General features: G+C 44.6%; 4 protein-coding genes and 1 long non-coding RNA gene across 10 annotated transcripts; 3 read left to right on the plus strand and 2 right to left on the minus strand.

The window, feature by feature from the left end:
• Window positions 1–6,934: 6,934 nt before the first annotated feature.
• AK3 (adenylate kinase 3) lies at window positions 6,935–20,664 on the plus strand. 2 transcript variants are annotated; one of them, XM_083420728.1, is made up of 6 exons: window positions 6,935–7,174; window positions 7,297–7,642; window positions 12,491–12,610; window positions 13,560–13,732; window positions 16,090–16,208; window positions 17,432–20,664. In XM_083420728.1, the coding sequence occupies exons 2-6, from the start codon at window positions 7,489–7,491 to the stop codon at window positions 17,553–17,555; spliced, it is 690 nt and encodes a 229-aa protein (XP_083276854.1). In that variant the 5' UTR covers window positions 6,935–7,174; window positions 7,297–7,488; the 3' UTR covers window positions 17,556–20,664. The 2 variants fall into 2 exon arrangements, 1 of the variants encoding a protein (XP_083276854.1); XR_014506349.1 differs by lacking the exon at window positions 6,935–7,174 and having other exon boundaries at window positions 7,445–7,642; window positions 13,560–14,658; window positions 15,063–16,208.
• CDC37L1 (cell division cycle 37 like 1, HSP90 cochaperone) lies at window positions 20,279–37,760 on the minus strand. Its single transcript, XM_083420567.1, has 7 exons — window positions 37,586–37,760; window positions 32,537–32,815; window positions 30,766–30,856; window positions 30,313–30,428; window positions 28,344–28,466; window positions 27,426–27,590; window positions 20,279–25,712 (listed from the first exon to the last, which is right to left on the minus strand). Exons 1-7 carry the CDS (start codon window positions 37,661–37,663, stop codon window positions 25,629–25,631), a joined length of 936 nt encoding a protein of 311 aa, XP_083276693.1. The 5' UTR covers window positions 37,664–37,760; the 3' UTR covers window positions 20,279–25,628.
• A 566-nt stretch (window positions 37,761–38,326) lies between these two features.
• Window positions 38,327–65,328, plus strand: SPATA6L (spermatogenesis associated 6 like). 4 transcript variants are annotated; one of them, XM_083420367.1, is made up of 13 exons: window positions 38,328–38,878; window positions 41,080–41,217; window positions 42,217–42,265; window positions 43,083–43,124; window positions 44,433–44,557; window positions 48,836–48,913; window positions 50,244–50,507; window positions 53,076–53,169; window positions 54,818–54,861; window positions 58,151–58,326; window positions 59,781–59,874; window positions 61,944–62,062; window positions 65,151–65,328. In XM_083420367.1, the coding sequence occupies exons 1-12, from the start codon at window positions 38,840–38,842 to the stop codon at window positions 62,043–62,045; spliced, it is 1,245 nt and encodes a 414-aa protein (XP_083276493.1). In that variant the 5' UTR covers window positions 38,328–38,839; the 3' UTR covers window positions 62,046–62,062; window positions 65,151–65,328. The 4 variants fall into 4 exon arrangements, with proteins under 4 accessions (XP_083276495.1, XP_083276493.1, XP_083276496.1 ...); XM_083420368.1 differs by lacking the exon at window positions 38,328–38,878 and adding an exon at window positions 39,958–40,329; XM_083420369.1 differs by lacking the exon at window positions 50,244–50,507 and having other exon boundaries at window positions 38,327–38,878.
• Window positions 65,329–80,142: 14,814 nt separating this feature from the next.
• LOC310668044 lies at window positions 80,143–83,334 on the plus strand. Its single transcript, XR_014506574.1, has 2 exons — window positions 80,143–80,396; window positions 80,841–83,334. It is a non-coding gene; the product is annotated as an uncharacterized lncRNA (long non-coding RNA).
• On the minus strand, window positions 81,515–118,854 carry SLC1A1 (solute carrier family 1 member 1). 2 transcript variants are annotated; one of them, XM_083420162.1, is made up of 12 exons: window positions 118,158–118,854; window positions 106,409–106,549; window positions 98,266–98,358; window positions 97,263–97,377; window positions 96,073–96,115; window positions 93,293–93,400; window positions 91,636–91,820; window positions 89,650–89,757; window positions 87,923–88,045; window positions 87,478–87,672; window positions 85,455–85,589; window positions 81,515–84,529 (listed from the first exon to the last, which is right to left on the minus strand). In XM_083420162.1, exons 1-12 carry the CDS (start codon window positions 118,252–118,254, stop codon window positions 84,280–84,282), a joined length of 1,593 nt encoding a protein of 530 aa, XP_083276288.1. In that variant the 5' UTR covers window positions 118,255–118,854; the 3' UTR covers window positions 81,515–84,279. The 2 variants fall into 2 exon arrangements, with proteins under 2 accessions (XP_083276288.1, XP_083276289.1); XM_083420163.1 differs by lacking the exon at window positions 118,158–118,854 and adding an exon at window positions 108,901–108,945.
• Window positions 118,855–121,896: the final 3,042 nt, after the last annotated feature.

Genomic DNA, 121,896 nt, shown 5'->3' on the forward strand with positions numbered 1-121,896 from the left:
GTGTGTGTGTGTGTCTGTGTGTGTGTATTGTAATGATTCACTATTGTAAAGCACCTTAAGGATCTTGCAGTCCAGAGGTGAGGTATAAAACCTTCTAAAACAAATAAAGATTTCCTCAGCCTATAATTTAAAGCCCACATTTATTTTATAAGCATTTCAAAACTAGCCAAGTCATTAAAAATATACATATTATCGCCATAAGATCATTAAGACTTAGGCCAGGCATGTCCAAAGTCCATCTCGGGGGCCTAATCTGGCCTGCTGGTTGGTTTAATGTGGTCCCTGTGGCAGTTTATTTCCTGGGGTAAAATCCTCAACAACTTGAACCCTAAAAAAAAAGAAAAGCTCAACAACTTTGTTTGGCCTTTTGTTCGGCCCATCACTTCATCAAATCTTTGAAAAAAGTTTGGACACCACTGACTTAGGCACAGAAATGGGAAGGAACAAAAATGTATCCTACACAAAGTGACATGGTATTAAAAGTTATATGCAACTGAAAGTTACCATGCTTGTGCAGAGAATTAGTGACCTCCATTGGCCCAAAATGGTATTAGCAACCACACAATCTATTTCTGGGCTTGTTTGTTTTTAAAGAAAATAACAGTATTCTTTTTATGAGCCGTGTTGCTTTCCTGGTGTTGTCCGACTCCTACTGCCATCATCCCCAGACATCACGTCCGATGACCTGGGATGATCTGGAGATATTTGGAGGGCCAAATTCCTCACCGCTGTCCTGCGTCAGGCGTGGAGAGTCCTCTCCCCCACCATTAGCATCAAAGGCAAGAATAACAAGCCATTCATATTTTATAGTCCTTTTTATTCAGTCATCTGGTTGCAAGACAGGAATCCATGTTTCCACACAAAGAGAGACATTGGCTGCTTTGAGCCCCCCTCTTCCGTTCCCAACAACATCCTGAGCACCAACAGGAATAATAATATTAACATTAAAAGCTTCCCTAAACAGGGCTGCCTTCAGATGTAGGCTAAAAGTCTGGTAGTTGTTGTTCTCTTTGACATCTGGTGGGAGGGCGTTCCACAGGGCGGGTGCCACTACCAAGAAGGCCCTCTGCCTGGTTTCCTGTAACTTGGCTTCTTACAGTAAGGGAACCGCCAGAAGGCCCTCGGCGCTGGACCTCAGTGTCCGGATAGAACGATGTGGGTGGAGATGCTCCTTTAGATATACTGGACTGAGGCCGTTTAGGGCTTTAAAGGTCAGCACCAACACTTTGAATTGTGCTTGGAAACGTACTGGGAGCCAACGTAGGTTTTTCAAGAACGGTGTTATGTGGCCTCGGTGGCCGCTCCCAGTCACCAGTCTAGCTGCCGCATTCTGGATTAGTTTCTGGGTCACCTTCAAATGTAGCCCCACATAGAGCACATTGCAGTAGTCCAAGCGAGAGATAACCAGAGCATGCACCATTTTGGCGAGACAGTCTGCAGGCTGGTAGGGTCTCAGCCTGCGTACCAGCTGGAGCTGGTAAACAGCTGCCCTGGACACAGAATTGACCTGCACCTCCATGGACAGCTGTGAGTCCAAAATGACTCCCAGGCTGCGTACCTGGTCCTTCAGGGGCACAGTTACCCCATTCAGGACCAGGGTGTCCTCCACACCGGCCCGCCTCCTGTCTCCCCAAAACAGTACGTCTGTCTTGTCAGGATTCAACCTCAATCTGTTAGCCACCTGGAAGTCCCAGGAGTCCCACCCCTTTGCCTTCTCTGTTCTAGGATGTGGAGGGACCGACGAGCCCGTGGAGATGGAGGATCCCCCGTACTCTCCAGGGACGTCTCTGCCGGCTGTGCTCTCACCTCCCCTTCCTCTTCCACTATCTCATAATTAGGCAATTCCTCTTCAAATGGTATAGCATCTCTCTCGCTCCCTCTCCTCCTGAAACTGCTGGAGATAAGCTGATCAGACTGAGTGCGCACTACCCTGTCTTCCTGTTCCGACCATTCCCTGACATCCTAGATGTTTCAAGTCATGTCGGCTGCTATCATACACACCCACACACCCCTAGGAGTTTAAAGTGATGGACCTTAGTTCTTCTAAGCCAGGCCTAGCCAAACGTGGCCCTCCAGCTCTTTTGGGACTACAACTCCCATCACCCCTAGCTAACAGGACCAGTGGTCAGGGATGATGGGAACTGTAGTCCCAAAACATCTGGAGGGCCAAGTTTGGCCATGCCTGTTCTAAGCAGATGTATATCGGACTTGCCACTTCATCATTTGAATCTTCTTATAGTTTCTACCTGATTCTTTTACTTGTCTATTTGCCATCAGATATAACCCACAGAACTATGGCAGCTGAGTGAGACTTTGCTGGCTGAAATTGTTTTGGGTTGAATCCAGCGTTGTCTCCATGCGAGTGGAATGGACTTCTGCTTATTTAACAGAATCTCCCCTTTGCCAAACTTCTGGAGCAGATGTTTGAGGGTGGGGGGAGGAGAGGAAGTGGCACAGTTGTGCAAGTGGAAGTTGGCTCACACAGCGTTGGGATCTAACCTTCATCAATTGCAATCTTCATCTCCAAACCACTGAAATCCATGAGAAATCGGCCACGGATTTTCAGACAACTAAAGTGCATTAAGAGAGTGCTATATTCAATAATACGTCACTTATACGATTTATTTGAAAGTCAGATAATTATGAATTCTTTGGACACTACACTCAGATGCCCTTGGTCTTTGTGTCCCTGAGGAAAACCTAGCTATAGTTTTAAAACCACATTTTGTGTTGTTTTTGATGGTTGTCTAGCTTTGCCTTCTGTGTGCTGCTCTGTCAGTTGTTTTCTCTTAAAAAGCAGATCATAACCTTCTTCAGATCACTACCATCTGCAGGTATTCTTCATAAAATAAGTTACCGCAGTTTGTGGGTCACCTCTTCCTTTACACACACACACACACACACACACACACACACACACTTTCTCTCTCTTTTGATGCTGCTCTCTATTCTCTCCTGGCAAAAAGCAGGCCTGGCTAGTCCAAAAATGCCCAGCCTTAGATGGACATGGCATTTCAGCAATGTTCCTCATACATACTTTGAAGGGCATGTGGACGCATGTAAAACAAAAATAAAATGACTTCAGGCTCAGCTCATAGGTCTGCTTATTCTCACTGCCGCACATTTTACACGGCTGAAGGAAATTAGCAGACAAGGCATGCAAAGTGCAAGAGGTCTATTTCCAGCATATTAGAATTTAGTTAAGGAGTACCTAGGGTGTTTGGATAAGGAGAATCAAATCTCAAGACTTAATCAGATGACATCAAGGAAAATCAACCTTGTGCTTCGTTGGCAAGCTCCTTCTCTCTCCAAGGCAGAATTCCCCACCATGCCAGATTACCAGTTGAGTTCAACATCAGTGACTGGTTGAGCATTTAGCAATGCACTCTTCCACGTTTCTTCAAAAGAAATTCAACTTTCCTATGGCGTCAAGCATTGCTTTCCAGCAAAGCTTCAATACCTTTTAGAGCCATCTGGACTGCCTGGATGAAGAGGAGTGGTGGGAGCCACCAACTGGGGAACGCCCAAGGGAACCCCCCAGGGGAGACGACTCAGAGCCAGGGGATTGGTGGTGGGACAGTGATGGGTGTTCAGAGGGAGAAGAGGGAGCAGACTAGGAGGAGAAGGTTTCTGAAGTGAAGGACATGAGGAAGGAGTTGGTAATGCAGGTGAGCTGCAAGCAAGCTGCCAGCTAGCTCCATTGAGGCTCCTTTTATTGACACAATATGCAAACCCAGGCAGATACATTTTGGGCTGTGACCTTTACACATCTTCCAGTTCCGAGATCTTGGGGTGGGGCAAAGTTATTTTGGCACCTGTTTCCACCGCGTCATTTTCCCCTTGCACAATGTATGATGAAGGAGACAAAGGACTCAGAGACAAAGGTCACAGGACACGGCAGACTACTGAGATCACAAAAGGTTAGACAGAGGGCAAGATGTTCAGACAGCTGTGGCTTTATCTGTGAGGGGGAGTGTGCTCTGCACCCCAAGGTCATGCGTGCAGAGAGCTGAGGCCGCCCGCGGGCGGGAGTGTGCTCCACAACCCAGCGATCATTCCTACAGTTTCAGAAGCTGAAGAGGTAACAGGCTTTCATGAGCAGGAAGAGACTCTGGCAGAGAGCAGTCCAGAATCAGAGGGAGAAGTGGAAGTTGGAGAAGAGGGGTAGAGGGGTAGAGATGAGGCTGGCAGTTAAAGAAGCCAGGGAGTCCCCCTCCTGCTGTGACCATTGCCTCCCAACCCTGTTCTCCTAGAACCTGCAGAGGTATGAAGAGGGCAGAGCAAAGAGAGACAAGGCAGAGTAGCTTCACGTGGCTTGGGAAGGACCTGGGGGAGCAGGAGACTTAGGGAACTATGGGAAGGCAGGGACCTTCAGTCCTCGCAACTGCCTCATTGGAGCAAGATCTGCTGGGAAGAGTGCTGTGCTCACTAAACATGAGCTGCTTTGATTCTTTGAATAGAGTCAACTTCACTGACACCTTGTGAGTTATTCCTGACATGCTCGCGTCTCCCGCCTTGACATATGGCATGCAGAAATTTAGGTAGTGATTTTCCCCCCTAGCATGTAATTGTAGTGATGGGAATCAGTGGCGTAGCGTGGGTTGTCAGCACCCGGGGCAAGGCAAGTAATTTGCGCCTCCTAACCCGGGGCAAGGCAAGTAATTTGCGCCCCCCGCTGCACTGTCCCTCCCCCAGATAGTCCCTTGCTCTCTCTCCGCACCGCATCGCACGCCTGGCACCCTCCCCTCCACAGTGGGCGGCGACCCGGCGGCTCGGATCGGATTCGCACAGCCAGCACTGCAGTGAGAGAGAGTGAGTGAGCCAGGTAGGGGCAGAGAGCTGCGAGGGCCCCCCCCTGCACCCCCCACGCTACGCCACTTATGGGAATTGCTTCATTGGCAATAAGTTATTCCAGAAGTCTTGTTTCTTGAGTGTTCATCCTAATTGGTAGACAACTTTGGGTCAAAACAAGTGTTATCCCACTCTCTCTAGAGCATTTCCCCATCAATATCCTTATCCCAAGAAGTATTTGGGGGGGGGGCAGATTCGTTGTGCGGGATTTCCCATCCCAACCAACTGTCATTGTGAGGCCCGATATTGCTGGGAAGTGATTGAATCCCACCCAAAAATAGGGACAGCTTTGACATGCCCATTGTTTCCGCCTGCAGGGAAGTTTCTAAAGGTTAAAGACCTCTGTCAACCATTACATGGGCATATAACACACACTCTAGCAAAAAATCCACTCAGCTCTGCTCCAAAGGGCTTGTCTGCTAAAAGTGTGCAGAGAAAGAAAGAAGAGAGATTGTCAAACCCCAGAAGGACACAGGACTCCTTCTGATAGCACTTGCAGACCTGTTTATTGAGCACTCACATAGATTTTGTCTGCAAAAAGTTTGCAGGGAAGTTGCTCTCCGTTGACTATTTATTGAGCATTGATTCTGATTTGTTTGTCGGGAGGTGATGCAATGTTGCATTTGAACGTGCGGGGATAACATTTGCTTGAAACAATTTCCCATCATTTTCCTTATCACAAAAAGTCAAATTTTGGGGTAGAAATGGGTTTGTCATGCAAGAGCAACAGATCAACTTTAGTTGCTCCTCCCGAATCTGTTGTTATGTGATCAAATTCCATCCCCAAATTGCAACAGTCTGGAAGAAGCAATTGTTTGTGTTTTTAAAATCACACACACACACAATGCACAAATTTAAAAACACACACAATTGCCTAAAAAAAATATTATCTGCCATTTACATGAGTCTTGAGGTAATTTACAATTATACCATAAAAAGAGAGTGGGGTGAGAGGATATTGGAGAGTTTGGGGAGGCGGGTGAAGGCTGGGAGCTAATTGTTTTGATGAAAGGGAGAATGGATGAGCTAATGGTTACAGTGGATGAGAGAGACACAAAGTTGCATGACTTCATTACATTGCTGGTCAGAAACGTTGTAAAAAATAGAAACCTGAAATGGATACTGCCAATTTCCGAATCTAATCAGCAGCTAACATTGCATTAACAGTCATAAGCTGCTACCCCAAGATGAGATGGCAGAACTTGCATCCCACAAATCATTTTCTCCCTTTGGCTTTAATTGGTCTACTCCATGGGTAGGCAAACTAAGGCACAGGGGCCGGATCTGGCCCAATCATCTTCTAAATCTGGCCCGCGGATGGTCCGGGAATCAGCGTGTTTTTAAATGAGTAGAATGTGTCCTTTTATTTAAAATGCATCACTGGGTTATTTGTGGGATCTGCCTGGTGTTTTTACATGAATAGAATGTGTCCTTTTATTTAAAATGCACTACTGGGTTATTTGTGGGGCATAGGAATTCGTTCTCTCTCCCCCCCATATAGTCCAGCCCCCCCACAAGATCTGAGGGACAGTGGACTGTCCCCCTGCTGAAAAAGTTTGCTGACCCCTGGTCTACTCCATTCTGCATGAACTGGTTTGTGGACGACAGCCAGGAGAAATGAGTGCTTTGAGCTTCTTGCATCTAGAGATCTCACTCTGCAAAGGCCATAATAATAATAATAATAATAATAATAATAATAATAATAATATCAAAAGGGGGTGTCGGGAAGCACTAAGCTAAAATAAGTAAGTGGAAAGAAAACTAGCAGCAATCAAACAAAAGAAAAAGGACAGCAAATCGTATCGTATCGTAAAATCTTTATTGGCATCACATACAACATCCAAAAGAAATCAATACAGAATTACCTCTTCCTCAGTGTCACAAAACATTTGCTAAAAGAAAGGAGGCAGAGCAGTCTATCGTCAACAGTCTATCGAGTGTTGTGCTGCAATACCACGGTATGTATTGGCAAGTTATCATTTGGGAATCTTTGCCTCGGTCCCCCGGCCCCCCGTCTTGCAGTTGGTGGAGAGAGAGAGAGGAGAGAAACTTAATCCTTTGCGATCCTAAAAACACACATTTCCAAAGGATTAAGAGAAAGATATAAGACCCCACTGGCTCAAGCCAAAGCCCTAGCTAGTGGTGCGTTTTCTCACCGTGCCCAACCCGATGTCTAGAGGACATGAGCAGGACATGAACGCAATAGCAGAGGCTGGATGGCCACCTGCCTTGCACGATCTCGTGGAGATTCCCGCATTGCGGGGGTTGGACTAGATGACCCCGGGGGTGCCCACGATTCTTCGGTTCTTCTATTCGATCTCTGGTAAGCCCTTTCTCTGAGGGAGAGGGAGACTGGCACACACAAGAGAGAGAGAGAGAGAGAGAGAGAGAGAGAGAGAGGGTTTTTTGGTGCGGTTGTGATTATTATTATTTTGCTCTTTCCAGGCAAACGGAAAGCGAACTGCAGCCGAGAGGAGAGGCACGGAGTGCGCCCCTCTCCTCAGCCCTCCTCTTCCGACAGGCGAGGCCAGCCTCCGGGGCGGGAGCAGCGGGAAGAGCCGCCCCCCCGGCGGAGGGAGGACAGGCGTCGCTGGCTGGGCAGCCGGAGGAGCCTCGGGGAGCGCGCTTGGCTGGGCGATGGCGGCGCGGCGGGCGCTGCTGCTGCGCGCCCTGATCATGGGCCCGCCGGGCTCCGGCAAAGGCACCGTGTCGGCGCGCATCGTCCAGCACTTCGCGCTCAAGCATCTCTCCAGCGGGGACATCCTGCGCGACAACATGAACCGCAAGAGCGGTAGGGAAGGAGCAAATCCTAGGTGCCAACTGCCCGGGGCCCTGGGTGCCCGAGCACCCACGAAATCCCCCACGAATGGCACGGGCGCACCTGCGCATTTCGGTGCCGGGGCTGTGCACGCTGCAGGGCACCCATGGTCTCAGGCTCCCACGGTCCCGGGTACCCACGGTCGCGGGGCCAAGCTTGCACTTGGTGCAAATCATGAGTGAGCCTCACCCCCCCCCCGCGCGCGCCTTTTCCCCGGGACGGCAGACCTCGGGCATCCAAGGGGCCGTTGCAAAATTAGGAGTGAATGTTGTTGTTTCCCTCAAAGCAAGGAAGGCTCCTCCAATGTCGAATGTGTAGCTTGCAAACAGACTCCTCCCCCCCCCCGCTGCCTCCCCCCCCCCGGCATATTGCTGGGATGCGCCTTTGCAAACTCCACGAGGAAGAGAAGCAGAATTTGTCGCTTTCTCTCCTCTCCCTTCCCCTCCCCCTCTTTCTTTTTTGGCTGCGTTTATCATCCTTCTGGCAGGCAGAAATTCGGCAGGTCGGGAGGATTTCCTTTCAGTGTTGTTGTTGGGACGTTTGCCCTTACTGAGAGCAAATGTTAATGCAATTGTTTCAGTCTTGCAATGTGGATGTATACAGTACAAAAAGTTTGGTGCATTGTGGATGTATACAAGCCCCAGATTTTACTGCCTTATCCCTTACATACCCTTGAGTGTCTGCTGGATACAAAAATGGCAATCATGGCTCTATTAGTGCTTTGTAATTTGCGCTTAAAGGTACTCGTTGGCTTGCTTTGCATGTAGCACTGAGACAAAGCAGCATGCTGGTGTCTACAGTTACAAAAGTCTGGTGCCTGCCAAGTGGTGGAAAAGAGTCCGTGGGGTCTCAGCTACTCACACGGGGTCTGTGTCCCTTTGGAGAATAGAAGACACGGCGGAGACTGTGGTGCTTTAAGAAATATGGTTTATTCAGCTATTTACACCTTCCGTCTCCTCATGCTGCCAGGAGCTAAGCTATGGTTTGGCTTTGTGTTGCATCCCAAAGCAAGCTTGTGGTTTGTCTTGCTGCTGTAATAAATGAAAATCTGCCCCTATTCCCTTTTGGGGGAAACAAGAGCCCTTATAGAGTCCTTTGTAGGTTCTCCATTGGTCGGAGAAAATAACAGAGGCCAACCAGAGAATATTGAGAAGCAAAGCAGCTGGTAAGCCTGATCTTTACTGAACTGTTGCAACAGGGTGCCCCCTTCACACGCAGGAGAAGGAGGAGGACCCAGAACCTAGGTGTGCCCGCCCTTATATAGACATTTTAAATTGCCATCCCTGGAGTCCAAGACCACCCCCAGAAACATCATACATACATCACAGAAGGGGTGTAGCTCAAGACTACCCCCCAGACACATCATACCTACATCACAGAAAGGCGGTCTGTAGCAGAAATCTGAGTGTGTTGTTTATCTACTGTTGTTGTTTATCTCCTGTCTGGCAGGTTACCTGTTAATGCTTACTTGATTGGATACCCTGGGGAGCCTGGCCAGTCTTTTGTAATGATAAATACTTAGTTCCTGAGCCAGGTCACAGGCTCACCCTATTCATACACAGACATACCCTTAAGACAGGATTTGTGAAGGAAAAGACAATGGGGAGGCTTTTTCATTTTCTTTTGACTTTGCAGAGAAAGCATTTGGTCAGTTTGGGAGCCAAAATGGCTTCATGGCTGTTTTCCTGTGCTGCTTCAGACATGTGGTTTATATATTTATGTACATGTTTGCTTGGTACATTTATGAACATTTATTATATATATAAGACCTTAATTTTTTTATTTCACTGCAAACAAACAATGTTTGTTGCTGCAAACAAACAAAGAGGACTGCTCTTGGCTTACTGCTCATGGTCTTGTTTGCAGGATACAAAGCACAAACCCAGGTTCAGACATAACACCAACCTCATTCGCAGCAAGCCTTGGTTTGGCATTGTTGTAAACAAAAATTGCCCTTTTCCCTTATGGGGTATCCAAGAGCCCATATAGAGTCCTTACATGGGTTCCCTATTGGTAGGAGAGAATAACAGAGGCCGACCAGAGAATATTGAGAAGCAAAGCAGCTAGTAAGCTTGATCTTTATTGATCTGTTGCAACAGGGTGCTCCCCTCACCCGCAGGAGAGAGGAGGGACCCAGAAAAATGGCATGCAAGGCCTTATAAAGACTTTTGAAATTCCCATCCTGTAGATCAAGACCACCCCCAGAAACATCATACATACATTACAGAAGGGGTGTAACCTAAGACCACCCCTCAAATACATCACACCTACATCACAGAAAAGGCGGTCTAAAACAGAAATTTGAATATTGTTTTTCTCCTGTCCTTGTTTATCTCCTGTCTGGCAGGTTACTTGATTGGATTGCCTGGGGAGCCTGGCCATTCTTTTGTAATGATAAATACTTAGTTCCTGGGCCAGGTCACAGGCTCACACCCTATTCAAACACAGACATATCCTTAAGAAAGGATTTATGAAGGAAAAGACAATGGGGAGGCTTTTCCACTTTGACCTTGCAGAGAAAATATTTGCTCAGTTTAGGAATCAAAATGGCTTCAGGTCAGTCTTCCTGTGCTGATCTATGTATGTGCGGTTATGAACATTACCATATATCTAAGACCTCAAAATTCCTATCACAGCGTAATGCTGCAGGTGAACTCTCACCCTTTCCCCCTGCTCTGGCTAGTTAAAATCTCATGTGGTGCTGAATAGCAGGCACCTAGCCCTGTTCAAATAAACGTTGCTACCCTTTGCAAGTTCATGAAAGTTAAACATTCACTTGTATTGACTCTCAGAAGGCCAACATGCCTGTCTATGCAGATATCCCTTCCCGGTGCACCCAGTGACTTTATAGGCAATTCCCCTAGGAGTTTACAACTGACGTGGGATAAAGTTAAACCCACACCATGGATGGAGGGGGAAGGCAAGGCAGATATGACGCGCAGTTTGCCGAAGAAGTGGACTTTAAAAATGTAGCGCTTGAGGCCTTGTGCCAAAGAACCAGGGGGCGGGGGAAGAGCTGCTTGGTTGGTACCATAGATGTAAGGGTAGAGATTAATGGTGGCTGGTCTGGAATGGTGTAAAGCAAGATAATATTCAGGCCCAATCCCATGTGCATGCACCTGGGAATACAGCTGTGCTCAAACTTAAGGCACTCTTTTCTCTCAAGGAATTTTGGACACTGTAGTTTAGCCCTCGCAGAGTTATAATTCCCAGCAGCCCTTAACAAACTACATTGCCCAGAGTTCTTTGAGGGAAAGAATGTGCTTTGAATGTGTTTTAAAGGTGTGGGGAGTACAAAGTCTTGGTCCCACTGAGAACAGTGAGATTTTTCTTCTGACACATGTAGAATTGCACTGTAACTGCAGTCAAAATGCAAAGGTTTTAGTTATGGGAAATGAGAGAAAAGGAAGGCGAAAGGGATGTTTATACTCTTACACAGCGTTCAGAATTTTCTGCCATGGGGCCACTTGCGACAAGTGAAAATGCCTGGGAGGCCTGACAACTCCACCATCTGAAGGTGCATGCCTGGGGATCCTTGGGTTTTGGCTGTTTTTACACACTAGTGTGCAAGTAGATAAATAGGTACCGCTCCGGCGGGAAGGTAAATGGCATTTCTATGCACTGCTCTGGTTCGCCAGAAGTTTAGTCATGCTGGCCACATGACCCGGAAGCTGTACACCAGCTCCCTCGGCCAGTAAAGCGAGATGAGTGCCGCTACCCCAGAGTCGGCCACGACTGGACCTAATGGTCAGGGGTCCCTTTACCTTTACCTTAACACATCCTGTAGAATTCTATCCATTGTATTTTATCTGCACAATCAGAATGAATTTCAGGAACCCAAAAGTCGTATTGAAAAACCGCCTGCCCCAAAAACGGCAACTAGGCATTCTGTTTTGGTGACTGTAACCATGGCTTAAGGAGGCTTTTGGCGCCTAGCTTGTATATCTGAGTTTCTAACACTGCTCTTACACTTAAGTTGTCAGAGGAGGAACTGAGGAAAAGATATTGCAGGCAATAGAGACAATCAGCTGGAGGCAGCTCCTGAAAAAGGGGGACAAGAGATTTTTTTGTTTTTTTTTAATGGATCATTGGCCGGGTGACGCAGGGAGTAAAATATTGAATACAGGTGTGTTCCTAAGGCTGCAGTCTTAAGCCTGCATGCTGGGAAGTCTGTCTCATTGAACTCAGTGGGACTTGCTAAGTTAATGTTTTTAGAATAAAGGTAAGAATACACACACACACACACACAAAATGGCAATGGAAAAGAAGAGCTAGTGGACCCTGCTGAGGGAGAAACCAGTCAGAGGGAGTGGCCTTGTTGAGCAAATACAGGGAGAACACTGGTTACAGAAACTAGGTTGAAAGTGTTGAGACTGTCGAGCTCAATGGTGGGCTTGAAGAGTTTGGGAGATGGGAGATTTTGTTGAGGAAACTTGAGCAGATATCCCTCAAAATTTCTCCCATGTCACCTTTTCCTTTAATTTGGTTTCAAAAATATCAGCCATGCTACTTTAACTTAACAAGGCCTGGCATAGAAGAGACTGGAAAGATGAAGAATTAATTAGGACTAATTATTTTGAAAACAGTGTGTATAATGTTTGCAAGAGGTTTGTTGAGCTTGTGCTTCCTTGCTCTCCTCCATCATGCATGGCTCTCTTACAGAGGCCTGACTCTCTAGAAGTGACTTCTCGCCCCTGATATTTCTCTACAAGTGCTTCAAATGAAAAGCAGAAAATTCAGAAATAACTTCGGGCAAGTTGTGTTGTCCCACGTAGCGTTCTGGTGACTTTTTTGTTCTTTTTGTTTTGTTTACTTCCACAGAAGTTGGTATCCTTGCGAAGTCCTATATTGATCAAGGCCGACTGATTCCTGATGACATTATCACGCGGCTGATGCTCAGTGAACTGAAAAACCTGGAGCAAAACAGTGTGTTGTTGGATGGTGAGAATTGGACAGTAGCATCTCTGGCAGTGCTGTGGAAAGTGCTCTCCCGCCCATCCTTGCGTGGATGGAAACTATGAAGTGGAGAGGAATTCTGGAACGTTTGGGGCAGACATAAGGGCTGCTGCTCAGTGGTAAAACCTCTGGTTTGCAGTCAGAAGGTCTCTGGATCTCCTGGTAGGGCTGGGTGATATATCGATATATCGTCCCAAACCGATGCTGGTAGACAGCAGCTTCCTATGTTCCTGATTCTTGTGGGATGTGATACATAAGTAGCAGTCAAGTACAACATTCCTTGTTTTCCTAGAGTGGACATGCGGGAGAATGTTTGGTCCAGCCAGTCAAAAACTTCCTGTTTCCTCCTGGCTGGGACATACTTCCTTTTGCATGTGACTAGAGGTGGGTGTGACCTTACCTGTCCAGCTAACAAAAGGACAAGTCATGCAGCACACTCCCTCTCTTTGACTTCCTCCGTCATTGGAGCAGCTTTTTTCTAGAAATGCTCTGTTGTCTCTCAGCCAACAGAGAACACTGGGATTATCCCCATATGGGATAGACGCAAATGTATATACTTTGTAACTAAATCTGCCTTCAGGGATCCAACTGTGAACTGATGATGTGAGTAAACTTCTTTTATATACTTTACGCAAGAATGTGGTGTGCTTATTCTTTTAAGAGGGATATAAGGAAACTTACCAGGAACCTAATAGTGAGAGGCTTACACAAGCCTGTAACCAGCTATCTGCTGTGCGTTTAAAAGGGGAATGTAAAACTCTGCTAAGTAAAGGAACTTGCTAGCGCAATTTAGGAAGGATATTAATAAACAATATAACCTCTGCTGCCTCCCTGAACATTCCCACAATTCTCAGACTTGGGCGGGAGTGATTGCATAGCTATTTCACAAAGGCACCTGAGATTTCTACAAGGGCGTTTCTTTTCTTTGTCACAGGCTTCCCTAGGACTGTTCCACAGGCCGAGGCTCTGGATAAAGTATGTCCAATAGATACGGTGATTGACTTGGATGTGCCTTTTGAGACGATCCAGCAACGCCTAACTGCCCGCTGGATCCATCCTGCCAGCGGCAGGGTCTACAACCTTGAATTCAACCCTCCCAAAGTCCCTGTGAGTGATGTTCGTTTCTGGTCCAGCACTGTAGGAACAAATATCCCCCCGACATCTTTTTTCTGTCTGCCATTCAAGCAATGGACTAAACACTTGGGTCACCCTGTATCTTCTTGCAAATGCACTAATAATCTCTACTGTTCCATATGGTTATGATTGTGCCACAAGTAGCAGTGGAGCTAAAATAATTCTTACTAGCTGGGAATGCTTGAAACTGACAGCGCTCCTGCTTGTTGTTGTTTAGTCATTTAGTCGTGTCCCACTCTTCGTGACCCCATGGACCAGAGCACGCCAGGCACTCCTGTCTTCCACTGCCTCCCACAGTTTGGTCAAACTCATGCTGGTAGCTTCAAGAACACTATCCAACCATCTCGTCCTCTGCCGTCCCCTTCTCCTTGTGCCCTCCATCTTTCCCAACATCAGGGTCTTTTCCAGGGAGTCTTCTCTTCTCATGAGGTGGCCAAAGTACTGGAGCCTCAGCTTCTGGATCTGTCCTTCCAGTGAGCACTCGGGGCTGATTTCCTTAAGAATGGATAGGTTTGATCTTCTTGCAGTCCATGGGTCTCTCAAGAGTCTCCTCCAGCACCATAATTCAAAAGCATCAATTCTTTGGCGATCAGCCTTCTTTATGGTCACTTCCATACATCACTACTGGGAAAACCATAGTTTTAACTATGGTTGGCAAGGTGATGTCTCTGCTTGCTAGGGGTTATTAACTGCAGGTGGGAGAATCACTCAGCATATTTGTGATCGTTACTATTTGGGAAAACAGAGTGATAATTAGCTGATTACTAAATACCATTGATGCTGCAAGTTAGTAAGTGCCTTTGTCAGTCTGCTATAAAACAGATGAGCTGGTACTGCCCTGCATGGGTTCCACTGGTTAATACAAACTGGCTATATGTATATTTGTTCCCCGAAGCTCTGTGCTTATTGGGATATTGCTTAATGGTAAAATAACATGTCCTGATCGAGGAAAGGAGATTGATGCTCTGGGAGCACCTGACACCTGATGGTGGAAAGTGGAGAACAAAATTCAGACTGTCTATCCCTCCCCTCCCACCTCAAAAAATACCTGTCAAAGCTGACAGTGGCAAACATTTGGCCAATGTACAGATATGAATGGACTGATACTGTAAGTATTTTTAATAGGTGATCGATGGCTTTTAAATTTTCTAAAAAAGGAAAGCAAAACAAAACAGGTCATTCCAGAGGTATCTGTGCAATGATACTGGATTAAGACCCAGTCCCTCCTTTAACCCTTAACTTTGCCACACACAAGAAGGGGCAAGATATGTATACAAAGATCACACACAGGGTGACCCTTAAGCTACAGAGACGGGGGTGGGGGGGAATCAGACAAAAGTTTTTGTGACTGTTTATTGTTCAGGTGATTCCATGTTTTAATGTGGTACTCTTTCTTGCATTCAGCAATCTCCTTGCTATATGTAGGTGGGGCCAGGGTTTTATTGTAATGGCCTATAGCTAAATACAATAAAATTTGGCTTTACTTGAGCAACAGCACCAGTTTTATGAGAGCAGCTTTTGAAGTTTAGTCTACCTGGTTTGGAAATAGAATTTAATATGTTCCTGTTTTAACAAAGTTCACCAGGTGAGCAGAATCAATCCCTTTCACAAAAGATAAAGTCAGAGACCACATCCACAACATGCCACTTTAATAGTCATGCCTTCTCCAAAGAACCCTGGGAACTGGAGTTTGTTATGGGTGCTGAGAGTTGTTAGAGTCCCCCGTTCCCCTCACAGAGATACAGTGGCTTAACAATCCATCTCTCTTCCCAGGAACTCTTGAAATTGTTGCCCTGTGAGGGGAACAGAGGTCTCCTAAGAGCTTTCAGCTCCCTTAGGCAAACTACAGTTCCCAGCATTCTTTCCCTAAATGGCCTCAGCCCAGGATACCTGAAGGAGTGTCTCCACCCCCATCGTTCAGCCCGGACACTGAGGTCCAGTGCTGAGGCCTTCTGGCAGTTCCCTCACTGCGAGAAGTGAGGTTACAGGGAACCAGGCAGAGGGCCTTCTCTGTAGTGGCCCCCTCCCTGTGGAACGCCCTCCCATCAGATGTCAAGGAAATAAACAACTATCTGACTTTTAGAAGACATCTGAAGGCAGGACTGTTTAGGGAAGTTTTTAATGACTGATGTTTTAATGTAATTTTAATATTTTGTTGGAAGCCGCATAGAGTGGCTGGGGAGACCCAGCCAGAAGGGCGGGGTATAAATAATACATTATTATTATTAACTTTGGGGGAAGCCATTACTGCGTAACATGGCGTAATTGTGTGCAGGTGGGTCTAGAGTGAAACGGCATTGTGCCTGAGACTTCTCCTTTCCCATAACCAGGGTTGTGATGATATTACTGGAGAGCCTCTTGTCCAACGGGATGATGACAAACCAGAAACAGTTATGAAGAGGCTGAAATCTTACGAAACTGAAACCAAACCTGTCCTGGAATATTATCGGTAAGCTCCTTACAGTCGTACCTCAGGTTACAAACGTTGCGGGTTGCGTGTTTTCAGGTTGCGGACTGCGCAGAACCTGGAATTACCAGAATGGGTTACTTCTGGGTTTCAGTGCTCGCACAGAACCACAAAATTACATCACACGCATGCAGAAGCGCCGAATCGCGTCACGTGCGTGCGCCAACACAGCGCTTCAGGCTACGAATGCTGCGGGTTGCGAACGTGCCTCCCGCACAGATTACGTTTTCAACCGGAGGTATGACTGTATTTCATTAGGCATCTTCTCTCCCTCTCTCTGTTTCCCACACGGTTTGGTACCTGTGGTCCATGTTCACTCCTAACGGGCCCCTCCAGTGTCAGGTAATGATGCTCCTAGCTGCTGAGAGTTGAGGGCTTCCTGAGCAGGATTTCTAAAGAAACACATGCTGATTTCTACAAGTCACAGAATCCTGATCTCCTTAGTTTGTTTCTTCCTTTTCAGATCCTAGATTGGATAGGGGAGGGAGTTCTTCTGCAAGGGAGTCCTTGAAGAGGTCTTTCAAGACCTCTGAGACTTAAAACAAGTGTCGCTGGTGATGTAAAAATTGGGGTTTGGCTTTTGCAGCCCAGCTCCCCATGGGACTCTGAGTCCCCTAAGTCCATGATCGGTAAGAGAAAAATGGATGGAGGCTGGATCCACTGGCAAGCAAGGCAGATATTTATTTTTCTGTTGCAACAGAATTCCCTCTGTCCAAGGAGGGAGAGACCCTGAACAAAAGTGTGCAGGAACCTTTAAAGACTTTTGACATTGCCCAACCCCCTTAGCCAAAGACCAACCCAAAATGATCATTCATACTTACATCATAGGAGGCTTGCAGCAGAAATCCTGTCTGTCAGGAGACCTGATAATGGTTGCAGATTGCATTGCCTGGGCAGCTTGGCCATTCTTTAGTTCCTGAATCCAGGTCACAGGCACATCCTATTCCTACACAAAGACCCTTAAGACAGGATTTATAAGCAAAAAAGACAATGGGAAGGCTTTCCCCATTTGCTTCCCTTACTGCAGAGGAATATTTGACGTCACTGGGAGAGTCAAAATGGCTTCAGGATTGCTCTCCTGTCCTATACATGGTTTATATATTTAGATACGTGTGCATTTATGAATATTTATACTATATTTGAAACCTTAGAATACTTATAACACTGGACAAACATGACTAACGTATCTCTTGTCCCTTCTGTAGCCGGAAAGGCGTGTTGGAATCTTTCTCGGGAACAGAGACTAACAAGATATGGCCCCACATTCATCGTTTCCTTCAAACCAAGCTGCCTGATATGAGCCAGAAGGAAGCATCCACCAACAGATGAAGGAAGATCCAGTACTGTACTGATGGGATAGAAGCTGGTGGCCTTTGGTTAAGATTCCAGAAATATATTCTCTAATCAACAGTAGAATCATGGAGACCTGGTGGTTATTGTTGTTGTTGCAAATTGAATGTGCCCACAATGACAAATAGCAGACTTGAAATCTCAAGAAATGTCCACATTTGTAACTCTAGTATTTTAATTTTTTTTGGCCTCTGGTATGTTGATTTTAAAAGCGCTAATTTTGTATTTAGATGGACCTGCATTTTGTAAAAGTAATTTAATATTAAATTGATTTTTTTTAACAAAATACAGCCAAAGAATCTCACGGTTTGTCAAAAGGAGGGTCCTGATCTGAAATGAAACATGGAGGATGCCATTTTACCCAATGTGTACATGCATGTGATTTCAGTAAAAACATTAAGGCTGTCTGTTTTGGACTCTAACATAGTGATGGGGTATGTGGCTTTTGGGAAAGAGTAATCCTCTCGATGTCCTTTGGGAATTCCAGTACAAGCCACCTATATTTTTATTTGTTTTAAGTTTTGTATGGCCACACAGCAGTAACTATTCCCTGGGTTGCTTACAAAGAAGATAGTAAAAATACCATAGGCCCTAATTAAAGTCAATAAGGAATAAAAACGGCAAAAAACCCCTTTCCTCCTAACGGATACAGCACAAACAGTTGACACCTTGTACTGAAACCACCCTATGGCAAAGATTAGTTTTAATAACCCAATTAAAAAGCATAGGTGAATAGAAAAGTCTTCCTCTCATGACCAAAATACTGCAGAGAGGCTTGCCTGGCCATATCTCGGGCTCCACAGCTAGAGAGCCAGGGCAAAAACGGCCTCTCAGAGCTTTATAGGCACTTTTAAATTGAGTCCCGAAATGAACCAAGAGCCAGTGCGACCGCAGAAGAGCCGGCACGGTCAAATAATGCTCAGCTCCAGTTAATATTCTTGCATCCCTGTTTTGAAGTTGCTGCAGTTTCCATGTACAGTGGTATCTCTGGTTACGAACTTAATTCGTTCCAGAGGTCCGTTCTTATCCTGAAGTACCATTTTAGCTAATGGGGTCTCCCGTTGCTGCCAGCGCACAATTTCTGTTCTCATCCTGAGGTAAAGTTCTTAACCCGAGGCACTACTTCCGGGTTAACAGAGTCTGTAACCTGAAATGTTTGTAACCCGAGGTGTTTGTAACCTGAGGTACCACCGTACGAGGTGTTGCTGTCTAAAGACGTTGCCAGAGGGTGGGTCATTATGGCCAAGCTACCTGCAGCCAGGTGTGGTTGCAACTGGCCTTATCAGTCCAAGGTGTTCAGTGGTCCAGGGGGAAAAGTAATTCTTACAACTTCTTACTCAGAAGTCAGGACTGGACTTTGCTTCTCTGATTCTAAATACTTTTATCATTATAAAAGCCTTCTATAGGTATTTGCGGTACTTAGCGGTATTGCTGCATCACCTTGTAATGCGACCATCAGGTGGGCAGAGTATAAATAGTAAAATCATTATTTTTATATTACTATTATATCTCTGACACACTGTCTTGTAGTGCCTGAGTTCAGCATTTGTACGCTCCTTTAAATTGAGAATTGGTCCAGATTAGAATGTCTTCTGTTTTGTTTACACAGCGAATCCTGCTGCAACACCAGGACAGTTTGCTTGTGTTGCTGTTGTCTTGTGCGTGTTGCATGCACACACACAGCTTGCTTCACCAGCCCGCATTGCTGCAATCCTCCTACTTGCATCACACCATCAGACTGGCTGTTTCATTGTCCTGTACTTTGAACTTTCCACCCCCCAAAAATATGTTCGCGGAGGGATGAGTAAGGAAGGGCAAAGGAGCCCTAACTTTCCAAATAGCAGGGAGCCAGAATCTGCTGGCTTTCAGAATGGCCCTTTGTTGAACTGATGCACACCCCACATACCAGGGGAATGCTGTCAGCTGTGGAGGGCAGGCCCCCACGGCCAGCACTAGACAAGGAAGCAGCTGCGGAGAGTTAGCAGCCCCCCCCCAACCAAAACTGATGGACCCTTGCTGGTTTGAAGACGTTTAGATTTTCCTAGGTCAGGTAAATTGCTTCCAGCCAGCCAGAAAAGGGGAAAGGGACTTCAGGCCAGAGACCAAATGCACCCTCCAGCAGTGGCATAGCAGCATTTGCTGGTGCCCGGGGCATGCACCTGGTAGGGACAGGACACAGAGGGTGACTGGAGCCGTGGTTTGTGCAGCACCGCTTGCCCACCACACAGGGGGAGCCCAACCAGCTGACACAGCCCTTGGCAGGCAAATCCCCCTGATGCCTGCGGAGAGAAGCGACAGGCCGGGCCACGCTGGGGCTGCACCTTGCCCACTTCCTTCTGTTCGTGCCTGCTCAGCATCTGAGCAAGCACTGGTTGGGCAGCCATTCAGCGAGGGAGCCAGGGACACGGCGGTGAGGCAAGGCTGGGCACCAGGGCTTCGAGACCACCAGCAGAAGGCGGCGGGGGGGGGGGGAATATGAGGATCTCTGCGTGGATGCACCCGGTTCACCCCCCCTCAAAATTGTGCACCTGGGGCCACAGCTCCCCTGGTCCCCCCATGCTATGCCCTTTCCCTCCAGACCTCTCTCGACTCCTCCTTGGCTGGCTCCATACCCTCTTTGAGTGCTTTTGCCTGGCTCGACTGCATCCTTGAACTATGTTTTCATTTGCCTGGATAGAGAATTGTACTGGTTTATTTGGGGGGGGGGGACGCAGCCCATGTACTGCATAAAGGGAAGTTACATGCATCGCTCCACCTTTCTTTGCCCCATCCATCACAGGCACACAGAACTTGATAGAGCTTAAAAGTTTGCTATCAAATGAAACATGCACTGCAGCAAAACTACACTTTATTAACAGCAAGTTGTGTTTTATTTTCAAAACTCGGACGAGACAGTCTTACTGTGAAGCAATATTTTGTCGCATTATTCTCCTATTAAGGCTTTCGAGTTAGCTGCTTCGTTAAAGACGTTACAAAGCCAAACTGTATTGCCTAGAGCAGGGCTTGTCAAACCTTCCACAGACCACTGGAAAAATGTTAAAGAGGTTTTGCTGTACCACTTAATAAAACTTGCTTTGGATGAATGAAAGCAGAACTGCAGCTTACTTTAACAACGAGCGTCCTATTTCTGTTTTTCAAATGAAGAAGGTTGGGTACAATATGTCCGGTTTCACCCATGTGATGCTTTTGCCCCTCTAGCATCAAAGTATTTACAAACCCTGTCTCAACAGTATTGTGAGAAAACCAGAAATGTGGCCAAATATACATTCGATTCCCGTGTACATAGAATAGTGGTGGCGGGGTCAGATCAAAGACCACCACCTATTTTTGCTGCCCTGTTTCTTTAAACTTGGCCCAATCTTTTCTACTGATTCTTGAATGTTGAGAGAAGGCCAGAATACTGTTGCTTGAGGGCCGTTTCACACTTTTTGTTTGAAGCTATGATCCTGTTTTCAGCCGATTGCAACAGAAACGTATTAGCCTGCCCAACATTTGTCAAGAAGTAATGATATCTGGAGCTTTTTGAGTGCGCTCGACGACGAATCCAAGTTGGCTTGTGCATGAAACAGTCCTAAGACAGGAATACTAAGCACGCTTCTAAAGAAGCTGCCTTGGTTTCAATGAACACCTAAGTTTGGAATTGGCGATGTTAATACAAACGAATGTATTTCTCCCGTATTTCCCACCCCATTTGACACTCGGAACTACAATACCACTAGAAATCCCAGGAAAGTGAAATGTGGAAGCCTTGCTGACTGACGCACGTGCTTGAAACACTGGCAAACTTCTGATCGTTTTCAAGTCAAGCGCAATTTACAGGAAGATTCATACCAGAAGAGTAAAGGAAGAGACATGGGGTGGCAAGTTCCATGCTACCGTATGGTATGCAGATTCTCTCACTTCTGCTGGGTATTCCTTGTGGAAAAGACTCTGTGAGAATTATTGTTCAATGAATTCACCGACAGACCAAGGCAGAGCACAGAAAGCCACAGTGATCATGCTAGCAGTATAATCAGTATCCTGTCCAAGAACTCAACACATTTATGCCATGGGAACATTTAAAAATTATGCGCTAGTAATGGATTGCTCCATCCCCTGCTTAGCTAAAGACAACTTAAAAAAGATTCCACAGGGATCTGTTATCCCCCCTGTGCCTTTTACTGAACAAGCGAGTTTTGCAAAATCCGCATTGTTCTCCATTTCTGAACAAATCTCAGTTTCATCAAGAATTCTACAGAAGCCTTGCATTTGGTCACATATTATTTCCACCTCGTTTGTAATCTTATGTATTTTGTTTGTTTATCTTCTATGCAATTTCATTTCGGAAACTAACTTAAAGCCAGACATATCCTTGTGCAGTTGGTAGTAGTCTGAATCAGGACTTGATTCCAGAATGCACTGCACCTAGGATTAAAAGTACTGCATTGCTGAGGAAAAATGGCACCCATGAAGCTTCCAAAGGAGAAATGCAACCCCAACCCTCTGAAAGTGAGCAAAGATTGCAAAGCAGATGTGCTTGGCTCACAATAAGGTTCTATACTTAGGCAGGAAAAAACCAGCTGCACACATATCAGTTAAAGAACACCTGGTTTGCCAGTAGTACATGAGAAAAGGATCTAGGGGTCTTGGTGGACCACAGGATTAATCTGAGCCAACCATGTGAAGCAGCAGCAAAAAAGCTAATGCTATTCTAGGCTGCATCAACAGAAGTTGAGTGTCCAGATCAAGGGAAGTAACAGTACCATTCTATTCTGCCTTGGTCAGACCACACCTGGAATACTGCATCTAGTTCTGGGCAACACAATTTAAGAAGGATGTTGACAAGCTGGAAGGTGTGCCGAGGAGGGCAACCAAGATGATCAAGGGTCTGGAAACCGAGCCTTATGAGGAATGGTTGGGAGGGTATGTTTAGCCTGGGATGAAGAGACTGAGAGGAGATAAGATATTTGAAAATGGCTCTCGTAAGGGCTGCCACATAGAAGATAGAGCGTGTTTGTTTTCTCCTGTCCTGGAAGCAAGGACCTGAACCAATGGATTCAAGTTACAAGAAAGGAGATTCCGACTAAACATCAGGAAGAGCTTTCTGACAGTCAGAGTTGTTGGACAGTGGAACAGATTCCCACAAGAGGTGATGGACTCTCCTTCCTTGGAGGTTGCATGGCCATCTGTCATGTATGATTTAACTGAGATTCCTGCATCACATGGGGTTGGACTAGATGGCCCTCGGGGACCCTTCCAACTCAACAATTCTATGATTCGAAGGTAAAATTACATAACTTTACATCACAGTTAATGTCTGTCCCTTTAGCTTTTATACCCAATGCCAAATATTGTCCCCATCACAATAGTTTGGGAACTCTCCAGAGCAGATTGGGAGGCAAATAGGAGGGAGGAGAGAAATCAGAAGTCTAGTTTCACAAGTGGATTTCTACTGCTCAAGCAGGCGGTTAACACTGCGTAGCGTAGAACCTAATATTATCAAGGCTCATCTGCTTTTGTCTTTTACACTGGTTCCATAGGCAACAGAATAATAAATTCTAGCATCTTTAGTCCCTTGCTGAAAGTTTTCTGCTTCTGCCCAAAATATTCCCTGGTCTCTGGGATTCATAATTTTTCCAATATACAATTGAATAATTTTTTATTTCATATATACAACAAGATTATTCAAGGGAATTACTATTCAAAACACCATCTTTTACATGGAAGAAGCTTTTACATGCAAGCACTCAAGTGTTACTATGCAGTCCCTAGAAACTCACGTATTCTTGACCACCATCCCTTTTGTTCGAGGCATCCAGGAGTCGAACATTGTTTACACCCACCCACACCAAAAGTAAAATAGCTGCATTCATGATTCTCTCTCATCACATCTCACAATCTCAACTAGCCTCTCAGACTTCTCCAGTTGTATATTGGGCTTGACAATAATCATGTCCAAGGAAACAAGCGACCTTCATTTCCTTTTAACTGCAAAGTCCAGCCACAGTGGAAGGGCGTGATTTAAATTTAACCAGAAAATGTTAGAGGAGGGAATTATGTTCCACATGTAGGCCAAGAGCCAAAGAATTACGGGAATGCCAGGAGAACCGCTGTTTTGTGGAAAAAACAGTTTGTCCCCCTGACAGTGGACAGACAACAGACACAATCCCCATTGTGCACATGGAAGGCTGCCCCATGCATGTATCTTGTTTCTTAGGAACTTAGCTATAGCCTTGTATACTTTTCCTCTACTTATTAGGCAGAGCAAGGGAGCAGAGTCAAACGAAAGAACTTATCGTATCAGATTCTACGGTACCTTCCTGATTCTGGGACTGATGCAACCCAAGGTGCTTCGCTGATTAAGACGCACTTAGTAAACATGGCTGTGCACTGGTAGAAAAAGCTAGCAGCACATCCATGTTTTCAACACACAGACCTACATCCCTGGTTTGGCTAAGTGGAAGCAGTGTGTGATAACTGGATGAGAAATGGTGGTTTTTAGGGCTGGGCGATATCTGGTTTTCAACATCGTGATATACCCTGATGTCGTGATATATCACGATGTTTGAAATAACACTGAAGAAGGCTGAAAATGCAACTGGGCTGTGAAGGGAGGGAGGAGCGACCAGGAGGAATGGAAGGAGGCTGCCCACTTGCTCGGGCAAAGCGACTCCTGCCCACTCCCTCCCTCCCTCTACAGCCCAGCCCCGGCCTCAGGACAGGGAGCCGAGAAGGTGCTCTGCCTGCCTGCGCGCTTTGCCTTTGCCCGAGCAAGTGGGGCAGGCGCCTCTTGCCTCCTGGTTTGTCGCAGGAGGAACGACTATCCAGGAGGAAAGACGCAGCCTGCCCCGCTTCCTTGGGCGAGGGCAAATGCGCAGGCGGGTGAGCACACAATTTGAGCTGGCGATACATCATGGCTCCCCGGCCACAACCAGCACAGTGAAGGTCAATGGGAGCGATGTCTTGCCAGCTCTGAAAGTCCAGAACCGGTATCGCGATCTGAACTTCATACCAGTTTCAAATGCTGAATCGAAATATCACCCACCTCTAGTGGTTTTATATACTTTGGGTATCACATAAACAAAACACAGGGGATAGAGAACAGAGCTCAGCCTACACTGACAACATCATTGGAGATGTTTTGGTTTTAAAACTGCCAACTGACGACATGCCCTGACGCACAGCTACCCTTCCAAAATAGATTTTAAGTGCCACACTCACAACACTTAACTGAAAACAAGGTCAAATCAGTTTGGCACCTGAATGCCCTTAAATGCTCATTTTAAAGACATCATCACAGAATAATATCCTTTTTTTTTTTTTTTTTTAGGTACAAAGGCAGCCAATTAGTATTGATTTGTCTTCTCCTCTCTCACTAATGGCTGATAGTTTTAGCCAGTTCTGTCAAGGAAAGAAGTTTTTTTTCATGAGTGTGTCTCTAGAAAATACTGTTTTATAATTTCATTATAACAAATTGTGGCCACTTACACATCAAGACATAAAAGTGGCAAAACAAAATATTAAAATGTCTTTTTCCCCCAAAACAATCCCTGTAACAGAGTTAAAAGGCCAGTGCTTTTATCTGAGCCATTCAGATCTGCAAAGTTGATAGCAACCACTGATATATTGCTATTCATGATAAAATCAGATCTGAGCATCAACCATGCAAGCAACAGAATGCTTTACAGTGATTTTTAGTATCCCAAGGGAGACAAGGGTATTCCTAATAAGATTAAAGCAGATTCCTTCTAGAATCAATCAATTGTAAACATTGCAACTGTGCAGATTCTTTTTCAAACTCGGATTCCTAAAATTAAAAAGGCAAGGTTTAGTAGTAGCAGAAAAACATCCAGTTTCACATTCAGTAACACACAATAATCCCCCTCTCCTAAAAAACCCCCCAAAAACATAGCAGCACATTTTCCAACAAAAAGACAAGTGTGTTTCTGGAATACCCTCTCTCCCAAAAACAAACACTCAAAATAAAGTGCAGTACCCATAAAAATAAGTCTAGGAAATTTGCCACATTCTTCTTTTTGTTAATAAGAGAACTTGGGCTCAGTCTTAGGAATACTATACTGTATCCATCATTTTAGGTTCGTCTTCGTCTCTGTGTACCACTGAGTTCAAACTGCAGCCCTGAAGTGAATCTGCATTCTGTAACCAAGAAGAGAACAAGAAACAAGTCAGCTGAAGACAGGAACTAGACACAAAACTCTGGTTTGAGTCGCAGAAAACTTCCTGCCTCCTAATCACCTGTAGGGTTGTGAACAGTTTATTTTGCAACATTCAACCGTAGTATAGTCGCCATCCAGTCTCATAGTATACCAGCAGTCTCCCTGTTTTCGTCTTCTGAGCGATTACTAGCCACTGCCCAGAGGTAAGCCAGGAGCTTCGTGCAAGGCTACAAAACCGTTCTTTTGATGCAGAAATCAGAGCCGGCCTTGCACCGATTAAGAAACATGGACAGGGTAAGAAGCAACAGCAACGTCCAGGGAAGGCTGAGACTTACTGCATACATCTTCAAAGCAAGTAATCTGAGGAACTCCTCAAGAATCTGATGAGAGCCACTTCATTCAATAGTTTCATATTGGCTACCGGGAAGTTTATGCGTGGGGTGATGGCTAACATGAACCGGGGGCTGAGTGGGGAGAGACAGATGGTGGCTGGAAAGTTAAAACTGAACTGAATCACTCCATGGACTGGAAAAATAGAAACAGGGGCATAAGTGCTATAGGTCTTAGATCAGGATGACCCAAGTTCAAATCTCTGTTCAGACACAAAGTTCACTGGATGAGTCACTATCTCTCAGCTACATTTACCTGATGGGGAAGTTATGAGGATAAACGGGGGACGGGATGACCCTATGTACCATTCTGAGTGCAGAAAGTGCATACATATAATGAACCAGTAAGCTATGTAGTAAGTATTCATAACCTAGAAATGTCAGTCTGCTGAAGCCAGGAAAGACATCACCCCCAACTTGACTCCAAAGCATCTGTATTAAGATAAAGGACCCCTGGATGGTTAAGTCCAGTCATAGGCGACTATGGGGTTGCGGCACTGATCTCGCTTTCAGGCCGAGGGAGCTGGCATTTGTCCACAGACAGCTTTCCGGGTCATGTGGCTAGAAAGACTAAACCACTTCTGGCACAATGGGACACCGTGAAGGAAACCAGAGCGCACAGAAATGCCGTTTACCTTCCCACCACAGCAGTACCCATTTATCTACTTGCACTGGTGTGCTTTTGAATTGCCAGGTTGGCAGGAGCTGGGGCAGAGCAACAGGAGCTCACTCCATCGCAGGGATTTGAACCGCTGACAAGCCCAAGAGGCTCAGTGGTTTAGACCGCAGCGCCACCTGCGTCCGTATTAACCACAGACCAAAGCAGGAAAACTGAGTAGACAGGTTTTAAACAGCTGCATTGGGATTGATGGGTCTGGTTTCACATGGCTCATCCTACGGCCACAATACCCAGAACAGACAGGTGGAAAACGAACCTTATTCTACGTTCCCATGCAATGAATGTGCAACACTGCTGGCCTGTGATTTGGGGACTAAACTTAATTCAGTACAGCTCTGGGATGGTGCTATTTGAGTGCGAACGGCTGGAAGCAGTACTGTACAGTCCAGTTATACACACTGGATACGAAAGTCTCTTCGCTTGAATAAGTGCTAGTTTTGCCATTTTCAGCCCACAGGAAAAAAAATCTAATATTTTAGGTATATTACCCCCCTCTCCTCTCCCCCAAACCATTTTAAGGTAGGAAGAGGAAACAAACATTTTTCTAGCAAGGCGCTCAAAGGAAAGGATGACAAAAGTATCTTAGGCCAGCTACCGATTCACTATAAAAAAAGTTAAGACTTACCTGTGGAAAGGATGCAAGCCCTCCTATACAATTGAAATCAGGATAAAATGAAGGATTCTGAGCAGGATTAGCTTGAAAGTTCTGAGACTGTGAACAAAACCTCACTCTCGATTTGAATGCTTCAAGTTCATTTTTAAAAGCCTCCAAATAGCCTTCTTCTCCCGTCTGTCAAACAAACAACAAGCAATTAAATAGTTTTTTTCACCCTGTGCTGGGAAAAAAAAATGCAACATACAGTGACATCTGCCTGCTTGCCCAAAGGGACTTCCAGTTTGTCCCTCTCCCCCACAGCCCCCTGCATGCCTCCCAAATCTGCCCCCCAACCCTTAAAAGCAGATTTTGAGGGAGAATGTATGGAAGAGGAGGGGAAGGGGAAATCCCTTTGTAGGAGCAGGTGCTTGCTCATCCCCTAGGCTGGATCTGTGGCCAGGAAAGTTATAAATAAGCTTAATTATCAGACCAGAATAGGCATTTTAGCATCTAAAACGAACCTTCTGCTAGGGATCGAATGGATTCCTCAAAACCATTCAGCATGCTCCACCCTAAATAGAAAGCCCAACTTACCCAAAGACAATCAACCACACCAAACCTCTCTCACCACCAAGGAAATACAAGAAGTGAAGAGTAAGAGAACCCATACAACCCCGCTAAGTAGAATAATAGAAGCATAACCACCCGACCCCACCCCACCTGCCACTCTCTTCTCCCCTTCTCCTTCTTCCTAATTATTTAAACCAATCCATAAACCAAGGACTCAGACACTGACCACTAATATTTTGCAGATATTTCCCCACATTTATTATGCTATTTTTGTGATATACGTATGACATGAGAAAACTTGCTATGCTTATTTGTATAACATTATTCTAGTTTATAAAACACAATTAAAAACACACACACAAAGAAAGCCCAACTTACTTTAGCTCTTTGGAAAAATAGGCGGAAACATCCTCGTGGATCCACGTTACAGCTTTTGGCCATTTCTATAATAAACTGCATTACCACTGCTTGGTGAGCTACTTGTTCCATCAGAGCGCCTTTCTGAAAATAAGGCGAAATCAATACGTAAGGAACCAACAACATATCCCCTTCATGGTTGTGTGTGTGTGTGTGTAGCTATACACGGCTAGCTGTAATTAAGCTTATGTTATAGCTAGGGCTGGGCGATATCTGGTTTTCAACAGCATTAATGTATCACCAGCTGAACATCGCAATATACTGATACAGTACATTGTCTGAAATAAGGATGGAGCCATGTAAAGGCACTGGCTGGCTTCACGGGTTTTCCTGCATCGTGATTGTTGCCAGCGCCTGCTCTTGTGATTTGCTGCCTCTTGTCGGAGGCAGGGAAGAACTGAGCTGGCAAAATCAACAGAGGCTGCAGGAATCAAGAGAAGCCTTGGCTGGCTTTGCAATTTCCCCCACATTGTGATTTTTACAAAGTGCGCGCGCGCGCGCACACACACACAGACACACGCATCATGATTTGCAATATATTCCCAGGTCAAAAATTATGAAACCAAATCATGATATGGACGTCCAACCAGTTTTGGACAATATATAGCTATATCTCCCAGCCCTAGTTATGGCTTATTGTTGCAAAGCTGAGTCTCACGCATCGCACAACAAGCCTTTTGAGAGTCAGTTCTCAGAGATAGGGAGATTTCCAAGGGTCCGTGGGGAGGAATGCAAGGTACCTACAGATTTTTATCTCTTTGCAATTCATACTTTTACATATAGATAAAAATAAACTGTATCTGAAGCCATTAGCTCACAGCAGGTGTACAGGAAGACCTGCTATTAAAAACACACAGGGCAGGGATGGGGAACTTGGGGCTCTTCAGCCTAATTCTCACCAGCCCCAGCCGGCATGGCCGATGGTCAGAGATGGCCATGAACTTCTAGAAAGCTGGTTTCCCCACCCCTGACGTGGGGTAAAGCAAAAACTTAATAGGCCCATAGGTAGATCAAACTTTTATCAAGTTGCAAAGTCTTAGGTTTGTAGACAGAAATGATTTGCTGTCCCATAATAGTTTGGTTGGTATTGTCTGAAGCCAAGCAAGTTTGGCATCTTAAATTGCTGGAATAGATTACTGAAGAACCATATGGAAGCCATTCAAATCACACTCTTCCAAAGAGCTCAGGGTGTGACAAACAAAGCAAATGAGACAAAAAGAACCAAATTTGCAAGTTAACAAAGACATTTTAAAGTAAAGGTGTGTCTATAGCACTGAGCTGAGTGAGAAAGCTAAACAAGCAGCTGCCTATTGGGGCTTTGTAGCACCAGGAACACTCTCCTCTCCAAGTGCCCCCATGGCTGGCATTAATTTTAAAAGTACGATCTAACATAACTGAATGGGAGGTGAATCATCACCTTTTAAGAGCAGCAGCAAAGCAAAGGGTGGGTCAATGCCGTGAGGAGCTGCAGCTATCATGGTGCAATTTCAAAATGAAAAACTTCCTTGGCAGATGCTTGCTTGAGAAAGCCAGTTCACAGCTTGCAGGAGGAAATAAAAAACCTAGCTGTGAGTTCAGGGCAAAAGACCTCCTTTAAAAAATGTACTTATTGTTTGTGAAATCTCAACACGTAGTTTATCTGAGACTATATCTTTCCCTCCACAGATTAATGAAAGAGAAGATATGTTTATTAGTGCAGGGATTGCGAGGTCATATTACACCTTCATTTTACCCTCTGCTGATTTCTTGATGGTTCAGTCTAGCAGATAAGATGACATTAACATGCAGTGATAGGCTACCGGTCCTCACCAGAGCATTCTAGGTTTCAGAACAGTCTTGATGTCTAGAACCAGATGGAAGGATAAAACCGGAAACCGATCTATTTGTACACCTTTCTCCATTTCAAAGTAGAATGGCATGTAAATTATACCTGTTCAGCTTCTAGATGGAAGCACCATAAAAGGAGGTATTGAGCTGTTTCTTCGCAGACAAGGTATGGGTGCTCAGAGAGAAATCTCTGACTGTCAAGCCATCTGCTCAACATGCCTGGAAAAACAATGAGATGCAACCAAAATAGTTCTTTTTCAAATTAAAAAATGGTCTTATGTGACATGAGCTCAAAGTTGTCTATAAAATCACCATAAAAGTTAGCCATGTTGTGCTCCCCCCCCCCAAACTATAGAATTTAACAGTGGTCTGATTCCCATAGGGTTCAGCTCAGTCACCTAAGGATGGCACTACTACCATATAAAATGCAAGCCCAAGAATCCTAAGGACTTAAAGCAAATTGCTTCACTTTCTAAAATGTGAATATACAGTGCTGGTGTGATGTTACAGCTCATGATAAACAGAGGCTAAGAAAAATAACCAAATATAAGCTTACCAAAATGCCTAATCTTCTGCTCGTGTTTTTGCATGAATGATTTTGTTGCATCATCTTCCGTTTCTTTCCTTTTCATTTGATTAATAAAACTCTGGCAAACAGAATTTCAGTGTTGGTTAATTATCTACCCCATCACAATACTTAGCAAGAAATTATTACAACGCTGCAATTGTTCAGGAGTCACTTATCAGTGGAAGATGTCAAGAGTATCTGTTGCAGAAGACAGATCATTACAGATCACAAACAGGTATGGTTTGCATGGCATGTTAAGGCAACCATCGGCTCCTCCACAATCCTCTTTGCTGCTAGCACCACATCAAGCTAAGTCAAGATTTGGCTTACCGTGTTATATGAACAAGGACTTGTGGTTAAGCGTGAGCTATAGGTAAAGGTACCCCTGCCCGTACGGGCAGGTCTTGACAGACTCTAAGGTTGTGCACCCATCTCACTCAAGAGGCCGGGGGCCAGCGCTGTCCGGAGACACTTCCGGGTCACGTGGCCAGCGTGACATCGCTGCTCTGGTGAGCCAGAGTCGCACACGGAAACGCCGTTTACCTTCCCGCTAGTAAGCGGTCCCTATTTATCTACTTCCACCCGGGAGTGCTTTCGAACTGCTAGGTTGGCAGGCGCTGGGACCGAACAACGGGAGCGCACCCCACCGCGGGGATTCGAACCGCCGACCTTTCGATCGGCAAGCCCTAGGCGCTGAGGCTTTTACCCACAGCGCCACCCGCGTGGGCTATAGCGTGAGCTATAGCAAAGAATAAATCTGGGTTACAGGTCCTGATTCAGACAACACATTTAGCTTAGCTCAGCCACAAGAAGACTTAATTTGCGTGTTGTGTGAATGCAGCCTTTAGCAGCTGATCAGCAGTTTCCCAAATAACTCAGTTCAAAGAAGAAACTATTTTGGAGGGCAGGTTGTGAGGAAAATCAGACGCTTTGCAAATTTCTCCTAGTTCAGGTTGTGCACAATGTCTTTACAGCTTTTATTTCATAAGAGCTTGAATTTTAAAGACCTGGCACATGTGCTATTTAAAATTCCAGAGTGGCTTTCTCATTAACTCTTTGGTCTGAATTTGAATCATCCATTCGCCAGTTCAACCGTGCAAACCTAACCATGCCTACTCAGGAGTCCACTCTCAGGTGGGTGGAGTCTGTATTAAGTCTGCCTACGAAAAGTCAATGGGAACAAGGCAAGTTAACACACAGTAGTCTAAGCTTAGTTGACTTGTGAAACATACCCTGCTTCTCTGATACGAAATACATTGTTTGAAATCTGAATACCCACAGCAGCACTCTTCGAGATGATTTCTGGGATGCAGCAGAACAAGAACTTTTAGCAGCTCACTCCTATACTGAGTTAGATGTGCCTAAACCAACTGAAATTAATACAGTCATACCTCGGGTTACGAATGCTGCGGGTTGTGTGTTTTCGGGTTGCAGACTGTGCCGAACCTGGAAATACCGGAACAGGTTACTTCTGGGTTTTGGCGCTCGTGCAGAAGCGCAAATTGACATCACGCGCATGTGCAGAATCGCGTCACGCGTTGGTGCAGATGCGGTGCTGCTGGTTGCGAACGTGCCTCCCACACGGATCACGTTCGCAACCCGAGGTATGACTGTACTGGCAGAACTGTGGGCAGTGGACAGCATTGAGATACAGTACAGTAGTAACATGTGTTACCTAACTGCTTTAAAAGTGCACTGCAGCTTCTATGCATCTTTTGTGGCTATGTCTTGGTTTTAGGCAATCTGAATTGTTCCATACCTTATTAAATACCTCTTTACTAACAACATCTGTATTCCACAGCTCCTGTCTTTCCTTTTGCCTTAACACCTCCTCCTTCCGCCGCCATTCTTCCTCCCTCCATTTCAACTCTGCAGCTTCAGTCTGTGCTTTGGCATTTTCCTGGTCCATGGACTCGGAGTTGTGCAACGCTAAACTGCCAAGTTTCTGCTGGGCTTCTGCTAAATTCCATTTGCACTCCACAGAACTCTTTACAAATTCCTTTTGCTGCTGACAAGCCAATTCAATCCCGTCATAAATCTGCGTTAAGAAAAAAACACCTTTTGATTATTTGGGAGCGAAACAGACAGAATTTACACAGTCTGTAGAGTGTAGACGAATGAAGAATATTTTTCAAATGCATGCTTGCCCAAGGGACTGTATACAAAACAGATACATAAAAGGAGTGCTTTGTATCTAAGCAAAGACCTAGAAAAATGTGCAACCTTGTGTCCTCATTCCCCACATATAAACACACAGGGTGGAATGTAACACTGGGTAAGTGGACTTCTGTTCAGTCAAGGATATTTCTCCTCCCAGACACAACCCTCAAAATCTGGAGGAGGAGAAAATAATAATAATATTGAACACACTTAAGTCTTTTCTACTTGTGCAGGGACAAAATTGGATACAACCATCACAACTCACAGCAGGTCTCCATTGCAATTGTGCTTCTCAGGGGTTTAAAGCTACAACAAATGTATTTAATTACAAGGCTTTATGTTGTCTTTTCTTGCCTCTACGGTTTTATATTTTGATACATTTATCTTTAATTGTGAGGCAATCCAAGAGCCCTCAGAGCTGGTCAGTTCAGGAAATATGCCAGAAATAAAAATAAGAGGCAGCATGAGGCCGATACAGTGGTACCTTGGGTTACAGACGCTTCAGGTTACAGACTCCGCTAACCCAGAAATATTAGCTTGGGTTAAGAACTTTGCTTCAGGATGAGAACATAAATTGTGCGGGGGCAGCGGGAGGCCCCATTAGCTAAAGTGGTGCTTCAGGTTAAGAACGGACCTCTGGAATGAATTAAGTACTTAACCCGACGTTCCACTGTATTTGCTTTGACCCATTAAAAAGTTCTGGCAAAGCTGATCAGATTAACCTGCTCCACAAACGCAGGTCTATCCTCATTCCAGGGGTGAGATGGCATTTACATTATTCCAAAATAAATATCACTCATTGGGTCTGGGGTCACTATCATTAATAGCATTGAAATCTTAACATAAAAATACACTAAAAATAGCAAGAAGACAGTTAAAGGATGCTATTAACAACTTTTTGAATAAACCCTCGAAAGTTACTAAGCTTTTAAAAAGATAGCAGACTATACTTCTCTGCTGACTACAGAGAAGAAGAACTCATCCCCTCCATAGCTATCAGATGCAGATGATACCCAGCTCTACCTCTCTTTCAATTCAGAACCAGTGAAGGCGGTGAAAGTTCTGTGTGAGTGTCTGGAGGTGGTTGGAGGATGGATGGCGGCTAATGGATTGAGGTTGAATCCTGACAAGACAGAAGTACTGTTCTTGGGGGACAGGGGGTGGGCTGATGTGGAGGACTCCCTGATCTTGAATGGGGTAACTGTGCCCCTGCAGGACCAGGTGCGCAGCCTGGGAGTCATTTTCAACTCACAGCTGTCCATGGAGGTGCAGGTCAATTCTGTATCCAGGGCAGCTGTCTACTAGCTACACCTGGTAGGCAGGCTGAGACCCTACCTGCCCACAGACTGTGTCACCAGAGTGGTGCATGCTCTAGTTATCTCCTGCTTGGACTACTGCAATGCGCTCTACTTGGGGCTACTGGAAACTACAACTAATCCAGAATGCGGCAGCTAGACTGGTGACTGGGGGTGGCCGCCAAGACCACATAACACCAGTCTTCAAAGACCTACATTGGCTCCCAGTACGTTTCCAAGCACAATTCAAAGTGTTGGTGTTGACCTTTAATGTCCTAAACGGCATCGGCCCAGTATACCTGAAGGAGCGTCTCCACCCACATCATTCTGCCCGGACGCTGAGCTCCAGCGCTGAGGGCCTTCTGGCATTCCCTCATTGCGAGAAGCAAAGCTACAGGGAACCAGGCAGAGGGCCTTCTCGGTAGTAGCGCCCGCCCTGTGGAACACCCTCCCACCAGATGTCAAAGAGATAAACAACTACCTGACAGTCAGAAGACACCTGAAGGCAGCCCTGTTCAGGGAAGTTTTTAATGTGTGACATTTTAGTGTATTTTTGGTCTTTTTTGGAAGCCGCCCAGAGTGGCTGGGGAACCCCAGACAGATGGGTGTGGTACAAATAATAAATTATTATTATTACTACTACCTCTTAACACACTAGTAAACAAATGCTTTCTTTCAAAGCAGACTGGTGGGTAGAGGCTTGGAGTGATCAATCTCTCCACTCTGACAGCCTGTTGCATTTCCATGCCAATACTAAGCTGCCTAACAGGCTTAGGAGACAAGGGATTGCATAAAGGTGAGTGGAATAGGATGAGAATGAAGTGGTGTAGGAGTAACAGGTCATTCCACCCTACCTCTGTTAGCCTGGTTTCCTTTGGTTTCCCTGCCAGAAGAAAAGGTTTCATCCTTCACAACTGGCTGTACTAAAAGGTAAGTAATTCATATTAAGTACTCCCAATTGCCCTATGAAACAAACAGTACCATCCAGCAGAGTCCACTGAGTTCAATGGGGTTCCTCCCAGGTAAGTGTGAAATCCTAGTCATGCTTACTTAGGAATGCATTCAAAAGAACACACGGGGGTTTATTTCTAAGCAAACGTGTATGAAGCAGCTGCATGGCTTCGGCCCTTAGTGGTTACTTGATGTAGGTCTCAATGAATACAGCAGGTGGGCCAATTGGCCCAGAGATGGAAAGAAGATAAAGTTCCTACCAGAGAAGAATGGCAGATGAAGTTGATGTACCATGCTGAAATGGCTAAAATGACTGGAAGAATCAGAAAGACTGACATTTTAATAAGGAATGGGGGAAAATTATAACTTATCTTAAAGACCACTGTAAACAGTTAAAATCTTGGGTTGGCAAACTTTTTCATCAGGGGGCCGGTCCACTGTCCCTTAGACCTTGTGGGGGGCCAGACTACATTTTGAAAATAAATATGAACTTCCTATGCTCCACAAATAAACCAGAGATGCATTTTAAATAAAATCACACATTCTACTCATGTAAAAACACCAGGCAGGCCCCACAAATAACCCAGAGATGCATTTTAAATAAAAGGACACATTCTACTCATGTAAAAACACGCTGATTCCTGGACCGTCTGCAGGCTGGATTTAGAACCAGATCCCATTTTGCCACCTCTGTTCTGGCAAAATAAAGGAGGGCATTTTTTCGCCCATCTGGCGCTGAAGCAACTTCAAAGCAACCCATTACAATCTATTACAGCCTAACAGGATGCAATTTCTCTCTCTCTCCCCCCCTCTCTTATGCACACAACCATGGATTTGTAACTCTGCCTGTGCTTGGCAGCCCAGAGCTTAAAATACACAACCTTTCACACCCGTGCATTGGGAGAGGATCCCGAACTTAGCACAGAAAGAGAGAGGAGACCTGAAACACAGGACAAAACTCTCCAGGACGTGGCACTTTCAGAATGAAATGCGGCACAATAATAATAAGAAGAATCCTGTAGATAAATTTATTATTACGGTCGGAGACCAGCTTATAAAACACACTTGGGGGTACAATCCCACAAGGAAAGCAAACATTTAAAACAATGTACAACAATAAATGTAAAATTTATAAATGCGATAAGCGCATAGACACTTAAAACTTTAAGATAAGCTACCACCGAGAGATGATCCAGAGTCACCCATGGAACCGAGTTTGGGGATTTTCTTAACGAACTAGTTTGGGTTGGGGGATGGTCTCCGCCTACAGATCTGTACACAGAATATGGCGATCAAATGGGTCGTCTTATGATCTTTGCCTAACAGGCAAAGGTCACATTTTTGCTTTTCCCGGAGTTCAGTGAGCCTCACCAGCAGGGGATCCATGGTCTCACTATGTGCCTCTTCATAGAAGGGATATCTAAAGAACAAGTGCTCTGGGCTTCCTATCTCCCCCAATGAGCAGGAGCAAAGTCTCTGAGAATATGGGACTTTTTAAAAGGATCCTTCCAGGACCGGAGAGGGCAGAGCCGAGCTTCTAATCATAGCTGTCAACGTTTCCCTTTTTTAAAGAGAAATTTCCTTATTCTGAATAGGATTCCTCACAAGAAAAGGGAAATGTTGACAGCTATGCTTCTAATTAAAAAGCAGAGACATCACCTTGCCAACAAAGGTCCGTAGAGTTAACGCCATGGTTTTCCCAGTAGTGATGTATGGAAGTGAGAGCTGGACCATAAAGAAGGCTGATCGCCGAAGAACTAATGCTTTTGAATTATGGTGCTGGAGAAGACTCTTGAGAGTCCCATGGACTGCAAGAAGATCAAACCTATCCATTCTTAAGGAAATCAGCCCTGAGTGCTCACTGGAAGAACAGATCATGAAGCTGAGGCTCCAATACTTTGGCCACCTCATGAGAAGAGAAGACTCCCTGGAAAAAACCCTGATGTTGGGAAAGATGGAGGGCACAAGGAGAAGGGGACGACAGCGGACGAGATGGTTGGACAGTGATCTTGAAGCTACCAGCATGAGTTTGACCAAACTGCGGGAGGCAGTGGAAGACAGGAGTGCCTGGCATGCTCTGGTCCATGGGGTCACGAAGAGTCGGACACGATTAACAACAGCATGCTTCTAATAACCCTGTATTATCCAGGACAGGGGGCAACCCTCAGACTCCAGGGGGCCCCAGGGAGACGGCCAAAGTGACGAAGTCGGGGGGGGGGGAGATAAGGAGAGATCAGCAGCCAGGCCAGGCCCGCCAAGGCGCCTCGAGCGACGCCACCGACCAAGGGAGGGGAAGGAACCGGACCCCCCGCTGCCCCCTTCCTGCGAGCGCCCCTCTCGGAGAAGGGGAGCAAGTCCTTCCGAGGAGCCTCTCGGCGTCTCTCCCGGAGGAGCGGCTGTACCTGAGTGCCTGGCCGGGGGAGCAGGTCTTCCTGCTGCCCCGCGCGCAGGTCCCGGGAGCGCGGCAGCCACAGAGCCATCCCTGCCCCGTCTCCGCCTGGACTTCCGGCTTCTACTACAAGGTCCCGCCGGAAGTTCCTGCGGGAGGCACTTCCGGCAACAACGCCGCGTCGCCGGCTTATGAGCTCACCGCGCCGCGGCCTCGTCCCGCCCCCTCTCCACGGCCGCGTCACGTGAAGGGGACAAAGCTGTCCGGGCGGTTCCTAGGAGACAGGGAGGGAAGCCTCGCGCTTGCGCGGTGGGCTGAGCCGGAGGCGCCGGCTCTTCTGGGCAGCTCAGGCAGCGTCTGCCGTTGCTATTACGTATTACTATTATTATTATTATTGCAATTGCATAGGTTCATAGAGTGAGCAGGGTCCACGAGAGTCATCTAGTCTAACCCCTCGCAATGCAGGAATTTTTCACCCAGCGTGGGACTCGAACCCACAACTCTGAGATGAAGTGTCTCATGCTTCCACTGACAGAGCTATTCAGCAGCCCATTAATAACTTATTATTATTATCACCAGTGCTTTTTCTGGGGGGACATAGGGGCACGCATACCCCTAAACATTTTGTGAATCTTTGCACTTTTGTCCATTTACTTCCCCCGATTTATTTCCCCCGATTTGAACTATAAAATTGTGATTTTCTTGATTCCAAATGAGAGCACCCCTAAACATTTTTTTTAAAAAGCACTGATTATTACTATTACTACATAGGTTCATAGAGTTGGAAGGGGCCACGAGGGTCATCTTGTCCAACCCCCTGTAATGGAGGAATCTTTCACCCCTCGTGGGACTCGAGCCCACAACCCTGAGATGATGAAGCCTCTCATGCTCTACCGAAGGAGCTATTCAGCAGCCCATTAACATCATCATCATCATCATGTGCTAGGGCAAAAGCTTTCCAGCTTGCAGGGCTCGGGGAGAAGGCAGAAAGGGCCACCTGCCGGCGGGACCGGTTGTTCCATTGCACCAGTTTCCCGGCTAGGACATTTTTGCTCGCGAGTAAACCCAGGCCCCGCCGTCAGAGAGAGAGAGAGGCGCCTGGGGGAAAGGACCCGAGGCCCCTCCTCCCCTCCCCTCCCCTCCCCGCGGAGAGCGAGGGACGCTGGAACGTTGGCGTCGCCATGGCAACACGACGCTTTCTCTCCCCCCCCCCCCCGACGGTGTGGCTGCCCTGGCGGAAGGAAGAGCCCCTTTCGCGCCCCGGAGGATGCCGCTCAAGGTGGTGGTGGAGCTGCAGATCCATGCGGTGAGGCCGGCAGGAGAGGGGGGCTGTGCAGGGCCAGATGCGGAGAACGTCAGAAATGTAGCTGCGAGATCCTATCAACACGTGTTTGTGTGCATACACGTATATACCTTGTCTACATGAATGTATATATGTGTGTGTGTGTGTGTTTGTGATGAGGATGCCACTGGAGGTGGAGCTGCAGATCCACACGCCAAGGCGGGCAGGAGAGGGGAGGACCCCAGAAACATAGCCCCCCCCTCTATATAATATGTGTGTGCACATGTATGTATGCGTGTATATACATTGTGTGTGTGTACACATACACAGTTGCCAACATAGCAGTTCGAAGTGCAAGCACGTCAAAGTGCAAGTAGATAAATAGGTACCGCTCCGGAGGGAAGGTAAACAGCGTTGCTCTGGTTCGCCAGAAGCGGCTTAGTCATGCTGGCCACATGACCCGGAAGCTGTATGTCGGCTCCCTCGGCCAATAAAGCGAGATAAGCGCCGCAACCCCAGAATCGGCTACGACTGGACCTAATGGTCAGGGGTCCCTTTACCTTTACACATACACAGTGCTTTTTTTAAAAAAGGTGCCGTACTCACCCTGAAGTAGATACAATCAGTGCCACACTTTTAACATTTGAAAAAAAAGGTGCCAGCACTGCATACTTTTGAGTAACCCCAGGAAAAAAGCACTTATGTATGTATGTGTGTGTTTGTGTGCCTGTGTGTGTGCATCTATGTATATGTGTATGTTTGTCTATCTATCATCTATCTATCTATCTATCTATCTATCTATCATCCATCTATCTATCTATCATCTATCTATCTATCTATCATCATCTGCTCTTCCCTTTTTCTTTTTTCCTTTTTGCCCCTAGTTGGGAGAGGGAAATTTGCAGTGGAAATGAAGGCGGGAAGCCAAAGCCCTGTTTCTTTCTGCAAAAAACGCTAACTTATTTCCAAGGGAGAGAAGCCAGAGTTCAACCTTGATTGCGATGCCGTTAGGATTTGCCGTTCCCCAGTCCAGTTGGGGAGGGGGTGATTGCCTGTGCTCTACACATGCCCAGAGGTTTTCTCATCTATATGTGTGCAGTTTGAACTGTGTAAAGTTTCATCATCCAAGAACATTTGAAATATAGAGGAGAAGGCCTGGAGCGGGGAGAAATCAACAGAAAAATGGGGAGCTCCCTCATTTTTCCACATTCCACCCCACCCAGGCCTTCACGTCTCTAATTCACAATCAGTCTTTGGTTACAATTGTGGGGTTCTCTGCACTGTGGTTTAGAGTAGGGCTGGATCTCAGGTTATAGTTTAAAGAGAAGCCAGCAGCATAGAATGTAAACTTACTTTCCAAGCCAGAATATGTTATTGTTCTTACTTGTCCAAGATTCACTGATGGAGAAAAGATCACTGGAGATTGTGTTCACTGTTTGAGCTCCCCCATCATGGCATCACCATTCATATTAATGGTGAGAAGGGTTCCTGGCAAAGTTTTGTGCGCTAGCATGACGTATGGAGCTGTGGGTTAAAACACTGAGCCTAGGACTTGCTGATCAGAAGGTTGGCGATTCGAATCCCCACGGCAGGGTGAGCTCCCGTTGCTCGGTCCCTGCTCCTGCCAACCTAGCAGTTCAAAAGCACGTCGAAGTGCAAGTAGATAAACAGGTAACGCTCCGGCGGGAAAGTAAATGGCGTTTCCATGCGCTGCTCTAGTTCACCAGAAGTGGCTTAGTCGTGCTGGCCACATGACCCGGAAGCTGTACGCCAGCTCCCTCAGCCAATGAAGCGAGATGAGCGCTGCAACCCAGGAGTTGGCCATGACTAGACCTAATGATGAGGGGTCCCTTTACCTTTTAGACCAAGTGAATGTTTGAGTGAATTCTGGGTCTATGATGGTGGTGCTCGGAGCTGGCTCAACACATTTTGCTGGCTGAGGTGGAACAGCAAACACTGCCTGCCCCATTAAGTTATATATTTTGGCAACTGAGTTAGAGAATCCCATGAGCAACTCTTCTGCTTACCCAATGGCAGTAAAAATGATCATGCATGGAGTAACTAGCCATTTGCTTCCCTTTATAACCCTCAAAATTAGATGCCCGAGGCGGCTGCTATTTGTCATGCTATGTCTGTTCATCATTTTGCAGTTGGTGGCAAACAATCACGATGCACCTTCTGCTTCTGTCTCCTTTCAACTGTTCTGATCTTCTCTTCCATCCCAGGTCTCTTGTCCTGGTGTCTACTTGACGGACAAGAATGATGTTTATCTGCATGTTTGCATCCTGGGCCAGTGCAAGGAAACTGAGAGCCTTCGACCCATCTTCCCTCTCTTGTTCCATGAGAAAATGTGGTTTGAAAAGGTAACCTAGGATTGCGTCTTGCAAAATCCTTGCCTAAGATGTATTTATTCTCCCCCCCCCCTTTTTTTTGAACCTAAGCACTCGTCTGTATCAGATCGAGAGTCTGGCTTAAAGCCAACAGCTCTGCATAGTCTTGGACACAACAAACGTAAATGGGTGAGGGGATTGTGTATATTTTATCTCCATTTTGCATTTGCCATAGTCAAAAATGCCATGCTTTTTAGGTGGCAAGTATTGTTAACTGTGAGATGCAAGGCTCAGAGGCATCCTGAGGGAATTAACATGCTGCTGCCCAGTGCTACTCATTTCATCCCATAATAAGCCTTCTGGTAGGGGTTCAAGGCAGCACAGGGCAACACCAGACACATGACCCCCCCTCCCCTCAAACCAGCCCTGTTCAGTGGGATTGAAGATAACATCCATACTCTTCTAGCAGGGCTTGATCTTGATCAGTGGCACTATCAATTTAGTTCACAAAATCTATAAGCTTCTTGCCCATATATTGGAGTATTTTGGTGCTCTTTTCTTGGAATATAGTTGATGAGTGACTGCAGGTTTGTTTGTTTTATCAAGGAATCTGAAAGTCATAAGCACACTTTTTAATTCTTGAGACTACTGTTCTTCGGCTTAATGCAGTAGAAACAAAGTAGAAAAAGGGCATTTCCTTCCAATGATTGTTCTTTAATATACTGTATTGTGGGATATATAGAACTTTCACAGGACAAAAGCATATAAATCTTTGGAAGTGCAGTAATATGTACATTTCTTTAAATTTAATCAGCTGATTGATCAATCAGTTAAAACTGTGTGTGGTATTCAACTAGGTTTTACTCAAAGAAGATCGATTGAAATTAAAGGACTTAACTTAGTCATATTCATTAATTTCAGTGGGTTTATGCTGAGCACAACTTTGTGGTTTTAATCACATGGGAAATGATTTAATTGGTTAATAGCTTTAATAACTTTATCCTTGTCTTTGCCTTCGCTTCCGTTCTGTAGGTATTTGAAAAAGCTACAGATCCTGTTGCTGTTGTAGAACTGCTAGAAAGTAAGTTTTCCTTTCTGTTATCTGTTGCTGAAGGTACTGTAATTACTGCAGGTCCATGATGATATTTCCAATGGCTTGGTTCAGATGCAATGGAAAACCATGGTTTCCTTCTATGTGAATGGGCTACACAGTCCTCAGCCTTGCACCGGCAACCCCCTCCCAACTTCCTCTTTCATGTAGCAGAGGATAAAAGTGAAAGCGTCTCCTTTAAACTAAGCATAGTTCCCTGTGGCATCTAAACTTGGGTAGCCATGGTTGGAGAACTGTGGTTGCTCTAAAACTGGAAACGGAAGCTTTTGATCCCAGACACGAAGGAGAAGAGCGGAGAAGGAGGTGCATGCAAACCTTGGTGTGGCTTGTTCTCCTAGCAGGAAACAATGGTTTCACATTGTGTCTGGTCCAACCAGCGTGTCATGTTTCATATTTATTTCCCAGAAAAGCTTGTGGGTGATGTATAGTTTTTGACCATTCAGGAAGGGCTTCTTCTTTTCACCATAACAACCGGGGAATATAGTGTTATGAGTTTTGGGGGAGGGTAGTCTGTATGCCTTTTTTTGTGGTGTTTCAATTCTATATGATTTCCACAATGCCCCAGGAAAATGGGGGGTTGCCTGTATATTCAAAACCCATTGAGTTCAATGGGGGTAGAATTGCCAGAGTCTACCCCCCCGAAGCCTGCCTCCTTTCCATCCCCTTTTATATTTTACATTTTTATTTTCCCCATAAAGTTGAACACGCACAAGTTGCAGGCTTAATGCATAGTTTAAATATTACATGTCTCTCTCATGAATAACATCGTTTGTTCCTCTTCTTTTAGGAAATGTAACAAAGTTCCGATTAGTCGAAGTGGTACCTTCAGGTAAACAGGAGAAACCTATTCTTCACAACTTCCATAAACTCTGCAATGAAAGAATGAATCTTGGATGATGTTGGGGTTAGACATGCTGATTTCTTTTTCCCCGTAGTGTTTCTGTATCTGCTGTTATTACTTAGGAGGAGGTGATACAAGACAATATATATATGCCATTTTAATTCTGGAAAAATATGTCCGTCTGTGCAACATTCATGGAAATTAGCTGGCTGGTGGCATTTTGTTGTACAGGAGAACTGAACACATGGTGGCAGAATAAGCCTTCTATAAGATTCAGTCCTAAATGGCTTAGAAAGCTTGCGGTGTCACCTTGTTTAGCTGTTTGTGTGATCAGTTTGCTCTCAGAAGGGCTTTCAGGTGATGAGGAAAAACCTTTTTAATTCTTAAAACTGTACTCATGTCACTTCATGCAATTTATTTATTTTTTAACGGAATTTGGCCAAACTCAAAAATATTTTAAACCTAATTCTTCCCATTCCCCACTGCTCCATATATATCTTTTCATTTAACTGCTAGTATGATCAACTACACCTTGTGAGAGCATTTAAAAATTCACAACGATTAACTGACCCAACAGTAGGAAAAACTCAGTAACCTATGCAGTTCATAGCTGTTGTAGTTTTCATCTATGAAGATGAGGGTGAAAATTTCAAGATCTTTGTTGTCAGGGCTCTTTTTCAGCCGGAACCCACCAAAACTCCTTAACTACAGGAGCTAGTTCCAAGTTATGAAAATCTAAGAAAAAAATTAATAATAATAATGGGGAAAAAACCCCTGTAGAAGAAGAAGAAGAGTTTGGATTTGATATCCCGCCTTTCACTCCCCTTCAGGAGTCTCAAAGCGGCTGACATTCTCCTTTCCCTTCCTCCCCCACAACAAACACTCTGTGAGGTGAGTGAGGCTGAGAGACTTCAAAGAAGTGTGACTGGCCCAAGGTCGCCCAGCAGCTGCATGTGGAGGAGCGGAGACGCGAACCCGGTTCCCCAGATTACGAGACTACCGCTCTTAACCACTACACCACACTGGCTATAGGAGTTAGTTCCCACAGCACAACACAGATTCTAGTGGCTGAATTTCCTCTTACACCTCCTCCTCCTTCTCCTAATCCGGCTCACGGAATTTCTGCAGATGTGTTGTACACTTTGCAACAGAATGTTTCTTGGAAAACCGTGAGCAATGAAAATGGCCTTTTTTGACTTGCGCTGTGAAGAGGGCTTGTGATCCTTTGTGGGGGACAGGTTACAGTGTTTGCTTGCATTATCCTAGCACTCTTTCTCCTTTTGTTTCACATTTCAGGGAAAGGCGAGCTTGCATTTTATGAAGCGAATACTCGAGGTTTTCTGTTTCCAGAGCCTAAACTGACTCCTGCGTATCCCGGTGTGGACAGAGAGTTACTAATGAAGACACGCCCTTCTTTCCCAGTAAGTGGTTATGGAATGTGTATCCCAAAAAACAGAAACATCTACTCAGTAGCCAGTTCTTGCTTATGTCACAGTGATTCCCAACATGCAGTAAACATTTATCTTCTTTATTTACCTTGGTTTATTTAACGCTGGAACCATTAAGCTATGGGAACCATTAGGAAAACAGCTGCGGCACCATCAGAACAAAACAGAACACAGCCCCTCACAGTCAAAATAGGCAGAATAGAAAATAATTAAGTAGCATGGTGTGTCTCCATTAGAAAATTACGAATGCCTTGCTGGCCTAGTCCTCACACAATATGGCAGTGCATGGCTAGCGAAGTTAAATCTGGTTCCTTGTTTGTTGTACAGTGGTACCTTGATTCTCAAATACCTTGGAACTCAAATGCCTTGGTTCTCAAACACTGAAAACCCAGAAGTAAGTGTTCCGATTTTTGAACGTTTTTTGGAAGCCAAATGTCCAATGCGGTTGCCGGCTACTGTTTCCGGGGCACCTGGACCAATCAGAAGCTGCGCCTTGGTTTTCGAGCATTTCGGAAGTCAAACGGACTTCTGGAACAGATTAAGTTTGGTGCTTTTGTTTTTGCTATTTATTTTGCATTATTGTTTTTGAGGCTTTTTCGGTTAATTTGTTTTTGTGACTGTGTGGAACCCAGTTCAGCTACTGATTGATTGATTGATTGTGTGACTGCGGAAATGGATAAAAGCCCCCCATCCTAACAATGACTATCATCAGTGCAGATAAGAAAAAAATAATAATAATTTTAATTTATATCATCTACAATACTGTCTTATTTATTTTATAGTACAGCACAGTGATTTTTGCTTTCATTTTATGGATCAGTGATCTCTTTAGATAGTAAAATTCATGTTAAATTGCTGTCTTAGGGGTTGTTTTTAAAAGTCTGGAACGGATTAATCCGTTTTGCATTACTTTCTATGGGAAAGCACGCCTTGGTTTTGGAATGCTTTGGTTACGGAACGGACTTCTGGAATGGATTAAGTTTGAGAACCAAGGTACCACTGTATCTGACTTCTCTAACGTCTGAGGAGATGGCTCTTCTGTGAACATAAGTTTCATGGGTGTCTGTTCAATAAACAAGTGTATTTTATTGCAAGGAAAGATCTAATTGGTGCCAAGTGGGGGATTCCCCCCACCCAAATGCAAATAGCAGCTTCAGAGGAGGGTTTTTTTCCAGCATTGCATCAGGGGTAGAATCATAAGGTCCATGGGACCCAGGCTACTTTGGGCTTTAAGGTAATGGCTAACATTTAGAATTGGGCCTGGAATCCATATTAACTGTCTCATACCTTACAGTCAGCTTCAGGAGAGCTGTTGCTGGATGGTGGGTGTCAGGCAGTGGTGTAGCGTGGGGGGTGCAGGGGGGGCCGGCCGCAACATCTGGGGGGGGGCGCGCGCTCGCACTCGCAGCTCTCTGCCCCTACCTGGCTCGCTCACTCTCTCACTGCAGTGCTGGCTGTGCGAATCCGATCCGAGCCGCCGGGTTGCCGCCCACTGTGGAGGGGAGGGTGCCAGGCGTGCGGTGCGGTGCGAAGAGAGAGCGAGGGACTATCTGGGGGAAGGACAGTCCACCGGGGGGGGGGGCAAATTACTTGCCTTGCCCTGGGTTAGGGGGCGCAAATTACTTGCCTTGCCCCGGGTGCTGACAACCCACGCTACGCCACTGGTGTCAGGGTGGACATCTGTCAGCAGGGCTCCACTGCCAATCCCTGGAGCCTCTCCTGGCTCTCTTTCTCTTTCTCCATGCGATTATTGCTGGTTCATCTGCTTTCTCAAAGTGAGCGAGCGGTGAGAAGAGGAGCTGTACACTCTGCATGCCTGCTCATCTCCTTTGGGGAGGTGGTGGTGCAGATCAGCTCAGAGGGACAAATAAGTACAGCAACAGCTGGGAGGAAGGGGCAGGTAAGTGCATCTAGGAAACAGGGTGCACTAGGAGCACGTTTCTCCCCAAAACCTGGATCCAGCCTTCTCTGTGGTGGTTCCTCAGTGTGAAACATGCTCCCATGCCAGACCCGCCGGGCCCCTTCTCTTCTCGCACTTAAGATACATTTGGTTCAGCAGACTTTGGATTATTAATGGCTACAATGTTGTGAGTTTTTAACTCATCCACCAGTGCTATTCATGAGTCTTTCCATAGAGGTTTGTTGTGTATGTTTTAATCGTGAAATGTTGTTGATTTTGATATTTAATGGTGAGTTTTTAACCAGGTTGTTAGCATCTTACAGTGAGGGGGGAAGGTATTTGATCCCCTGCTAAATTTTCCCGTTTGCCCTCTGACGAAGAAATGACCAGTCCATAATTTTAATGGTAGGTTTATTGTAACTGTGAGAGACGGAATAACAACAGGAAAACCCCCAGAATCTCAGAAGACAAAAGTCAGAGATTGATGTGCATTATAATGAGTGAAATAAGTATTTGATCCCCTATCAACCAGCCAGATGTCGGGAAGGGCAAATGGGCAAATTTAGCAGGGGATCAAATACTTTCCCCCCTCGCTGTAGAAATGCCATGAAGTAAAATAGGCAGGAAATTCAATAGAACAAAAAAATGGAGTCATGTGTGCTGAATTCTTTGACGCTGCTGGAGTGCTCTGATTAAAAAGCAGTACAAAACTTTGGGAAGTTTTGTACCAGCACCTGACAACAGCCAGGCTGCCGAATTCTGCATCCGTTGTCGCTTCTTTTTACTCCCGGGGATTTTAGCTGTGGTTAGAACTGGCTGACTTGTCCTATTTGTTAATGTAAGGATGCTTGTTCATGTACAGGTACAGCAACGCAGCAAAGCAGAGTGGGTTGCATCACCATAGGTACGGCAGTGGCAATCCCGTTATAAAATGTTTCTGCCACATATTAGCCAAATTTATTTCTTTTGAACTGTGCTATGTAGCCGCTGTGTCGTGAACGCTGGTCAAAATGTTACCACGCTGACCTATTGCCCTACAAGCCTCGGCCACTTCTGGCGATGGCAGCTGTTTCACAATGCCACAGTTGTGATTTTGTTTTGTGATGGAACAATCATGTCTTTTCCCAAACAGCATTTGATAGGATCTGGACTTTAATAGGTGAGTTTTAAACCATTACTGTGCTGAAAGGTGCTTAATTATTTACAGGAATTTGCACCCTTTTCCAAGTAAAAGACATCAGCTCCAAATGTTGGGATGCTTCTGTAGGATTGTGAGGCAATATCTTAGCTGGTTTTGCTTTCCTAAGCTTTCTCTTCTAATAGTTACATACCATATTTTTGACTTTCATGAATAAATGCATTGAAAATGCCCAAGTATTTGATCATTTATCTTTGCTATAGCCTGGCAAAGATGTGGATATAGCAGAGACCTTTGGTAGGCCTTTCTGTTTGTTCCATATTGAACACATGCAGCCACCCTAATTTCTATTAAGTACTCAAATGGTCCTTTAATTCTGTTTTTCTTTTTCTTTTTTCTTTTGGTTGGGAAATTGTTGACATACTTCCATGGGGATTTTGCTGCTTACTGTTTTCAGTTTTACCTATAGCACACTGGCCGCCTATTCCTATGTGTGGTTTACTCAGGAGTAAGTGTCAATGAATTGAGTGGGAAGTACTCTCAGGTGTGCATTGAACTATAATCTTGGCCCATTTCATATTTTTTATGAGGGCTTAAAAAATCTCACATGTAAGCCTGCCTAACAGGCCAAACCTATTCATGTATACCTGAAGGAGCGTCTCCACCCCCATCGTTTAGCCCAGACACTGAGGTGCAGCTCCAAGGGCCTTCTAACGGTTCCCTCACTGTGAGAAGCAAAGTTACAGGGAACCAGGCAGAGGGCCTTCTTGGTAGTGGCGCCCGCCCTGTGGAATGCCCTGCCATGAGATGTTAAGGAAATAAACAACTGACTTTTAGAAGACATCTGAAGGCATCCCTGTTTAGGGAAGTTTTAATGTTTGATGTTTTATCACTTTTATCACTATGGTGATGATGATGTTGGGAGCCACCCAGAGTGGCAGGGTATAAATAATAAATTATTATTATTATGAACCAAGTTCCACCAAATCTAAGGGAACTTTCACCCATATGAATGAGTTTAGGCTGCAGTTCTAAATGCACTTGCAAGAGAGCACATTCCATTAAATCAAGTGGGGCAGGACTTATTTCCAAGTAAACGGGCTTAGGATTGCCTTGCAAAAGATTAAAATAGCAAAATCTATTTAAAAATAATAATAATATGTAATTTCATTTCTTTACATAAATTTCTCATTCTTTTTTCAAATCTTTTAAGGGCATTGCACCAAAATTAGAGTTTTCCACAAGGACAACTATTACAGAACTTCCACTTCTGTCCAGAAGATGGTATCGTGTAAGTAATTTTAGCTAATTGACTCAGAGATGAACGGCAACATTTGAATACCTCATTGCATCTAGTATGACATAGCAGTCATAGCAATTCTGTATCTAGATAGTTCTCTTCAACTTCTGCTCAGATTATTAGCTACCTGGAATTAGCCCTAAGGAGCAGAAGGCTGTAACCATTTAAACTTTTTTATCATCCCTAAAAGTGGTACTCTTGTTCAAAAATGATTCAGGGCTAGGCGTTGTCATCCTCCAATGGGTGCCTGGGTTCAAGGAGGAGACAAAGAAAGTGCAGTTCAAGGTGTATGCAGTGCTTTCTTACTGGGGTTACGCAGGGGTCCGCATACCCCTAAACATTTTGTGAATCTAAGTTTGGCCTCATTGAGGGGCAATATTTCAATATGAGTAGGAAAATGAGAGTACCCCTAAACATTTTTTTAGAAAAAAAACATACCACTGCATGTATGACTCTGTCTTTCCGGATTGGGGCAAAACAAAGTTAAACTGATTGAACAATTTCTGTTGATGATCTCATTTTCCAGCTGTCCAGTGAGATTGTAGCCTTATCGGACTTTACCAATTGGTAGGGTGAGCATTGCTCCCAGATGGGAGGAAGGAAGTCAAATGACACCAAGGGTTGGTTCAGAGAAAGAGTTTATTCTGCTCTCCGGATAGCAGAAGGCACTTGCGTGGTCAGCTCAAAGCAAGTCCAAAGAAATGAGAAATTTCATGCAGTATATATATCCTCCAGGCACCCTCTCCCCCCTTCCCCAGGAGTCCATCCACGTCAGCTTAGACACGCAGGTTGACATCACAGATGTTCCTGCTCCTGTACATTTAACCATAAAAGGGTGTTCCTCTTCCTGTACTCTTGACCATATAAGGGTATTCCTGTTCTGGCACTCTCATCTTGGGGTAAGAAGATCACCAACTCTCCTGGCGCTGTTCCCGGACTAGGTCTGTGCGTCAGAGTGTGGTCTTTGTGATCAGGATGTAAGATAAGACCCAGACGCGCCATCCCTGCTCCACTGGAACAGTCAAGGCCATACATTGCCGTCACGGACTGATAAAGGAGAGAGCCTTGAGCGCTTGTTTATACAGCTGGGTTTTGGCTCAAGAGCTCAAGTTAAAGCATTTTAGAAATGCTCCCTTGGAGAAGGAAAAAATGAGGATTTGGGGTCCCATTTCAGACTGACTGCACAGAAACCCATTCTTTCCCCCTTCAAGATAGCCAGGGGGCACAACTTCTTGCTGTGTGGATATGTCCTCTGCCATACCTGTTCCTTTCTATAGCCAGATCTCCAGGCAGTGGGTGTAGATATTAATGTATTTTGCAGGGCAGAAATAAGAGCAGGTTGAGAAGGGCTGTCTCAGCATCGCCCCGGCGGAGGAGCATTTCACCGGCACGATGCAAGACAACAAAGAATAAGGGCTGTAGGCGATTCTCAAGATCATTTCCATCGCGTTCTCCGTCTCCAACAAGACGTCTCCAGGAGTTTTGCAGGGAAAGCCGGCAGCAGACGCCTTCTCTGAGCTTGAGGTCTGTTAAGTTCAAGTCAGAATCAGAATCAGACCCCAGGCCGCCTTTTGTAGTTCGACATGTAAGTCCTGAGAATGTAACTTTAAAAAAAATTGCCTGGCCAGGTAAACTGGGCATTCATCACTGTTCCTCCCGGGAAATTATAGGAGTCTGCAAACAGAATGCCGTACAAAAATACTTCTGTATAAGGTACACTAAAGGTGTAAATACGCTCTGTTGAAATGAGAAGAAGCTGCCAGTTTCGATCAATAGAAAAGTAAGATTTTGGAATGAATAATAGGGCCCAGTTGCCCTATTGGACCGCTGCAGAGTCCAAATTGTTTACAACAATATCAGTGAGATGTGCAAGGGCTCCTAGCAGATTATCCTATGCATGGTGGCTATCTGGAGGGGGCAATACCATTTTCAGCCCCAGCCTCCAGGGCTGGATGCAGGCTTAAGCATCTCGGCATAATGTGAAATGTAATTCTGTGTTCCAATAAGCCTCCTTCCTCAGGGCACAGCGTAGTCTGCAGCCTGCCCAGAGACTTCTGGGCCCTGATATCCTGCAAGACCCGCACTCGAGTCTTTGCCACCACGGACACGTCTAGGCATTACGTGATGCCGGCTGTAAATTTAGTAGACTAGCAGGCTGGGAAGGACAAAAATGTGAGTGCTGGAACTGACCTCCCACGTATTGTCATAGTCCAGAGCACATCAAGCAAGGTGCATCAAGCAAGCGTTTGATTCAGCAGGGTATTCCATCGCGACAGTTAATCTAGAGCGGTCGTTTGGGGAATGCACCTGCTGTGCATTTATTTCCAGGGTATCGGGAAACATGCAACTATTTGAAATCAGAAAGAAACTTCTCTCGTGGACAGTGTATTCCATATTAGTCCGTTACACACTTTCATTTAACAGTTAGGTTGAATATCAGATAGCTTTAATAGCTAATCTTTGGTACTCTGACCAGTCACTGATTCCAAGTGCTACTCCTGTACAGTGGTACCTCGGGTTAAGTACTTAATTCGTTCTGGAGGTCCGTTCTTAACCTGAAACTGTTCTTAACCTGAAGCACCACTTTAGCTAATGCGGCCTCCTGCTGCCGCTGCGCCACCAAAGCACGATTTCTGTTCTCATCCTGAAGCAAAGTTCTTAACCCGAGGTACTATTTCTGGGTTAGCGGAGTCTGTAACCTGAAGCATATGTAACCTGAAGCGTATGTAACCCGAGGTACCACTGTACAGGCAAACCTTGGAGATACTGCAGATTCGGTTCCAAGCCGCCTCAATAAAGCAATAATAATAATTTTATTACTTATACCCCGCCCATCTGACTGGGTTGCCCCAACCACCATAAAAGCACAGCAAACATGGCAAAAAAAACAATTCTCTTGGTTTCCCAGTGCGTATAAAATTTGTGTTTGCACTATACTGTAGTCTGTCAAGCCAGGCACCCCTGGTTGCAGGAGCGGAAGGAGAAAAACCCTGGGCAACGGAGCAAACTGTGGTTAGAGTGGAAGCGAAAGCTTCTGAACTCTTCCTTGCAGCTATCAAGAGGAGAGGGGTGGCCGGCAGGGAGACACATGCAATCTCGGCAGAAATCTAGGCTTGTTCATTTCTCTCTAAACCACAGTTTAGTGTGACACAGGAGTGGTTCACCCAATGGGGCAGGAGGGAGAGGAATGTAGCAGCGATGGCAAAGTCAGGGCTTTGCAGATACATCGACAAAAGCGGCGGACAAGGTCCAGTGTTGTGCCCCTCCAGTAAGCAACAATAACACCATTACTGGAAGGCTGTTGTGGTTTCAGGTGTGGCTGAATAATACAAAATCAGCCAGTGGGGCAGAATGACTCATCCCAAGCAGGGTTCATTTAGAACAGCGGTTCTCAACTTGTGGGTCCCCAGATGTTGTTGAACTACAACTCCCACCGTCCCTTAGCTCTGGTCTTGCTAGCTAGGGGTGATGGGAGTTGTAGTTCAACAACATCTGGGGACCCACAGGTTGAGAAAGGCTGATTTAGAAGGAGGTGAGGCCGGAGCAAGCGAATCATAGAGACCCCCAAGGCCCTTGTAGAGCGGAATTTTGGAGTCGTATACATCTTTCCTTGTGTAATGAACCACTTGCAGGCCACGAGCAGATATCCTGTGGGTCACTAGTTTGGGAATGACAGTCTTAACTTTTTCCGAATATCTGAAATTTGGTTGGATTCAGAGTGCCCCTTCCATGAGCAGAAGGACCTGAGATCCATTGGATCCCCTTACAGGAGGAAGAGAGAGGAGAGTTAGGGGGATTTTTGTTGATTCCCCCCAGGGCTACCTCCCACACTTCCCAGCGGATCTTCCAGAGCAGATTTTCAGGTGCCTGTAGCGGGGAGAAGGAATCAGTAAAAATGGGAGCATCCCAGGAGCAGAACTCCACTCTTGGGAACTCTGGATCCAGTGTTTTCAGTTAATTAGAGGGTTTAAAGCCAACCAGTCAGTTTTAATTTAAATTGAGAGATACACATTAGGGAATATCAAAGGGACCAGGGAGGGAACCTTAATGTTAATGGCAAGAATCGCAAGTATAGGTTCTTTTCCAAGCCTAATTCTGTTGTTTTAAGATTATTGTCTTGTTATTATTTCTTTGGTTTTTAATTTTTTTTTAGGTAGATTCTTCTAAAATGTTTTCTGAGCCATATTGGATTTCAAGTCAAAATACGAGCTCGTCAAGGAATTCCCACAAACTTCAGTTGAAACGAGGTACTTAACAATTCCTTAATCTTAATTAAAAATGTGAACTGTCCTGATAACAAGACCACCATGCATGTCATAGGGTTCTAATACGCTGTGGGTTGTATTCTGTCACCATTACTCCATTGAATTGATGTTTTATTCACATTGTTCCATTGATTTCTCAGGTAAGTGGGCTACTCTTTGGGATAGCATCCCAATATGTTTTGCATTCAAATCCTAAATCATTATTTCAGTTGCATGGGAATTCATGAGATTTCTCTCTCAAGTAATGGATTTCAGATCATGTTATAAGTTGCAGTTTTCACCCTTTCATTTGCTGCTGGGGTAAAGGAATTCTCCAGCACAACACTGCTGAGTAGTTTAGTACATAAGATACTAATACATTTTGTATTATTATTATTATTATTATTACAGTCATACCTTGGAAGTCGAATGGAATCCGTTCTGGAAGTCCGTTTGACTTCCAAAACGTTCGGAAACCAAGGTGCGGCTTCTGATTGGCTGCAGGAACCTCCTGCAGCCAATCGGAAGCCCCGTCAGACATTCGGCTTCCAAAAACAGTTTGCAAACCGGAACAGTCACTTCCGGGTTTGCGGCATTTGGGAGCCAAAACGTTCGAGAACTAAGCTGTTCGAAAACCAAGGTACGACTATATAATAATAATAATAATATATATTTTTTATTTATATCCCGCCCTAGTCTCTTGTGACAGAGCGTTCCACCAGATTATATTTTTACACCGCCCTATACCCGCAGGTCTCAGGGCGTTTCACAGGATAAAACCATGATATAAAACACACAGAATCAAAATAAAAACAAGAACAACCCAATGTATTCAGCTGTATTCAGAGGCAGTTCCAGATTTAGTGGGCCCTGATAGTTCTTTGTGCTTTTATATGTGTGTGAGGTTGGGGGATGAAGGCAGTACCTTTGAGAGTGTGCAGAATCCTTTCCCTTTCTCCAGCATAACCACAGCTTGTTTCAAACATCCTGTGGTTAGAAGAAGCAACTTTTAGGGCAAAACGGCTCCTTCCAGATATCACCACCCGTTTCTTACATTTGTGTAATCTGCACCTGTTAAACACACCTGCAAAGATTACTGCTGTTGATGTGCTTGGGAAATGACAGTTCCCGTGAGCGGGCTATCTGGGCGAGCTACGTATATGGATGGATGGCAGGGCCCGTGAAACAGTTGGAGGCAAAGCAGCGAATCTACCGTATTTTTTGCTCTATAAGACTCACTTTTCCCCCCCTAAAAAGTAAGGGGAAATGTGTGTGCGTCTTATGGAGCGAATGCAGGCTGCGCAGCTATCCTAGAAGCCAAAACAGCAAGAGGGACTGCTGCTTTCACTGTGCAGTGATCCCTCTTGCTGTTCTGGCTTCTGAGATTCAGAATATTTTTTTTCTTCTTTTCCTCCTCCAAAAACTAGGTGCGTCTTGTGGTCTGTTGCGTCTTATAGAGCGAAAAATACGGTACCGTATTTTGCTTGCTTGTTTCTGTTCTATATTAGAAATTGTGTTGACAAACCAACCAACAAACCATATGAAACCTCATTGCATCTTTCCTCAGCCCTCTTTCCATATGTGATACATGCAACTATAGGCATTGTTTTAATTCTTCAGAATTGATTTTTTTATTTCTTATTTCTTGCAGCGTTATCGTACGATAGCTGGAAGTCTGCTTGCCCGGCAGCAAAGGTAATTTAAGAAGTGGAGTCTGTAGCATCATTTGCTGGTTAGGTTACTGGGTGTATGACTTTAATAAGACTAGATGCTTGCCATGTTGAGGTTAGGAAATGACAAAAACTTGAGGGGAAAAGGCTATTTATCAGTGTTGGCAAGGGCACACAGTTCATGTAACTTTCCACAAGGCACGTTTTATTCTGCACTAAAAGGGGTGTAAAGCTGGTTTGGATATAAGTCAGCGATTATACTTCTGAACTGTCATTCCCTGTGAAGAATTGTCAGGTCTGTAGGTAGTTGCTCGCGAGTAAACAGCCAGAACTCCGACCTGTCTTATACAGGTTTTATTTAGTGCAAACTATATACAGTTCAGAGATCTGGCGGGAAGGTAAACGGCTTTTCCGTGCGCTGCTCTTGTTCGCCAGAAGCGGCTTAGTCATGCTGGCCACATGACTCGGAAGCTGTACGCCGGCTCCCTTGGCCAGTAAAGTGAGATGAGTGCCGCAACCCCAGAGTCAGCCGCAACTGGACCTAACAGTCAGGAGGTCCCTTTACCTTTACACTCAGAGCATTCTGACTTAGCTCCTGCCTCTTTCTCATCAGACAGCAAAGAGAAAGAAACAAAGGACAATAGTCCTACATTCCAGAACACAGTAATAATAATAATAATAATAATAATAATAATTTATTTATACCCCGCCCTCCCCAGCCAAGGCCGGGCTCAGAGCGGCTTACAAGCAATAATAAAAAGAAGATGAATGATTACAACTTAAAAACAAGAATAAAATACAACATTAAAATAATGGAACATTAAAATATTAAAATGTAGCCTCATCTCAGGAGGAAAAGGAAAAGAAAAAAGAAAGAGAGGGAGGGAATCAAATTGGCTCCAAGCCAAAGGCCAGGCGGAGCAACTCTGTCTTACAGGCCCTGTGGAAAGAAATCAGATCCTGCAGGGCCCTGGTCTCATGAGGCAGAGCGTTCCACCAGGCCGGAGCCAGAGTTGAAAAGGCCCTGGCTCTGGTTGAAGCCAATCTAACTTCCTTAGGGCCAGGGACCACTAGGGTGTTGCTATACATGGCCCTTGAGGCTCTCCGTGGGGCATACCAGGAGAGGCGGTCCCGTAGGTACTTCCCACTCTGTGGAATGAAAACATACACCGTCATGTGATAGACAACAATCTCATGACTGCAAACACGGAGCAAGAATCCTAACAGGGAGATCCGATTGAGCTAAGATAGGACTGCACCCTCCCTGAATGATCTAAGCTCACGATTTGGTGCTGTATCTATACCCAGTATCAGTCCTGGCATCTTAAGTTTGCGGCCATGGCCCAAGAGTGCATTTTACCACTGTCGCTTGATCGGCAAGTTTGAAAACCTGGCTATTTGGACACACGCCTTGGCAACTTCTGGTCTGCACTACGTTCACATTCCATGGGCCTCCCTTGGAAGACAGTTTGGAAGTTTTCACATTGTTCAAAACGTGGCAGCCTGCTTACTAGCATGAGCACACCAAGAGAAGCACTAAATGTGGGCTTGGGGGGTCTGTAGTAGCTCCCAGTTTCTCTTCAGAGCACAATTCAGAGCGCCAGGTTTACTCTTCAAGCCTTAAACAGCCGTGGTCTGGTTTGTTATAGAGGTCATCTTTCATGTGTGCCTCCCCTTCCTCATATACAAAGACTGGTTGCTGATGGTGGTGGTGGGGGGTTGGGGGATGGGCACAGAGCATTGGTGTGGTAGACTTGGACTTTGTGATGTTAGCTCAAAGTACCTCCTCCTATGTTTTGTTACCTACGTTGCATTCTGATCCATGTTTACAACACACTCTTTTCTATGCTGAGAAAGGAGATTGAATTGACTTTGTGACACAAGCGCTTGTTCTGAAAGTGGTAGAAACATATAGCTGAAGTACAGGAAATGATATCTACCCTTATCTTGTTGACTGGAAATGTGTCCTCTAGGGGGTCCTTGGAGTTCTCTCCCTTTATAGACATCCCAACTCCTGGAAAACTGCTTTATTACAATCAAGTGGTAATTTTATTACAATCAAGTGGGAGGGACAGGGGTGGTGCTGTGGTCTAAACCACTGAGCCTCTTGGGCTTGCCGATTGGAAGGTCGGCGGTTCAAATCCCCGCGACAGGGTGAGCTGCCGGTGCTCTTTACCAGCTCCTGCCAACCCAGCAGTTCAAAAGCATACCAGCGTGAGTAGATACATAGGTACCTCTGCAGTGGGAAGGTAACGGCATTTCCATGCGCTCTGGCATTCGTCACGGTCCTCCGTGTGGCAATAGCAATTTAGTCATGCTGGCCACAAGACCCAGGAAGGCTGTCTGTGGATAAATGCTGGCTCCCTTGGCCTGAAAGCGAGATGAGCGCCTCACCCCATAGTCGCCTTTGACTGGACTAAACTGTCCAGGGGTCCTTTGCCTTTTGTTACACACCACTCCTGTCTCCAGGCAGTGCAAGATTCCAGGGGTACCAAGCATGCTTCCCAGGGTCTGTGTTTCCTTTTGGACAGTGGAGACTATGGCACCTTTATGATATATGGTTTATTTACATGTAAATACAACCTGGGTCTAGATGGAGAAAGTTCAGAGCATTTTCATCCCAAGAGGGCCTCTTGCTTCTCCAATAAGCAGAAGAGGCTTGAACAGAGATCAGATATCAGCCAAGTTCTCTGCTTGTCCCAGCCAGCCCACATGGTTCTCCAAACGATTTCCTTTGCTTACATCATCCATACTGAAACCCTACATCCCTTAAACCCTTTTTGCCTCTGCCCACTAACACACAGCTGGAGGAGGGGTCCCACCCCTCTTCCTCTGGCATATTCCTCTGAATTATTACTTTGTTATTTGGGACGCGGGTGGCGCTGTGGGTAAAAGTCTCAGCGCCTAGGGCTTGCCGATCGAAAGGTTGGCGGTTTGAATCCCCGCGGCGGAGTGTGCTCCCGTTGTTCGGTCCCAGCGCCTGCCAACCTAGCAGTTCGAAAGCACTCCCGGGGGCAAGTAGATAAATAGGGACCGCTTACTAGTGGGAAGGTTAACGGCGTTTCCGTGTGCGGCTCTGGCTCGCCAGAGCAGCGATGTCACACTGGCCACGTGACCCGGAAGTGTCTCTGGACAGCGCTGGCCCCTGGCCTCTTGAGTGAGATGGGCGCACAACCCTAGAGTCTGTCAAGACTGGCCCGTACGGGCAGGGGTACCTTTACCTTTACTATTTGGCTGTCTGTCTTTATTTTTCCAATCAAGTGGTACATGAATGTTGTGAAATAATAATAAATAAACTCTTCCTTTCTCCACAGGTAACCAGAGACCTGGATATGCAATACAGCTTGGATCCTGGTTCATCATCACTTGAAACAAGGGAGCCTATTGATTTTGATTACTCTCTTTCCCTTTGCCACAAACCTTCATCTGACTCCTCCAAGCGCTACCGATCACCAAGCCCATGTGCGCGGTGGGCGTCTCCTCAACACAGGTGACCATTCCTAGATGCTTAAGTGACAGGCGGCCAGCATGTCTAGGCACCCCTGCCTCAAAAATTCCTGGAAGTCAGTTGCGGCAGCTGATGTTGCTGTTCTTATTTGCCATCCTATTTCCCAGGATCAGCTGCCAACCCTACGGGGCTGTCAAATTTCTAATGCCACCAGACAAATCTAGAGAGATAAGTGTATGGGACCGATGGCCATCAGGGACAGGCTTGAGTTAAAAACAGCCACAGCTTTGATTACAAGTTATGGGGGTTTGGTGCAGCATAGGACAATGTTCTGACCTTTGGGCTGCCCGATCGTTGGCCAGTATTTCCACCCCAGCTTGCCTGCTAGGTGACATGGAGGAGTTGGCAACAGGAAATGTCAACCCACAGCATGGGCTGCTTGGATGGGGCCCATGGAAACCTGGGAGTGTGGTTTCCAGGCCCCTAAGTGAGGCCAAGTCCTTAGTTCATGGAGGATACGGTCATCAATGGCTGCTAGCCACAGAGACTGGTATCTGAATACCAAATTTTTGGTGATGCCACGTGGATTGCAGAGCATCCATCTCACTTTAATTTGGCAGGCATCCACCTTGCTGATGTTGTGTTGATAAAAAGACACTTTTTGCATTTCCTAAGGCCTTTGGCAGTATTTGTTTTTTAAATTTAATTTGCTGGTTTTGCAAATTTGTATAGTGGTGTGTTTGCTTTTTGTTGGTTGTGGAGGACGGTTCTTTTCACTGCAAATTTTAAAAAATTGTGAGCCATCCTTCGTTAGGCAGGAGGTAGAATAATTTGATGCGGCTGTAACTGAATTTATTAATCATGTAGGAATCATATAATGCCCTCTGTGGACCTGCCTGACACCCATTCATTGGAGTAGGGGAGCTACATGCTTGCAATCCATCACACAAAGGCTAGGGATCCTTGTCAATTGAATTTGGTCTGCATTTTTCACATGCTGACTGGAGAACGCAATGCAATGATGCTGATCAGGAGAGATTAAGAAGAATAGGAGTTCTGTTCCAGGCAGGCCCCATAAACAATCCTGACCTTGTGGTATAAAAATAGCCAAGAAGATCTGAGAGAATTCCATATATTTGGATTCCTTTGCCATTGCTTTGTCAAAGAGATACTTTGGGTTCATAGTCAGCACTTTGGCAACAGTTGGCCTCCTCTGCGGAACCGTTCCATTTGTTGTTCGTAGTAGCAAGGAGAGTCGTTCTACGGGTGGCTCTTGGTCCTAACTTGCAGAACAGAGAGGTCAGAGGTTGAAAGAATTCTCTGGCTGCCTAATTTCACAGCTGTAAAAGAGGGTCAGAGGGCTTTTGTGATGGTGGGGAGCGGAAATGGGAACTGGCCGCTACTTGACAATACTTGTGTTACGTGATGGGACTATATGGAGAGAAATCATAAACGCTTAGTATCAAGTGACTTGAGTCCCCTGACATTTTTTCCAGAATATATTCCAGCCCCAATTCAAGCTGGGAAGAGATTAACGAGAGAGTGAAAAACCTCCTAACTTCAGACGAGGCCATACAAAGACTATCCTTTGTAAGTATGATGTGCTTTAAGCAGAACTGTTATTGATTCCTCTCGCTCCAGATGCAAGAGTGAAGTCCTATAAAGCCTTATATGGCTTGACATATTCTATAAAACAGGAGTAGACATGCTGTGGTCTTCCATATGGGTTGGTCTCCAGCTTCCAGCAGGCAGGGCCAAAGGTCAGGGATGATGGGACTTGTCATTCGTGTAACACTTTGTCAACTTATTTACCTCTGTTAAATCAAAACATTTCAGTCAACACTGGGGTTGTCATACGTCTGGGAATCAGACTGTCAAAATGGTGTCCGGGCAGATTTTTTGGGGAGATGTCAACAAAGGTCAACGACTTTGTCCAGTTTTCGCTTTTGGGAATATGGCAACCCTAGTCAACCCTAGTTAACTGAGCGGAGTTGTGGTTTAAAGTTTTAGCTAAAGTTGCTCGGGGCCAATCTAGATGTTTCCCCGATCAATGGGCGCAATCAAAAATGGCAGCAACACACCTAGTTCCTTTCTCTCTCCCTATGTGCTGCAACTTAGCTCTGCGACATGACATCCCACCCCTCCCCACCCCCTCAATTTCATTGGCTGTTGATACTGGGAGACAAAGACTCATCGCTTTGCCTAGATCCTGTGTCTTTTAGATGTTCCCATAGTTACGTGGCAGCCGTTTTTCTATGAATGGCTCCTAAGTGGGTTTTGTGGCGTTTACATGACCCAACCAGATGGATGAGGATTGTTCATGTGGATTATGAGCATGGGACCATCTTGGGACCACCTTGAGAGTGCGCGGTGGCAACAGATCCATACGGAAAACGACAAGGCCGGTTCTTGACCGCATTTGAATGTTGAAGGGAATGTTTTCAGCAGCTGCACATCTAGAGTAACATCTGCTTTGGGCTTTAAACTTCTGTGTACCTTTCCCAAGTTGCCTAATGCAAGACCCAAAGCCTGGCTCAAGATACGCCAGCCCTCTACGACCTCAGCAGCTAAAGCCTACAGCAGCTAAAGAGCTTGTGACACTTTTGCCTGTTTGGGAAGCCTTGGATATTGCCAAGATCAGTCAGTTGGGTGATTCACATAGCCTGTGGGTTATCAATAATTATTAAAACAAACAAGCACAGTTGGTAGAGCATGAGACTCTTAATCTCAGGGTTGCGGGCCCTACACTGGGCAAAAGATTCCTGCATTGCCAGGGGTTGGACTAAATGACCCTTGTGGTCTCTTCCAGCTCTACAATTCTATGGTTTTAAACAAGCAGAAAGCTCCTCAAACAGCCTTCATTTTCCCCAACTATGCAAAATAATCACAGCAGAAGAATGCAAATAAGTTCAGTGCAATTTTTTTCTTTGCAGATATACAATGCCTCAAACTTAAAAATGCAAGTGTATCCTGAAAATTGCATGCACACAATTACAAAACCCATAGGCACTTTTTGCACATTGCAAGGAACATAAATGTGCCTCTCTGCTGAGCCTTTCCCCCCTGCTTTGGTTGTCTTGCAGAGGAAGGAGCTCCTTCCTCTGTAGGAGTGCACTCTGTGGGACATCAGAGCCCTATATCTTCACAGGTCCTCTCTGCCAAACCTCTGATGGCTGGAAGGGGACCGCAAGGGCCTGATGAAATCAAGTTGTGGTCCACATCCAGCTTGTGGACGGGGAATTCCCCACCCCTGATTTAACTCTACCGAAAAGCCTTTTTTTCTGCTCATAATTTTTTGTGGCCATTCATCTCCCCCTCCAGGATCTCAATGTTATGCCTAGTTTAAATCAGAAACTGCTTTCACTCACTAATTTCAAAGCTCCCATGATGGAGACACAGATCCATGTGAGTTAACCCAAAGTGACATTACTTGCTGTTGTCTCTCCAAGATGATACATTCTTCTAATGAACCTTAATAGAAAGGTACTTTGACCGACAGAGCTAGAGGACAGTGTCATACATCAGTTGTTCCCAAACGTGCAGCGATAAGCTTCTTTTAATTCTCCTAGAACAGCTGATATATTTGTTTTCAGCCAGGCACATTTAGCAGCGCTGATGACGATGAACAACCCAGGTTTAACGGGGCAACTATTTTGCAGGGAGCCACTGATTCCGAAATTGATGATGTCCTTGAAAGAAGGTCCATCTCTTTGAGGAGTTCCCCACTGTGTGACTCAACGGATCAAAGATACTGCTTTTAACTGCTGTCATTGGCAAGGTATGCTGCATAAAGCCACCTCCTCTCTCTCTCTCTCTCTCTCTCTCTCTCTCTCTCTCTCTCTTTATTGGACTGGTCTATTTCAGAAGATTAAAAAAAGAACTGGGAAGGTTATATCAAGCCTGCTATAAATCGGTAAGATAAACTATTACAACAGCATTCCACGCCCCGTAAGGTGCAATTCTCACACCGACGTGGGTCAGGCAGGATGAGAGTGATTGCAGTGGTATCTTGCTTATTGCTAGGACCATAGCTGTCAACTTACAGATTTGAAAATAAGGGACCAGCAGCCTCGAAAATAAGGGCTCAGCAGCCAAAATAAGGGATTTTAGTCAACCAGCAGCCAAACGAAGCTTCAAGCGGTGATTCCCACAGTGCAGCAACCCGGCAAAGGGGATGCAGCAAGGAAAAACACCGTCACCTCTCTGCTGGGAAGCGCTGAGCAAAGGTGAGTCCCCAGGCAACGCGGCCGATTTGATCAGCACGAAGCATGCAAGCTCCACCCCCCAGTCATTCTTAGACTCCTTATTGGGTGAGCAACACAGCCAAGCAACACAGTTGGAGCCTCCCCCCTCCCTGGCTGGCAGGGAGGGAGAGGAGCTGCTTCCTTTGAAACCCGGGAAATTTAAGGGACATCATCAATAAGGGACAGCAGCAGGACACGGCACTGGGATAAGGGACTTTCCTGCCAAATAAGGGACGGTTGACAGCTATGGCTAGGACCTGTCTCGTGCTCTGCTATGAAGATGCTATTGTCCCTCGTGTTCTGCCATTCATTTAAAGAGCGTGCAAGAAACCCAGACTGGCATTGTGGAAGCCCTGCAGCTTCCACCACCTTCCACACTGTCTCACGGTCCGAAGGTTCTTCCTGGTGTTTAGTTGGAATCTACTTTCTTGTAACTTGAATCTGTTAAGTCAGAGGTTTTCAGCCTTTTTGAGTCCACGGCTCCTTTAACCAACTACATTCTTTCTGCGGCACCCCTGTGGGGCTCAGGAACCCAGCTGTGTCACCCCTTGCCTGCAGAGCTGGCAGCCTCTCACCCTTTTTCAAATACCCTCCCTTGTTCAGTGTCCCCTCAGCCTCCTCTCCCCTCTCCTTTTTTAAATATATATATTTTTTATTAGTTTTTAACATATCATTTTCAACAGTAATTAAACATACTTTTACATCTTATTCAATTTTTTTGACTTCCATCAGCCCTGACTGAAAATTTTCCAGTCTAATCTCTTAGTATGCATTTCTTAATTTTTCCTATTACATTTCAATCTCATAAGCAATATCTCTTATCTTTTTCTATTTTGTAACACTTCGCATATTTCTCCTTACAAAACTACTAGCGTAATTTGTTGATTACAGTTGCTCTTCAAGTAATTCATATACTTCCTCCAATCTTCTGTAAATCTCCGGTCTCACAGGTTTCGAATCCTTCTTTTAATTTTGTCCAATTCTGCATAGTCCATTAATTTCGTCTACCATTCTTCTTTCATCGGAATTTCTTCTTGCTGCCTTTCCCCTCTCCTTTCGTGTGTCCAGAAAAGCAGCATATAAAATTTATTATAAATGAATGAATGACTGAAATAAACAGGACTGGCTAGCACCTTTCGCACACTATAAATGGATGCATGTCCCAGAATGCATGGTAAAAGCTGAAAATTCTTAAGTACCGGTAGATGTGCAGAAGGTTTTCTACAATACAGTGGTACCTCGGGTTAAGTACTTAATTCGTTCCGGAGGTCTGTACTTAACCTGAAACTGTTCTTAACCTGAAGCACCACTTTAGCTAATGGGGCCTCCTGCTGCTGCCGCACCGCCAGAGCACAATTTCTCTTCTCATCCTGAAGCAAAGTTCTTAACCTGAAGCACTATTTCTGAGTTAACGGAGTCTGTAACCTGAAGTGTATGTAACCTGAAGCGTATGTAACCCAAGGTACCACTGTAGATTGTTAATAAGGGTCCCTGAAACCGGACAATTGAAAACTACTTATCTAGAATATGGATTTAAAAAAATAAAATAGTGTTTACACCACCTTGAGGGCCTTGGCTGTGAGTCCTGAAAGACTGGCTCCCTGAGCAGATTCACTGCCTGGGGTGTTGTTTAGGTGGAAGGGAGGTGCAGGCTTGTTGCTGTTGCTAATTTTTGTATTTTTGTTTTGGATCTTACAATTTTTTGTGGAAATAGTTTACCGTATTTTTTGCTCTATAAGACTTTTTCCCTCCTAAAAAGTAAGGGGAAATGCGTGTGCGTCTTATGGAGCGAATGCAGGCTGCGCAGCTATCCCAGAAGCCAGAACAGCAAGAGGGATTGCTGCTTTCACTGCACAGCGATCCCTCTTGCTGTTCTTGCTTCTGAGATTCAGAATATTTTTTTTCTTGTTTTCCTCCTCCAAAAACTAGGTGTGTCTTGTGGTCTGGTGCGTCTTATAGAGCGAAAAATATGGTAATTTGGTTGTGTGCTTTTGGATGTTTTATTTATTGCTTATGGCTTGTAACTCTCTCTTTTTATATCACAAAAAGATCCCTTGAAGCATTAAGAGAGTAAGAGATTCTTGTGATATAAAAAGAGACTCTCCCCTCCCGCAGAATCTCTCCCCTCCCGCAGTCTCTACTTAACTGTAGATCCCAATCATTAACCCAGTGATTCAGTTGTCATTGTTACCTCTGCTAGCTGGCAGATAATTGACACTGCCCCAGAGTCTAACCCTAGCACAACTGTAAATAAGTGAAGCAGTCTCCTCTTTTAAGTAATTTCTATGGTAAGTAACCGAGCTGAGAAATCACTGTGTTTGTGCAAAACTCGTCAGACAATCCCATAATAACTATTATGTTTGTACTTACGTAATTTCTTATATATTGTAAGCTGCCTTGAGCATGTTTTTAACAGCGTACAAATAAAACGATTAACTGATGCTTAGCTTGCAGTCTTCATTGAAGAACTGCATTCAGAGCACTGATGTTACAGTTCCCTTGCAAAACAAAAACAAAAATAGAAGAGGATATACGGGTTTGTCCAAGCATGACGTTTCTCTGTAATATTTTATCAGTTTCCCCCATCCTGTAGTAACAGACAATTTAACGCCTTTTTTCCAGAAAGAATACAGCAGCCTTGGGATATCAACCTGAAGACCCATTGCTGGCAAGATTTTCGTTCTAGAGCTAACTGATGAATGGTTTATTTTCTGTGTGATGTTATGTCTAAATTGGTTTGAAAACAACACTCTGTATTGTAGTGCTGATTAAAGGTTTGATTTATACATTTTCAAACAAGTGCAAGCCTATCAGCTTATTGTGGGTTGATGTCATGGTCCTATTGATGGTGCTATATACTTCTTTAAGATTTTGGCTGCTGAAAGTATTTTCCATGAAAAACCTACTTGGAATTATGTTACCACTCAGGACTGTGTCCTCAGTGTAAAGCTTAGTTTTAGAAATTTGGAAGCGAATACCATTTTGAATTGAATAAAGGATTGGGGAAAGAGTTTGGTTTCGTGCTGGTAAGATGCACAGCAAACTTTGAAGAATCACTCTAGGATAAATTCAAGGTCCACTGAGCAGCCCTCTCCTGGCTCCGCCCAGTTCTGCAGACTCCGCCCACCCAAATTACAGGTAAGAGGATGCTACTGCCAGGGGTATTTCTGCTGGTAGGCAGCATAAATTCCTCGCCATTTATATTCGTGCAGCTGGTTCTTCCCGCCTAAGTGTAGGATGTTACATTTGCCCCTACTGAAATTCAGGGCCTCAAGGAGGTTAGACTGGCCTTGACCAGCCTGGTGGAACACCCTGCCCCAAGAGACTAGGGCCCTGCGGGACTTGACATCTTTCCGCAGGGCCTGCAAGACAGAGCTGTCCCACCAGGCCTTTAGTCGGGGCCCAGTCTGACCCCTCTTTTCCTACGAGACCCTATATATAAGAGGCCTCTCTAACTCATCTCACCAGCTCATATAAATAGCTGAGCCTGCTGAATACCTAAGGTTCCCAACCCTTATAGTCATAATTTGTGGGTTGCCTTCTGATCTTGTTTAATTTTAATCTGATTTTAAGCTGTATTTCAGTCGATTGCTGAATTTTATGTTTTAATGTATTTATATTTTGATGTTAGCAACCCTGAGCCCGGACCCAGGACTCCAATCTGTTAAGGTCATTTTGAATCTTGATTCTGTCTTCAGCGGCATTAGCTAGTTTGGTGTCATCTGCAAAACCCTCCTCAAATCCTGCTGTGATCCTGATGATTCAGGTTGCTATTTACATTTTTCTTTTAAAAAATGTTTACATTAAATACAAAGGATGCAGCTCTTGTTTGTCCCGTTGCGGAAAGGAACAGAACTGCCTCTTTTTCCTGTACAGAGGCTCAGTGCCTTTCACTGTTGTATAAAATGTAGAAATTTATGACAGCGTCTCCATGCTGTTGAAGAAGATGCACCTGTTTAATTTATGACTGATGCTCAGCTGGAAAATGTAGTATCTTTCAGTAGAAATGGAGTGAATCCTAACTCCAGCTTGCTAGCTCTGTCGACGGAGGATTTTAAATCTGCATTTTTCATCTACGTTATTCCTGATCCTCTAAAGCAGACATTTCTGATTTGACTTTGTTTTAGCAGACTACCATGAGATATTTCCCAGGATTTGCAAACTTAAAGGCATGAATTAAACAGGAGCTAGCCAGAAGTTCAACTAATCTCTTTTCTATAGCAATGATGAACTCATTACTATTTCACAGCCACCGACTGTGTGGCGAACATCCTGCTCTCCCGTCAGAGGCACTGAGCAATTTGAAATATTAATGTTTTATCTTTTAAGTTCTGCAGATGCAGCCAATTAAATGTAACTTGCTACATGTGGTTGCTGCTCAAAACCCCTACCATGTTTAAATGCCTTCACTGCATTCATCAGTGCAACTACATGTGTGTTCACATCTTGAATGCATTGATGAGTGCAATCAAGACACTGAAATATAAATTCCTGCCATGTGAACCATCCACATGGGAATGGCCTTTTGGTATAATATATAACTTATCCTAAGGGATGCAGGTGGCGCTTTGGTCTAAACCACTGAGCCTCTTGGGCTTGCCCAAGGTCGGCAGTTTTAATCCGCTCTATGGTGGTGAGCTCCTCTTGCTCTGTCCCAGCTCCTGCCAACCTGGCAGTTCAAAAGTACACCAGCGCAAGTAGATAAATAGGTACCACTCCGGCGGGAAGGTTAACAGCATTTCTGTGTGCTCTGGCTTCCTTCACGGTGTCCCGTTGCACCAGAAGCGGTTCAGTTCTGCTGGCCACATGACCCAGAAAGCTGCCTGTGGACAAACACCAGTCCCCTTGCCCCGAAAGCGAGATGAGCACCGCACTCTCTAGTCGCCTTTAACTGTCCGGGGTCCTTTACCTTTATAACTTACCCTGCTGCTTGCTTTAGAGTAAATTAAATGGTTCATTCTTAAATCAGATTCAGTCTGCAATCTTATACATACTTGCCTGCAAGTAAGCCTGTTCCATCAACTAGGTCTGCCATACATTCCTGGGATTTCAAAGGTGGAATTGGTGACCTAGGGGAATTTCTGAAAGGCGGAGCTTTGTCCTGGATCTTAGGCAAGTCATCAAAAATTCTAGTTTTTTGTGGTTTCCTTTAAAAAAGAGCTCAACAATTTTGGGCTTTCCTGGTCTGACTGCACTGGCTGCCAATTAGTTTTGGGGCCCAATTCAAAGTGCTGGTTCTGACCTATAAAGCCTTAAACGGCTCAGGACCGCAATACCTCAAGGGCCTGTATGAGTTGTCCTGGACTCTGTGTTCATCCTCTGAGGCCCTTCTTCGTGTGCCTCCTCCACATGAGGTCCAGGGAGTAGCAACACGAGAACGGGGCCTTCTCTTTAGTGGCTCCCTGTTTGAGGAATGCTCTCCTCAGGGAAGTTCAGTTGGCACCTTCATTATATATTTTTAGGCGCCAGGCGAAAACATTCCTCTTCAACCAGACCTTTGCCTGATTAATATTCTATAGCCTTTTAATAGTGTGTGTGTGTTATTGTTTCACTGTTTTCTTTCAATTATTTACTTGCATTTTTATCTTGCCTTGCATTCTGTGAACCACCCTGGGATCTCATGATGAAGAGCGGGATATAAATTTAATAGATAAATGAAGTAAAAATCGAACTCAAATGCAGTATGCAGTCTGCTATGTATGCTATGTATGCAGTCTGCATACATAGAATTGCGCTGTTAGTCCTAGATGAGCAAAGCTGAAATAGCCGCATTGAAATTTGTTGTATTTCTGTTTGATGCATTTGCTCCTCAAAAACATAAGGAATGTCTGCCCTGATCCACAGGCCCAGAGGAGGGCAAGTGTGAATGGTTTGATGCAGGCATGCCGAAGAAGGATGCCAAAAACGACAGAGTGGTCAGTTCCAGTGCTTTATTAGAAGAAACTATAAACTTTCAAAGCATCCTGTGGAGCCTTGCTGCTGTAACAGATTTGGGATGCACACAAAAACATTTTTGTACAGTGGTACCTCGCAAGACGAATGCCTCTCAAGACGAAAAACTCGCAAGACGAAAGAATTTTTCGTTTTCTGAGTTGCTTCGCAAGACGGATTTCCCTATGGGCTTGCTTCGCAAGACAAAAAAGTATTGTGCCTTTTTTTTAAAACCGCCAATGCATTCCTGTGGGAAACCGTCAATACACAGCGGTGCTTCGCAAGACGGAAAAATTCACAAGACGAAAAAACTCGCAGAACGAATTAATTTCGTTTTGCGAGGCACCACTGTATATTATTTTCAACATTATATGGATTTTTTTAATGCATTTTCTCCTAATAGATACAAACTGCTCCACAAGATCCAAGAACCGCAGATTTCAAAGGACAATGGTGTTTCAGTTTGCATATTGCGTTGAATGAAGATAATTAAAATGCAAACAGAATTCAGCTTATGCCCCCATTCCTGTTTACCGTATATGGGATAAAAATTTCAGAAATATAGGGCAAAATGTTGGCAACACCGGGATTTAGGCTAGAACTGTGATCTTACGACAACTGCAGGAGTGCGTTCAAGGATTTAAATTGGGCATGACTTAGTCCTGAAACCTGTTGCCAGCATATGTGAAATAACAGTAAAACAGTAAAAACAGCAGTGCCTCAAAGACATGTAGAGAATGCATTTTTTCTTATTGCTAAATGTTGTTGTTGTTTAGTCGTTTAGTCGTGTCCGACTCTTCATGACCCCATGGACCAGAGCACGCCAGGCACCTCTGTCCTCCACTGCCTCCCGCAGTTTGGTCAATATTGCTAAATAGCCACAGCCTATTCCATTCCTGGGATTAAGTAGAAAGGTTTTTAAGATTCAGAAGGTTCAGCTTCCCACCAGGCGTATGGCTTGGCACACCCTGTGTTGGAAAGAGAAAATAATGACCTTGGACCACACTAATGCCTTATTTACAGCAAATTGCTAAGACAAAAGTTATGTCTCAACAGTTGGAAGAGGATCAAAGCAATTTTCTCTTCAAATTGCTGCTTTAAATGATTGCCCACCCTTAGCACCTTGTAGGGGAAGATTTATAGAAATAGAAACCTTAATGTGATGGCCAGCCTCTTTATTTCCGCTCTGATACTCCACACTGAACAGACATCGGACTGTAGTCTCCAATTCATTTCAATCAGTCGAGTTACTTAACCTTGGAAGGAGTAAAATTCCACATCGCAAAGCGGGGCTCTCGATTCACACCCAGATTTCTAGAATATGCTAAGGGAGGAAGCAGAAATATCTGCCTGCCTGCCTGCCTGCCTTCCCTGCCTGTGTCAGAATTTTGCCCTGAAAATGGGTGAACAATAGCTCAAGCAAAAAATAACTGAGAACCCAAAGACCATGTGCAGTTTGTAGGCTGAGGTGGGTCGCTACTACCGCTAAAAAGTGCCTTCTTTTTGGTGTCAATCTGATTCATCGGCAGGGTCACTTTTAATTGGAGATGCAAATTAAGACCCATCTCTCTTATTTTGATGTGTCACTGAGCAGACAATGCAAAGGGAAATAGCAAAGATGGCTTTTTCCTCTTTAAATTACTCAACGTTTGAATATTGCAAGAAAAATGAAGGTGACCTGTGTTGAGCCATTTGGCCACAGATCAAGCCAGAGTAGACCATAGCAATGAACTGTTTTGCTTTGAAGAAGAGCAGCACCACCCAATCTCCTCCACTGGATTAATGGAACGTGGTTCACGAAGTTGGCTGAACAGCATGCTTTCTTCAGCCCATGGCTTCCAGCCCTGGGTTACAGCTTCATAACTGCCTCTCTTCGCCATTTTACCAGGCCATCGGGGAAAGGGGTGGGGTGGGGAAGGGAGCTTGGCTGCTGTGGTCAAAATGTGGTCCCTCACCACCAGACCTTGGAACTGGAAGGAGAGCACAAACTGAGGAGGCGGAATTGGTTTTGCATCTGATGGGCACTTGGAACCATGACACAAAGTTCTCCTACACGCACTACGTTGAATAAGATGAGAAATCATGTCCTTCCTAAAAGAGGGCACGTGTTGTGGTGAGACCTGGAGACCGACCTCCTGTGTTGTGGGTGGGTTGGATTGGTTAGCCACAACACCCGATTGGTAGGTCCCTCGATGTTGGGTTCAATCTGGCCAATGGGGTGCAGTGTAAACCGATCGAGGGACCTATATATACCCATGCATGTGACTGAGAGCTTCCTCTTTCGGCTCGTGCATTCGGAACACCCACCCACCTCTCCCTACTTTTAGGGCATTTCCGATTGATCTTGCTATGCCGTCGTGTGGCGTCTGTTGTTGGGACAGGGGCACGGCAGGAATTTCCCCCACTTGGCTGTTTCCATTTGGGTTTCGCCTGTCGCGTAGCAAATTGTCACAACTTGTAGGGTTGCGGATAGGCTCTGGTTCAGGTGATAGGGATGGGAGAACGCTCTCGCCATCCCTGTGTGAAGGGTATTCTTTTAAAGGAATCCATGGGTCCTATTGTCAACCTTTTCAACTGCGTATTATTTCATAATCCATATTTTATATTTTATATCTCTCCATAGCACTATTAAATTTGACAAGCAAAGCTATTTCCTCTACCAGGTTAGAGGAAGATTAGGCACATAATTATTATTGAATGTGACCAGGCAACAGCAAGCCCATAATGTTTTTGTATCTTGCCTCTTCAGTATATACGCCAGTGTAAGCAATCTCTTGGTTCTATAGAAATGTAACAAAACCAAAACAAAATTATGGACATAAAACCATGCCACCAGGGACTTAGTTAATCATTTTGAATTGCTGCAGAGTTTTCAGACCTCCAGTGAAGATGTTTCGAAAGCTCTCTGGCATCATTTCACACTTCCTAACCTTTCCCGGAAAATACTTGGCTTATCTTTGACTGGCATAAAGCCACTCCCGACATAGAGAGGGGGTGGGGTTGCGGGCTCACGCCCACATCTGCACCATCGCGGGGCTACCCAGCCCCGCGGGATTCCCCGGGATTCCCTTCATTTGAATAGGTTTCCCCCGGCCAGCCAATCAGCTGGCTCAGGGGGCGGTCCTTAGCCCCATAAAAGGTCGGGGCAGCCCCTGGCTCGCCCCTTTTCTCTCCTGGAGCAGCAGCCTTTAGCAGCTGATTTTACAGCCTGGTTTCTGCTTTGCTTACTTGCTTCGCTCTGCTGCTCCGTGCGCTTCGGACCCTCACCTTTGGACCTACCCTCCTGGGACTGGCGAGCTTGGACCTGCGATCACACAACGCTGGACTGGGGATTCGCTGCTCTCGGGCTGCTTCCGCGCTCGCCAGGTCCTATCTGCAACGCTTTCACGCTTCCTGGGGAACCGTTTGGGGGGTGCTGTCGTTCGCCCATAGCCTTCTGATTTTCCCGTAATTTTCTTCCTAGCGTATACGCCTGGGTCCTCCCTCGGGCTTAAACCCTCGTGGTTCAAAAAAAAAAAAAAAAAAAAAAACCGGCTTGCCTGTGGGTCCAGCTGCGGTGCGGTGGAGGGCTCGTGCCTTGCCGCGGCTAGCGTAATCCGCGGCTCTGGGGTTTAGCGGTGTTTGCCGTGCTGGGAAGGATTAATCCGCTTGCTGTGCTTCTCCGGCTTCGCTGATCACACGTGTGCTGGCTGATAGAGGTGCTTTGAATCCGGAGCGGGCGTACGGGGACGCGGGGCTGAATATATACTATACCTCTGTCTTTGTTTTGAATTTTATTGAGGGCATTTTATATTTCTGCTTACTTCCTCCAAGGGTGTAGTTGATCGCTGAGTTCATTTAATTTTATTTAGTTCATTTCCCGCTTAGCCTAATCTACTAAAGTGGTTGCAGTCGGCAGGGCGGCTGCAATCGTTGCTACGGCGACGCGCAGGGGCGGCCATTAACAACAGGACCACGTGGTCCCGACACGGCGGCCATTTTGAGTGTGGGCATTACACCGCAGCGGCGGCCATCTTACTTGAGGCAAGGGGCGCCGCCATCTTTGAACACCCTCGTGGAGGCCGCGTCGGCCATCTTTGTTGAGGGCAAGGCAGCGCCGGCCCAAATTTACCCTTTTAATCGCTCACAATTGTATTGGATTTATAACCAGTTAATAAAGAACGCAATCGATACTAGCTTGTTCAAAGAGGGCTATCTGGTATAGTAATACACAATAGCGAAAATAATTAAATAAATAAATAATAAATAAATAAATAAATAAATAAATTAAATTAAATAAATTAAATAAAAAAAAAATTTTTTTTTCTTTTGTTTCTCTGTATAAACTGTTAGGTTAAGAGAACACAAAAACGAATAATAAATAGCAACAATAGTAATAATATACATATATTTACATATATTATATACACATATATAACATTAATAAATAAATAGTTAAATAGATAATTAAATTGGAATAAATAAATAGACGCATATAGGAGCAGTAGAACAGTAATTTCCAAGTCATTGAACCATTTGATGCAGTGTTAAAGCGGTTCATCAAATCCAAACTCATCTGCTCCTCCGCAATTTGAGGCAGTGATAGTGTGGTTTGTCAAGTCCAAATCTCTTACCCTATATTCAGCAGTAGTGTGCTGTGACTGCTGATCGTCTTCTGTGTCATTTATCAATAATGGCGAACAGGAGCACTTCCAGGTCGAATCAGGCAGCTGGGGCTTTACTTCCCACAGCGCAGGGCAACCCTCAGGCTTTAGTTCAACTTTTTACCGCAATCCAAAATTTTTATGCGCATTGTGGGCCCCAACCGGCCTCTACTGCAGCTATAGTGGAGTTGTCGCAAGACTGCATCCCTGACACCCCTTCTAGTCAACAGGACTTGGTAAGGCCCTCTACCTCCACAACGGGTCCAACCCGACAGGGTGGAGGCCCCCACAAATCGCCCCCAAACACGCTTGCAAACCGCGCGGGCCCAGAACGATAGGGCTTCGTCACAGAAGGCTAGGGCCGCACCACATAAGCCTAGGGCAGCCGCAGACAAGTCCAAGTCATCACGGTCTGCCCCCCAGGCGCCGGCGCAGGAGGATATTGGGGTACCTAGTGTCTTTCAGGAGCCTCAGCGGTGCCCATCAGAGGTGGCCTCCTCGGAGGAAGATCTCCCACTGCAGCAGGCAGCCGAGCCAGCTGATGACCCAGACCACCAGGACCGCTCATCCAGGGGGGGTAAGCGAAAAGCTAAGAGGAAGCACGTTGCGAAGAAGAGCAGAAGGAGGGACAATTCGGACTCCGAAGATTTCACAGGTACATCTTCCTCTGATAGTGACAGTGATGTTCCCATGGAAACTTATTGGGGTGAGGGGGAGGACACGGGGGCCCCCTTGTGGGTACACGAGAGGCGGGCCAATTCCCACCGAAAGAAATTCAATGGGACGCTCGAGTGGAAAGATGGGTCCCTTCTAGAGGATATCAAGAAGTCCACGCACGCACCAACTGATTTCATCATAGGAGGTCACCTCTCTAAGAGGAAGAGGGATAAAATCCTCAATGGTGACTATGTGGACATGTTTTCTCTGCTGCCCCCAGTCCAAACCAAAGGAAAAGGGGAAAAAAGGAGGTACCAGGGTAAGAAAAGGTACAGATCCCCCCGGGTGGAGCGCACCTTTGAAAATTGGCTTAATGGGTATCAGGTTTTTTATGGGGATAGTGCTGGGGGGCTATCCTAAGCGGGGTATGCATCTCGCATCCTACTTGGCACACGTGCGAAGGGCACGGGAGTTAGCTGGCGATGAGGCGGCCATTGCTTATGACGAGGATTTTCGAAGGAACGCCTCGCAACTGTCATCCACGCGATGGGATCAGAAGGACAATAACCAGTGGTTGGAGCACGTGGGTCCCAACATTGAGAAGAAGCCCCACGAGGTAACAAAAGCGGGTAGGGCGGATCCTAAGCGTCGCAAGCAATGTTGGGATTATAACAAGGGAACATGTCAGCGCGCCGCCTGTAAGTACTTGCATGAGTGCGAAAAATGCCTGGGCGGTCACCCGGCCTCTTCTTGCTATAAAAATAGACAGCAGCCCTTTCGTGGCGGTAGGGGGCACCCTCAGCAGGGAAATCAGGGTGCCCCCCCCAATGCCTCTAACACCTCCCGTGGCGCAGCCGGAACCCGCTACTGAGGTTGCCCAGAATTTGTCACAATGGCCTTCAGCGACTAATCCTTCTTTGACCCTGGCCCCCTCTCCAATTAAACTTCGGGCGCTACGACCCCTTTTAGAACATTACCCAGACAAGCAAGCGGCCCGCTTATTAGAGAACGGTTTCTCCCATGGTTTTAGAATTCCGGTGGCCTTCGCCCCCAACTCTAACTGCCCTCCGAACCAAAAATCATGTGCCTCCTCCACATGAGGTCCAGGGAGTAGCAACACGAGAACGGGGCCTTCTCTTTAGTCGCTCCCTGTTTGAGGAATGCTCTCCTCAGGGAAGTTCAGTTGGCACCTTCATTATATATTTTTAGGCGCCAGGCGAAAACATTCCTCTTCAACCAGACCTTTGCCTGATTAATATTCTATAGCCTTTTAATATGTACCTTTTATAGTGTGTGTGTGTTATTGTTTCATTGTTTTCTTTCAATTATTTACTTGCATTTTTATCTTGCCTTGCATTCTGTGAACCACCCTGGGATCTCGTGATGAAGAGCGGGATATAAATTTATTAGATAAATGAAGTAAAAATCGAACTCAAATGGTCGCAGTCTGCATACATAGAATTGCGCTGTTAGTCCTAGATGAGCAAAGCTGAAATAGCCGCATTGAAATTTGTTGCATTTCTGTTTGATGCATTTGCTCCTCAAAAACATAAGGAATATCTGCCCTGATCCACAGGACCAGAGGAGGGCAAGTGTGAGTGGTTTGATGCAGGCATGCCGAAGAAGGATGCCAAAAACGGCAGAGTGGTCAGTTCCAGTGCTTTATTAGAAGAAACTATAAACTTTCAAAGCATCCTGTGGAGCCTTGCTGCTGTAACAGATTTGGGATGCACACAAAAACATTTTTGTATATTATTTTCAACATTATATGGATTTTTTTAATGCATTTTCTCCTAATAGATACAAACTGCTCCACAAGATCCAAGAACCGCAGATTTCAAAGGGCAATGGTGTTTCAGTTTGCATATTGCGTTGAATTAAGATAATTAAAATGCAAACAGAATTAAGCTTATGCCCTCATTCCTGTTTACCGTATATGGGATAAAAATTTCAGAAATATAGGGCAAAATGTTGGCAACACTGGGATCTAGGTTAGAACTGTGATCTTACGACTACTGCAGGAATGCGTTCCGGGGGAAACCTATTCAAATGAAGGGAATCCCGGGGAATCCCGCGGGGCTGGGTAGCCCCGCGATGGTGCAGATGTGGGCGTGAGCCCGCAACCCCACCCCCTCTCTATGTCGGGAGTGGCTTTATGCCAGTCAAAGATAAGCCAAGTATTTTCCGGGAAAGGTTAGGAAGTGTGAAATGATGCCAGAGAGCTTTCGAAACATCTTCACTGGAGGTCTGAAAACTCTGCAGCAATTCAAAATGATTAACTAAGTCCCTGGTGGCATGGTTTTATGTCCATAATTTTGTTTTGGTTTTGTTACATTTCTATAGAACCAAGAGATTGCTTACACTGGCGTATATACTGAAGAGGCAAGATACAAAAACATTATGGGCTTGCTGTTGCCTGGTCACATTCAATAATAATTATGTGCCTAATCTCTCTGGCATCATTTCACACTTCCTAACCTTTCCCGGAAAATACTTGGCTTATCTTTGACTGGCATAATGAGGCTTTTCCACTACGATAGCCAGATGAGTGAATTGCTGTAGATCTTCTTGGATCTAGTCAGTGCTCAAATGCTTGGGGTGGTATGGAAGCTCTTAGTGCAACTCACAAACCTCATCCTGATTAACCCTAATTTTAGCTATATTCCATGCCCTCCAACATTTCTCAGGTGAAAATAGGGACATCCTATTGCAGGGGTCAGCAAACGTTTTCAGCAGAGGGCCGGTCCACTGTCCCTCAGACTTTGTTGGGGTCCGGACTATATTTTGAAGAAGAAGAAAAAAAGAACGAATTCCTATGCCCCACAAATAACCCAGAGATGCATTTTAAATAAAAGGGCACATTCTACTCATGTAAATACACGCTGATTCCCAGACCGTCTGTGGGCCGGATTTAGAAGGAGATTGGGCCGGATCCAGTCCCTGGGCCTTAGTTTGCCTACCCATGTCTATTCCATCCCCTCCAACAATTATCCAGTGAAAACAAGGACATTGTGGCCGCTCATATCCTTAAAACACAGTAGCTAAGAGGGGTCAGTATGAAAAGTAAAAGGCTTCGGGTCCCCCCATTAATTGAATCCTGGTGGAAATAGCTCAGCTCCCTGTCAGATCCTAAATCCAGCACTCTTACGATTTAGGTCCAAACTGCATGTGGCAAAATTCATGTCATTTTGTCTTGTGTGGCTGGCGTTTGCTTGCTTGTTTCTTTTTTAAAATAACAACAAGCAAAAATGACTTGAACAGAGAATCCCAGTCTCGATCAGGAGTATAATACTGGGGGAGCGGCTTCTTCAGTATTGGGCCTCCTCACACCCTCTATTTGCTATGTGAGCAAAATTCCTACGGGCACAAATAGCAGGTATCCGGAGGACTGATTTGGGTCAGACGAGGTATAGGGCCAAAGCCCCCTTCCCACCCAGCTCTGGTCCCGATTCAGCTAATCCCCATAACAAACCCTGGTTTCCTTGTTGCTTCTGTGGTAAGCGGGGTTTTTAGCACATGACTGCTCAGAATCAAGAACAAGATGCGTTGCAGATTTATTTATTTTTGAATCCCCTTTGAATCAAATATAGAGGAAAAGTTCTTTTTTTTTAAACTTAAAACCATCCTGAAAGGTACAGGTTTTCAAGGAAGCTTGTGTCTTTGCTTTGCATCATTTGTGAAAACAGGTGTGGTGAGGAGTGAAAGTTGTTTCTGATCAGGCTGCTGTTATGCACTGAAGTTCTCACCCTGGGCCAGCAGGGGGATCCTGTAGATAGTTATGCAAATGAAGGATCGAAAGTGACGTTCAGTGATTGGATAGTTTGTATGCAAATGAAGGATTGAAAGTGACGTGCAGTGATTGGCTAGTTACAGGAAATGGTTACTGTTGCATTCTAGTGGAGCTCTACATAAGCAGGCTGACTGAGCTCCTCAGTTCAGTTCTGTTCCAGCTTACAAATAAAGAGCTGCTTTGGAAGAATCGCTGTGTCGTCTGATATGTTCGCCCAAAACGTAATAGGACCAGTGCTTTTTTTCTTAAAAATGTTTATGGGTACTCTCATCTTCCTACTCATATTGAAATACTGCAACTCAATGAGGCCAAACTTAGATTCACAAAATCTTTAGGGTATGCGTACCCTCCAAGAAAAAAAAGCACTTCATGGAACATTATGGTTTTATAGCTTATCGATTGCAAACAGCAATGTCAAGGAATATATAGAAGCCATCAATCACACATCTACTTTTATTATTGAAGCCAGTTTGTAATAGGAAATAAACATCTATCTATAACTTTTAGAAGACATCTGAAGGCAGCCCTGTACGGGGAGGTTTTTAATGTTTGAAGTTTTTTGTGTTTTAATACTTCGTTGGCAACCACCCAGAGTGATATCAGTCAAATGTCACAGTCCTGAGTTTGGACGGAACAGTGGCTTAATAAGATAAGATGGTATGTTACAACAGCATCAACATTCACTGAAATAATTAAGAAAGAAAAAGTAACAATTTGAGTTCCTTTTTATCAAGCATATGAAATGAGAGTGCAAAAATAGAGTTATTTAAGGTTTTTCACTGCTATAATGTAAAATCTATATTTCAATGAATCCATACGTTTAAAAAATAAATTATTGTATTTTTAAAATTTAATGAAGTTTAAATATACAATCAATTACATTATAAATTTATCAAAATATAATATGTGTATCTGCGGCTGTGTGTTATATAATAAATAATTTAAAAATTAGTAGCCCATTCCTTTTAACATACAACTGAAACTAACTGGCCACAGATTCAGGACTTAAGTACTTCTTCACATAATGGGTACGGTTAGTGGCTGAATCTCAATTAATTTAGCTGAAGTTCGTTCCAACTGCAATCAATAGGACATTGGTTAAATCATTACTAACCTGTTCCATTTATCTTAATCGGACTGAAATTCAACTGACTGGGGTGGGGGGCATTCGTAACCTTGGCCATTGCCCAATGAGACTAATTGGAGTGGTGGGGGCACCACTGCAATCATAGACCTGTCATGCACAGTGGCTGGGGTGGGCGGTGCAGCGTTTGGGCCTGGACTGATCCAGATCCCATCACCTGTTGGCTGTAGGATCAACACTGCCCCCCCCGCCCTTTGAATGCCTCACTGTGGGTCTACCACTGGTGGGAATCCTGCCAGCAGCACTTTTGCCTGCCTACAAATTCAGCAGCCAGCCGACTTAGTTGGCAAAGCTCTGTGTATGTTGCGGGGGGGGGGGGGGGGACACCTCTGCCCATCACAACCTTCGACCTGCCCCCCTCCCGGCCTGGTGCAAAGATGTGTGTGGAGTGCTCCAACAGTCTGGCTCCAACCAGGTGTTTGTGATTCACTACAATGTGATCATAGCCACTAAGTGAGCTTTAAAAAGGGGATTAGACCAGGGGTCAGCAAACTTTTTCAGCAGGGGGCCAGTCCGCTGTCCCTCAGACCTTGGGGTGGGCAGGCTATATTTTTTGGGGGAGAATTAATGAATTCCTATGCCCCACAAATAACCCAGAGATGCATTTTAAATAAAAGCACACATTCTACTCATGTAAAAACGCTGATTCCTGGATCGTCCGCGGGCCGGATTTAGAAGGCAATTGGGCCAGATCCGGCCACCGGGCCTTAGTTTGCCTACTCATGGATTAGACAAATTAATGGAGGATAGTTTTATCACTGGCTTATGATGTCTATAGCAGAGCTCCTGGTGAAACATTCTGGGCCAATGGACTGTGATTTTGAAGAGATAATGTGACATATTCTATGGGATGATAACTCTTTCTAAATAGATCCCTAGTTTTCTGTCTGGTCCCTTCCATAGATTCTTCTTTGAAAAGCGTATGTGGATTTTAAATCCTATGGACCATTTCCCCTCACACGATACATTTAAAATGGTAATCCATGAGCACAAAATGTTATTTCAAAAGTGACTTTAGACAGACCTTTGTAGCAGCGTACTGGCTATGTTTGGAGATCACACCAGATCATAGTTTGCTGCTGTGTGGATGAACCTTGGCCTCATGTACTTTCTCTTACCCCACCCCCTCTCCCAGAATGGCCACTACGAAACTGGAAGCATTGTTCGTTTTAATGGCAGTTCCTGGTTTCAGTGAAAGTACAAAATGCCAATACATAGTTGAAAATGCAAGATGTGTCCAAACTCTTGTAGAGGAGAGTGTCACAGTGTCAGACCATGAACTTCACAACCACACGTCAGAAAGTCATGGTCGCTGGGTTTAATTCATTGGGTGACATCTCTGAAAACTTTAATGTAGTTTTATCGAATTTGTCAAGTTAGAAAACCAATTGTCAATATAGCACTAAAACAAATGCATACTCAACTATTCCAAGCAGTTTTGGAATCTGCCCTAGTAGTTTGTGCCAAACACTGTTTAAATTAAATTGGCTTACGTGGGGAATAAATCAGGCCCTGTGTACACAAAGGAGACAAGCTTTTTACTATTTTAAATGTACTCTTGATGCATTTTGGTTATAAAGGGGATAACTAAACCAAAACTGTGATCTTCCACCTGTGGAAAAATTGCTGGCTGCCCTCAACACACTTTTTCGTATGAACGGTTAATACCATATGGCTGCTTGATAGAAACTTAAAATACAGTGGTGCCTCGAAAGACGAAATTAATTCGTTCCGCGAGTTTTTTCATTCTACGAGTTTTTTCGTCTTGTGAAGCACCACTGCCGCAGCCGGTACCTCAGACTCACCCGCGCCTTGTGGCCACCGTGCGACGCGGCTGCTGGAGGGCGGCGGGGGTCAGGAGCGCGACTCGGCGGAACCGCCACCATCCTCTTCACCTGAGGGAGAGAGGGAGAGAGAGGTGCTGGCGGCAACAGCTCTCTGAGGGGAGTGCGCGAGGGGGGTGGGCAGCGGCGTGCGTGCGTGCAGTGCGCGTCGCCATGACACGAGAGGCAGGGCCGTTTCGTCTAGCGAAGCAAGCCCATAAGGAAATCCGTCTTGCGAAGCACCTCAGAAAACGAAAAACTCTTTCGTCTTGCGAGTTTTTCATCTTCCGAGGCATTCGTCTTGCGGGGTACCACTGTACTCAGTTATCATGTGGTAATGTCTAGCGGCTTCAATGAAAATGAATTATAGTTGTGCACCTAAGCAGGCACACATTCCTCTCAAGACTCATGATACGATGCCATGTATTGATTCCTAGCCAAGTCATTAATAATCAACAAACTGAAAGAGTTTTTCCAGTGACGCTAGGGAGTTCGTGGTCCTGCTTGTTTTTGTGCATCAGCTTTATACAGTCATACCTCATATTACGTTTGCTTCATGTTACGTTCTTTCAGGTTACGCCCCGCAGTGACCCAGAAGTACCAGAAAGGGTTACTTCCGGGTTTCGCCGCTCGTGAATGCGCACAAGCGCTAAATCGCGCTTCATGCATGCGCACAAGTGCCAAATCGAACCGCACACCTGCACAGATACGGCGCTTCAGGTTGCGCTCTTTTCATGTAGTGAACGGGCCTCTGGAACGGATCCCGTTCGCAACCAGAGGTACCACTGTACACAACTTGAACTTTTCTGCTTCACAAGATAAGCCACGCCTGTTACACACACAGGAAACTCTTGAGGAAAATACTGCAAATGGCTCTGTTGTGCGCAGGGACCTTGCTGCATACGTCTTTTAGAAAAGCCCCAGTATACTTATGTGTAACCCATTAGATGTGCTTTTGTGGTACCTCGACAAGTAGGAAGAATGAAAGTACACAGTGATCATAGTTCATGATGCTGTACACGATTTATTCCACATGGGCATAACCATGAGAAATCTAGAAGATTAACAGATATAGCAGTATTATTTAATTTCCGTCTCATCCTTCAATCCCCAAAGGAACACCCCTCAAAGCAGTTCACAGAAACGTAAGTACAATCAAAACAGTCAACCTGATTTAAATATGCATATTATGTGACTAACGCTATTGTTTATTGTCAGGTTGCTTGGGTTTGCTACAGCCAAAGCACATTTTGGATACTAGTCTTGAGCTTCCCGTTTCCAAAGCTCTTATCTTTAGGTTTCGGTCGTGAGCCTGAGGACTGATACATTATTGTTTCTTTTGATTTATAAGCACCTGCTGTAATATAGGTGACTTAATAATAAATCACGTTTACGGGTCGCAAGGAAACAGGGGTCTCAGCCACAACTCACTCTCGAATAGCCTTGTGATATTTATTAGTGCTACTCTGGCAAAACCAGCTTCAGAAAAACCGGGCATTGTTTTTCTTCCATTCTAGTTTAACAGCTAGAACAGATGAGCAGAAGCCTATGTGATGTATTTGTTCCCAGGGATAAGTCTGCATACAGATGTAGAGCAGGGATAGTTTGAAGGCAGGATGACTGTTTATTCAGATGAAAGAAAGGCAACATGTACAGTGGTGAAAGGACGAGTTACAAAAAGAAAGCTGCAAAGAATAAGTACCACTGGCTCTGGATGTTTTTCTGTCTCTAGCAGTAGCAAAGCTGTACAAATATATTTTAAAAAATAATTGTGCACAAGATAAAGAACTAATTTACACTGTACACGCCTTCATTTTGTATAAACATATCAACACTTTCACTTTGTATGCACACTGCATTTTTAGCTTATAATATTTAAATACATACAGTATTATGCCTCTCAGTTAAGGTGCAATTTATCAAAATGTATGCTAGATGTAATTTTGTTTGTTTGTTTCAGTTGTCTTTGGCACATATCCTGGCTTATTTACTGAATACAAAAGTGTAAGACCGAGTTTGTCTAATGCTACAGAAATTTTTATTTTTCTTGATAGCAATTAAGTGCATATTTTTCGGTTTAACACAAGCTTATTTACAAAAAAAGAAAAGAAAAGGTATTCTCTCTTAATTTTAGTCTGTGTTTCAAGTCAGGTAGCCAACAAGGGATGTGCACTCAAAATAGTTTATACTTTGCAATAATTTTCATTGCAGGAAAAAGTGCACCATTAAAATACCTGGTATAAGTATTAGATAAAATGTTTAACATTATGGAATGGTTTGATAAAAAAGCCACGCCCATGTAGCTGATATGAAAATATGTCTCCGTTATGCTACGAACACTTGTAAAATGCTAATATTTGTTCTTCACCATTCGAGGGCTGCTTTAAAGTTAGGTTTTTATTGTCATGAGGCCTATCATATTGGCCATTGCAAGCTTTCAGATTAAATTATAAAACGAAAGTAAGAAGCAGGAAACTGACACTCAGCTAACCACTAGCAATTATTCAGTGGGTATATTCTTGAAAGCATAAAATGTCGACAAGCTATGTCATGAATAGCTATGCGGTTTATTTTTATCTGTTTTCCCTGGAGCTGATAAATACTGGTAGCTCTGAAGTTACTTCTTGCCACTTCCAAAAGAGGACTAATAAATGATGAAAGCTAAATTATGAGAGTTTCAAATTACAGCAAAGCTGTTATGATTGACTTAGCATTTGAAGTCCAGATATGTTCTTGCTATAAATTATGGTGTAAAAGAAAACATGAAAATGAAAGCTCTTTTGTAGTAATTTCCAATTTCCATACTATATAGTTTATTTTTTAAAAAATATACACATACTTTTTAAAAGTTCACACGTACTGAAGGACCAGTCTCAACTCCTTTCTCTAACAGTTAATTAGCTACCAGAATGAACATTTGGCACAGTGCTGATTTGCAGAGAAATGTCAGAGATGGAATTTCAAATAAGAATTCCTTTTAAAGTTATTTTTAAAAGAAGAGTCTTCCTTTTTGAAAAACAAAAAGGAATTTCATGTGCAGAGTAGAGGAATGGGAACACCGCACTATGCTTCAGATATAAACCATATCCTTTGGTTTATTATCCCAACTTATCAGCATGATCGTTGCAAGCAGATACCTAGAATTCTCAAGAGATGGCTCTTTAAAAGAAAATACGTGTTTGTGCAACTGGGATCAATCTGCCCTCAATGATCAGATGTTTCAAAAACAAAGAGCTGAGGGAAATCTGGAGCCTCTCTTTCAAAGCAACACACTTATCCTTTCGGTTTGCTAAATGATTTCATGCATGGTGATGTTCTTCAGAGTGCCGACACAGGTAAGACTGTGGCCTGTTTCAGTGTAGGGCCTCAGCTGTGTAGGGTTCCCTGGTGTTGTGTATTTGTCAGGGAACATATCTATGCTGAGAATATACCTATCACTGAGGCTCCTGAAGAAATCAACACAGCATCTTGGCCATCCCATTGTGACATGGCCACGTTCTCAGCTGTGGGCAAAATTTAAATCTCCTTATAGCCTGCACAAGAAAAGGAGCCGGGCAATTGTGCTCTCTGTGTTGTGGCAGATCTGAGAAGGGGAGTTTTGTGAGACAGGATGTGTGTCTTCCTGTTTGCCTGTATGAATATAGGCAAAGAAGAAAAAATACAGCATGTGGGGTCTGAAGTGAGAGGGGCCCAGAATATGGCTCAACATAGGGCCTTCCCATGTCCTTTAATCCAGTGTGGCTCCCTTGTCAGTCAATTTCATTCAGAACTGTGATGTCTGGGTGAATGATATGGTGTCTGATTTATCAATAGCAAAAGCTCCATTCACATAAGATTTCTTGGCCTCTGTTTCCTCACTGTCATCCTTCGTTGCTTTGTCCAGGGCAAAAGGGTTCACTATGTTGACTTCAGCACCAACGTCCATAAGCTCCAGTTCCTTTTGCGAGAGCTTCTCCACAATTCCAGCGCCAAAGGCATCGCCGAGGACATTCACCATTGTTCTGAATCTATCCCTATGGAATAAACATTTGGGGTCAGTTTGGGCAAGTTGACCGGGTCCAATCTATTTTTACAAAGGCAAAAGTTATACTGCTTCTGCAAAGTGTTTCAGTTCGCAAGGCTGATTTTGTAATGAATGGCACAGTTCCAGAACTCAAACAAAATCTGGGAAAGATCACATTCAAAAGCTCAGGTTTTTTTTTTTTAAAAAAATGAACTTTAAGCTCCATGGAACGAATGTTAACATTTGCGTTTCAAAAATTCAACGTGAACTTTAAGTTCAGAGTGAACTGAGTTTTCAAGTGGATCCCAGCAATTGGAAATTGTAGTCCCAAAACAGCTGGAGGGCCAAGCTTGGCCATCACTGACATAGCCCAAGATCAGAGATGGTGGAAGTTGTGGATCCACCACAGGTTCCTCACCCTTTCTCTACATTTTCAAATTTGTTCAACTTTGAACCCTCTAAACCACACACTGGACGGACGGATAAGTAATCCCCCCAGCAGGGCTGCAATTTGTATGTCACACGTTTTGATACAAATAATAAGATGTACAGCAGATCTGCTCTCAAGTTAATGGCCTAGCACAGGCAACCTTTTATTATGGATACAGTGGTACCTCAGGTTACAGACGCTTCAGGTTACAGACACTTCAGGTTATAGACTCTGCTAACCCAGAAATAGTACCTCAGGTTAAGAACTTTGCTTCAGGATGAGAACAGAAATCGCACGGCGACGGCGCGACGGCAGCAGGAGGCCCCATTAGCTAAAATGGTGCTTCAGGTTAAGAACAGTTTCAGGTTAAGAACAGTTTCAGGTTAAGAACAGTTTCAGGTTAAGAACGGACCTCCAGAACGAATTAAGTTCTTAACCCGAGGTACCACTGTACCTGCATTACTGAGGACACAGGATTGAGAGACATTCATGGTTAGACACTTACAGAAGCCAGTCCACTGCTATTATGAGGGTCACATCTTCAGCAGGCAGTCCGACGGCACTCAGGACAATCACCATGGTAACTAGTCCAGCCTGGGGCACACCTGCAGCTCCGATGCTGGCTGCTGTTGCTGTGACGCTACATACCAAACCAAGAAAAGGGCATTAGATATGTTTCTGCTTCTTTCAGTCTTGTGCAGTTATGGAAACACTTCTTGAAGTTTTTAAACCAGAGTTGTTATTTTTAAAAATATTCCCTACCGTCCTAAAAAACGTTGACTTTATGGGAAACTCCAACTGCTGAATGATGGTAAATTCAAGAAATAATCTAAAGGGATTTCTAAGGGATATACCAGTTGAGGTTTTTTTTTTTATTGATCTGTGTCTTTTCTTTCATCATAGAACACTGCAGCCATTTTAGGTTTTAGTAGCGGTGGTGTCAAGAGGGAAGATATTTTAGTTGTCTTGGAGGAGGTGGGATAACATTCACAACAAGGTTTTAAAACAGTGCATTTTATATTGCTATGGGGTGTTTTTTTGGGGTGTGTGTGCTCTAAATCCCCTCGAAATTCTTGGGTCTAAAAGTTAGAATTAATCCATGCTTGGAGGGCTAAACTGAAAATCAGACTTTAAATAGCTGGACTCAGTTTTCCCCATTCAGGAAACCACCTGGAAGAGGAAACATCAAGGGGAAGAGAAAGCTAGTAAGGAGTGAGTCATTTACCCAGAAAGTCATTGGGAGGGCGAAGACTATTATGATTTATTCAGTTTATATTCTGCCCCTTGCCAAAAGATCCCAGGGCGGTGTATAACATTAAAAACACATTACAGAACGTTAATGATAAAAACATAGTGAAAACATAGTAAAAAGCACGGTGACAAGACAGCCGAATAATAAAGTAATAATTCAGAGGAATATGGACCCCTCCTCCAGCTGTGTGTTAGTGGGCAGAGACAAAAAGGGTTTAAGGGATGTTGCGTTTCAGTTTGGATGATGTAAGCAAGGGAAATCATTTGGAAAACTATGTGGGCTGGCTGGGACAGGCAGAGAGCTTGGCTGATTTCTGTGTTCTGAGACTTAAGCCTCTTCTGCTTATTGGAGAAGCAAGAGACCCTCTTGGGATGAAAAATGCTCTCCAGCTAGACCCAGGTTGCATTTACGTGTAAATAAACCATATATCATAAAGGTGCCATAGTCTCCACTGTCCAAAAGGAAACACAGACCCTGGGAAGCACGCTTGGTACCCCTGGAATCTTAAACTGCCTGGAGACAGGAGTGGTGTGTAACAATAGGTAAAAGGTAAAGGACTCCTGGACAGTTTAGTCTAGTCAAAGGCGACTATGGGGTGTGGCGCTCATCTTGCTTTCAGGCCGAGGGAGCTGGCGTTTCTCCACAGGCAGCTTTCCGGGTCACGTGGCCAGCTTGACTAAACTGCTACTGGCGCAACGGGACACCATGACGGAAACTAGAGTGCATGGAAACGCCGTTTACCTTCCCGCCACAGTGGTACCTATTTATCTACTTGCACTGGCGTGCTTTCGAACTGCAAGGTTGGCTGGAGCTGGGACAGGGCAGCGGGAGCTCACTCCGTCGCGCGGATTCGAACCACCGACCTTCCGACTGGCAAGCCCAAGAGACTCAGCGGTTTAGACCACAGTGCCAACCGCGTCCCTTGCTGTGTAACAATATCTACTGTGTAATAGGTATGCTCATCTGTAAATCCACAGAACACAGGGCTACGCTGAAACAAGTCAGAATTCGGCTGCTCAGTTCATCCCTAAAGCACGAGTCAAATGCCAGTATCTGTGGGTATATCAGAAAATCTGGTCTTTGTTCAGTTCCACAGCTGATTTATTCCTTCACTGGGATGACCGATCTCACTGTTCTCTACACGTTTTCAGCGAGACGTCAGATCATGTTGTGGTTGGTCCACCTTTGTGTGCATTAAGCATTCTGGATAACAAAGTCAGGGGTTACATTGCTTGGGAAAGAAGAACTGAAAAGCATGCAAGAGTACAATTCTTACCTAATGGTCACTATTTGCCCAATATCTAGTTCTAAGTCATTAAGTTGTGAAATAAAAACAGCAGCCACTGCTTCATAAAGGGCGGTACCATCCATGTTGATTGTAGCGCCTACCGGTAAAACAAATCGGGTAATTCTCTTGTCAACATGGTTTTTTTCTTCTGCACAGCGAAAGGTGACAGGTAAAGTGGCTGAACTGGATCACACACATTTGGGGGGGGGGGAGAAAATAAAGAAAAGACTTTAAGAAGCATAGTAGTAAAATGCCAATGTGCATGGCTATTAATCTGGCATGAGCACAACTTATGGGGCTACTGGAAATTAAGATGAAGACTTTAACGCGGCAAAACAGAGGGCAGCTTTAATCATTTCTAAATTCATTTCTATTAACTCCAAGATGATTCGCTATGAAGAGAAGATTTTTTTCTCTCCAAAATTATCCTTACCTTGAGGAAATCATGAGTGCTGTCAAAAGTGCTTGAGCCATCCCCATGGCAAATTTATACGGGTTTTTCCGGACTATTATTAAGTACATGAGCGGCAGAATTACAATACTATGAATTGCAAGCCTGGGGAAAAAAAAGGGAGAGGGGAAATCACAGAATCATAGAACTGTAAAGTTGGAAGGATCCCACCTAGTCCAGCCCACTTGCAATGCAGAAATCACATTGTTTTTAAAACTGTTCAAATTAATATGAAAGCCACTTCCGCCTTAAGGAGGAGGTGGGGTTGCGGGCTCTCACGGCCCCTCCACTTTCACAGGGGGAGGTGAGTCCCACTGAGTTATCGTCCTTCAGTGTGGCCCATCGAGCTTTTCTGTCCATATTGGCAATAGATCTCTAGACGTTCAGGCAACAGGTGACTCTCCCTTTCCCCACACACCCAGAGGTGCATGCAAAACAGCGCCCACTATGGCCCTGATCCCAAGGTGCTGCTTCCTAACATGCATGCATACTTCCTCCTGGTACCCCCCCTTTGTTACGTTTCAGATATTACCTGACAATAAAGCATTAGGGAAGTGCTGTCAACGGGTTCCAAAACCTACCAGAAGCATAGCAAGCTAGCCAAGCTATTGCAGTTTTTGATTTGGAAAATTGGCCCAACAATGTCTCATATATGTGACATACAAGTATATTTTGTTTGATATTGTTATATATTTGTTGTATGATCTACTCATATGCATCAAGGTGTGACATATTGGGAAATTGTGTACACTTGAAAACGCTGGTAGCATTAAGATAAATTCAACAGTGTAAATAAGTTTTGATAGGTGTAATAATGGAATACTGGATGGTTTAGTTCAGGGGACAGCAAACTTTTTCAGCAGGGGGCCAGTTTGCTGTCCCTCACCTTGTGGGGGGCCTGACTATATATATATATTTTTTGGGGGGATGTCAAATTCCTATGCCCCACAAATAACCCAAAGATGCATTTTAAATAAAAGCACACATTCTACTCATGTAAAAACACCAGGCAGGCCCCACAAAAAACCCAGAGATGCATTTTAAATAAAAGGACACATTCTACTCATGTAAAAACACGCTGACTCCGGGACCATCCGCAGGCCAGATTGGGCCAGATCCAGCCGCCGGGCCTTAGTTTGCCTACCCATGGTTTAGTTTATGTAAAATATGTGGGGATTTATGTTATGCAAAATGAACTCAAGGAAAGAGAAAATGGAATGATATTTTAAGGTTGTTTAAATGAATATTCTAAAATGTAAAACAGAAAATTTAATAAAAATTATGGGGGGAGGAGAGAATTCAAATCTCACATTGGCCACCATACTCCTTATGGTGCTGAGCCCAGCCTTGGCTGGGGAGGGCGGGGTATAAATAAAAAATTATTATTATTATTATTATTAGGTGACCACAGAATCAAAGTATGAGTTCCATTTATATGCCTGTAACTCAGCTTGGAACTCTGTGCCTCCCCTCCCCCCCCCACCTCATGTGGCCTCCCCCCCCCCCCATTATATTGCCTGGGAGCTGACAATTGAAATAAAAAGAATGCGTTTCTAATTCAATGTCATTCTGAAGCACAGTGAAATTAGAACGTCTATAAAACGAATGTCCCCTCATACCCAGTTACAGAAGAAACCGATCTATCATATATAAATTAAAAATGAAAAGTAAATCAGTACATTTTTATTACAGTTCAAGGAATAACATACCCACTTAGAACAGTAGCCATGTAAAGACCCAGTTTGCGAAAAATCTCCCAGTCTTCAACTTCTATTATCTTTCCGGCAATCAAAAAAATAATACCCAATGGCATATACCTGGAATGCACAGAACGTCATAGAAAGTATTCCATGATCTCTGTTATTTCATTGAGCTCGCTATAAAAACACACCAAACAACAAAGTTGTTCAACTTTTTCTCATGCATATAACAATGAACAGAAAACAAGTGGCCGAAATTATTTGCTTCTCAAGTTGTAAATATGAACCATTTCATATTTTTAGGTGTTGTAAAAAAAAAAAGAGAGACATTAGCATGACTGGTACATTTTATGAACACCATAATTTGAGCTATTATACAAAACATTATGCAAAACATGAAGTCATAGAATCGTAGAGTCCAACCCCCTGTTTTGCAGGAATCTCAGCTAAATTATCCATGAGTCAATCAACATTGGACAGCTAAGAAAGGGAGTACTGCATTGTGTAGCTGGAATACCTTTGGAAAACAAAATAAAAGCCCCTGTATAGAAGTGATCTTTCTTTCTTTCTTTCTTTCTTTCTTTCTTTCTTTCTTTCTTTCTAAAAGAAATTTCATTCTAGATTGCTTCTAAGGGAGTGCATTTTCTCAACTGCACTCCATTGCTTTTTCGAAAAATAATAATTTTTTAATTTTGCAAATTGCAATAGAATGCAGAACAAAAATAACAGAAGAAACAGTCACAGGTTTCATATGTGTCACTGTTACAGTATAGGGTTGGAAAGAAGTGGTAAACACTGAAATCAGGCAAGCAATAAGTAAAGCAGCTATTTACTATTATAGCCCATCCAAAAACCATCATTGGTAGTTGGAGGTCATGATAAGGTTACCAGATTTTTTTCAATAAATCCAGGGATATGTATCAACCTCAATGGATTTTGTATGGGGACTGATTTGTAAACCTGGAAACTGTCCCTGGGAAACGGGGGCGTCTGGTAACCTTAGAAGCTTAGAAGAGATGTATTTTTGAAAGTTAGGAGCAGAAACCATGCTGTGTCATAGCTTTGGCAACAAGGGTTCAATTATACGAATACCAAAAATGCCATCCCCAACTGCCAGCGATTCTGTAACTTTGATAGCTGAATAAATAGCCTCTTTTGGGGGAGGGGGGAGAGGAAAAGCGAAAGAGGTGGGGAGAGAGCAGTGGCGTAGCGTGGGTTGTCAGCACCCGGGGCAAGGCAAGTAATTTGCGCCCCCTAACCCATAGATTTGCGCCCCCTAACCCGTGGATTTGCGCCCCCTAACCCCCAGATGTTGCGCCCGGTGCGCCCGGCCCCCCCTGCACCCCCCACGCTACGCCACTGGGAGGGAGAAAGAGCTTTCACAGCCAAATGCGTAATATTTTAAAACTCAAGGAATAAACCTGTTAATCACGTCGACTTTCTGAAAGAAGTTTTACGTAAATTACTTTATTATTATTATCATCATCCTGAATTCAATAACTGTCAGGGAACTGCCATCGGCTCAGGGGTGAGAGGGGAAAAGCCGGATGGATTACAGAGAGCCCCGAAAGATAGTGGGAAGCAGCACCTCCTCAGCGGAGGAAGGAAGCCACGCCTCTGGTGGGGAGGAGCTGCAGGGCTTGGAGGATGCAAGGCGGTGCCAGGACACCTTGTCTGAGCAAAGCGGGGAGGAGTGAGGTCCCCCCGTTACCCACGCCCTCCTTGCGCAGTAGGCTTCCGCGCAGAGAGGGGAAGCGCAGACTGGGCGTCAAGAAACTACTCTGCTGGGGAAGGTTTAAGGACCGCCCACTCTCAGATTCTGCCAGTGAATGAACGAGCCACAGAATAGTGGCGCTCTGCATGGTTGAAGGTTTTTTTGGCACCAATAACAAGGCTTTACAACAGACCAGGGAGGCATTTGCCTGATTGCTCTCAAGCAACCCCCTGATACAATTACAGAAACAAAACTTACGGGCAAGAGATCATTCTACTTACCACATTATTATCTGAACTATGTACATTGTGGCATCGTTCAGTGCATTGAAGAAGTCCATCAGCACCTTCCCCTTTTCTCCCATTTTCCCAATAACAATTCCGAAGACAAGGCAAAAGACTATCAGGCCAAGAACGTTAATACCATCGGAATACAAACCCACAATTTTGTATTCCTTGGTTATATTCTGCAGATTGAGAGTGAAGGAGGAGAAAAGTTACCAATCAGCAACAATGCCAAGAGGCTGATATTGATGAACTGGGAGAATAAAGATACAATTCCCTTTAATAAATGGATCGACAATATGATAACACTCGCAAATTATGAACACTTGACAGATGTAGACTTTGGTTGCATAAATATGACAATACAGTCGTAGCTTGGAAGTCGAACAGCCTAGTTCTCGAACGTTTTGGCTCCGAACATCACAAACCCGGAAGTGACTGTTCTGATTTATGAACTATTTTTGGAAGCCGAACGTCTGACGGGGCTTCCAATTGGCTGTAGGAGCTTCCTGCAACCAATCAGAAGCTGCGCTTTGGTTTTCGAACGTTTTGGAAGTCAAACGGACTTCCGGAACGGATTCCATTTGACTTCCAAGGCACGGCTGTATTTGGAATGAGTCTAGACAAAATGTAGTGAGCTATTAATATTCCCATATGTATTAGGATAATAATATCAGATTTATAAAAGAATGTATGGGTTCGGGTATTTTTCATATATATTTGTATATTGTGGGTTTCCCCCCTACATATTTTTGTGCCTTTTTATTTCTCTTTTTCTTTGCATCACTTTATTTCTTTAAACAGATATCTTTTCAATAAAATAGGAATACCAACAACACATTTTGTTTATGTGAAACTTAAGCAGCTTTCTTGTTCAGGAAACTCTAGAAACTTAAGCCTGTTTGGTGTTTATTGGTTAGTAAAGGTAAAGGGACCCCTGACCATTAGGTCCAGTCATGGCCGACTCTGGGGTTGCGGCACTCATCTCGCTTTATTGGCTGAGGGAGCTGGCATACAGCTTCTGGGTCATGTGGCCAGCATGACTAAGCCGCTTCTGGCGAACCAGAGCAGCGCACAGAAATGCCATTTACCTTCCTGCCGGAGCGGTACCTATTTATCTACTTGCACTTTGACATGCTTTTGAACTGCTAGGTTGGCAGGAGCAGGGACCGAACAACGGGAGCTCACCCCGTCGCGGGGATTCGAACTACCGACCTTCTGATCTGCAAGTCCTAGACTCTGTGGTTTAACCCACAGTGCCACCTGCGTCCCATCTATTGATTAGTTTGCTACTTTTTTCCCTGGGTTATAGCAGGCATAGGCAACCTTCGGCCCTCCAGATGTTTTGGACTACAATTCCCACCATCCCTGACCACTGGTCCTGTTAGCTAGGGATCATGGCTATGCCTGGGTTATAGTTTTGAAAGTATTGGTTTGTGTAGTGCTACTTAAAGGCTGCATGCGGAGCCTCTGGAGAACAAATTATCTTAAAGAATTCGACCACAAGCTTAGGTCTTTTAACAGTGTGGTCCAGTAGATCCTTTTCAATTCCTGTTATTAATGATCACATTAACAAGCAGAATTTTACTACCCTAACCCTTTCGTCATAATTTCAATAGTTTCAGTGCAATACAACAACCAGTAGTAATCATACCTTTGAAATCTCTGTTGGCAGTACAGTCGAGAGTGGGTCTGGTGTAGGAATAGTAGCATTTTTGTCTACTTCCGTTGTGATCGTTATTTCTACACGCTTGGTCTTATACTGAAAGTTAAGAAAACATACATTACATTCTTAGGATATAATGGATTGACAAGGAAACTATTTTTTAAACTTCTTTTCAGGGTGGAAGGTGTTTAGTGAGGCCTAGAATGCTGATATATACTATTTATGGTTTCAACATGTCAACAACAGCTGACGTGCAGATGCATTATAATGTGTACATAGATAGAAATACCTAATATGATATTAGGAAATCATCATGAAGGGTTATGTTAGAACAAGAGCCAACATTGTATGGAATAAATGATTTGGTTTTCTTTATACCTACTGTATGGAAGTTAGCAAAAGGACAATGAAAATGGATTTTACGCTCTCTAATGGTAGCCAAGAGGCTGATACTGATGAACTGGAAGAATAAAGATATGATCTCCTTTAATCAGTGGATTGATAATATGATAACACTTGCAACCAGTGAACGGACTGCTTACAGACATAGACTCTGCTTGGATAAATACGACAATATTTGGAATGAATTTATATGAAATGCTGCAGACTATTAATATTTCTATGAGTATTAGGATAACAATATCAAATTTATAAAAGCATGTATGGGTTAGGGTATTTTTTGTACATCTGCATATAGTTTTTCCGCCTTTACACAGTTCTGTGTTTTGTTCTTTTTCCTTTCTCCTTCTTTTGTATCTACTGCGTTATATCTGATGTTTTTTCAATAAAATATCTAAATAATAATAATAATTATAACGAGTTTGTTTGATGAAGTATTTGTTTAATGCAGGGTTTCTGAACTTGGGTCTCCACCTGGTTTTTTTGGACTACAGTTCCCATCATCCTTGACCACTGGTCCTGCTACCTAGGGATGATGGGAGTTGTAGTCCTAAAACAGCTGGAGACCAAAGCTTGGGAAACTCCGGTTTCATGTTTCCCTTTTGGGGTTCATTGTATTTCACAAGGCTAGTTGCCTGTGTGAAACAGAGCAGAGGCAACTCCCCATTTACACAGGGATTGTGTTCTGAGGCACCGCACGCATTGGCGGGACACACACAAGCCCGTGTGCCCAAAAAACAGCAGTGGTTAAGAGCATGCTGATTGCAAGCAAATGGGGAGTTGCCTGTGTAAACAACGACAACAAAGCACTGGTTGGTGGGATGGTGTTGCTCACCTGGCTCCCTGTCCCTGAGTATCCCTGCTGCTTACCAAGAGAGAGAGGCAGAAGGGCAAGGTGCAGGAAGCTCAGCAAAGCCAATCTGATGCTCCTGTGCTGAGCTCCTCGCTCGTTGCTCCTCCCCGTCCACCTCTTGGTAACCAGCAGCAACGCTTGCTGTTGGGAAGCCCTGCCTGCTCTGCCCTGCCAACTGCTGTTGTGTAAGACGATAAGTGTGAGACTGTTCCAGAAATCTTTGCCAAGGGAATTAAGAGTGTTGGGAGAGGGGCAGTTAAGAGAACACAACATCCTCACCGAAGAGCCACACCTGAGCCAGGGTCATGTCCTCGTGTTGGTTTATTTCTACATTCCTTATTCCTTCTACCTAACGCTTCTCCTCCTTCACCGTAAGTGCAAGCAATCAGAGAACCATAAAATCCCCTTGATTCCTCACTTTCTTTTTCTGAGCTATAAAGATGACGCCTTGCGGGCCAATTCCAGTGCTGAGGAAGTTGCAGCCACGAAATATTTCTGCACCACTAGAAAAAGGGAACCACTTGATCTATGAAGGCCTTTGGTTTTGTATCTTAATGTCGCCCTGGAATGCAAGCTTTATATGTTGCTTTGGTTCTGAAAATTGTTGTCTAATGCGTTAGTAATTGGAAAGGAAACCCTAATTTTTCCTTGATGTTTTCATTAGGGTTGTGTTTTTTTGCACCCAAAATATCACAGTATCCTACAGTATAAGCACCACAATGTTGTTGGAGGTGGAGGTGGAGAAATAAATGCAGAGTAAGGTAAAGGTGGGACGCGGGTGGCGCTGTGGGTTAAAGCCTCAGTGCCTAGGGCTGGCCGATCGAAAGGTCGGCGGTTCGAATCCCCGCGGCGGGGTGCGCTCCCGTCGCTCGGTCCCAGCGCCTGCCAACCTAGCAGTTCGAAAGCACCCCTGGGTGCAAGTAGATAAATAGGGACCGCTTACTAGCGGGAAGGTAAACGGCGTTTCCGTGTGCGGCTCTAGCTCGCCAGAGCAGCGATGTCACGCTGGCCACGTGACCCGGAAGTGTCTTCGGACAGCGCTGGCCCTCGGCCTCTTTGAGTGAGATGGGCGCACAACCCTAGAGTCTGTCAAGACTGGCCCGTACGGGCAGGGGTACCTTTACCTTTAAGGTAAAGGTAAAGAGAGACCCCTGACCATTAGGTCCAGTTGTGGCCGACTCTGGGGTTGTGGCGCTCATCTCGCTTTACTGGCTGAGGGAGCCGGCATACAGCTTCCGGGTTGTGTGGCCAGCATGACTAAGCCACTTCTGGTGAACCAGAGCAGTGCACGGAAAAGCCGTTTACCTTCCCGCCAGAGCGGTACCTATTTATCTTCTTGCACTTTGACGTGCTTTCGAACTGCTAGTTTGGCAGGAGCAGGGACCGAGCAACGGGAGCTCACGCTGACCTTCTCATCGGCAAGTCCTAGGCTCTGTGGTTTAACCCACTGTGCCACCCAGGGAAGGGGTTAGTAAATACCAGAACAGGGGTTAGTAAATACCAAGATTGAACTTACCTGTTGGAAACAGGCCTGCACAAGGTTTTCTGGGAACATATTCCTGCAGAAGGATTTTAAGATCCTTTAATGATATTGCAATGTAACAATACAAAGTATATTCAAGAAGCAATAAGGTATGCTGGTGATAATGTTTTTTTCTCTTTCTCTCTCCACATATCCCAGGATATATTATATGAAGGCTCAAAGGTCTAGGAAGATCTGTTCAAGGTGAAACACTTATGTAAGGCCTTAAAGAGTCAATGTTTTAACAAATGGGTTCACAACAGACTGGGATCTTTCTTCCATGCTGTATTTGTCATTCAGCTGGGATGCAGTGCATGGGATACAGATATACAATCTTACTGGATTGACAGAGTAGGATAAAAATGTCCCACCCAGACTTTGTAACACTTTCTCCTTGTTGTGTTTAGTGATTATATCATTTTGTTTTGGCAGACAAATACATGCAGTTCCAAATACTGCATTGGGCAGGGGACACCTACCAGCTGAGTAAAGAAAAAGAAAAAGCTAGTATGAATTGCATATGCTACCCTCTGTGCTTTATCAAGAAAAGGAACTGCATCATTATGAACAAGTCCTTTATATTGGTCAGAATCCAGCACTGCATGAGCAGATTTCCACTTGGGCACCTGGACTTCAACATCTCTGCTTCTCCCCACAAAATATGCTCCAGAGAAACCACAACACCTGGAGCAGGTGAATGAAAGCACTCAAGAGGGCTCCACAGGGAGAAGAGGAATGTGAAGTCTCATTGTAAAAGCAGAGGTTTATTCTGCTTGCTCCAGGTCTGCAGACAGAACTGAATACAATCTATTGCTTCAAAGTTCTACACTACAGTGGACGCTCGGGTTGTGAACGTGATCAGTGCAGGAGGCATGTTTGCAACCCGCAGTGCCGTGTCTGTGCACGCGCGGGTTGCGATTCGGCGCTTCTGCGCATGTGCAAAGCGCAATTTAGTGTTTCTGCACATGCGCAAGCGCCGAAACCCGGAAGTAACCCATTCTGGTACTTCTGGGTTCGGCGTGGTGCGCAACCCAAAAACATACAACCTGAAGAGTCTGTAACCCGAGGTATAACTGTACAAGCTGTTCCATCTCTCAGATATATGTGGTTTGATAGCTTAAAACTGAGACAGTGGCATTTATGGTGCAATCGGTTTAGCAACAGAACAGAATTTGAAAGCTCACCTAACCAAGTCTAACATAGCATCCACTGTGGAGACCTCAGGTGTACTGCCCATTCTGTCAATCTCCGCAGCATTCTGGGACACTCCTGGTTTGATAGCCACAACCAACACAACCCCTGTAATGGAGAAAAATAACATTCTGAACAGATGGAAATCTTGCACACAGCATTTTAAAAAAAGAAAACAAGGTGTACAATGGCTGTTTCCAGAGCACAGCAAATGACAGGCCAGGATTATGTCAGCTGTAGAATCAATGATTTTTCTTTTACAGTTTGGTGGAAAACTGAGTTCACTGTTACAGGATACTAAGTCGCCACAAGATCGTGTTAAGGAATGCAGTTTAATGGGTTAATTCCTTTAGTGAGGAAACAGCTGACTCATTTCTGAGCTTCTGTGGCACACACAACAGACAGGAAACACCAAGTCATTCAGCCTATTGATGAACCAAGGCAGCAGATGGACATAGGGGCCAAAGTTGCACATTCACAATAAGCGAAATGATGGTTTATGTGAATGTGCTGGATCCTAAGGAGGAGATTGCAGCTGCTTTGCTCCTGCCTGGTCCTTGTTTGCTCAATAATAATAATAATAATAATAATAATTTATTATTTATACCCCACCCATCTGGCTGGGTTTCCCTAGCCACTCTGGACAGCTTCCAGCCAAATATTAAAATACAATAATTCATCAAATATTAAAAGCTTCCCTAAACAGTAGAGGTTACAGTACAGGTACTGGTAATCCCATGGTTAAGCATTATAATTGTTGTTAAGACAATCCTGTATGCCTATGAAATCAATATCTGGAATGTAGCATGGAGGGGGGAAAACATCCTACTCCATGAGAATGACTCTCGATGTAACAGTTTACCCAAACATGCTCTTTCTAAAAAATCTGGGTGAGGTGAAAAATGACTGTTTACTTCTAATGTGCATTTAAAACAGAAACAAAACATCATTGTACAATGCAAATAAATTTAAGGATTATAAAGATTCTAGGATTACCTAGGATTACGGCTAAAGCTGTGGTGAAGAAGTAGTAAACAACTGCCCGCAAGCCAATCTTCCCAGAAATGCCGGAGTCCAAAGCAGCAACACCTGGGGATATTTGGAAAATAATGAGATTCTAGTTCATAAACATTTGTAAATAAATGCAGTTCATGTCTAGATCAGAAGAATCTTTATTTGCATCAGTCACTAGCCATAGCAACAAAATAAAATAAAATAAAATGTGCTGAAGACAGAGGTGAAAACTTAACTATACAAAATATATTTTGGAGGTTTACATCAATAGTAAAATAATGGATCTTGCAGTTTTTTGCTGCCACCTGATCATCTTGATCCGCTAGAAGAAAGGGCACAGTAGCAAGGGTGGAGTGATCTGGCATGGACAACCTCACTCCTCAAATCTTTTTATAAGGAGTGCAAGCCAGAAGCACATGAGCCACCGACTCAATACTGCCATCTCCACTTGGCCAGTTCATGTCTACATTTCTGATATTTGCTTTACCTATTCTCCTTGCATTGTGGGTGATTTCCAATTAAGCTTGTCCACTTGCAGAAAAAGCTTTTGATACACACGAAGGGCCGTACATAGTTCAGTGGCAAAACAGCCATTTCACATGCGGAGGGTCCCAATCCAGGGCATCTCAAGGTACGACTGGGAATGTGCCCTGCCTGAAAGCCTGGGGAGATGCTGACCGCCAATGGAGACAATAGTGAGCTAAATGCACTAATCATGGTTTGATTTGGTATAAGATGACTTCCTGTGTTGTTCATATGAAATGCCTACTAACATAGTAGAGTTAAGGGAACCTCCAAGACAGTGTGGAAGGGGCGCTGGGGGTTGCAGAAGGAAGGGGAAATTGGTTGAAACCACTTGTTAGTAGACACTTCTGTTCGATCAACCAAAATGGCAGCATTACCCTCTGTTTACAACAGCTGTCAACCAGATCCCTGGAATCTCACAGGCATGGCATCAAGGTGTTGGTTCTCATCTGTTCCCTGCCTTCAGATTGGTTAATCAAAGATATACCGTATTTACTTGAGTCTAATGCGCCATCAAATCTAATGCACACCTCAATTTTCAGAACCTGGAAACCAAGAAATGTATTTGCTGGCAGATGTAAGTGTGCCATCAAATCTAATGCGCACCTTAATTTTTGCAACGTAATTTGGCTATAAAAGGGGAACATTAGATTCAAGTAAATATGGTATTACCCTGAGCATACAGGTCTCATTGGGTCATTGTGGCTGATAGTCAGCATCCTATCCTGCTAATGTATCTGTTTGTGCCATTTTATTCTATGTCGTACATGCCACACTTGCATAGGAAAATCTAACTGCTTTTAAAAGTGACTCAGCGGTATGGGAAATTTATTTCATGAGATGGATGTTAGCCTGTCTTTTTATCTAATAAAATAAACTAATCAGTTTTAGAAATAAGGCATCATTTCAGAATTTCAGACAGGAACATAGTACAGTGGTACCTCTGGTTATAAACTTAATTCGTTCCGGAGGTCTGTTCTTAACCTGAAACCGTTCTTAACCTGAGGTACCACTTTAGCTAATGGGGCCTCCAGCTGCCGCTGCGCCGCCAGCACACAAGTTCTGTTCTCATCCTGAGGTAAAGTTCTTAACTGGAGGTACTACTTCTGGGTTAGTGGAGTCTGTAACCCGAAGTGTTTGTAACCCGAGGTGTTTGTAAGCTGAGATACCACTGTACAATGACGGCTAGGAGGCTTTGCCTCTGAAACGTATTGGTTAAAAATACAGTGGTACCTCGGGTTACAGATGCTTCAGGTTACATACGCTTCAGGTTACAGACTCCGCTAACCCAGAAATAGTACCTTGGGTTAAGAACTTTGCAGCAAAAGATCTAGCTAGTAGGTCAATATAGATGGAAAAGTAAGGGGAGTGGTAACATACAGAGAAACCTTATTTGGGGAGTTTCTAATCTACAATCATACATTCCAGAAATATATGAATAATTGGTGCATTAATCATTTTGTGCTTTATGAGCAATTAGGTTAAAAAAAATAAACCCTCACTTTCTACTTGTCATTTTTTAAAAAACTACAACAGTGCAAATTATATACCCCTCACAATGAAAAAAATACAAATCAGAAATGGAACATGAAAGCTCATGAGGTTTGTTTGTTGGTAACGCATGACTATTTTCAGGGAACTATATTACATGCGGATCTGAGGATTGGAGCTATAGCTTTCAAATTACTGGGCAAGCATGCTTAAGCAGAACAAAGTGAAGGACAGAGAAAATACCACAGAAGGGAAGAGTGCCGCAATCGCAAAATAACTGAAATTGAGAGAAAGAGACAATAGGAGCAACATAAGAAGCATTTTAAAGGGTCAGCATTCTCATAAAATCCTCCATCATTTCCATGAAGGAGGATTTGTGAATCGCAGACTTATATTATGCTCAAAGAGACACTTATTGTTCTAAAAAAAACCAAAACCTCCCTCTTCCACTTAATAATAATTCTGTTAAGAAATGTTCCTGGAACAGAAGTCAAGAAGGAAGTACTTCTGTCTATTTGTCAATGCTAAGAAATTTCATTGCTCAGCAACACAGATAAAACTTCTTAAAAAACAAAACACAATCAAGCAAACCTTGGGACAGTGTTCAAATTTCACAAGGTTTTCCAGTTAGGGAAAAGCTGCAACAAGCTCAATTTAATAAACAAGGTCTGTATTACATACCAATTACATTCATAGTTAAGATCTTTCGCTTAAAAAATTCCCAGCATTTCAGTGGTTTTCAGAGAGATAAGACTCTGAAGACCTATTCCTATGGACAAATAACTGAAGGACAGAGAATCGATCTCTTTCCTAGCTCCATTGCAAGGAGATCTTATCACTTGATCATGTTGGCACTAGGCACTCTGGCAAAGCAGATGTGTTTGAATTGCTGGGCCAGTGCTTTCCTCACAGGCCTTCTTCGATGCAAAAGGACAAATATGCAGTTATGGTAGGAGCTCCTCTACCTCCATTCTTCAGTGCCCTGGCTGGTTTGGTCCTACATCCCCATAACTATAACCAGTACAAATTTGTATCAATCTCTCTTTTTAATTTTTTTTAAAAAAGTAAAAAAAAAAATTAAAATAATTCAGCATTAATACACACATAATGAGAATATACAAGCATACAAACATACATTTCATACAATCCTTTAAAATGTTCAAACATACCTACACTCAATCCCACAGATAATTCCTTTTCCCATCACCATCCACCACCCCTCACCCCACCTTTGTGTTAGACTTCCAATCTATTCCATTGCAATTTCTTTCCACTTCTATTACTTTCTTTCACACACCTTTAACCTAATTTCATGCTTCTTTTTCTATTACACATTGTTATCCATCTTATTTAGTATTTCAGTATTTAAAACGGAACTTGTTTATTCTAATAGGAGTTCTGATTTTTCAATATGGTTTTGCAAGTATCCTTTAAACACCTCCCAGTCCCTGTATTACTCTCAATAGTTCCTTTAAGGGACAAAGACCCAAGGATTACACAAGGGGATTGGAGAGGCAGTGGTGGAGGAAGGGGTGTGTGGTGGGGGCGAGCTGCCCCGGGTGTCACCACTGGGGGGGGGGGGGTGACAAAATGCTGGGTGGCACTCACCGCGCGGGTCCTGCAGTGCCCGAGCTATGTGTCTCTCCTGGGAATGACACGGTGGCTTGAGTGCCAACAGGCTCCACACTACCCTAAACAGCCACCCACCACCTCCCCCTCAGCTGTAGGGCAGCTGAGGGGGAGGAGGCAGGCAGACTCCAGAGGCCCCATGGAGCGTCCTGCCCCACCTCGTGGGCAGGTGGCCCCGCCCCATAGCGCAGGGCATGTGCACTTCCCCAGGCGCCCGATCGGCTTGCTCCGCCACTGTGGAGAGAATCCTGTCATTTCCTTGCACACCAAGATCAACATAATTGCCCTGGTGCAGCCATGTGGCAGCTGCCAATATAGTGTGTTAATGGCTTATCCTGTACTGTTGCCAGAATTGTGATCATGTCCCAGTACAAAGCTATAGAGCTCTGTTCTATGTTCTTTATGGGGCGGTGCCTCGGCATGTTGACTTCTACTGCCATGTGTCAGCATTCCAGTGTTTTAAAGGTAAAGGGACCCGTGACCATTAGGTCCAGTTGCAGACGACTCTGGGGTTGCGGTGCTCATCTCGCTTTATTGGCCGAGGGAGCCAGCGTACAGCTTCTGGGTCATGTGGCCAGCAGGACTAAGCCGCTTCTGGGGAACCAGAGCAGCACACGGAAACGACGTTTACCTTCCTGCCGGAGCGGTACCTATTTATCTACTTGCATTTTGAGGTGCTTTCAAACTGCTAGGTTGGCAGGAGCAGGGACCGAGCAATGGGAGCTATTACGGGGATTCGAACTGCCGACCTTCTGATTGGCAAGCCCTAGGCTCTGTGGTTTAACCCAAAACGCCACCCATGTCCCTTCAGGGTTTTAAATTACTAAATTACTAAGATGGAGACCCAGAACCAGATTTCAATTGAGCAAGGCTTCCATTCTGAACGATATTGCAAGAGAATAAGATATGCGTGCCTCTGCACATGTACAGAGTTCCTTCTCTACACAGAGTGACCAGCGTTAGTCCCTCAAAACACCTGATATTAGGGAGAAGATCAAAGGGTGTGCCTTTTAGGCAGGCTTGACCTCAAAGCAGCTCCCTTTCAGAAATTAGCCACTGATGAAATCTGAAAGTCATCACTGAGTGTGAATCAGCAGTCCTCCCTTTCTCAGAGCTTCTATCAAGGCCCGAACAAGTCACCTAGCTATTAGAGGGAAACTGACAGAATCTATTTCTTCCTCCATTCCATTTAGCCCACACAATAAATTGGTCATTAAAGAGGATCAGCAAAAAAGCCTGGCCTGTTTTAACTGCCTGTGCCAACACTGCTCTATTTGATGATCAAACCATAAATCCTCTCTCTACAGAGATTGATTTCATACTGCATACTTGGCCAGTTCCCGAGGCAGACAATAGGTGCTTGTTGTGCTTGCACGAGATATAGACTGCGGAGACAAAATACATGACCTCAAGCACACATGCCACGCTATTGAAGAGTGTGGTTACTACTTAACCAAGCGCGATCAAACATTAAAATGAGCTCTGCTCGAAGAGCACGTGCATTAAGAACTGATTCACACAACCACTTCAGTGTAGAGTTCGGCTACGTATAATGTGGTTGTGCTTTGTGAACGTGTCAGCAGAATGATGTGGATGATCTGGAATTCAAAAGCAACCTGCACACAAACTAGGTTGCATGTGATGTGTAACTGATCAACTCACATAACCTAATATGAGGGGGAAATTCTAGTTTGCCTACATTACAGAACAATCACATTACCATCTCTTTGAAAACTGCATCACAACCACCTTGCAAATTTCAGAAGGTAAATGGTGTTTCTGTGCGCTCTGGCACTCGTCACAGTCCTCCGTGCACCAGTAGCGGTTTAGTCATGCTGGCCACATGACCCAGAATGCTGTCTGCGGACAAACGCCGGCTCCCTCAGCCTGAAAGCGAGATGAGCGCCGCAACCTCATAGTCACCTTTGATTGGACTTAACAGTCCAGGGGTCCTTTTACCTTTCAGCTGTCCTAATTAGCTTGAAAAGATGAGCACTCCATTTATCTCCAGTCTTTGTCCTGCTTGGCAAACAATGCCCATCATCACAGCCTTTTCCTTGCACTTCACGCCAATGATCTGAACACTTTCTTCCTTTCCTTGTAAGATTTTTAATAATTCAGAATATGCAAACTTCTGCCTATTTACACATCCCTACTAAGACGACTCAGATATCTCACACTGCAAAGCCACAGCTACTTTCTTGCAGAGGTATTTAGCAGGGTGCCCTGCAGATGTTGCTGGATTGGACAACTGGAAATGGATACAATACTAGTCGGTTCCAACATCAAATTTGTAAGTAACTTTATCAGATGACTATCTGTAAGAAGCACACTTATTCATGTCTACAGCTCTTCACGTAAGCAAAAATTAACATGTCGGCAATTTCCAGCTTCTTAATTTCCCCACCTGGCCTAAATAGTAAACCAGAAGTGTACATTACTGAGTTGTCATATTTTAAAATATTTACAAGTATCCATTTTTTTAAAAAAAAATCAATCAAAACTTGGGATTTCTGTGAATAAAACATTTAAATCATGTTAAGTGCACCTTTATTAGGTACCCCCTCCATAAAAAAAAAAGTTTAAACACTTTTGGATGTTCACTTCAAGTATAATTAATATGGCATACATTTTTGTTTTTGCTTCCTGAGCATGTAATCCAATGGTCCCTGGGAAGGAGTGTTGGGCCCATAGGATATATTGGATATCCCCTTCCAGCTTCAGAGAGTGAGATCCAGTACAGTCATACCTTGGAAATCGAATGGAATCTGTTCCAGAAGTCCATTCAACTTCCAAAACCAAAGCGTGGCTTCTGATTGGCTGCAGGAAGCTCCTGCAGCCAAATGGAAGAACAGAAGCCACGTCGGACGTTCAGCTTCCAAAAATAGTTCGCAAATCGGGTTTTGTCACTTCCGGGTTTGCAGCATTTGGGAGCCAAAACGTTCGAGAACTAAGCTGTTCTGAAACCAAGGTATGATTGTACTCAATTTTCTCTTCCCACAGTTCTAATGCAGAACTTCAGCGTCATTAGGGACAAAAAGGGGACATGGCAGGGTACAGTTTGGGTGTGTGTGTGCTGGTCATCACAAGGCGCTAGCATTTAGGATATGCTGCCTTGCGCCTTAACAGGATTGTTCTTTAAGCTTCCTGGATGATTTACTTTCAATTTATGCCTTCTGACTAAAGGTAAAGGGACCCCTGACCGTTAGGTCCATTCGTGGCTGACTCTGGGGTTGTGGCGCTCATCTCACTTTATTGGCCAAGAGAGCCGTTGTACAGCTTCTGGGTCATGTGGCCAGCATGACTAAGCCGCTTCTGGCGAACCAGAGCAGCGCACAGAAACACCGTTTACCTTCCCGCCGGAGCGGTACCTATTTATCTACTTGCACTTTGACGTGCTTTCAAACTGCTAGGTTGGCAGGAGCAGGGACCGAGCAACGGGAGCTCACCCCATCGCGGGGTTTTGAGCCGCCGACCTTCTGACTGGCAAGTCCTAGGCTCTGTGGTTTAACCCACAGCGCCACCTGCGTCCCGGAGCTCTAAAATGTATTCACTTCTCAAAGGTTTGTTGTTACTCTGAAACAGTACAAGACATCTGCTTTCCACTTGGAAGGATCAACACTCCCAGCTCTTCCTTCCAGAAGCAAAACCAGAGTTTTGCTTGGTACATACAAGATAACAGCGCTGGTGGCCAGGTGTGTTTCCTTTGGAGGGTATTTTATAACTGGAGAGCCATGTCTGACAAGGTCCTCTCTCTGACCACCCAACCTTAGGCAAGGAGTTTGCGTGAAGGAGGATCTCATAAGATGATTTTAGAGGATGGGCAAATTGATAGGGGATTAGGTACTCCTCCTCTCACCCCTGACAATCCAATTTGGGAGGTTATCAGAGCATGGTTAGGCTATCCCTGCTGAGAACTGATTGCAGTTGATGAAGCAGCTGCATGTAATTGGCAAAAGACAAGAGCCCTCAGGAGAAACCCTGAGCTGAGAACCTGCTCTACAGTTGTGTAAATTTCAAAGTTTGAGCTTCCTAAAACCTGGTAATCTAGAAATAGGAGGTGAAGGAAATGCTTTGATATTACAGGGAACCAGGCAGAGGGCCTTCTCAGTAGTGGCACCCGCCCTGTGGAATGCCCTCCCATCAGATTTCAAGGAGATAAACAACTATCTGAATTTTAGAAGGCATCTGAAGGCAACCATGTTTCGGGAAGTTTTTACTGTTTGATGTTTTATTGTGTTTTTAGTATTCTGTTGGGAGCCACCCAGGGTGGTCGGGGAAACCCAGCCAGATGGGCGGGGGATAAATAATAAATAAAAAATAATTATTACATTATATTCTTAAAATAGCATCAGCGTAAGACTTGAGAAATGTTACATTTGAAAGTCGTGGAAGTAAAGTTTTAAATGCTTAATGCTATTTTTTAACCAAACAGATTTTATTTACAGAAATAAGAATATATATATATATATGGTCTTACCTGTTATCATACTTGATATAATTAATGGCAATATGATTAGCTTGAGCATCCTCATCAGAACTTCTCCCGGAAAGGCGAAGTAAAATTTATCCAGATTGGAGAGATTTCCATATTCCCTAACGGCGACACCCAATCCAATGCCTAAGAAGTAACAGTGAAATACAAAACCAGATTTAGTATTTGGGAGGGGGGGAGGAGGAATGAAATCATGTTTTGAATATAATTTTAATCAACATAAAGCAAATTATGACAGTGCTGGAAATGTTTGTTCTTCAAAAGTACAGTGGTACCCCGGGTTATAAACGCTTTGGTTTACAAATGCTTTGGGTTACTAACTCCGCTAACCCAGAAATAATACCTCGGGTTAAGAACTTTGCCCCAGGATGAGACCGGAAATCGTGTGGTGGCGGCGCAGCGGCAGCAGGAGGCCCCATTAACTAAAGTGGTACCTCAGGTTAAGAATGGTTTTGGGTTAAGAATGGACCTCCGGAACGAATTAAGTACTTAACCCGAGGTACCACTGTATGTTATTCAAAGATGGCAGAAGGTTCCTTCAGGTGTACGGACCTGTGAGACAACTCAACGATGGAAGCATTCTTCCTGTTGTTGTTCTCACTGGCTCATGCCTCACCTTGGTATGCTCAAAAGTTACACCTAGCCACCAATCACATGGTTTGAAACAACCAGCGTCTCCTGAAACTGCCCCATTGTTCCAACCCATCGAATACGTTTTCTGCGTGTGTCTATGCAACATAAAGTTTTGAAACGGAGCGGTCTGCTTATATACACAAAAATATAAAGAAAAGGAAATGAGTTGGGCTTCAGTTCTCTATGCTTTTGTTCTGGAGAGACATTTTCTCAAGAATGTTTCAGCCCAAACGTGAAGCTTTCAGATGAAGCCATCTGTCATCTGCCTTGGATAAAGAAAGACACATTCTTTCTTTCAGCGCTCTTTCCTCATTGACATGCTAAATTTATTTTGTTTTAATGAAGTACGTTGTGCTACATGATGAAAAGGAAGCAACACAAAGCATCTCAGTGGTTTAAGGAAGCGGTCTAGCATGCGGTGACATTCTGTGTGATTTATCTTGCTCAGTATCGCAGCAGGAATAAACTGAATCCTCTCCTTACATTCCCAGACTATCATACTTTACTCAGAATGTCTGGTCTGCACATAGTAAATTTCAAATTATTATTATTGTATTTGTATATATAGCTAAAGGAAACAAATGTATATGAATACATGTTGTATGGTAGTTTCATAATAAACCTTTTGGAATAGCTGGCCATATGTTAACCAGGTTTTCTACATACAAATTCATTCCTAAAGTTGAGTCACCCTATACTTGCAGTCAGTCCAGGGAAAGGAAAGCAATGTCAAAAATATAACTGAAAACACTTAATGATATGTTGAGTGAAAATAACTTTCACACAAGGAGTTTCTCTTATTATTCTAGAGTGGATTTTGTTTTCTGATTACTGCTCTTAGCATAGTTATAGGCACATTATCTCACACATGGCATAGCATGGTAGTTTTCAAACATGCTACCTTGTTGAAAACACTTTTAACCAAATTATTTACATTGCTCAGTTTCATTTGTGGTACACAGTTTGTTCTAGTCTTTAGGATTTTTAGAAACTGAAAATCATTGTTTTTTAATGGTTTTTATGTAAACTTCTTAGAACTTTTTATTATATTTGGAGTATAGACCTAATCTCTTGGGAGTATAAGCTTTGTTTAAATGGAGAATGTAATGTGCAGCAAATGCAAAGCTCTCCAGTAGCTGGAAGAAGAAGAAGAAGAAGAAGAAGAAGAAGAAGAAGAAGAAGAAGAAGAAGAAGAGGAGTTTGGATTTGATATCCCGCTTTATCACTACCTGAATGAGTCTCAAAGCGGCTAACATTCTCCTTTCCCTTCTTCCCCCACAACAAACACTCCGTGTGGTGAGTGAGGCTGAGAGACATCAGAGAAGTGTGACTAGCCCAAGGTCACCCAGCAGCAGCATGTGGAGGAGCAGGGAAGCGAACCCAGTTCACCAGATTACGAGTCTACCATTCTTAACCACTACACCACACTGGAGAGGGGATATTTAAGCTCCTTTAAATCTGTAGTGAAGACACCCCAGGGAGGGGTGGAGGAAGGGGTGGGTGGTGGGTGCGGGCCGCCCTGCGTGTCACCACTGAGGGGGGTGACAAAATGCTGGGCGGCACTCACTGTGGGGCCTGCAACGTGCCCGAGCCACACGTCTCTTCTGGGAGTGACACGGTAACTTGGGAGGCGCAGGCTCCATGCTGCCCAAATGGTCCGCCCGCTGCCTCCCTCCCAGCTGTAGGGCGGCTGAGTGGGAGGAGGCAGGCAGATTCTGGAGGCCTTGCGGTGTACCCTGCCCCTATGGGAGGCTCGCCCAGCCCCTGGGTGTGCCACCCCAGGAGCCCAAGCGGCTTCCTCCACCGCTGACCCCAGGGAATACAGCTGCCAGTAAACAACTAACCTGTTAGCCCAGAAGTCACAATAACTGTCAGCATTTTCATTCTCTCCCGTTGCTGGACGTGTGATTATTACATCACATGTCTGTGTTTACATTCCGTGCTTGGAAAGTGAGGGAAATGGAAGCCAGTTCTATCTCTTCCGTTGGATTGTACTTTTGTACTTTTTCTCTCTCTCTTGGAGAAGATGTGAGAGGACACCATGGTTGCTTTGTCTTGTAAAGGTAAAGGGACCCCTGACCATTAGGTCCAGTCGTGACCGACTCTGGGGTTGCAGCACTCATCTCGCTTCATTGGCCGAGGGAGCCGGCGTACAGCTTCTGGGTCATGTGGCGAGCATGACTAAGCCACTTTTGGTGAACCAGAGCAGCGCAGAAAAATGCCGTTTACCTTCCCACCAGAGCGGTACCTATTTATCTACTTGCACTTTGACATGCTTTTGAACTGCTAGGGTAGCAGGAGCAGGGACTGAGCAACGGGAGCTCACCCCGTCGTGGGGATTCAAACCGCCGACCTTCTGATCGACAAGTCCTAGGCTCTGTGGTTTAACCCACAGTGCCACCTGCACCCCTGCTTTGTCCTGTATATATTGCTTAATAAATTACTTAGACGTCACACCTCACAGCCTGAGCTTCCAGCTTTACTCTGCTGTTTGAGTGTGCATGTATCTTCGGATATGTGTTGCTGCTGCGCACCGGGACTGCAGAGTTATGAGCGTCCCAGGTTGCGCTCCAGAGGAAGATGTCCGGAGAAATCTGTCTCAGTGAGGGTGCTGTGCGATGCACCCCCCCATTGTGTTCCAACAATGGTTATGGGCCCAGAGATGTAGAGATGGCCGTGTGCTTATCGGAGGACTGTCTCATTGATTGATGAGGTACATAGCTCTGAGTTCAGCGAGTGCTAATTGCTGGGAGTTGCGGCAAGATTTATTGCTGCTTTGGAATTTCCTGGCTACTTGTGGTAGGTTGGAAGGCTGGTGAATTAAACTTACATTGGAGGGATTTCCCCCCTTCGTTTTATTATTCAATTTTTTTAAAAAAATTATTATTATTATTTATTATTATTATTATTATTACCTGCAGCATACTATGGTCAAAAGTGACTCTCTTTTGATGGTTGATGGTAATGGCTGATGATATTACGCACTATTAATATCACCAACCATTTAAAATGTTCTGGGCATTGCACAGCATATGAAATTATTAGGACTTTACTATGGAATCCCATGATTTCTGTCTGTGTATCTGTAAATTTGTCTCTAAAGCAAAGCAGTCCTTCTGTGCTTTACACCCCAGTCATCTCTGTTTTTCAGCACACTGACACCATGTGCCTGTGATTCTTGAGCTGGAGGCGGCTTCCCTGTGCTGTGTTTTCTCTGTCATAATGGAGGGAGCTCATCTGGGAATTCTGGCGTTAAGGGCTTCCTGTTCTGGCAAATTACTGCCCTTGGCGAGTAATGAATATATATTACCAACAGAAGTACAAATAAAATTAGAGCTCAGTTTGTTTGTGAATTAAATCCTCACAATTCCAGGTGGGAATTTGTTTTGTTAAATCTAAAACCTTTCTATACCAGATTCTTTTCAAAAAAATAAATAAATCCTGCACTGGCACCACTATTGACGGTTCTGTTTTCAAATGCCATTACAGCCATTGGGGGGGGGGCTTTTTCTATATTAGAAGTTTATAGCAAAACAAATGCACAGCTGTCAAGGCATCTTGCAAAGAAGCACTGGAGTTTCAGGGATGTTGCATCTTCGAAGTACCACTGTAGGGTTGTTGCTATTCAGAATACTCTGTGGAGTGTGGTTGCTCGAATGATATAGAAACTCACTGGATAATGCCTGTTGAAAGGTTCATACATGCTTCCACAAATGTGTAAGGGCAGTGCCAGATTTACATATAAGCTAAACAAGCTATAACTTAGGGCTCCACTCTCTTGGGGGCCCCAAAAAACTTAAAGGAAAAAAACCTAGATGTACATTTCCAAAATATAAGATAAAAAACAAACAAAATAAAACCTACGTACAGCAATAGTGTTTTGTGTTACATCCTATGATGTAAGCAATGCCCCCCCCCCCCCCGCTAGCCCGCTCCCTAAAATATCACCGGTTTGATCATTTCTATAGATAGGGTGCCTACATTCTGTATGAACTTTGCATTCTGCATGGACTTTACAACAATTACTTTGATAAAATACATATTTTGTTAAGTGCAAATGGCTTTAGATACATTAGGCCCATAAATTACCATATAGCATATATTCAACACAAAAAAAAAACAGTGACAATTTGCTGTAGACAAAGGATGGCTGGACATATAAAGGGTCCCATTACCTTCAGTAGCTTAAAGGTAAAGGGACCCCTGGCAGTTAAGTCCAGTCGTGGATGACTCTAGGGTTGCAGCGCTCATCTCACTTTACTGGCCGAGGGAGCTGGCGTTTGTCCGCAGACAGCTTCTGGGTCATGTTGCCAGCATGACTACGCTGCTTCTGGTGAACCAGAGCAGTGCACTGAAATGCCGTTTACTTTCCTGCTGGAGCGGTACCTATTTATCTACTTGCACTTTGATGTGCTTTTGAACTGCTAGGTTGGCAGGAGCTGGGACTGAACAACGGGAGCTCACCCCGGAGTGGAGATTCAAACTGCCAACCTAAATGCAAGTTAGGTAGGTTTCACTTTAAATGCAAACTGAATTGAATTCCTTCCCTACCTCCACTTATGACTCTACCACTGATGACTGTAGTAGTTCTTACAACATCTGCACCAGGTCATGAACATAATGCAATTGCTCAGTCTGCAAAGAGAGGGTTCACATGGAAATAGAATTTGCAATGGAGTTGCAATTTCTTGGTTTCAACCAATGTGAAATCTTCACACTAGCGCTGTACTTAATGTCAAGACCAGGCATAGGCAAACTCGGCCCTCCAGATGTTTTGGGACTACAACTCCCATCATCCCTAGCTAATAGGACCAGTGGTCAGGGTGATGGGAATTGTAGTCCCAAACCATCTGGAGGGCTGAGTCAAGATTAATGGAAGTTTGGATTTCCCAGAGTAGATGTTTACTTCCTTTCTTCCATTCCACTGACCAACACTGCTAGCTTGGTGCAGTCATTGTAGACAAAAGCTTTGCCCTGACTCTTAACGGGGAAACATTCTATCAAGACAAAGAAGAAGCTGAATCATAGTTATACAGTTCACAGTAGTTCAGGCTTCCTCAACCTCAGCCCTCCAGATGTTTTGAGACTACAGTTCCCATCATCCCTGACCACTGGTCCTGCTAGCTAGGGATCATGAGAGTTGTAGGCCAAAAACATCTGGAGGGTTGAGGTTGAGGAAGCCTGCAGTGGATTATGTATATTAGTTGTATACAGTTCAGCTACTGCACTACTGCTTTCTCAAAGCTTGGTTGCAAAAGTACTGAAAGGTTCCACAGAAGCATGATTTTCTTTTTCTTTTTTACTTAATAATTTAATTATTTTTAAGATCCTCAAGCAAATGAAGTCCCCAAACATCAAATAGCGTTTGATTGAACTAAGGAAGGATGGGATTGTATATTGTAATTTACCTTGAAAAAAGTGTGATTACACTTTCAGCTATGAAAAGGTTTCTAATTGAAATGTTGTTGTCATATATTCCCCCCCCCATTTTTTTTTTAAATTGCACACAAGGGCATGTCCTTGTACCAAAAAAAGCAATTTAACTGGTTTCTTTGAAGTATGACACGCTTTATCATCCCAAATACCAAAAATACACTAAGCATAGCAGTTATCCTTAACAATGTTCCGAAGTACTGAAGTATAGCAGTACATATTGATCTTAATATAATGCTATATGGAAAAGCTATTTTCATACCCAGACTATTCTTCATTAACCCATACCCTTTAATTGCCCAATTCTTTGCTAAATTGAGACAATTTTATGATGTCCATACATTTCAATTCTAATAGATCTTCGTGCTTCCTTTAAAAGATCTATTAGAGTTCAAATGTATGGACATAAAATTGTTTATATACATTAAAATTTGATGCTATGAGTTTCTGGAAAATTTACCAACAATACTTATCTAAAGTAGATTTCTTTAGGAAAATATAAAACTAAAATGACTTCCATGTGAAATATATAGCTGCTTTAGAAATAAAGTAACTTGCAAACAAACAGTGAAGAAACAACAAATTTGCCAGTGGATTCTATTTGTATGTATTATTTTAAATCATGGTCAGTGGAGAGGGATTACACCTCCCCCTTCAAAGGTATGTTTAAAATCTCTAAATTTCTCCTTGCAGGAAAGCAATGGAGGAGATCAACAAATGAGCATTGCATGTGTGAATTTGCCTTCTGGATCAAATCCTGAATGTACAAAACTCAGAAAAGTAATTGAACTGTAGCCAAGATCCAAATAATTATGAAACTCATCCCAGCATTCCAAGGTGTACCCCCCCCACACAATGAACGGCAACCTCCAAGGTCACCTGATAAGATTCTGAAGGAGTATGTCCTATGGCACAGGGATGAGTTGTTCAAAGGAGAATGAATAAGAATTTACAAAGGATGTATTCAAACCCCTTGTGCTCAGATCCTGAGCCACATATGCAGAGTCCAATGGATGACTTGCTTTGTCAAATGATATAAAAATTACTCCAGAGACACTCCTCTCCCCCCCCCAAAAGAGTAAAGGACCCCTGGACGGTTAAGTCCAATCATATCTCCCCACAACAGGTGTCCTAAAGTCAGTGCCAGATTTACGTATAAGCTAAACAAGCTATAGTTTAGGGCCCTACTCTCTTGGGGGCCCCCCAAAAAATTAAAGGGAAAAAACCCCTGGATGTACATTTCCAAAAAATAAGATAAAAAAACAAATAAAATAAAACCTACATACAGCAGCAGTGGTTTGTGTTGTGTAGGCTCCTATGATGTAAATAATGGGCCCCGCCTGCTAGCCTGCTCCCTAAAATATCACTTCTTCTTAATTGTATTTCAGTTCAACAATTACTTTGAGTAAATACATATTTTGTTACGTGCAAATGACTTTAGATACCTATTAGGTCCATAAATTACCATATAGCAGATATTCAACACATTTGGTGTAAACCACAGAGCCTAGGGCTTGCCAGTCGGAAGGTCAATGGTTCGAATCCCTGCGACGGGGTGAGCTCCCGTTGCTCAGTCCCTGCTCCTGCCAATGTAGCAGTTCAAAAGCACGTCAAAGTGCAAGTAGAGAAATAGGTACCGCTCCGGCGGGAAGGTAAACGGCGTTTCCATGCGCTGCTCTGGTTCACCAGAAGCAGTTTAGTCATGCTGGCCACATGACCCGGAAAATCTGCCTGTGGACAAACGCTCACAAAGTGAGATGAGCGTCGCAACCCCAGAGTCGTTCGTGACTGGACTTAACTGCTCTGGTTCACCAGAAGCGGCTTAGTGATCCGGAAGCTGTACGCCGGCTCCCTCGGCCAATAAAGCGAGATGAGTGCTGCAACCCCAGAGTTGGCCACAACTGGACCTAATGGTCAGGGGTCCCTTTACGTTTAAGGTAAGCCAGATCCAAACCCCATTCAGGAGCAAGGCTACTGCCAACCGAGAGAGCCCAATCCCGTTTTGAGGGAAGCCTTAAAATACAGTGGTACCTCGGGTTACAGATGCTTCAGCTTACATACGCTTCAGGTTACAGACTCCGCTAACCCAGAAATAGTACCTTGGGTTAAGAACTTTCCTTCAGGATGAGAACAGAAATCATGCTCCGGTGGCGCGGCGACAGCAGGAGGCCCCATTAGCTAAAGTGGTGCTTCAGGTTAAGAACAGTTTCAGTTTAAGAACGGACCTCCGGAACGAATTAAGTACTTAACCCGAGGCACCACTGTAATATCCTTAAACAAGCCACCCCCTTTTTTGCTGGCATAAGTTCTGCTGGGCTGCTAGGCCACATGACTGAGATGAACAAAGTTAGGGTCCCTATGAAGTCTCTTCCCTGCCTGTCCCTGTCCCCAACATGCTTTCCTAGGGACTTAACACCAGCCTCGATCCAGTCAGCTTCGGGTCAGCTGGCTGAGCGCCGTCTGAGCCAAGACGAGCATTTTGCACCAGTGCATCTCCAGCTAAGCTAGGGTTGGGGACTTAAACCACTGCAGCCTCAGCTGACTGAGCCAGAGATCTACTGCAGCCTAACTCACTGGTGGATCTTGGGTTACGGTTGCACCCTAAATCCCCAATCAGACTAGGACGTAGGAGACCAGGGTTCAAATCATCAGTCAGCCATGAATCTCCCTGAATGACCTTGGGCCAGTTGCCCTCTCTCAGCCTAACCTATGACACACAGTTGCTGTGAGGATGAAATGTAACCCACTGAACTATTTGGAGGAAATAAATGTGGGATATGGAAGTGAGAGCTGGACCATAAAGAAGGCTGATCGCCGAAGAATTGATGCTTTTGAATTACGGCGCTGGAGGAGACTCTTGAGAGTCCCACGGACTACAAGAAGATCAAACCTATCCATTCTTAAGGAAATCAGCCCTGAGTGCTCACTGGAAGGACAGATCCTGAAGCTGAGGCTTCAATACTCTGGCCACCTCATGAGAAGAGAAGACTCCCTGGAAAAGACCCTGATGTTGGGAAAGATGGAGGGCACAAGGAGAAGGGGACGACAGAGGACGAGATGGTTGGACAGTGTTCTCGAAGCGACTAACATGAGTTTGACCAAACTGCGGGAGACAGTGGAAGACAGGAGTGCCTGGCGTGCTCTCGTCCATGGAGTCACGAAGAGTCGGACATGACTAAACAACTAAACAACAACAAATGTGGGGTATAATTGTAACACTAAAGTAAACAAACTGACTTCAAAAGGAATTTTGAATTAATTTTTGAATTTTGAATTAATTTCTTCAAGAAAAATCGCACTGGTATTTGCCTTTTTATGGTACCATGACTTACTTGTGGAATACTGAGGGCTATAATTTAGATTGTGTAAAACCAGTATTGAGAGAAATGGAGAGGGAAGAGGCATGTTTGTCTCTCGTATTAATTTGCCCACATCATTATGAAATACACTGATCGGATGGCATTTAACAAATATTAATATTGCATGAGAATGATGTTGGTTGGATAAGCGTGATTTACACTTCTAACAGCCAGAGTAATACCAATAACTGAATGCAGTCAAGTAAATGAGATTACTGAAATGAATTATTTAACAAATCCTGGCTGGAAACAATCTCCAAGTGTGCTTTATATTTTTTGACAGCGAGGCAGTTCGTGCTGGAGTGAGAGTGTACTGCTTATATACAAAAATAGTTGTCTGTTTCTAGTTTAAAAAAAAATACACAGAAATAACTTCACATACTAGAAGTGGCTTGGGAGATTTAAGGAAGAAAATGGGGATCATTCTTCCTGGAAGGAAGGGTAACTGAGGCTGCAGTGCTTTTCACATTTATTTGGAAGTGAGTTCCATTTAACATTGCTTTGAGGGTTTTTTTCTACAACCAAGCAGTATACAGTGCTACCTCGGGTTAAGAACTTAATTCATTCCAGAGATCCGTTCTTAACCTAAAACTGTTCTTAACCTGAAGCACAACTTTAGCTAATGGGGCCTCCCGCTGCCACTGCGCCGCCGGAGCATGATTTCTGTTCTCATCCTGAAGCAAAGTTCTTAACCTGAAGCACTAGTTCTGGGTTAGCGGAGTCTGTAACCTGAAGCGTATGTAACCTGAAGTGTATATAACCTGAGGTACCACTGTATAACTTTTATCAAACAAACAAACAAACAAACAAACAAATAAATACAGAGCCACCTACATCTGAGTACATGTGGTTAGGCTCTCCTGCAATCCTAAACCTACTTGACAAGTAGCAAGTTCTTTTGAACTCAGCAGGGTTTATTTGCAAGTAAATATAATGTAAATCAGGCTACACAGCTCCTATGTGGCATTCACAGAATGGTCATCTTACCCTTTCTTCAGCTATGATCCTAATAAGCTTTACTTGGAAGTAAACATTTCTGAAATGAGCCTCCTTTCCAAGATTACTAGGATCATGCGGGGCCAGGTACTAGTATAGGACAAGTCAATGATTGCTGAGATGAAGAACGATTTAATCATCTGCAGTGGGGCTAGACCTGGGCAATCAGCTCTCCTTAAGGTTTCCTCTTTTCTTAAAATACTTGCCAAGTCTGGTTGAACTTAGTGGGACTTACACCTGAGTAAACATATTTCGACTCAGGAGCCACGGTGTTTTAATTTTATCAACATTCTATAGATGCTCAACGAATGCCAGATCAGCACTTAAACATTAGTACCATTTCATCACAGTGGCAAAGATTTGCTCACTGCCAGCTCTTTCCTTTATTGCAACAGGGCTGGGGAAACCCCCATCCACCCCACAAAGAACAAATCTGCATCTGTTTCCAGGGAGATATCCATTTTTTTGGGAAAGGGCTTTCCTCGAGGAAAACACCTATCCACTTTCATCATGTGATATTCGAGGTGTGTGTGTGTGTACTAGGTATTATTAAGCTCAGCTGGGGGTTTGGCAAAGAGCTTAGAAGAGATAGACTGTAATCCTGCCCAAATGATAGCAGGGGTCCTTTTTAAGTCCCGGAACCAATCCCAGCTGGGTTACCTTTCTAGGATGCTCATAATACAACGCTACATTTCTCCCATGGTGGCTGAACATTTGTTTAGCGTGTGTCTCTGTCTCTCTGTCTCTGTCTCTCTCTGTGTATGTGTAGAGCCGTAGCTATGGGGGGGGGGGGTAGCCAGGTCCCCCCCCCCCGTGAAGCCTCCAGAGGGAAACCATTGATGTTCCCAACCTGTGTGTACGCAAATGCGCAGGGGTGTGTGTGTGTGCCAAGCTGGGTCTTTGACCAGGGTGAAATAATGCCTTGTTTCGCCCCTGATGTGTGTGTGTGTGTGTGCCTGTCTGTCTATCTATCTATCTATCATCTATCTAATCTTCTTTGTTCCTACATATACACGTCTCTCTGTGTGTATTCACATATACATCTTCAATGTTAAGCAAGTGGAACTATTTCTTGTCATTTTCTATTTTCCTGCTTACAACCCCACCTTAAGGAAGACTACTGCACACGGCTGGAAGGAGGCAACCTCGACCCAGAGCAGCCGCCAAGGATTCCCTCCAAAGGGAAGGGCTGCCTTTCCCCCCCGAATGATGAAAGAGGTTTCCACGCGCCCCCGCGACGCTCTAGCTTCCTTCGCCTGCCTGCCTGTCTCCCTCCCTCCTTCCCCCTCTTCTTCCCTTGCCCGCCAACTCACCCAGCACCACGGCGAGGATGGTGGCCAGGAGGAGCCAGTTGTTCTTCAGGAAGCGCCTGCAGTTGAAGCCCCTTTTCCGGGCGAGCTCCTTCGCCATGGTGGCTGGTGGTGATGGTGGTGGGAGGAAAGACGCGCGGGAAGGAGATGGAGGCCGGAGGGATGCGCGCCGCGAGAGACTAGAGACACGCGCGCAAGAGACGGAGGCAGAGAGAGGAGCCGGCGGGTCTTTCCCTCAACGGCAGAACGGCTCTCGCTCGCTCGCGTTCGGCCGGCTGCTGGTTTCGCTGGAACGCGCGCGCGCGTATGGATAGAGAGAGGACGGGGACCGTGCGCCTTCGTCACGCTGCGGGGTCTCTGGCGTCTCCTCCTCCTCCTCTCGCCGCCGCTGGTGCTGGTGCTGCTGCTGGCGGAGTCTGCCTGGCTCTGCGGCTCCGAGATAGCCAGGCGGAGAGGAGGAGGAGAAGGAGGAGAGGTGTGGTGGTGGCAGCGGCGGTGCCTCTGCGCGTGTGTGGCTGGAGAGCAGGGCGCGCTCTGTCTCTGTCAGGCGCATCCAAAACACTTGGCACAAGACGCTGCGCGCGCGGCGCCCTCTCTCTTTCTCTGAGTCACTTTGCATAACCACACGGCCCTGGGGGGGGGGAGGGGGCACCTTGGGGCGCCCTCTCCCAGCGAGCGGCGCTTGCGCTTCCTCCTCGTGCCCACAGGTGCCAGCTTCCTGTGCCCCCCGGGGTGCCCGAGCAGCACCCACAAAAATGCTCCATGAAAGGTCGCCGGGTACAGGGACCCACAGGGCTGTGGGTCAAGAGCCGGGCGCTCGGGGGTGGGGTGGGTTGTGGGGGCTTCGGCGCCCTTTCATGAGGCGCTGGGACGACCCGCGTGGGGCGCGGAAAGGCGCGGCTGCTGCTCTGCGCTAAGCGCGCTTCGAAGATATAAATGTGGATATACAGTAAAAAAAACAACAAATAACTCATTTCACACCTATTAACAGCGGCGAGAGAAACTGTGGCAAGATTCTGAAGGACATTTATATTTAGGCAAATTGTTGTTGTTGTTTAGTCATTTAGTCGTGTCCGACTCTTGTGACCCCATGGACCAGAGCACGCAAGGCACTCCTGTCTTCCACTGCCTCCCGCAGTTTGTTCAAACTCATGCTGGTAGCTGCGAGACCACTGTCCAACCATCTCATCCTTTGTCTCCCCTTCTCCTTATGCCCTCCATCTTTTCCAACATCAGGGTCTTTTCCAGGGAGTCTTCTCTTCTCATGAGAGGTGGCCAAAGTCTTGGAGCCTCAGCTTCAGGGTTTGTCCTTCCAGTGAGCACTCAAATTACTGGTATTCAAAAAGTCTGGCCCTTCTAGAATTGCTCTTCTAGATAAGGTTTCCAACATGTTGAAAGTAGCTAGGGGGCATACTGCAAGAGACTGATTTTTCGCAAAGTGGCATGATTTTATGTTATTTACAAAGGATGAAGCCCTGGCCGTATGGTCCCTCTTGTTTATTCCAAGTTCTGGATTTTGTGAAAGTGTACAACTGCTAACTTATTTTCAAAGCTAAGGAGGGTCTGGTGTGGTTTAAAATTGGATGGGGACTGGTTTTGATAACCCTACATTGTGGATGACTCTTGGGTCCCTTTCACCTCTACAATTCAATGATTCTGAGTCTATGTTTAGGCAGACCTATGTTCTTTATATTTCTGCTGAATTACTAGTAATTTTGGAGCAAGGGAAACGACGGTTCCTTTTCATTCCTTTCTTCATTTTTTATTCTTTTTTTTCATTTTGCAAGACCATGAGAATTCCTAAGATTAAGGAAGTGCCCACTTGCATGGAAAATATTGTTTGTCTTCTCCTGCTGGATTTTGTGTTATATTTGATTCATTTCTTTTTGTTACTTTTGTTTGTATGCAAAAATTCACTCTCTTGTTATGATTTACAAATTTCAATATTAAAAAGGCGAATGAGCCAAGCACTTGCAGCAGTGTGCAAAATGCTTACCTGCTTTGTATCACATCCCCCTCGATGCAGAAACAAGGAAGAAAACAGAAAAAACAATTGAAGAAAAATAACAGCATACACCTTTCCAACTTGTGAAGCAAACAATTTGGCGGTGAACAAAGACGCAGATGGATAAACATTATGTTTGTGTAATTAGAGACTATTTATTTCATTTCATTTCTAATCAGCCTTTCAATCGGCACCAGGTCCACAAGTTGTCATATCAATTCCATCAGGCATGGTTTCTCCCAAAGCACCCTGGGAACTGTAGTTTGTTATGGGTGCTGAGAATTGTTAGAAGACCCTCTATTGTCCACACAGACTTACGGTTCCCAGAGTTCCCAGGGAGGACTGATTGATTCTTAAAACATGCTGGAAATTCTAGTCTTTGTTTTAAGTGATATGATACTATTCTGAATGTATATTGCAGGTGGGACTGAGAAAGGAAATCTTAGAAAGTGAGTTGCAGAGGGTAGTGGGCTGGGTTCAAGTTAATGTTTAGCTGTGAAGTCACTTCTCAGTAGTTTTTAGGCTGTTATGATGATAAAATGGGATAACCTCGTGGACACTACCCTGGTCTCTTTGGAAGGAGTAATAACTTAAATTAATAACTTAGTTATATTAGAAACGGGCAAAACACAAGAAATAAAAACAATGCAAAATATAAACATTTTGGGTTAGTTATCAGCTCTTGTGGTTTAATTTGAATGATGTTAACCTGATTTAAAAAAAAAATATTATTAAAGGTTGACAGATATTGGCTCCCATCCTGGATGAAGATTCAGTTTGGTAGTTTTTGTACGGGTAACCCAACACAAATCTGTAATAAAAATGTCTCAATAAAATGAAAAAGAATTAAAGGTACTCTAGGCTGATGGATGACTCCCAGAACTGCTGAAGTTATTTAAAAGATGAACACAATAATGGAAAATGATGGTAAGAGATTCTATTTTGGAAAGGTTTGCAACTATCTATACCATGTCCGCAATGAACCTACTTGGTCAGCAAACAAAAAGCAATATTTTATTATTTGGTGTCCCCCCCCCCTTTAAATCCCTTTTTGATCTTTGTACTTATTCTCCAAGAGTTCACTTCCAACGCAACATTTTCCTCAAGCACAGGCCCTGAGGAATTAATCCCCAAAAGAATACACATAAAAAACCCCCATTACATTGGAATTACCACTGTCGGGGGGGGGGGGAATCTCTGAGCCGCAGGGAGAATAATAGTGTGCTCTCAAGATTATCGAAATCGATAAGATCACTTGATAACCAGAGATGTAGTGCTTGACCTGCGACCTTTCTCTCTCTCTCTCTCCCCTCCCCCCCAGCCTTGGCACTGCCAACTGAGCTACACCACAGCTAATGCGACTGAGTGAAGGAACTCTGGCTTTTCTGAAGGGCAGCCCAAGATACATAATCCAGTTTGGGTGCCCATGTACACACTGCAGTCCTGGGTGTAGGGTACTGCCTAACCAAGAGCTAGGCAGTCCTAGGTCGGTCTGTGTGTGCCCTTCCCTCTTGTCTTGCAGGAGTGTCTTGGAATCCTGGCCTTGTTCTGTTCTGCTACTGTCCTTTAGATGCTGTTATAGGCGCTCAGGAAATCAGCCCCGAGTGCTCACTGGAAGGACGGATCCTGAAGCTGAGGCTCCAAGACTTTGGCCACCACATGAGAAGAGAAGACTCCCTGGAAAAGACCCTGATGTTGGGAAAGATGGAGGGCACAAGGAGAAGGGGATGACAGAGG

Source organism: Podarcis tiliguerta (assembly GCF_965153285.1).
Source record: "Podarcis tiliguerta genome assembly, chromosome: 17".
Classification (NCBI taxonomy): Eukaryota; Metazoa; Chordata; class Lepidosauria; order Squamata; family Lacertidae; genus Podarcis; species Podarcis tiliguerta.

What these genes read in the sequence shown, in the direction of transcription:
- SLC1A1 (XM_083420162.1), bottom strand. Translation starts at nt 118,254, where the DNA reads ATGGCGAAGGAGCTCGCCCGGAAAAGGGGCTTCAACTGCAGGCGCTTC. An exon ending in TGCCAACAGAGATTTCAAAG is followed by an intron (nt 91,821 to 93,292) that starts GTATGATTACTA and finishes CTCAATCTGCAG; the next exon opens with AATATAACCAAGGAATACAA. An exon ending in GGGCAAATAGTGACCATTAG is followed by an intron (nt 85,590 to 87,477) that starts GTAAGAATTGTA and finishes TTTGGTATGTAG; the next exon opens with CGTCACAGCAACAGCAGCCA.
- AK3 (XM_083420728.1), top strand. Translation starts at nt 7,489, where the DNA reads ATGGCGGCGCGGCGGGCGCTGCTGCTGCGCGCCCTGATCATGGGCCCG. An exon ending in TCAACCCTCCCAAAGTCCCT is followed by an intron (nt 13,733 to 16,089) that starts GTGAGTGATGTT and finishes TCCCATAACCAG; the next exon opens with GGTTGTGATGATATTACTGG. An exon ending in CCTGTCCTGGAATATTATCG is followed by an intron (nt 16,209 to 17,431) that starts GTAAGCTCCTTA and finishes TCCCTTCTGTAG; the next exon opens with CCGGAAAGGCGTGTTGGAAT.
- CDC37L1 (XM_083420567.1), bottom strand. Translation starts at nt 37,663, where the DNA reads ATGGCTCTGTGGCTGCCGCGCTCCCGGGACCTGCGCGCGGGGCAGCAG. An exon ending in TCCATCTAGAAGCTGAACAG is followed by an intron (nt 28,467 to 30,312) that starts GTATAATTTACA and finishes CCTTATTTTCAG; the next exon opens with AAAGGCGCTCTGATGGAACA. An exon ending in TATTTTTCCAAAGAGCTAAA is followed by an intron (nt 27,591 to 28,343) that starts GTAAGTTGGGCT and finishes TTTGTTTGACAG; the next exon opens with ACGGGAGAAGAAGGCTATTT.
- SPATA6L (XM_083420367.1), top strand. Translation starts at nt 38,840, where the DNA reads ATGCCGCTCAAGGTGGTGGTGGAGCTGCAGATCCATGCG. An exon ending in AGTCGAAGTGGTACCTTCAG is followed by an intron (nt 43,125 to 44,432) that starts GTAAACAGGAGA and finishes TTCACATTTCAG; the next exon opens with GGAAAGGCGAGCTTGCATTT. An exon ending in CTGCTTGCCCGGCAGCAAAG is followed by an intron (nt 54,862 to 58,150) that starts GTAATTTAAGAA and finishes CTTTCTCCACAG; the next exon opens with GTAACCAGAGACCTGGATAT.